This window comes from Pieris rapae, chromosome 16, assembly GCF_905147795.1.
Source record: "Pieris rapae chromosome 16, ilPieRapa1.1, whole genome shotgun sequence".
Lineage (NCBI taxonomy): Eukaryota > Metazoa > Arthropoda > Insecta > Lepidoptera > Pieridae > Pieris > Pieris rapae.
The window spans coordinates 6,425,427-6,531,636 of NC_059524.1; the positions used below are offsets into that span (position 1 = coordinate 6,425,427).

The 106,210-nt window shown below is 31.7% G+C and overlaps 3 protein-coding genes across 12 annotated transcripts; all 3 read left to right on the plus strand.

Moving 5' to 3' along the window:
- The first annotated feature begins 13,445 nt into the window (after nucleotides 1-13,445).
- On the plus strand, nucleotides 13,446-37,116 carry LOC110999101 (sodium/hydrogen exchanger 9B2). Of its 4 annotated transcripts, XM_022268005.2 has the most exons (12): nucleotides 13,446-13,552; nucleotides 13,800-14,010; nucleotides 18,279-18,342; nucleotides 18,845-18,933; nucleotides 21,847-22,084; nucleotides 23,008-23,177; nucleotides 24,083-24,297; nucleotides 25,155-25,326; nucleotides 30,060-30,214; nucleotides 33,256-33,420; nucleotides 35,597-35,786; nucleotides 37,017-37,116. In XM_022268005.2, exons 2-12 carry the CDS (start codon nucleotides 13,980-13,982, stop codon nucleotides 37,097-37,099), a joined length of 1,572 nt encoding a protein of 523 aa, XP_022123697.2. In that variant the 5' UTR covers nucleotides 13,446-13,552; nucleotides 13,800-13,979; the 3' UTR covers nucleotides 37,100-37,116. The 4 variants fall into 4 exon arrangements, with proteins under 4 accessions (XP_022123697.2, XP_022123698.2, XP_045487642.1 ...); XM_022268006.2 differs by lacking the exon at nucleotides 13,446-13,552 and having other exon boundaries at nucleotides 13,700-14,010; nucleotides 18,279-18,346; XM_045631686.1 differs by lacking the exon at nucleotides 13,446-13,552 and having other exon boundaries at nucleotides 13,700-14,010.
- A 5,997-nt stretch (nucleotides 37,117-43,113) lies between these two features.
- Nucleotides 43,114-66,123, plus strand: LOC110999095 (sodium/hydrogen exchanger 9B1). Of its 2 annotated transcripts, XM_045631636.1 has the most exons (11): nucleotides 43,114-43,291; nucleotides 45,591-45,651; nucleotides 45,890-46,014; nucleotides 46,491-46,716; nucleotides 47,396-47,565; nucleotides 52,743-52,957; nucleotides 55,071-55,242; nucleotides 61,312-61,466; nucleotides 63,769-63,927; nucleotides 65,287-65,482; nucleotides 65,922-66,123. In XM_045631636.1, the coding sequence occupies exons 1-11, from the start codon at nucleotides 43,237-43,239 to the stop codon at nucleotides 65,930-65,932; spliced, it is 1,545 nt and encodes a 514-aa protein (XP_045487592.1). In that variant the 5' UTR covers nucleotides 43,114-43,236; the 3' UTR covers nucleotides 65,933-66,123. The 2 variants fall into 2 exon arrangements, with proteins under 2 accessions (XP_045487592.1, XP_045487593.1); XM_045631637.1 differs by lacking the exons at nucleotides 43,114-43,291; nucleotides 45,591-45,651 and adding an exon at nucleotides 45,732-45,819.
- Nucleotides 66,124-68,810: 2,687 nt separating this feature from the next.
- Nucleotides 68,811-103,477, plus strand: LOC110995847 (sodium/hydrogen exchanger 9B2). Of its 6 annotated transcripts, XM_045631709.1 has the most exons (14): nucleotides 68,811-69,031; nucleotides 80,892-81,091; nucleotides 89,478-89,572; nucleotides 90,853-90,952; nucleotides 91,622-91,770; nucleotides 92,501-92,732; nucleotides 93,077-93,246; nucleotides 93,461-93,675; nucleotides 95,403-95,574; nucleotides 97,337-97,491; nucleotides 98,319-98,483; nucleotides 98,953-99,157; nucleotides 101,163-101,361; nucleotides 102,565-103,477. In XM_045631709.1, the coding sequence occupies exons 1-13, from the start codon at nucleotides 68,849-68,851 to the stop codon at nucleotides 101,354-101,356; spliced, it is 2,235 nt and encodes a 744-aa protein (XP_045487665.1). In that variant the 5' UTR covers nucleotides 68,811-68,848; the 3' UTR covers nucleotides 101,357-101,361; nucleotides 102,565-103,477. The 6 variants fall into 6 exon arrangements, with proteins under 6 accessions (XP_045487665.1, XP_045487664.1, XP_022118899.1 ...); XM_045631708.1 differs by having other exon boundaries at nucleotides 101,163-103,477; XM_022263207.2 differs by lacking the exon at nucleotides 68,811-69,031 and adding an exon at nucleotides 73,961-74,101 and having other exon boundaries at nucleotides 101,163-103,477.
- Nucleotides 103,478-106,210: the final 2,733 nt, after the last annotated feature.

Consider the following 106,210-nt stretch of genomic DNA (forward strand, 5'->3'; position numbering starts at 1 on the left):
AAAAGTGGTATAACAAATAAGAATCAGACTTGGAATAATAAAACGCAAATGATAGCTATGTAATTGACGTATAATGACAGCTGTGTAATGACGTATATATGACAATTTGATATTTGTAAGAAATCAATATTCAAAATATTTCTATTAAATAAATACGTTTAATTATTTTTACAATTTACAATTTAATTATAATGATAGTGCTATTGCCCATTCGTATAAACAGTGAAGAGAACTATAAAACTCGGTATTGTCGTATGTATACAGTTCATCCAAAGAATGATGAATGTTTCTATTTGTTGTTGTTGTCGAATGACGCATTTAATCGAGTATTGGAACGGGAACGTGAATATGATCACCAGGAATTAGATTTAGTAGTTCAAACGAATGTACCCCTGTTGAAATACCAACAAAAGGAAGTTTATGATACTTTAATGAAGGCAAACGATGATGAAAATGGTGGTTTATACTTCCTAGATGCCCTTGGTGGAACTGGCAAGACATTCCTCATGTCATTAGTTTTAGCAACTGTTCGGGCGAGATCCAACATAGCGGTTGCAGTTGCTTCTTCTGAAATAGCAGCCACATTGTTAGAAGGATGCCGTACGGCTCATTCAGAATTAAAATTACCGTTAAATCTTCAAACTATTGGAGAACCAACGTGTAATATTGCAAAACACTCAGCAATGGCCAAAGTTTTAGTGGCATCGAAAATCATCATCTGGGACGAATGCACAATGTCGCATAAACGTGCATTGGAAGCACTTAACCGAACATTAAAAGATTTACGCAATGAATCGAGATGTTTTGGAGGAGCAATGATTTTACTGTCTGGCGATTTCCGCCAAACACTGCCAGTAATTCCAAGATCTACGGCTGTCGACGAAATAAACGCTTGCCTCAAATCGTCAAATCTATGGCGCTATGTGACGAAACTGCAGCTGACAACAAACATGAGAGTTACATTGCTTACTGATAAAAAAGAAGAAAAAGAATAAAGATGTAGATGACCTGAACTACATAATGGTATGCGTTTGGTGGTTAGAAAATTGAAGAACAATGTAATTTACGCTACGATAATGATAGGAAAATTCAAAGGTGAGGAAGTTCTTATTCCGAGGATCCCGATGATCCCAACCGATATGCCGTTTGAATTTAAAAGACTTCAATTTCCGATACGTCTTGCATTTGCCATGACCATCAACAAATCACAAGGCCAATCCTTAAAAGTTTGTGGTTTAAATCTAGAACATTCATGTTTTTCCCATGGTCAATTATACGTGGCATGTTCACGGGTCGGAAGACCATCAGCGTTGTTTGTTTTTGCGCCTGATAATAAAACAAAAAATGAAAAAATGTGTATCACAAGGTACTTAAGTGAAGAGCAACCTATGTACTAAAATACAGAAATAATAATGAATGATTAATGTAGGTATTTAATTTTTTTGTATTTTTTCCAATAAAAAAACCCAAACTGCTTATTTATTGCCATTAAGGCGGAACAAAGTTCGCCGGGTCAGCTAGTAGTTTCTAATAATTAGTATTCTAAGAAGTTCTCTGACATTGATAGTCGAATATTTTTCCAAATTGTCTTATTCAATTACGAGTATAAAAATGTCCTTTGAGTTTCTTTAATACAAAAACAATCGTAAAGATTATATACAATAAGCCTGCTTATATACAATTAGCCTGCTTATATAGAAGGCTAATTGTATTTTACCTAGGTAACACTGAAAATGTTTAAAAATTAAAAACGGCTTAATGTAGAATGTTGCCAATGCTTTTACGATTTTTCGAAGAAATCTCCATTCCTCTCTACACATCGTCGCATTCGATGGAACCACTGAGAAAAGCAGTGGGCCCAATCTTCCTTACTCTACTCTTCTATGGTATTTTCGTACGCTTTTACCGCATCATTTATCATTATTGGGTATATACAAAAGTTGCAGGGTGCCAGGTCAGGAGCGTATAGTGGATGACTCATTATGACACCTGCCATAGTCAAATATTCAACAGTCCGTTTGAAGCATTGTCGTGGTGAAGTAGGATTCTGCTTCGAGGGCGCTGCTGTTGAATTTTTTCCAAGACAACAGGCAAACACATGACAGTCTGCAGTACTGTCCTTCCAACTTCTACCAAAACTGTCGAACTAACCTATCCCACTAAAAAGAATGAGGTGTTTCTGGTCGGTTAAAGTATAGGGAAATCATCAGAAAGCTTTGTAGCAAGCTTCCTGACGCCTAAATGTACGTGTAATATTTTTTGAACTTGACTCATAACAGGCTTGCCCGTATCTGCCGATAGGTCACTCTCTTATCTTCCTTTATCATGCGACGCACAGCATTGATCCAATGCAGCCTTAGAACTCGCTGTTAAAGGACGTCCATTACGCGGATCATCGTTGAGATTGCTACGTCCAATTCTGTTGAACTCGTTAAACCATTTTTTTAAAGTGACACGAGATAGGGCTTCATGAAGAAATATAGTAGCATATCATAGCTTTGTTGTTGAGTAAGCCCACAACGAAAGTCATAATAAATCATTGACCGAAAATTTTCTCGCGTCAGGTTCATTTTCACGTGTAACGAGAGTTTTAGATTTGCCGTCAATTCACAAAAACAAATGACAAATGACAAATGAAAACAATATACTACATTAGGTTACCAAAAAGTTAAAAAAAAATAAAAATTAAAGAAAGTTTTCATTAGCAACGTTTCTAACTGGCCAGTTCTAAATCCTTTCAGTGCAACGTATAAACATATTTTATTTATTCCATGTTCTTATCATGATTAAAACCAGAATAAAAGATTTTCATGTCGACTTCTAAAAGACTTAAGCTGACATATCATATAGGTATTAATATCACTTCGATAGTAATGGCTTTGTTGAAGAAAGTGCGATAAGATCTGATTACGAAACAGTGATCACGATGTCACAATGACGGGTACTGTAAAATGGTATTATTTTCCCAGTATCAATAAAAAAGCCGGTGGCGCCAAAACATTTAGATCTAGGGCACAGATTTCTGTATTTGCTTGGTGATAATTTTATTTCTTTTTTTTTTTTTATTTGGACCACAAAATTAGGACAAACACATGTCAACTTCAACTTACATACGAAAATATAAAAAAAGCGGTGCCGTCCCTAGAACATGTGGACACGACCAGCGATTTCTTAATACTGTATACGCAATACATGATCATCCTTCAGCTCCTGAGTAAATTTTTAGGTATGCCAGAAAATCTTCAAACCTGCACGATGTTATGTTTTCCCGTACGACCTAGTGTCCGTTGTGGACATAGTAACAGAACTCCATTTGTACAAAGTCGTACTTCGAAGGCACGAATAGAGGGGTGAAAGGTGCACTCACAAGCCACTGATCCAACACTACTGTAATATTTAGTTTATTAAAATGAGTGGTTATTTTCTGACATAAACCAAAATTGACATAGAAATAAAATTACATTATTGCTCAACCTGCCAACATCCCAGGAACCATTTCATATTACCACAATTAAAAATAAACGAAATCATAAATTAACAACATTGATAGCTATAACAATGTTACTTTTTTAAATAGCCATGTTTAAACATTTAATTAATCAAATCCTTTCGCGATTGTAAAACACGACGCGGGTCGGCGGGCAACGTTGATGTCAGAATACATTTAGGTAAGCAATTATATTAATTAGGTACACACGAAAATAATGTAGGGCACGTTATTTTAATATAATAATAAAGTATTTGATATTTATCTGATTTATAAAAGATTATTATTTAATAATAAAATAAAGATTAACAAAAACTTATCATATTGTTGGCTTTGCATGTATAATTGCAAAAAGTTAATAGATTATATATAGATTAAATGATAGATATAGATTTTTTAAGTATTAGTCAATCACTGCTTAAACAAATCAAGGTGTCAAATGCTTTTCAGCAATCCTGGCCAGCCAGCAGTAACCACAAGCTTCCAGATTACTATTTATATTATATTCAATGTCATATTGATATGATAAAATTTCAGATAGTATATACAATATTAGACCTGATTCCAATGTGAAGAGATCCCTGTCCTTCTTCTGCATTTATAAAGTGACAAGATAGTGATAAGTATTTAAATAGTTTAGGGCATCTAGCAGTTATTCACGATTTTTTTTTAATTTAACTTTAAATAACAAATTGAATTGAATACCTCAGTACCATCATATGGACATAACCGCACATTCAACATACGAATTGTCATTTACGCCGTAACGAAATCAAAAATATTACTTTAATTTAAAAAACAAACATTCAACCCGCTTACTTCGCAGGCAAATATTTTACGCGAATATACGGGAAATGTAAATAACGAAAATAATTTTCACCGCATTTATTCTCCATTGTACCCCTTTTATATCCGTTTGGAGTTTTTAAAAAGTAGATTCTGCTTATTTTTGTATGAAAATTATTTAGTTTTTTCGTTAGACTAGCGACATGACCCGGCTCCTAACTGTTACGAGTTATATTGCACATCTTACTATAATATTTTTAATCTACTCCATGAACTACAGTTGAACTCCTTTCGATCAATTATATCCCAGGAGGCAGTAAAAATAGAACAATTCCGCTGCTATTTAAAAATAAATAGAATTATAGATAGGTAGCTTAGAGGTGGACGTGTTCGAATAAGACTGTCGCAAATACCGGAGTCAAAAAAATATTTAATAATTTATACTCCATTGTCATTTACAATATAATACGGTCCATCCCTCAAGTAAAAGGCCAGTTCTCTAGCTTGATGGAAGAACACGTTAAGGAGGGCTAAGGATATCTAGAAATGACAAATCTTAAAGAATCATAGAATTACATAAATACTGGAATAATCTGGAAATTGTCTAATCAAAATTATTTTTGTTAAAATTAATTTCGTCGCTTTTAATAGAACATATAAATATTTTATAAGTGTATTAATGTTTATGTAAGCATTAGCTGATAAATTACTTTGAGTTCAGTCAAGATCAAAGTACTTGTCGAATCATTTAAAGTGAGGAAAATTGCTATAATGCTTCGAATGATAACGGAGGAACGAGAAATAAAAAATACTTTGGACGTGTCTTCGAGCCTTTGAAAAATGTGTAATGAATTTTTGGTATATACTATTTATAATATATATAATGTGTATTAAAGTGTAAACATATATATATTATATGGCTGTGTCTGTTTTCTAATTATTTTATTAAAACAAGGCCTTGCAAAAAATTCAAAAGTACTTGTTATTTCTCCGGAAACGAATCCCAGGACTTCCGGGCTATATATATTATAGCCAACAGTCTTTACAGTGTTTAAAGCCCCCTTAACGCCGTGCTCAGTAATTAGCAGTGCCTTGCAAGAGAATAAAAATTTACACTAGTATTAAATTGATTTAAGAGTTCACATATATCGCATGATTACATAGTATCAGATAAAATTTCAGACAAAATAATCCTCAGGTTTCCTTTAAATGTATTTAACAGCCATGGAATTTCTTTGTCTCTAAAGAGTTGACTTTTATAGATATTATAAAAAAACATGTAATGCAGGCCACATAATTGATAGTTATACAAGTCTTCTTGCATTAGTAGTTGTGTTTTCACATTTTAATGTATAATTCAACTGTCATGTTGAACTTTGATAGCTATGTCAGCTACTGAATATTTAGTGCCTTTTAAATAACATTTATGGCTTTGATGAAACTAGGATTATAATTAATCGATATTTGTAGTACTTTTATTAGAGTCCTAATTTGAATTTAGACACATTACCATAATATAATTTTGAAGTGACATTTAAATATATTAGATGGTATCTTAAATGGTTTTATATGTATAATATATGGTATATCTTTAAACGAGCAATTCTTGTATATCTACCGGCGAATAATAATACTATTTTTTTTAAATTGATTTAACGACACAACAACACTAAAGCTATTCCAGCATATATAATCTATATTGTTCATATTTCATCATTTTATTAGTATGTAATTCGTACATATATATAATTTCCAAAAATACAATTTATAAAAAAATAAAAATACCGAGCAAAGCTCGGCCGTCCAGGTACTGGTACTAGTATGTGTAATTGGTATCGTAACATTAATTAACCTGTTTTTTGTTAAATAGCACCTCAATTTATTATTGAAGTATGTATTAATTGCATCCATAGTACACTGAAGTATTTCGAGTCTTTTCTAGGTCGAACCAATTTGACTTAGGGTCTTTCAAGATATGAGCGTGCTGAGGGCGGCAAACTTGCGAGCCTTCTACCAGTGTTCGTGTTCATGGGCGGCGGTATCACTGAACATCAGGTGAGTCTTCCCCCTGAACTATAAAAAAACCTAGTAATTAATTACGTAAGTTATGAATCCAGCCAATATAAACGCGTCCTTACGATACTGAAATATATCATTAGGATATTATCGCCGATCAATAGAGGACAAGTTTGTCATCTTATCTTAAACGATGTACCTTTCCCATAATATCCGTAATTTATTCTCTATTACAGGGAGCCCTTGAATGGCGGTAACGCTCAATAACGATCCAATTTGCATAACATAATTTACGTGGTTGCGTCAAATTTCTGATAGATTTCGCAACTCTTGGCGTTTTAAGCCTTCGATGTGACGGTTTCCAGCTCCAAGGCAAACGATATAATTCTACAATTGGAATATAAAGATATAAAGAACTAGCTGCCCGCGTGAACTTCGTTTCTCTTTCGCTTCATAAAATTAATTTAATTTAAACTTTAGCCTTAATTACACGTGGTAATCATGATATTGAATTGTAGCTCATATGACACGTTTGCCGGTTTACCTTATCAGTGCCATGTATTGATTACTAACTCAATCCAGTCGAAAAGTATCGACATCCGTTAGAATCTTTTGGAGTTAACAGATAATTGTGACAGTCAATTAATTATAGACAAATAATTTGCAATAAAACATAATAGCGACTATAATTAAATATCTAAACTATCCTATTTCTTAAGTTGGACCAGACTGCTCACGGTGTGCCAATTTAATTAAAAATCGGTTAAGTAGTTTAGGAGTCCATCGCGGACAAACATCGTGACAGGAGATTTATATATATTTAAAGAATATATACGACCTATATCCATCCCCAGGGCTTCTAAATGGGGTTACGTAGGAAGCACCCGAGGTTTAAGTGGGTATTCCCGTCGGGCTCTCGAGCAGAGAGGTCATGAGTCCCACGATATAGATAAGAAGGCAGTGTCTTTTTGTAATGATTCGTAATCTTGTAGTAGTGATACATATATAGTATCAAATATGTTAAAACTGCTTAGTAAATAAGATGTAACCGTATAAAACCGTAAAAAAGTATATGAATACTTAAGATATTATAAAGCAAACCAGTGAACCAGATACATCTTTTCATTTCTCTCCAGCGCCCATCTAATCCTTATAATCTGTGATGATCGTTAAAAAAATATGTGCTATATTATATTTTTTTACCATATATATTTTGTAATCTTAGAATATTTATTGCCCTGTAGAAAAATTGCCATATGTCACCGATCAGACAGATCTTTTTAACTTTCACCAACATGTTATTGTTTTAAAAAATATTCATTCGATCTATGTTTTGTCTATACGGAATTAATTGAAAAAAAAAATTACTTTTTAAATACGTTCACAAATACTCCTATGAATAACGCTGTTGCATTACGAACAAATAACTGAAGCCCCAAAGATAAATGAAGTGATTAACAATTTTAATCAGGAATTGAATCCACCGTGGTACAACAATCGGGCAGAATACTAAGTGGAAAAACAAGAGCGGTGTTGTCGGGCGTCCAATCCGGGAAAAATTAAATTCCTCCGCACACACCCGTTAAACAGTCTACGTGTTGATTGCATAATTGCTCGCCTACACATTCCGTCACCTAGTTATCGATTTTACCACATTTTGAACTAACTTAAAAAGAAATACAATCTGTATCTGTGAAATCGTCTACAACTACAGGTACGTTATAGATAGGCGTTTTGTTTGTTCTTGGTTATATTACTATGAAGGTAAGTTTTGTTCACAAAATGTGTTCAGGTAGAGTTGGAGCTTAAAAATAACGTTATAAGCTTTTACGTTGTCATCTTTATATAAACATAAAAATTTAAACAGTGACTATAGAATTTTACAGTTTTTTAACGTCTAGTTGCATTATTGTTACCGTAAAGGAAAAACAACTTCAATTATTATCACACAATAAACGCAAGAAAGCTATCAGATCCATATGAAAACCATCTAATGGCTAAGTAATATTAGTATAAATATATATATATATATATATATATATATATATATATGAATACGAAAAAAATAATATACTTATTTATGTATACTTTAGGGTAGTTAAAAATAAATTAGTTGTTCTTTTAACACAAATTAAGTGAGGTCCAGCGGTGAATCCCAAAAAACGCAAAATATATTTAAATGATCTTTATTTAATTACTACTAAGAATTAACTAAATATGATTAATTGATCGGCCCAATATGAGGTAGGTACACCACAAATAACCTATTTTATGGATTTATTACTATTTGAGAATTTAACCGGTCCGATGAGAGGTATCCGATCAAAAGGTATATTTAAAACAAATTACTAATTAAGAATTGACCGGTACAATATTAGGTATCCGGCCAAAGCTGGTATCTGTTATCCGCTTCATTTTTAATGGAGTTGCGTCAGAGGGGTACATGTATTGGTTATGCGGGGCAAATCGAGTGCAATGGATATGTAACACGCAGAACAATAAACATAACAACAAATTGACAAACTGTGTATTAAAAATAGAACACAAAACGTCGATCAAAAGTTATTTATTACTTGGTAACCGCTACCGTTATATCCACGTTTCGGAAACCGTATGTGTTTAATATGAAGCCGACTTCAAAGGCCTATTTTATTCAGACATCAAGAAACACACATGTGTAATTTGATTCCCCACTATTCGGCGTTTTGAATAAGCACTGCTTAATTGATAATTTACATTTAGATTTTAGAGTCTGGTTTAACACCGTTTCGCCCCGGATTATTTGATATTTTAATAATTCACCCTGGACTCTATTTAATTATCATATCATGCTATTTCATACCAATATTAACGCATAGATATGGTGTTATTAGTTAACGCATAATGGAACTGTTACGTAATCCTCTTATTGACGTGAATTTACATTTTAATAAAACAGTTTATATCGTGATTTGCTGTTCTAAGTTATTGGTTTGATAAATACTTAAATAATTGATGTTTCCCGTTGCTTCAATCAAATAATAGTAATCATCGTACAATTATTGTTTTAAACAATTTAATTCTTTTACAAATATGGATTATATGCATCAATATTATTGTTATTTAACAGACCTTAAACACGTAATTATTTTATTACAACATACTCAACATGGCGGACACCCATGTTCTAAGAACAAGAAGTTAACCTATCCCTCGACATATTTCAAAGTGACAATTGCCATAAATCAACTTGACTATGGATAATAAAGGTATAAAAAAATCAGCATCCATTTTTGATGTTAACGATCCGCAAGAGAGCTTAGCTTGGTTCGACGTAAGACGGTAAATAAAATTAATGGTTTACCACTTTTGTAGTACGTTTAACTTCAAGTAATCCTTCGCTTTTCTGAACCGTTTGGATACTTAGTTTACTTATCCAGTGATCTTTTATGAAAAAATCATTATCTTACCATAAATAAATAAATAAATCTTGGATTTCTTAAAGAATTCCATTTTCTCCAGCCTATCTCTCATATTTTATAAATTAAGTGATTCCATTGAAAATAAATATGTAGACGTTAATATTACTATAAGTATATTTTTTAAATACATATTTAAATTAATTATTTAAATAATATTTGATAACATATTACTTAATGGAGGATTTTTTCATTAGCCTTTTTATATTTTAAATTAAAAAGAACGCATACTTCTAGCTCAATGTTGAGGTTAATTGTCAAAGCGCCATCTATGGAGTACTGTAACAAACGGGCATTTATTGCATTCATTCACATTAAAACATACTTGTTTAGAGTTACGCTAGTTAAGTGTTAAAAAAAATAGACGAAACAAAATTCTTCATTTGTCTTGAAACTAAAAACGTATACGTGAAAATCACAAACAAATATTTTTGTGTTTCAGCATAAATAATTTTTGTTTAACAAGTACTTTACACATTTTATTTGGACTAATACATGTCTGAAGTGTTGGTAAAGTTTCACGTTTTCGTACTTATTTACAGCCAAAGATGTTCATACATGCTTAAATTAGAAAATATAAAATCATGACAAAACAGATATAAATATATGCGAATATGATAACAATGTCTGGCGACGATACATATTATATTATTAATACAGCTTCCTTTTTTATATTTTAATTTTTGATACACACCTTTGTTTTGTTATAAAAGAAGACCAAGAATCTTTTATAATTCAGACAACATTGTAAGACATGTTGACAAGAATTTTCTTATAAGGAAATTTCTACTATAATTGGCTAAGTTTGAACTCGATAAACTCAACATTTTATGTCAACCTAAAGCTATACTAAAGTTTTATCCACCTTTCGTACGCTTAAAGACAGACTCAATGACAGGGTTGTAAATTTAAAGTTTCAGACAAGGGGTCACGTACGACCCTAAATATTAGTTACGTCTACGAGACCCACAGAGTCCTTTAGCCGTAAATTTTCGGTTGATGTTGTGGTATATATAAATATAAATGTTAATGAAGAAGGGACTGCAGCTTACATACACACAACTTAAGCAATGCGTTACATACATATTGTATGTTGGTAATATTTCAATTTCATTTATATGCTATGTATATAATATGTTGTCGTGTTAGTTCTTAAAGTTAACCACGAAAAACTGTTGCACGGGGTCCATCCTAAGAACGTATGAATAATTTTATAAGAAATAAGCAATAAAATATATGTATATAAGTTCAATCTGTTGCATAATGAGAATTATAATTATAATAGTAGATATATAGTAGCTATGTACATAGCTACATAGAAAAACCTAGTATAAGTATTTATTTATTTATTAAAATTTACCTCATCATACGTACATCATTACAAACTCTTTTATGTTAAATGTAATATGAAAAATACAACTAAATATATATACAAGATAAGAAACAATACTAAAAAAAGTTTCGTTAAGCAGAAAATACACTTATAAAATATGAGTGTATTTATTATATTAACAATACTTGCATTTAAATTAAATGAAGATAAATTTGCAGATACACTACAAATTTAATATAAACTGAAAAAAATGTAAAAAAAATGATTTATCCAATGAAGAAACAATTTCTCGCAGATGGAAAAGAAAATAAAATTAACTCCTATTTGCGGGTAAAGGCGTCACACGGCGGAAACAAGGCTTTACCTCCGGATGCACCTGTAATTGGCGGCTTCCAATTCTCTATCGACTTCTAACCGCAATACAGAAAAATAAGCCGTAGGTACATGGACGTTTTCTTTTGATAGTTTTTATTTAATAATGAAATGTTGCAGATAGAATTCATATGGTAACACATTATTTGTATCTTCCACCATTAAAAACATCGTTTTAAAGTGACGAGAAAAGTAAAGATGATATTTACCATTTGTAGCACTTAAATTAACTAGTTTTTAACAAGTGAACACATTTAAACTAATGCAAATGTCTCGATAGAAGAAAAATAGTTTATTAATGAGTATAATTAAAATATAGTTGAGGTATAAATAAAACAGAAGTTCTGATTACCATCCACAACATTTATTATAATAAAAATGAGGTACAGATTTTTTTTAAATTACCAACTGTATTCTCAGATATTTAGAAGTACTTCATAATATAATTTGACATACCGTCGCTATTCTACGTTAGATGCAAAAGATATCATCAAACTAAAGTGCAATTCTTTCATTCCTTAGTAATAAAATTCTTTACATTCAGCGAGAAAGAAGAGTTACAGGTATAGAAACATTTTTCCAACAATAATGTTCTCGCCGAGTAAAATGCATCTTTTTATGCCCTTTCAAAGTCCCTCTGGATTTAAAGTGGGATGCCTATCGCTTTTGAAAAGTTTTGCTACGACTTTTTATATCTCCGCTTCAATTTCACCCGCAATTTATATGCACTTTGTGCCTTTCAAAGCGCCCTACTAGGGCGTTTATTCGCGAGCCACTGTTAACTGCCGTTTACTAAAGATACGTCTTGATGACGTCGTTCATACTTAATGAGCATCCAGTATCCGGTCGGTGGTAACGCAAATTGCCAACTCCATGAGCCTCCGTTTGCCAACTACTCGAGGCCGGGTTTGCGTGAAAGGCGCTTCCGACCACGCGTTATTGTTTACTGCTGGAATGACTTCCTTTTACTTCGCCGAGCGTTTTCTTCGTTGAATAAAAGATATTTTGATGTGAAACGCCTTAGAAACCAGTAAACTGGTCTATATGCAAAAATAGCCGCAGGATATAAAAGCAAGCAACCCATTATCTGAAGCCATAAAGGAAATATAGTTGGACGTTGAAGGAAAATATTCACATGTACAGTCGCTTGCTTAAGATGTCGTGTTTCCTATTTAAAATACGCGTAGAAAGTTTAATATACTTTGTTGTTCTTCTAATCGTTAAAGCCTGAAAAGGGAAGAACGCTTTGAAACTCCACGGCTAATCTTCTTACGTATGAGTTTGTTTATTTATTCATTACTTGCGATAAAATTCACCTTATAATACCTAATAATCGTGTAATATGCTTACTCATTTTTTCACTTAGAAGTTGGAACTTATGTGTACTGGCATACCTAGTTCAAATAATTATATGAAGATTGATATTATTCCATAGAACAGTATTATTCCATAGAATTTAATTAGATCTGTATGATTAATGTGGATTTCATAGGTCACTTCAAGCATAGCTCCTGTCATGAAGTCAAGATTTATTAACTTGCCTATTAAAAATCGATTAGCGAAACCCCAGAAATGTGCCTTTTCAATCTTCACGCTCCCAACTCTGAATAGAATTGACAAACAATTTGTCTATATGCATTAAAAATGCATTGCTATAAAATATTTTTCCAATCTCCGAATATGTTCAATTGGCCGACAATTATTGGCTTCAATTAACGTATGAAACGATAACAGATACGAGGCTTACGAACTAATAATAAAAACTATTGAAAGAGCGCCAATTCTAAACACGAGACAAATACTGGCAATTTCAGTTTAAAATGAATATTCAGATTCGTTATCGCTGGTCTGTATCAGCGGCATGATTCATAATAGATATAGTGGATGTGTTTGAATGCCACTTTTGAATGAAAATATTTTAAATAAAAAAGTACTCAGTATCAAATTCCGTTATTTGGCCGAATACAAAAATAAAAAAATCTCTTACTATGTTGTATGAGAATATATCCGTGACTCGTCAATTGTTCGAGGTGCCTGGAAGACATTAATTGTTAGCGATATATTGCTCAAGGAAATTTTTATTTTTATCTAATTTTTAAGGTAAGTGAGAAAATAATGTTTATATTATTTTTAAGTACAATGTAATATTATTGTAATATATACATACATATATAATGGGAATAGATAAGATATACTTCCTAACACAAAGAATCAATTAAACCGAATATAGGATCGCATTTATTTTAACATCTTGGCAATGTTATATCGCTCACAGCTGGCACGCACTTCGTCGTCAAACGACGACTGTTGAATAACACAATTGTATATTTTCAAACTCTTATTGTAGTTCACACACTGCATTCGTTTCAACAATTTGTGATTAATATACTATTAAGTCAATTGAAGACACTCAGTGCGCATGCGACTTGTACAATCGTGGAGTCAGCTACGAAGGTTTAGGGCGCTATTTAATTTACTATGATGTGCTCACGAAATTGAAGTGTACGGCACACTTGTGAATAAAAATATGGACGACGAAAGACAATATCGACAGGAATGTAAGTAATTTTTTTTATTAGAGTTGTAAATGTTGATTAATAGCTTTAATAATAATTGGCTGTCGTCTTGATAATAGTAATAGGCCTTGACACGTTTTTTTTGTTTTAAGAACATTTAGTAAATATTTTTAGTTCTAAATATTTTCAAAAAAATATTAGCTTACGTCTACAGTTCTTTTTATTATAATATACTAGCGGATCCGACAGACGTTGTCCTGTCTACACGTCTTTAATTTCAAAATTTCAATTTTTAATAAGCCATTTTGATGAAAATTATTATTCAAATGTTATGACAATATCTAACGATCCAGCACATGGTCACACACGATATAACACAATGATAACAAAACTTTTTTTAAATTTCGGGACAGACTAAAATTAAAATTCGAATATTATTTAAAATTTGACAGTGCGATGGTAGCGCCGTCTGTCGGATTCAATGTAAAACATTCCAAAATCAACAACAACTAATAAATTGAAAATTAATTAAAAAACCATTGTCCAGCGGACAAAATTGTGAATCTAAACCATTCCCACATCCCCTTGAACACACACAAAAAATTTCGTCTAAATCGGTCCAGTCGTTTAGGAGGAGTTCAGTCACATACACACGCACACAAGAAATATATATATTTAGATAATAAAACTATGTTGTAGCATCTAATTTTAACGCAATATTTTCAGCAATATTTTAAATATAAATTACACCTTTATTAATTTATTTACTTCATAATAATGCCTTAAGTACGTATTTGGCATTAATATATTTATAATAATTAGTTACTAGCTCAATAGTTTGTAATTTATCAACACTTTATTGCTCACATAAAATAATAAGGAAACGCAAGTATATTTATCGCTTATAAACGATGCAGTCATTCAGTTACAATAATATAACACATATTAGCTTATAACTATCTTAACGTATTCTATATATTGTAATGAAAAATATAATTCGTTTATAATTGTTCGTACTGTCCTTTGAATAATTTTGTTTTTAACGGATACATCCAAATAAATTACAAATTTATTCATTTATTATCTTCATAAAAAACGCTCTTAGTTTGTAATTGGCATATTTAAAATAATTAGTTAATTGTTCAATAGTTTGAAATTTATTAACACTGCATAAAATAACCAGGAAAAGCCAGTATAATTTATCGCTAATAAACGTTGCAGTCAGTTACAATAATCTAACACATATTAGCTTATTACTATCATCACATATTCAGTATATTGTAATGAAAAATATAAACATTCAGTAATCGTAATCGTTCGTACTGTCCTTTGAAGACTTTTGTTTTTAACGGATACAGTAATCTATATAGGTCTCCAAGTACATATGCCCTCGAAGTGTATGTATTTCTCTCAAATATTCTCAGAAAATTCTAGACTTCTTTTCTCAAATTCTATTTGTAAGTCGTTTTAATATTTGAATTTTATGTGTAATATTACTTTTGTTCTTGCACGATTCGTTCGATTGTTCTAACTACAATAGAACATGTTGAAGTGAATAAATAATAAATGAAGTGAATCTATTATTTTAATGTTATTCTATTTCTTTCGCTTATTTTCTTAACGTTGAAATGTTATTATCGTTACGAAAAAGGATGGATGTCCCAGATGACATGACGCGAATAACGAATGGTTCACCGCCTAACCCAAATAATTGGGGAAAGGGATACGGAAGAAATGCTTAATACGACCTTTTTAGTAAATAAAACATATTGTGGAACATTACTGTTTTTGTATGTCTTAGGGTAAGGTTCCAATAATTGGCATGCTCAAACTTTTATTAATATTTTTGTTTTTAAATATAATGGATAATGTATAAATATACGAATTTCAAACAATTTTAATGCTGAATATAGAAAATGAGAATCCAATAAAAATTATGTACCTACCTCATACCACACATACATGAACATACATTTCGCCATCATTATTCGCGATCCCTCTAGTTTTGTCTAGGGGCGGCGGTATTAACGTCAGGTGAGCCGGCAACTCGTTTGCCACCTGCTGAATATTATATAAAAGAAATCATCACTGCGCGTCTTGATGATGTCTAGTATAAAACCCCGAACCTCTCATATACGGAATGGTACAAGTCCTTATTTGAACAGGAAGGTTTTTATAGAACAGATGGCCAAACGGGCAAAAGGCTCACGTGATATTAATACCGCCATAACCCGAGGGCTCGAGAGTACATTGCCGACCTTTTAATAAATGGTACACTCTTTTCTTAAAAGACGCTAGTCTGAATTGGTTCGGACATACCTCGATGGGCAGCTGGTTTCACATAGCTGTAGACAGTACTTATCATAGTCTGCTACATTCAAAGCATTTTTAAACTGGCACAAACAAGAACAAGTTTTTTTCCTAGTGCGAGTGCCGTGCCTTCGGGCTTCTGCCAAAATGGCAGGCACGACCGGGGAATTACTACTGTCTCACAGAAAATCGGCGTTTCGTATGGTAAGAGAGATTTCCGGAGAAAATCACCCCTTCCTATAAATATTATGATGGTTCAGAACAAAAAAACTACCCCACACGAAGTGGAAAATTCCCCTCTGGGTGTCCTCCACAGGGATGCTCAGCACCCGGTGGTAGACGCATAGGCTGCCCTTCGAATTCCTGGGAGGGGAATTTCGCGCTTTTAGAACATAAATAAATACCAACATGAGATTGGATGTCGCATTGGCTTAACGTAATCAAGAATCGCAAGGGACATAAAACCAAATATATTATATTCATTAATGCATATTGGCTTAATTGTTTTTACAAACTACTCATATCTTTTTCTTGAATGAGACACAAAGGCACATTATTTAAAATATATTACCTAATTAAAACTACCTAATTTACCTAACTCTTTTCAAGGTTATATTTTAAATAGGAAACAATATGATTGAAATTATTCATTCATTGAAATATACATATATTTTTATTTAAAAGTTAGCATAGCAACGTGTTTATAAGGCAAATAGATAGTATTGATTTAATAAATTGCTATTACTGCTATTTACTTTCACGCTGCACGAGAATCGTTATCGCATTACGATATTTAATATTTATGTAAAATGTAGTTAAACCTAAAAACTAGAAAAAGAAGGCTAAACTACGAGACAATTTAGATAAACACCAGGTTACGCATAACACCTAAAGTAAAACTATACTAAACATTTTCATACATGCTAAAATGTTTAAATTTGAGAAATTTACGTTAATATACATAATAGTGGTAATGCTAATAACTGCAGATAACTTTTATCATCGGACGTCGAGGCAGAATACGAAATTCTACCCGTATATGATAATAACTGAACGTTATTTGAGGCAGTTTTTGCCGCGCCCTACCACATGCGGAACCAACTGAGATATTTCCGAACCAATTCGACATACCTATACCATACAAAAGCAATTGATATACATATATATACCAATGGTATAAATATACCAATTCTTAAAAGGCAACCACCAACACACCTGCGAACCCTCCGGCAATGAAAATTAATAAATATTTGTAAAGTAAAATTTTAAAGTTTATAAGGCTACTAATATTATAAATAAACCTGATACCTATAAGCCCTGTTTAATTATAATTTATTTAACTTAGTAATTAATCTACTAGTAGCCTTAAGTCTGCCATGTCAAACCCCAACCTACGTTGGAATAACTCGCCAAAAAGTTAAAAATTCAATTGCTTTTATAAACGTGCAATTAATAAAAAAATCAAATAAGCGTTAATCGGATTTCGTAGTAGCGATCATGATAACAATAAATTATAAACCCCTATAGCTATAGAGTTTAACGTTTTGATTTCTGTAAAAAAATATCATTTGACTTTTTTCTTACTTCGCTGCTAGTACGCGAGTTTTTTATTCATTCCGTCGTAGCACCTACAATCTATGGCTGCAATCAATGCGATGATCCGCGTAAGCGAAGTTATTACAACTGGTAAAGATGTAACTTCTCCATTAGCCACTGGGGCCGGCGGTCGGTGGTCTAACCTCTGGAGGATCCTTTAGGTTGGAAGAACTGTTCACTATTCTTCCTCTGCACCCTCATTTTGTGACGTTACGTATTACATACATACATACATACATACATACACTATTAACATAGTGCCGTATATACATGTTATGTCATACTACTATCATATCGAAACTGTTAAACTGTTGACATGTGATGAAATTATTTTGATAGTTAAATTATAACTCATACTGTACGAACAAACCATAAATATGTTTGTGCGTTTTATGTTTTTCCAGATAACAATGATTTAACTCTCAGTCCAAGAAAATCACTCAGATTCGAAGAACGATTCGTTAAAACGTGAGTAAGTATTGATTAAAATAAAGTTAAAATATTCTACCTGAATAAATAGTAATTAAAGCATTTTAAATTAAAGTAAACAAATACATTTTGATGACTTGGTTCTTAAAATATTACACTTTTGGATATAATAAACAATCCATGACTTTAGCCTCTTTCTGTATGGGCTGAAGTGTAAAATGTCCGCTAAATACCACAGGTATCAAAAGTATAAAAAATGTACAATGGGTATTTATTATTTACCTACAAAAGGAGGAGAAGGTGATTTGTCACAAAAATAGTTTTTATCTATCGCAATTTGTGTAATAAGGTACATACGAGTACTATAAAATAAAATGACGTATGAAATGATCCATTGATAAATTTACATAATATGTGAAAACACATTTCTGCCTATTCTAATAATTTTACATTACAAGGGCTCGAATATAGAACAAATATAGTCAATTGAACTATATTTTTATATTACGTGAAATAATAAGAAACTTCTTTGACATTTCAGACATCATGGAGAAGATAAAAACATGCAAAGGTGTCCAAATTTGCCCACAACTTCTGATCTAAAGCAATATATTGCTGTAATCATATGTTGTAAGTATGAGCTGTCAAATTATGTTTTTAAAATTAACAACAGTATGTATTTCACCTCACTTATTTATATTTTATACTATTTTTCCTGTATATTCATATATTTTATAGCCTAGGTTATAAAATATATGAATATAAATATGCGGTGTATGCAATGGTGAAACTATTATTTAAATCGGTTGTAGCTGGAGCGTTTTCATAAAATTAGTGTATATAATAAATACTTTACCAGCTCAACAAAGGGACACATTTCTGCGTCCTGAAAAACTGAGTGATCCGACGAATAAATCCGGGAACATTTATTGTTCTTACCGGGAATCAAACTACTAGATGACTCTACGGTGGCGTTATTATATATGTACATATATTATATACTTAATATCATATATTTTATTATCTAACAACATATAAATGTATAAACGACATTCCCTTTCTTTTTCGCATATCAGGAAACCATTAGATTCCAGCTAAAAGTTTTTATCGATTTACGATTAATAAGGAATTCATTAACTAAACAATGTTGACTCTTAACACAAATAAGTCAACATTTGAACGAGCATTACTTAACAAAATATGTTTACTTAGCAATTTTCATTAAAAGACTAGGCAACATTCAAGACCTCGTATTCAAGAACAATGTAGACTAATTAATAAGTTTATTATGTACTAGAACTTTATATGCACTTAATATCAGTAAATTTTAGCGCAGTTTTGAGGTTTAGATCTAAGAATTCCGAATGTACACATAGAAATAGGGCATTTTAGTTGGTATTCTTTAATAGAGCAAGGCACGAACGGGGGACGAAGGAAGGAACTGGTGTTACCCAAGTGACACCCTTCATCAACCAACGGGCACAATGCTCGCAAGCTCAGTCTTTTAACATTGGTACACTCTATCAAGTTAGATTTTTTTAACGCCGGCTTTTTCTCTCGGCCAACACCCTCTGTCTTCTTTGCCGATGAGTAGAGATGCCAACAGGTTCGAATTTAATGACGTGGAATAAATGACACCATGATGATCTTATGTTCCAAAATAAACGTATTTTTTTATTTTAGATATCATTATTGTAGTTTATTATTACTGTCATATGTTAATATCCCAGTCACTTAAACTACTATTAAAGTTATCGAGTTACTTGCACCCAGTCTTGTTTAAAGAATCTGCAGTTTTATAAGATTTAGTAATTAACTCTCTCTCTCTCTTTCTAACTCTAACTCTCAATCATTAAATAAAACTTGTAAATTCATTGAATGATACTCGCACTACGCTGGTTCCCTGAAATAACGAATATAATAACAATGGATGGAATTAAATTTTATTCTTAATAAAATACTTCAGTAAAAGGAAAAGCACCAGTAGTTTTTCAGAACTTATTCAATAATTCAATAACATCAGGTGAGCCTCCTGCCCGTTTGCCCCCTGTTCTATAAAAAAAAAAAATATTACCATAATTTGGTAGTTCGTTTATCTACATTCCACTTTCATTTAAATTATTTAAACTTAATGTAAAGTAGAATTGTTATGAATGTTTTAAGTAATATTTCAGATGCAAACGTGTTGTTTCATAATTTTTAAATGGAGTGAAAATATAGATTTTTAGATTTTCTCAATAATCTATGTAGGTTAAAGATAAACTATGCCTATAAATCAAAATTTATCATTCACAAGTGTTAGATTAAAATTTATATTAATGTATGCCAGGTCTATAGTATGTCTCCGTGTTTATCTTTATCGATTGCATTAATAATAATATATCAGTTCTCATAACTTAATCCAAGAACAATGGTGTTATTTTGATTTGTCATGTACTTTCTTATTCTTCTTATATTCGTGCTATTATAAAACAAAAAGTACAGAGAATACTTCTATGAATAGATTACAAGAGGCACTACAAATTTATAAGTCTGGGCTTCATATTTCTGTATCTGTTTCGTGATTAATTGTTTTTTTTCTTATAGGCGTTTCGTCATATATTGTAGAGATCAACAGAAGATTTAGTTCGTTTTAATAACAATTTCCTCGCGTCATTTTTCTTTGCCGTCCGAGTATATATAATCGGTATTTAAAAAAATAATGCAATCACAGATTGTCCATTGGCGCTCAGCCGAGGTTCAAACCTACGACCTCAAGGGTGTGAGCCGCACATTGAAGACACTATTGAATCGATGAATTAGGCCTCGTAATCCAATACTATATTATTTTAGTAGGGTTATAGTTGTGACATATTATATGGTTAGCTAAATTAAAATTTAACACCGCACAAATCCTAAATTTGTCAGAATTATACACATATTTGAAATTTTAATCACGAATAATATGCTGCTTGCGCAATATACAAATAAGAATTAGTTTCATCGTGTTTATTGGAGAATACGATACGTTGTATAAAATTATGATGAAGGTCTAAGGAATATGTCACCGGAGTATAACAAAATCCACATGTTTTTAAATTTCCTAGGGAATTTATAAACTTTTGTAGGCTTCAAAACGAAGATAAATTATACTCTTTTAAGAGTCTCATTTTTACAAATTTTTCAAATTGATACGTCTCGTGGTAATTTTATAAATTAATTCCGTTCATCCACTTGCAAGATTCTAAACGGTTAGGTAAGGTTAGTTACTTATTCAACCAATCAGAGCGCACATGCTGTTTGGTTATCGTTTACTTATTATTTTACGGGTGAGTTCGCTATATTAATCAATTTGCAAAAATGTGGGGGTAAACCAAACAATTTATCTCTCGTTTGGAATCTACGAAACCTGCGAATTTTGTTACATACCGGTGACATATACGTAATAATGCTTTTTGTGTATGCCAGACACCTACAATTACAGATTAATTTTGATTTGCTTATCTAAAGCAATATAATAATATATCTTTATTTATTTCTACAGAAAGAAACCTTTGCTTTCAGGTATATGTATCTGGGCGACATCTTGGTTCGTCCTTGGCGACCTGGTTCTGCCAGGAGGATGTGTTTTCAACATCACAGCCTTGGTGACACTTGGTTATGTGGTCAGTCATACAGTAGAAAGGTATACCACATTAAATCCGGTTATAACACAGACCCTTGTGGGTGTTCTGTGTAAAATGTGTATACCAATAAATATATTGGAGGATAAGAAAGCAGATCTCATTGATTACCATTTAAGGTAAATAAAATTATAAGACGGGTCTAAGACATGTCGGATTCCTCACGATGTTTTCCTTAACCGTTCGAGCAAATGTTAAATGCGCACATAGAAAGAAACTCCATTGGTGCACAGCCGGGGATCGAACCTACGACCTCAGGTATGAGAGTCGCAGGCTGGCCACTAGGCCAACACTGCTCCTGTCACCGATATAGACGTGAATTTATTACATAGTCATAGGTTGTTTTATAGGCATTGTCTAGATTGATAAATAATAACTTGTTTTTACAATAGTAACATGGTCCACAACCAAGTTTGGTTGGTTGTGCGCGAGGGGTATGAACTTTGAGTGTTTGTAAAAGCCTACGCAACAAGCTTTTCTATCGAGGCCCTTCAGGTGCACAGAAATATCCCTTTAAAAAAATTCAAGCGGTATATCCTTACAAGGAGCGCCAAAGATTATTTTCGGGGAACAATCTGCGATCAAACTCTCCTAATATCTGTGTTGTATTAGCAAAAAACAATTTGGTGCTTTGTGCGTTTGGAGTTTTCGTATACTTGCATAACTCAACGTTTGACGTGCTTTTCAACAACCGTAATGATAGATAGTCAGTCTCTATATTATTTATTTTCTTTTAAAATTATTGTTTTAGTTATTAGATTTATTTTAATTAATAATATAAACAAATGACAATGTTATAAAGTACTTTTTTATGTAGCGAAGCTTCAGAGCTTATTAATACACACACACATCCACAATCTCGAAAGTACCACTGAATTTAGTTGCAAAATTCCGTAGAATTGACATATATTATTTATGTTAATATTTCATTAAGTAGTATAATATTTCATATGTTTTCTCTCTGTCATAGAAATAGAAGTGAAAATTTAACATAAAATTCCGATTCACGCAATATAGTTCTCCAAAATTTGTTTTCTTGTAGGCGAGTTTATCCAGTTATTATTTTAACAAAGGGCCCTCTAACCTGGAACTGGGATTACATAAGGCACAATCCCGTGAAAGTTTTTTCATTGGCCACACTTCCTTGGATCGTCGAGTGTTTATCTACGGCTTTCTTTAGTTTTATTTATCTCGACTTTCCCTGGTACTGGGGTAAGTGAAAATCGTTAAGTAAATCTAGCTTCTATCATCAACTTTATCAAATTCCTAAAGAAGCGCTTAAATAAATTGAATACTATAAAATGTTAATGTCTTGGCTTAGTTAAATTAGCTCTTCCACTAGACGCGGTTGAGAAAGTTAAAAAAGACTTACGAACGATAACGCTTATTAAAGTTAAACCTTGTGTAGTGATGCAAGAAAACTACATACTTTTTTCATGTTTGCATTAATCTATCAATTTAAAGTTTTCTCAGGTAGTCATGTTAACATAACTCATTGATCTATTCTTTTCTTTCTTTCTTCTTTTATAAAATATCGATATGTAATACTTTACAGAAAATTACATTTAAACAATTACAACTCACCGTTTATAATAATAACATTACATTCATACATCTCATTAAAACACATTTAACAGAATAGATAGATATAAATAAAAAAATTAATACTGTAAGATGCAGCTACTGTTCCAGAGAAGGCCTCCAACTGTTTCCAACGTATTTTATTTTTTACCCACGTCATCAAATTGTCGGCCCGATGGGTCTCTCTCTTTTGGTCTGCCCTTGTTCCTTTTGGACCAGTCTCTTCGGTAACTATTTGAGACCATCTGTATGACGGGTTACGTGCCCTGCCGATCTCCATTTAAGTTGTAGGGCATGTTGTCCATTCAACACGTAACAAATTATAAAAAAAAAATATTGTTCATATATAATAATCTGTATTGGAAAAGAACATTAGACCATCTTATTCCAAATTCTCGTCTAAAAAAGGTCGTTTGGCCCAACTTATGTGACCTAACTTGAACATTCGAACCCCTTGACCCTTTACCCTAATACCAACACTTTCATATTCAACATTTCAACATTTATTTTAATCGTTTTAATATGCTTTCTTGTAGGTATACATCTAGGCGCCATTCTATCGTCTGTATCACCTGCAATTGTGGTACCGATCGTCATCGCCTTGAATACTAAGGGTCTAGGGACTAAAAGTAAACTGGCACTCTTAGTTGGCAATGCCGGGGGCCTTGATACAGCCTTTACGGAAGGAATGTTTGGAGTTATCAATGGCGCTATTTTTTATGAAGCTACTCCTGTCTACCGTATAATTAAGGTATTGTATAGTAGTTTTTTACATTTAGTATAAACAAAGGTAATTTTTAAATATATTAAAAATAAGACACAGGAGTAGCAACGCGCCTAGTATAAGCTTAGTCAACTCAAAATACTGTACATTTTAGCTTATATATTTAAGAAACCGCGCTAAGTCAAAGTAGGATATTTAGGCATTAAAATACATAAATAACTATACACTATATTGATTAATATCTAAAAATAATGTAATGAATAAATATATTTCAGTTTAAGATAATAAAAAGTATATTATTATGAATTTCTCCTCCTTAAAATATTAAACTGTAATTTGAATTTTCAAATATAATTTTTAAACGAACCCATATAAGGTAAATATTAATATGGTCACGTTCATTTGCTAACAAAATTTATAGAAATAATAGATTATTCATCACACGTTCTCATCATAAATTAAACAATTATAAACTAAAAAACTATTACTTTTTGTAGTAAGTCTAAATTACATTGTTCTAAGATATCTGAGGCTATATACGCAATTTAATATAGTTGAAGATCAGGTTTTTTTCTTTTTATCTCATTAAAAATATAGTGGCGATGTACAAGACATATGCACTCTTAGAGTAACATTAAGATCAAACAATTACATGCTGTAATAATTGAATACGTTTTTATATACATAGCACTAAGTATGGAATGCTTTGTGGATTTAAACTTAATAAGGCATTTAAATGACAAGCAATAGACCTCTCTTTATTGTAAATACGATAAGTTATTCGAATACAAAAATCACTATGGTGTTTGAAAACTCTATTAATAATTTGTAATAATGTCATTACTTGCCGGTAATCCATTTATTATCACAAAACAATTTTACAGGCGTTTACGGCTATATTCTTCGGTGTAGCCCTTGGTGTAGCATGGGGAGTGTTAGCGGACATCTTGCCAGATCATGATGATGCTCATGCGCCGGCGATTCGAAGCTTGCACCTTTTTGCAGGAGGGATCTTATTCACTTACGCTGGCGGATATTTTGGCTGGGGTGGTATATGTAAGTTTTTAAAGATATTGAAATAATGATTGTAGTTTAACTAAACCTCCAACGCTTTTTTAATTTCACGCGTGTTCATCTGTAAATCCTAAATTTAACTTCCATCAAAGCAGTATACTTCTTACTTATCATACCTACCTACCTTTAGGGAAAACTATAAAATCTGAAATGTAGTTTAATTAGTGAAGCTGGCTGCTAGTACTAGTAGTACTGAGCCTACTTAGTATAAAGTAAATAGTGAACCAACATCTATTGTTCGTTTGTATCAATTGCCTATGCTTTACTCTCTCTCTTCTCAGCTTGGTTTCTTATGTTAATAGGACTTATAACGCACTCCGTTGTGCTTTACGATAATCTCTGAAGCCTTAACATTCTATTGCCGAGTAGCTAATACACCATGATTGTTTTATTAAATTTTCTATTAGGTATTATTTTAGATTATTTTAGATTTTTCTTAGTTATTTTACCTATACCTTCGTAAAGGTTGGGTGGAAAAGATCGCTTGTTAGCGATAAGGACGCCTGGTGCATCCTTTAAATTTTTTGTGTATTATGCTATTTGTTTTTATATAAATATAACGAATAAATAAATTTAATAACACTTATTTTTTTATTCACACACATAGTTCATTTAAATGTAGACCTAAGTGTGGTAATTATACTTTTGATAACTTTGTATTTATAAAATTTATAAATTGACATTTTCAATACAGTCAATCAACAGTTTTAATTGAACAGACAAAACGATCATGTAAATGAATTACGTGGAATTAATTTTATTTTTAATGGCTGTAAGCAAATTAAATAAAACCGATCTAGCTTTGATTGACGTGGAAGCTACCAAATTTCATTAAAATAAAATGAATGTTTATGTTAGTGCTGTATAATTTTCAATAGAATTGCTAATACAGTTATAAAAGTTGATTAAAAACCAAGAGGATAAAATTAATACAATTATTCTTGAAAAGCTCGTTTAAAGTTATAAGACAGCTATTATTAAAACTTTGTAAACCTACAGGTGCGGTGTCAATATCAAACTTAATATTGTTCGGTTTATTACTTCAGCAACAAAGCCTCAATAGGATGAAAAACTAATTTAGCGTTGGCATGTTCAGGTGACGGCAAAAGGCATTCCGTACGTGACCAGAATCTAAACACTGCACCATAAACTATTCTAGATAACATTATCTTTAATGCAATTCTATTATCGTTTCATTTGCATTTAAATTTACATTATTAATAATTAAAACTGGAATTTCAGCTAAACATTCGGTGTTCTATCACTGCTAAAGTTAACTTTTTTTTAATTTTTACTTTAGCCACGTATTGTTCGTGTAAACCATGTAACATTATACGAGCACTACAATATACCCAAAGTAATAGCTTAAGTACTAAACGCCTACGTCATAATTGCGAAATAATGATCACTTCGTATATGTCATGTTTGCCTATAAGTGTTTGTCACATTCAAAATGGTATTTAGTGATTTTTTTAGCGATGTATCAGTGTGCCAAGCGTTGGCAAGATTTTTATCAATAAAAAAAAATCATATCAAATCGTTAGAAATAAACTATTGTATAATGCACAATGCAGTTAATCGTCTTACGGTTGATATTTGTTTTAAACCCAATAACTTTCCAGACACTATATAAATAATACAAAATGATTTATACATATAAGTCATAATCCAGGACCCCATCACCCTTCTAGTCTGGGACTCTAATATCTCTCTATCATCATGTCCTATCTATCGTCTAGTCTATTTCGTTCGTAGTTTACAGCCAACAGCTAACAATCAGCTTTCTGTGCTTTCTGGCTTCGTTAATTTTAGTTTAAACGTATCAGTGTTGCCACTGTGTTTACTTTACCCATTGAGCAAGTTTGCTTAAAAGAATGAATAATATATTTATGCATATATGTTATTGTATTAATAATGCAATGAATATGTTTATTTTTGTACTTCTAAATAATTAAATTCAGCCCTAACTTTAAAAAATTAAACAGTTTATGCAAGTATTGTTCAGAAAAAAGACTTTATTTTATTTACAGCCAGGCACAAGCAGGGAATTAAGGTAAATTTAAAATTCATCTAATTAAATCAATCGTTTCTAAATTTTTTATTACGGACACACGCACTAATTAGTTAAGTATAATTTATTATAAATATTTTACTGACGAAACTATAGTATGTGAGTACTTGGAATGATTGTCTACTAACTATAAAGGTATGGTAAAGAAAGTATGGTAATTTTACGAATATATTTTATAGTACGAATTAAAAACAAAAGACTAGAAGTTTACGCGCTCTGACAAATTATGATTAGTAAAAGGAAATAGACTAAGTATGGACATAGTAACTGTTGTGAATTGTGTGAAATGTAACTCTAAAATCTAACCAATTAACTCTTTAATAAAGTTAGCTCGTCGTTTGAGGTAATGAATTCCGGTATTCTTAAAATAGATTTGTATTTTGCTGTGATTAAAATGTTTAAATTGTTCCTTGTCAGTACTTATTATTATTAAATGCCATGACGACTCAGGTTTCATTTTTCATTCGTTCATTTCGGTAATTGATTAAATGCGTTACAATATTTTATTGTTCAGTTATAGATAGATGGCTGAAGCTTAGAAAATTACCCACGAAGAACACACATAATCAAAATACAGTAGGAAACATAAAATACTGTAGGTACCAATGTAATGGTGTAAGAATTTCATTTCTTTTTGAGTTTATTTATTACGTTACAGTAAAGATTATTATATTTTTATTTAATTTACTTAAGTTTGAAAAGTAAAGATTGACTCAAAACTCTCAAAACTATTTAGTAGCTTAAATAACGGTGTATTTAAGTTTTACAAAGAAAGTTACAGCGTAGTGCTATGTTTCAGCGCGTCTGACAATTTGTATCCTCTTTATTCTATCGCTATTTAAAGTTCATTGTCCTTTTAATACGTAGGATATAGATTAGCATTGAGGGTCAGGGACACATGAGGCTTTTAGGCAACAAAGCTAATATTTATTTTATATGAATGCCTACGTTACTATATATATACTGTCAACTCGACACCACAAAAATATTCTTCGTAGATAATGAATGTACTGGTTTGTTCATAAGTTTAATTTTCGAATTAAACCAAAGATGGATGACATCAACGTAATAATGAAAGGGTCAAAAGCGCACATTTTCTTTGTCGGATTTTGACTTTGAATAAAGGTTTTACTAACGTGAAGCAGTTTAAGTGTTACAGAGCCATGCCATGCGTTGAGTCTAAATTATGAATCTTTTCCTACGATCCAAAATACACTTGCGTGTGTCTGTCTTTTACTTATTACGGAATAGCTTCTATAGAGTCTAACCATACCCTCTTTTGGGTGTAACGGCCTTGTTGTATTTAAGTCAACATGCGATATGACATAAGCCAATAATTAAAAATACGTTAAGGTAATTTGATACCTCTAGTTAGAGCGGCGTAACATAAGATATTCTTCGTAATTATTTCAATGAGCTTAAGTGTTGAAAACATTCAGAATGCGGTCTAATTGTTGAGGACAGTAATTAACCTTCATTTCAATTATATGTTGTTGTTAGTGGTTTGGCAGGGGAAATTATTAGCTTTATTGAGCTCAAAAGACTTCAATAACATTATTTCATACATATGAAACGACGTATTGACGTATTGTCGTACTGGCCACTTTGACCTCAAACACATTCTCTTTGGTTTAGAATTCCAAATTCAATTGTTAAATCTATTTTAACCTGTGCATTTTTCAACCTGTTTTTCGAAAACCATAATTCATTTTTATTTTATTTTCTCTTAATATCATCATTCTATTTTTAAAATTAAAATATAATATTCATATTAATGCACTTGAATCAAATTGCGAAGGAGAAAAGTTAAAAGGGTACACCTCACGAATGAGTAAAGCAAATCCACTGCTGCGTTACAGTACTCAACCGGGACAATAATGAAGGGATTTTAAATCGAATGTGTGTGATTGACCTGTGATTTAAAGTGGATCCTGTACAGTAATCGGAAGTGCTCATCTCAATAGCTGACCCAGCCGAACCAGCCAAACCGTAAATAAAAACCATTATGGAAAAGCTAAACAATCAAGACTGGTCAATGGCTCTAGGCCACAGGTAGAGGAGCATCGAGGAGCATAAATTGCAATGTCTAAGACATCCACCGAACTCTCCGAACCTTGCTACAACAGAGTACCATTTTTTTCGAAATTTGGATAACTTCTTTAAATATTAAAAGTGCAACTCTAACAGGGCAGTCAAAACAATCAAAAAAATTTTTGAAGACACAAAGATTTTACTGCTTCATAGATTGAAGTATTGAAAAAACATCGTAGTAACTAACAAGTATAAGATATCAAGTAGATTATCCCGCTGTAATAAGCATTTGTCCATTATCAAAGGTATATTCACTGAATAGATAATGTTGGCACAGAAAGTGTGTAAGTGTACGCTTTACATTCATAACCCTATCATGATTAATTGCCTCGTTTTAATTTTTATTTTTTTCAAGTAGATTGACTGCCTTATTACCTGACACACTTTACACTGGTGCGCACTATAACTAAATGCACATATATAAAAATGTACATATATGTACTGCAGAGTTGCAAGTCTGGAAAGTATATTTTCTTGCAGAGGGATGAAACGTGTTTTATTATTATTAGTACATAATTATTTTTTATTATTTACCAATTCTATATTGTCTTAGCTGGAGTTGCGATAATGGTGTGCGCCGGCGCTGCAGCTACCCGCTGGGCACGCCGCGGTTGGGCCCTCAACAATAACCCTGTATCTGAAATTTACACTACTCTCTGGGTGATTTTCGAGTCGATGCTGTTTACCTTGAGCGGATATTTTATTGAGGTAATGATAATCAATATTATACGAGTTCATTGAACTTTAGCGTAGGCCATTTAGTATATAAGTAGGCACTACTGATAAACATAATCTATACAAATTTTTCTACCAAATTATATTTACGCATTATTTCAAATAGAAAGTCCAAATATATTGAGGCAAATAATAGTTCGCTTAAAAATTATAAAAATATGATAGTATATAATATGACAGAAATTATACACATCAGTCATATTAAAACACAGTAAAGACATACGGATTCCACACGCAGCATATTTTTTTTTTAATTGTCGTAGTAACATCGTAGAACCAGTACAGCTAATGTTTATTATTTATTTAATTTGGTTATTTAAGTTGTCTTTGTCATTTTTCGCTGATAAGATAGAATAGTGATTGTATTACGTAAATGCTGACATTTTTGTGTTAACATTTAATTTAATTATTAAAAATGTTTACGAATAACGCGTCGTAATTTGTGAAAAGTAGAAATGCCACCAATATTCTTACTCTTTTCCAGAAAGTTTTCTTAAGAGATATGGAATATGATACAATAGTTGTCTTAGTCTTACTGTTTTACAAAATATAATGTTAAGCTAAATACAAGTCTTGTCTTTTATTAACATAGCTTTTACACATTTAAATAAAACACTTTAATTTAATTTGATATATGTATTTAAAATTATGTTAAATAATTATAAGTTTACAATAATACATCGTTTCAATCCGATAAAGAGAGTTGTCTTTAAATATAAGTCTGATCAGAGTCTATGATTTAATATATTTATCATATAGTTTCTACAAAATGTCCAGAAATGAGATTAATACTGTTAAGACGAACTCTTGCAATTGCCACATGAAATTTCAGCACGGATAACACTACAAATCACGTTGTTATATACATATCCCCAGCGGGCCTATCTGATATATTATATTTTCACTTACATTTTCACAAATACTACTAGACGGCATTACTATAACCAGCAATATAAATCTATGTCAAAATATTCTACAGCTATTTAGTATTAGCAGCAAGATTCAGAGATTCATAGTTACCACTATGACTTTTTCCAAATTCAATACGTTCGTATCCAAAATATTCATATAGGATCAATTTAATAAGAGTACTTATAAACGTTTTTACCTTTACTGCCAGGTCTCAATTCATGGGTGTAAATTGGAGAAGTACTGTCTAAAGTAATATTTAATGTCGTAAGTATTACTTTACAAACGTGCTTCTTATCGCATTTAAAGGCAATTACTAAAATATGATCCGGAAATTGTTCTAGGACTAAGTGTCAGCTCTAAATCTATCGTATACATATGTCTTAATCTTAATATATATATTTCTTGTGTGCGTGTGTATGTGACTGAACTCCTCCTAAACGACTGGACCGATTTAGACGAAATTTTTTGTGTGTGTTCAAGGGGATCTGGGAATGGTTTAGATTCACAATTTTGTCCGCTGGACAATGTTTTTTTAATTAATTTTCAATTTATTAGTTGTTGATTGATTGATTTTGGAATGTTTTACATTGGATCCGACAGACGGCGCTACCATCGCAGTGTCAAATTTTAAATAATATTCGAATTTTAATTTTAGTCGGTCCCGAAATTTAAAAAAAGTTTTGTTATCATTGTGTTATATCGTGTGTGACCATGTGCTGGATCGTTAGATATTGTCATAACATTTGTATAATAATTTTCATCAAAATGGCTTATTAAAAATTGAAATTTTGAAATTAAAGACGTGTAGACAGGACAACGTCTGTCGGATCCGCTAGTTGTATATAAATTACGTGTGACGTTGTTTGTCCGCTATGGACTCCTAAACTACCGAACTGATATCAATTAAATTGATATCAATCAAAATTGTTCACCGTGTACAGTTTGATCTAACTTAAAAGACAGGACAGACAAGAGCTTATATCTCAATTTATACCCGTAATATTATTTCATTGCAAATATTTGTTTATTATTTGATACAATTCTAACAGATGGCGCTGTGTTAAAAGTACCAACATTTCACATAAGTTCTCCTACCGTTTCCCTTGAATAGTTTACTACTATTTAAATAATGCAATTCTTGTGAATTCAGCCACTTACCGCGCAAAGTGTTATTTGACACACACATCCCCAGTCTCTCCCATTTCTGCATTATATATTTTACATCTAATGATCTTAAAAACATATAATGTGATAGTAAGATCCCCCTTACCCCTAGCTTGTTGTATCATACCATACCCAATACAAACATAGTTGGATACATTAAAATAAAATGTATGTAAAATGCTTACACTCCATACAACCTCATAACCCCTAACATTAATGTATCTCGTAAATTTATTCTGGATATGCTCTATTACAGATTTTTTTTCTTGTTGGCCCCAAATCATAAAGTAACATTCCAAGTGGCTCCTAACAAGTGCATGATACAATGCCATTATCACTTTTATATTTAAAAAACCTTTAGCTATTTAAAATACTTATTTTAAAATGTGTACAAAACATCCAATTTCTATAATTAGGAGAAAAAGGGCTTTTACATTTCAAAATAAACTTACAACAATGATTGCATATAGAAAACCGAGCAAAGTACTTAGCCATCAGCGTTATAATTATCGGATTACCTACTTACAAGAAAATAGCCGTGAAACAAGCTCGGAAATGTACTTACACTATTCCCACTGGACCATACGGGACTTCTTTTATGTAAACGCTGTTATACCAATATAGTGCATATTTTTTAATGGCTTTGTTATCTAGTTTTTAAGACCAATGTTGTATGAGCTCGTACGTTCGATGCCCGTGAACCAATTGAGTTTTTATCTGCGCATTCAACACGGTACTGATTTTGTATGGTGAAGTCTTAGTGCCAAAAAGTCGACGTCTGTAATGCATTGAATCTTCTTCTTGCCTAGAAAGATACGAATCAGATACAGAAAAATAAGGCACAGACCTGAAAGCTCAAATCGCTATAGGTTTTTTAATACAGTTTTGAATAACATTAATAACTGTATATAATTGTAATGATACTATTATTGTTATAGGTCTCTGACTTCAGCGCAGCAGAATTTGGACTGATGGTAGCCTGTATTTCCTCAGCCTTGGTTTTTCGGTTACTAGCTGCTTTTCTAGTAGCTTTAGCTAATGCTTTGCCCGTAAAAGAAAGTATTTTTGTTGCAATTACATGGACACCAAAGGCTATAGTTGAAGTAAGTATGATATCATTTTTTTAGTATAATAATAGATAAGGACGTTTAATCTGGGCGTGGCTATCTTTTGTCGTAGTGTCGTAAAGTGATAATAATTATACAGTAACTGTGACAATTCACATCATAATGGTTCATATTGAAACATTATATTTAGATACATGTTTGCTATAAATGTTGAATTAGAAAATTTCTTTCAATTAATGATTACGTCATCACTAATCCGGTCGAAGTAAGAACTAATAACATCGTCTGGCATCCCAGTTTAATTCACTTTGAGTCGCATGCGTTAGAATAATCGGGCCAAGCACGCTCCAAAGCTCCGACTCTAATCTACACGAGACTGTAAACTGGACTTTCAATTAACTTCATTAAGGAAACTTTACTTTCGTTGCATATTTATATACCGTCTTTATTAATAAAATAGTAAATCCATTATACTCCCGTTGCTATAGTCAGAATGAATTATTCTCTATAGCAACACTCTATATATAATATAATCTCACCTCTGCGTTCCTTTAATTATTTAAAGTTATAATGTGTATTCATGTTTACATTATTAATATAAAAAAAACTGACTTCTGCCTGCAAAAATTCATGATGACAATGTTGTATAATATGTAAAAGTCTTTGCTTCTAAAAAGCATATTTAAAATAGAGAATTAATGTATTTAATAACTCGGAATATTCCCGTCTCTTCATCCTTGCGGTGAAGAAAAATCTCGTGAGGTGAAACAAGTCTTTGACCCAGTTATATTGAAAAACGTTGCATTTAATAATAATAATAATAATAATGTATTTATTTTTCTCCCTTAAACATTAACAATAATAATTAATAATACAGTAACAGTATTGGGAGACTGGTTTCCAGACTTGGTAAGAACCTGTGATATGGATGTGATGGAACCAGGCTTCCATTCCATAGTAAGTCATATACATAACAAAATGGAAGTTTGTAAGGGATTGTGTGTGAGTGTGTGTGTATTTGTGTGTGATAGTGGGGAAGGGTACGCATGCGTGTGTTAGTGAGTGTTAAAGGGTGTGTTGTTGATTTATTTACATTGAATTTACGATGCTGCACGCCGTCGTAGTGAGGACACAAAATAGTTCAAGTCTATGTCTGCTTGTTTCTCTTTTTTCTTCTTAGAAGTGGCCTTAGTGCGGCATACGAGAATTACTTTTTTCAAAAAAATAAAGCACACCTGACCTAAATTTTACTTTGTATACCATTTTATCAAAGTCAATTAGTCATTTGATAATTCTCTTGTTTAAAGAACTCAATATTCGCCTTGACTTGTCTTTATTCAAACAACATTATCTTGGGAATTAACATATTAGCTTCCACCATGTGATGAAGTTTGCTTAGTGTTTGTCTCAAACCGATTCTTAGAAATATAGAAAAGTATACCTATTAAGATTCTAGAAGGTGTACGACACCCGTATCACGCCGATATCCGTCGTTTCACAACTGAGCGTTTTGAGGCGCTATGTGAACGAACCAGCCCATAGAAGTATTACCGAACCAATTCGACTTAGGGTCCTATGTGATTCGACCCCGATTCTTAAAAGGGCAGGCACGCAATTAATATCTGTGTGAGCGCCCATGAGCGGCGATATTACTTAACAATTACGGGTGCCCATTTGCCCCTATTATATAAAAGAGAAAATTATTCAAAGATGGGATTGTTATAAAATATGTTAATTTAACGTCAAAAGGGTTCCTAACAAATCTCTAGACTATGTAATCATGCAGTGCACACAGAAGCCAGTTGCCATTATTGTTTAAATAGAGATTAGATTGAGCATATTTTCCTTTGCGAGCGTTTCTTATACCTAGACAGTTCATTATACGTTTGATTAAGTGACAGTATAATCCCATTTACAGTACCATACAGTTGTACTTTCATATGACTATACGACCTGCTAGGCGATTGCTTTATCCTTCTAGGGCTGGTTCTATGAAGAGGTCAAAAATTATTGATTATTATTTATACTATTGATTGAGGTAATATAAATTTTTCTTTGGCAGTACAATAGCTATAGCATCAGCCCTGTGGGATTGGCAAATTGGGTCCACAGATCCCACCTGAAAGTTATTATAGGAAATAAAATATTTACGATAACATAATTATTGCTTTTAATGTTGTCATATCATTAACATGAATGTGTTACATTATAGGCCTGTCTTGTCCGCGTAGCATCCGATTCATTATGGAAGAACGGTACAACGGATAAAGATAGAAAAATTGCAACACAACACTCGAATATTATCATTATAGCTATATTAATGACGTCGACAATCGGAACCATCTTAACGCGAATATTGGCTCCAATTTTGCTCACACCGTATCCACGTGTTAGTCCTGAAGGTAAGTTTATAATATTTCATAATGTATTTATATATTTAGATTCTAAAGTTATACCACATTACAAATAATATTTCTAGGTGATATCAAGAACGTGCAACAATCCCATTGACAATCCGAGAGCCATTGGACAAAACATTTTAATATAATAGATACAAGTTGCACTACCAATTTTTGATTTTACACCTAATATCATAACCGCTGAATGCACTTTATTTTGTTTTGTGAAAAATGTTCGCAAAATGGTCATTTTTTTATTTATTTATTTTATTAAAGTATTCCTACACCTAATCTTCAAACAATATTCAAATAATTATATTATACACAAAAGCCAAAACGGAATACACATTCAAACAGAAATATAAAGCACAGTTTTACAAGTACAAATTCATACTAAATATAGGTTTAGTATATAGTTTAAAATTGCAAAACACCAAGGTTATAGTGAGTAAATATTAAATGATAAACATATTATGTCTATCTTTCTGCTGTTCAAGAACTATTCGGTCCGTCAATAAAGTATTATTTTCAATTGTTTCTCTCTGATTATATACCATATAATCAATAAAGCTATATAGTATACTAGCGGATCCGACAGACGTTGTCCTGTCTACACGTCTTTAATTTCAAAATTTCAATTTTTAATAAGCCATTTTGATGAAAATTATTATACAAATGTTATGACAATATCTAACGATCCAGCACATGGTCACACACGATATAACACAATGATAACAAAACTTTTTTTAAATTTCGGGACAGACTAAAATTAAAATTCGAATATTATTTAAAATTTGACACTGCGATGGTAGCGCCGTCTGTCGGATCCAATGTAAAATATTCCAAAATCAATCAATCAACAACTAATAAATTGAAAATTAATTAAAAAAACATTGTCCAGCGGACAAAATTGTGAATCTAAACCATTCCCAGATCCCCTTGAACACACACAAAAATTTCGTCTAAATCGGTCCAGTCGTTTAGGAGGAGTTCAGTCACATACACACGCACACAAGAAATATATATATTAAGATAACACGACGTTATATACTATATAGCTTTATTCGATATTAATTCATTATAATTAATGCATTGTCCAACTCACAACGAACTTTTCATGTCAAATCAGTTCTTCACCCAAACATCGGCTGTCACGATTATAGCATACTTATATTTATAAGTATTAAATATATGTCTATCACATCATTTATTGTATGTTACATTTTGTTGCAGCGATAAGCACCATAGAAAACTTTCCCTCCAAAGAAAAGCGGCCATCACCGTGTCTGGATGCCTTTCAATACATCGATACGTAATAAATGTATAGCAAAGAGTACTTTTATTATTTTCCCAACTTTTTCTAGGAAATATTATTAAGAACCTTTTTATCCTATACAATACTTGCAGTCCGGACAGACGTTGCCCTGTACACACGTTTTTAATCCAAAAAAAAATTCAATAATCAAATATTTCCAAAATCACATCTAATTTTTAATCCTAAACATTACAAAATTATAAATCTCAAATCTCAAATCGAACACAAAAAAGGATTCCGATGCAAAATTAGCAATGAATGCTAAATTGCAAGATGTCTTGGACATGAAAAAGAAACAGGGTCGGGGATAGGGCACTAACTTGTGAAACCCCAGCGTTCACGGGGTTACGGCGGAACATGCTGCTCTACTATATGTTTGCATGATGCTCCGATCGGCTAGAAAGCTGCCGTCCAGTCTCATCTTGTCGCCTAATTTCTCGGGAAGCCCGTAGCTTTGAGAGAACGGCTTTATGCTACACATATCCAAACTAACCGCTAGCACATCCAGCTTGGACTCAATTGTCTACCCATCCATGTGTAAGGTAAACAAGAAGAGAAGAGAAGAAGAGAGAACACCAGCTGAATGACCACGACGAAAGACGTGTGGCCCTCCTATTTTATATATAGGATAGTGAGGCGGATCAGAGCGATTGCATTTTCTAGGGATCGGATGCATTAAAGCAATCTTCCAGCAACTTACGACAGTGTCGAGCGAGTATAGGTACCGGAAAAGGCTGCCTAGCAAGAACTTTTAAACAAGGACTATAACTTGCCACCGATAGGCACCGCAGATAATGGAATAAAGAGTTCCATGCCCTGCACAACCACTTCAGCGACAGGGTCAGCGACGGAATCTGGAGCTTCCGACGGAAAGCATATAGACCCAAGAGTAGGACGCCAAGAAAAACCACATCCCGTTCCAATCTGCTGACCTATAGTGCCAAATAGTGTGACAGCCCAAAAAGCGGGGACATGAAAGGCGCCATGTAGGAATAATGCCGGTTTCACAGCCTCTAGATGAAAATAAACCGCATTGAGGTTTTAATTGATCCTGATTGTGAGCATGAAAGGGGCTGCCAGTTTTGCCCACCTCAGTATACGAAGGGCAGCCTGTGCATCCTTGGTGGTGGATGCTGACTGTTACGATGATGGACGTCCAGACGCTCTACACATTTCCGCTTTAAGGAATACCCCTCACTCATCGCACGAAACGAGAATACAATAAGATGAACCTGTTGCGTTATTTCACACCAGACAGATAGAGGTACTGCCCTGGTAATGCCTGCTGATATGGCTGAAGCTGAATGGTATTACAATTATAAAATAAGATTACGAAACAATACCTTTGTGACGTAAGAACACTAAAAATAGATTATGGTATCGTGTAATATTACCATGTATATAAAATAAAGATTACTATACTGTATCAGCGAATTAAGTCTGTCTAAAAATCTTTGCTATAAATCAATAAAATTTTATGAGGGATTACTGAGTAGTAAATGAGTTAGTGACTCGCCCTATTCTTGATTATGTTTTGGTCCGTATGTCCTATTATATTATTAATGTTAGAAAAACAAAGTAATACGAGTAATTTAGTATAAAATGTCAAAACACCAAAGTCATAGGTAAACATACGTCTATCTTTCTTCTATTCTGGATCTATTCCGTCTGTTAATAAAGTATTGTTTTCAATTGTTCCGCTCTCATTAGTAGCATGGCGTTATATAGCATATAGCTTTCTTCAATAAATGCACTGTCCAACTCACAACGAACTTTTCGTATCGAATCAGCTCTTGAGATGAATGCGTTCACCAAAACATCAGCTTTTAGCTTTGTACTGTAAGTTTAGATTTATAAATATTAAATGTATGTTTATCATATCATTTATTGTTTTTTTTACAATTTATTGCAGCGATAATCATACTAAATTTTCCGGCCAAAGAAAAGCGGCCATCATCGTGTCTGGATGCCATTCAATACATTGATACGTAATCGTTTGTAGCAGTCTGTCTGTCTGCTGTTTTACTATTTTCTCTACTTTTTATAGGGCTTCATCTATATCCTTATACAATACCCGCACTCCCAATAGACTTTATCATGTCATGCTAAGCATACGTCTTAACTATAAATAAATTTTGATATATTTAAAAAGCCATGAAAAGTATAAATTTAACATTACCTAATAAAAACCAAAATCGATTATCAAAGTCAGCCCCACACCTTAGGAGTTTCATTACAATATTTATATTTACTAAAGATATCACAATATTGTTAATTATTTTTAGGAACCTTTTTCTCTAAACCCCTACTAATAAGGTGAAGTTGTGTTTTATGGTTTATTTTTTGAATTGTTATTTAGATTTTACATTTCTCAATGTTTTTTTTAAATTTAAAACTGATTTTTTTCCTACGACTATATAAATTGTCAAACAATGTTGTTTAATAACATTAACATTACATTATTTATTAGATACCAAAAGAATAGCAGTCGATAATATCAGTACATGGTTTATAATAAATAATTTCTTACTAACAATTCGTGTATTATCTATTGATTTTTGAGATTCCTTACTCTACCCGTTAATGGAAAATCAAAGACCTTAGAGTAGTTCTCACATAGTTAAGACTACGTCAAATCGATGAACGATGACAAGTAAAAATTATCATAGTTACTAAAACAACAGAAAATAATATTTTGATGACGTAAAGTAATATCTAACATCAAAGGTGTAACAATTATAAAAAAAGATTACAACCAATATATTTGTGAGGTAAGAACACTAAAAATAGATTACGAAATCGTGTAATATCATCAGGTATATTAAAAAAGATTATTGAACTATATCAGCGAATTAAGTCTGTCTAAAAATCTCTGTTATAAATCAATAAAAAATTATCAGGGATTACTAATGAGTAGTACATAAGTTAGTGACTCGCCCTGACCATCAGCATCATTTGGTCGGTCTGTTCTATTTAATGATTCTACAATTAATACTTATAAAAACAAATCAATTCTATATTCATTCAACATCTTAATGACTTATCTGACTGACTCATCACAGTGGTGAAACGGGGCGAGTTCGGTCCTTGGGTGTCCATCATATCCATTATATCGATCTGAATCTGCCCTTGAATGTAATAGAAAACTTATAAAAAGATATAAACAAATACAAACATTGAGTTTAAGCTTAAGCTTACACAAATTTTATTTCAAATATTATAAAAATCAATGCAAGCTTAAACTTTTAACATGCGATTGCAACGGAAATAAAAACGAATACATATATACCTTTACATGTATTGCCGTAGGAAGACTGGGAATTATCTTTAATTCGTGGATAAATAAACATGCTTATGTTACTCAAGTATGATGAGGCATTCTAAAGGTGAATTTAAAAATCGGTACAGTAGTTTCTGAGTTTATTCGATACAAATCTACAAATCTTGCCATATTATTATAATTCTTTAGAATAGATTTACGTATCTCTGATTGCTTTACAGTAATCATGGTTCCTGTAATTTTGAAATATATTTATGTTATTCACTTACTTGTCGGTCCGTCTTCTCTTACTTTTGACATAATAATACTTTAGTGAGTTGAACTAATTACTAGGTGTAAAGGACTTTGTTGTAAAGGACTTAAACTCATTGTTATAAAAATTTGATTTACGACGATGAATCTGTTTGAAAGTTTAAAACTTTCTTTAACTTGAAGAAACAAAGTAATTAACTTAAAGCCTGCAGCATATAATTTAACGCATGTTTGGGAAGCTGTGAATAGAGTATAATTAAAAGAAACCTTTTATTAAAATAATTTTAAGAAAAAAACCATATTAGAAACAAACTAGCTGAGCTAAGCGGTTCATTAAATATTATAAACTGTTAAATATATAATTAAACCATCTTTACACAATACAAAAAAAGCTGTTGCTATCCAATAATCCATTCTGAGTACTCCCTTAAATCGTAATATAATATCCTCAGCCGTTTCACAAATTAGTCAATAATATGAAGCTGCGACAGTAACTGGGGAGCTTATTGACGCTGGACAGTGCACAGCAGAAAGCTTATGTTTCCAGCAGCGGTGATAACTGTCCGGAACGTAGAGTCTTATTATCTCTCCCAGCAAGTATGCGCTTTCCGTTTCGTAATTCATTATGCTTAAACAAAATTTGATCCAAGGTCAATCCCTACGAAGTTCTTGTGAATCATACCCTAGAACACGTAACAAGAACTGTGTAGGGTAGAAGTAAGGAAACGAGTTGTACTTTCTTTAATATAAATTTCTAAGGAACTTCATTTGCACCGTTTCAATCATTACAATACCTTTCATTAAGGGAACATGTGACGCTGGTTTCAAGAATTGACCTTACTTATGACGTATATAGTATCCTTGTGGCAGTGTTCGAGAGACCCAGCCGAATTCGGCAGGACAAACCCAAACATCCTAAATGCATCAACATCTGTAATGGTCCGAATATGCTCCGGAAATGAGATATCTGGAACAAACAATTCGCAAACTTTGCCTACGCGCCTAATAACTTTATATCGTATGCTATAGTTGAACAATAATTTATTCGAAGAGGCAATAACATTTGTCATCACTTCGCATTTGTCATAGTTGAAGAGGAGTTTATTTAACTCACTTCAATGCAATAGTTGCATACACTGTTTGTCTTAATTACTTTAAAAAACTGCACATCGTCGCCAAATAAAGGACTATTCTAGATTTAATAACGCTTGGAGAGTCGTTAATCATATATATATCAAAAATAGCAACGATCCCAGGTTTAAACCCTGGCTAATACCAAAACTTGTTGAATATGGCTGCGAGATATTTAAAATATTATCCATATATTTTAACACATTTGTTACTATTTGATACGTAACTAGAAAAAAACTTAAGCATAGGTCTACATCAAATTGCGACCAACTTTTGGAGAATATCCTCTTGATCAAACGCTTTGTGAAAATCCAAATATACTACATGTACCTGACACCGTTTATCAATTTCTTGCCACACCATATAAGCCAACGACAGGAAATTTGTATTAACTGATCTATGTGGAAGAAAGGTGCCCTGGGAAGGAATGATGGGGAATGCATTTTAGGTAACATTAAAGAGTGCAAGGACATTTGAAACACGTGCGTGCACCAGCGTACACGGATTGCGATAGGTCTGTAGTTATTATAAAAAAATAGATATTCTTTGGCTTATGGACTACGTTTACAAACTAAATTTAATAAGATCGCATGTAAATAGTTACTGTTAGTTTTGCCAATGTCGTTTTGTTAATGATTGATTCTAGACGTTCGGATTCTAAACACTCGTTATTAGCATTAAGAAACAGCCATTGCCAATGGACCTGCACTTTAGTTCTGAATTTGGCAATGATTTTATTACTAAAATATACATGATACCCTTTGTTTACTCGGTACTAGCGTGATGTTTGCCTTTCTCAATAAACGGATACACTTATTATATCATCATGGTTTCACCGCAACACCCCGATAGTTAAAATCCGGAAATACGAGTGCTTCTCGGGGAATTTCCTTTTGGGAACTGAGAGTATTTTAGTTAAAAGAATGCAATTTGACTGATTTAATTTAATGTTTTATTGATTAGGTTGCAACAATATTTATGAAATTTTCAAGGTATAAAATTAAATTAGTTGGCCGTTTTGCGACATTTAGTATTTTGTATTGGAAGCTATAAAACATACTTGACTAGGTTAAGGGGTTTATCTTAGGAGTTAACCAAACTTGGCGCTAATATCGTAAAAATTTGGTATAGGTATCTTATGTTTTTATTAACTAAGGTGACATTTTGATAATTATATACAAAATATCATACGAATATTATCACACTAATGACTTCCATTAACTTAAAAATTAACTTAATATAAAATTTCTACATTTATTTCAATTACATGTAAATAAAAGATAATGTTTGACATCCTTTTCATTATATGTATAAAAACGAGTTGGTTCAAGAAACGACTGATTAATCTTGCGTTATTAAATTGTAGCTACAAATTTATTGGTTCGGTCCATGACGCCACTGTCAGCTCCATACAGTCGTTTTTGAGAGTCGTGCGTGCGCGCAGAACTTAACTATTGTTTTATAAGTTAGCATGAATGCTAAGAAATTCGTGTGCTAAATTATTCCCAAGAATGGAGTCAATGTATTCAAGTAAGTAAGATTATCTTTCTGAACTTTAACTGTCTTTACATACGTTTCCATAGCTAGGTATTTAAGCATTTTTTTTTCATTTTGTAGGTTGAGGACTAGGTATCGAATGAAGTTATAAAAACCCGTTTAAAGCATTTTTCTCTGTAATATTAAAAAGTATATTTTACTCCAACATCGATAATACCGATTGATGTGTTCTGTGGTGATTGAATGCAAAGTCCAAATTAGTTTTTGTAGTCAAAATTAAAATGGAAAAACGTCCCTACAATTTTGTTACCCTCTTGTTCCTGTTATCCTCTTTCCTGTTATGGTGCTTCAGGTTATTTTTTTTCTACCAAATCAGTCTTTAGTTCCTGTAATGGTAGAAATTAACTATAAATAAATAAATCTAATGCACACGTTGCAGAAACATATTAGTTACTTATTGAATTTTTATATATTTATACTTAAAGTGTAATACAGTATTAACTATATTTTGAACCTACAATAATAATAATAACTAAAAATGGATCAATCAATCAAAATGTATTTATTCAGTTTAGATGCGACTTAAGGCATGCTTATGAATGTCAAAAACGTTTACAAAATTCGAGATAAATAGAAAATTAATGCAAAATTAAATGTATAACTTTAATTTTTTTTTATTTTATTTATAAATTAAATGTGTATTATATTAAATAATACTAAATTATCACAATAATAATAAGTGGTCCATGTGGCAGTGTATCTTTAACGCTGGCAGCATTTCCTCGCTGTATTTCGATATACTTAGATTATCCCGGCAAACTTCACATAAGTTCTGTCATTTGTGAATTGCATGCCAACTTTGGCGGGCTGTGATCATATTTATCGATAGGCAAATTTACGACTTTGGCTGTACTGTGTAACATTAATGTATGTATCTGGCACCATGTTCCATAGTTTTAAGCACTGCAGGATTTCTGTCGATACATAACAAATAATGTTTGAGCTTAACACTTACGATACGATGTCATCAACTAATGCGGCAGAAAGTTCACTTACCCTACCTTGTACAGCCTTATATTAGGGTAACAGCTCTGTGCATTTCCATGGTTACCTTCTTTAAGAGTTATAACGTCTCTGAAAAAGCAGGAATATTCACTTAACACATTAAGGTATATATGATCACGATTTTTAACATCCAACCCGAGAAAAAATATCAGCATTTCTCTATTTGCATAAGAACTATCATATCATAAAAATGTAAACAGTATTTTTGAATAATCGTATAATATAAAGAATTTAAACAATATAAATCATAAAAAGTTATTCTTGTACTTTGTGTTACGTATTTGATAAAAATTGATAGTAGAATTGCACGATACTCGAAACACTGCTATAAATAACTAATATTCGAATAATGGTAGAAATTAAATAATTTGTGACAATTACACCTCGCACTTGACCTCTTTATTTTCACCTTGTTTTTTAGCAAATCTTTATCGTAAACAGTGCTTGAAACAGTAGTGGTTCTTAAATGCTACTCAAATAAATCTCTTTATAAGATTATTTCGCTTATGAAAAATTATAATTTTTAAAAGATGTATATTAAAAAATGAACATCGCTTTTAAGTAAATGGATATATTTCAATAATGTATAGTGGAGGCAAATACAAAATTTATTTGCGTATAATCAATATATTACATCATCTGTTAATAGATAATTATGGGAAACAAATGCTATATATTCATAAATCTGCTTTAAAAATGCATTTTTGTTACTGTATTTGTTTTTGAATTTTTGTATATGTACCTTCTGTGCGTTCTGGTAATAATTATTTAGTCTCTTGTAATGTTTTTTTTTCTCAGTAAGCGAATTTTTTTAATTCCTATGAGAAATAAAGTTATTCTAACCGTAACCATAAAAATTGTAAAACATTATTTCATCATCATACTTGAATTAAGAACAGTCAGATCCTGTCTTCAAATTATGATGAGGCGAATTCAAATAAATTGGTACTTTACGTCGATATCAAATTATGCATTTTCCCATTTTGGACATTGGAATGCAACTGACACAGAAAACCGTTAGCAGTCATAACCAGATTATCGACCCTAAGTCGTAATAAAAAGGCTCGCCGAATCAAAGTTTCGTTAAACGATTTCAAACGACGATTCTTGTGTAACGTCAAAAAACATGGACTTATTAAAAGTGTCTTTTATGTGTAAACAGTGTAGGTACTTTATAAATAGAAATTAAATGATGCATCAATGCAAAACACTTAACGTTTATTGATGGTGGTGCATTTATGAACGTCATATTTATACCTAATTTCAGATAGGCAGATGTTGACAATCATTGATACAGATGTGTATATCATAAGAGAGGAAGTGAAAACGTAAGTAAGTACTGTTTGCTCACTAAATTTAGAATGAATCCTCCTATCTTTATAAGAACGTTAATTGCTGATGTTCGTCTTATAATAATAAATCAAACACATGAACGAAGACAGTATTTTATTAGATACACGCGCGAGTATCGTTATAAACGATATGAGTTGCACACCGTGAGAGCCTTTTAGTAATTGTAATAAACAACTCTTTAACAAAATAATATTAAAAATTATAATATTGCAGACCTTCAGACGTAATTCCGACAATCAATATCGATAGTATTGAAAAAGAGGAACAAAGTAAGAATCCATCATGGTTGAAAAGTGCGCTTCCGGCTACCTTGCATTATGTTACATTGATTATTCTAGGTAAGTTCGTATTATAAATTTGTTTACAAATATATAAAATACTTTATATTATAAGTGAAAGTCTTTATATTCGCTTAAATATATATACTATACTTTATTCTCCTACTATACTCTATTAATTATTTATAAATAGTTATTCATAACAATACAGAAAAGATATGGGTATAATTTGAAATAACCTTAAATGTCTTAAGCATAATTGTAATTAGACATTTATCAGACTATACTAGTCGTGCTCGTTTGTTTTTTTTTAGTTGCAGTTTTTTTAATGAAATCAGGTGTTATTTCATGCGCCATCATTTGACTGATTGTATACTGTGAGTAAGGAGAAGATATGTGAATGTAATTTCTCTATTAATTGCATTCAGTTTATTTCTTTTTCCTTGTCATACGTACTAATTTGTACTTAATACACAATGCCTTGGACATGATGATTTGACACTAAGAGATGATGTTCATATTCTTTACTATTACAGGTTTGTGTGTATGGGGCGTTTTATGGTGCACTTGGGATGGTTGGGGTATTCATGGAAAATGGTTCCGCATAACCATAGTTGGCGTTGTGGCATGGGGTAGTGGTCAGATTCTTCAAGAAGTTACAACTCTTCCACCGCTATTAGCAGCCTTATTGACCGGCATAATAGCGAGAAATCTTGGTTTCTTAGATATGCGACACCATATTGAAATCGACGTCTTTTTAAGGTACATACTAATGCTTATGTAAAGTAATGGGTAATAATTCATGCGCTATTAGTTATCTATGATGTGTTTAACTATGCTTTTGTAATCTTATTTAATGATAGTAACATTTTTGTAATTAATAATGAATACTTCTTACCATATAGAAATTCAGTCTAATTTAAGTTTAACAAAACACGACTGCGTCAAATATTAGTATTTAAAAAAGTTTAAATTTTATAACCTTTATTTACGCACAAATGTTTTTTATAAAAGTATTATGCAGGCATAACAGATCTTTTATCTGACCTGTGTTTACTGCTAAGTCAAATTTACTCCAAATTTTACAGCGTTTGTAATAACTATATATTAATCTTACCCGCTCTACGCCCTTGACTTGCGAACTGGTGGTACATGTAAATTTACGATTAATTTAATTTGTTTTTCTTGACGTTCATAAGTGTACATGTTTACCTAAATGAATATAGATATTTTTGATTCGATTTGATTTGAAATCGCTTTTACTCTTTTCCGTTATTCGCACTGGCCAGTAACCTAATAAAAAAAAAACGTACAGAAATTCTAGGCCTGCGATCCGAGATCCGAAATGGTTGTAACGATTGTTACTTCCAAGAAAAACTTTTCACTTGTTAGTATTGTGATTGGGTTTATTAGCTTCAAACGTTATTTATCTTCAAACCAGGAAAATATATCCAGTAATAATCCTTGGGAAGGGATCCCTAGCCTGGAATGTCCACTATATGAAGCGTAATTGGCGTCAAATAATACTCCTAGGAACAGTACCATGGATGACAGAGGTGGTGGTTCTTGCAGTGTGTGTTCATTACTTTCTTGGTTTTCCTTGGTTATGGGGTTCGTATACTTTAAAATTATTTAATTAATATATTCATAGATTATGGTAAATACTACTAATTTCTTATAAGTAATCTGGTAAAAACTGGTTTTTTTTTACGAAATGTTGCTTTTTATTAATTGTTTACTAATGTCTTAACTATTTTTTTTTTAATTTCATTTGATATAATTAAATCTTCTACTAAAAAAATTAAAATTAATTTATTATCCATTTTTACGTTTCTACGATTGGGTTCTGGTCGTTACTAAAAACTATGGTTGTTTTCCTTTTTTATTAATCAGTCCAATTTCAAAGTTCTCCCTAAATGCTGATTTATACTTTTCTCTCAAACTAAATCAATGGTGACAGAAATGTATTTTAATTACAACCTTGGTATACGACATTTCTAGTATTCAGCGTAAAAAACCAAAAGAATATAATGTAGCGTTTCTTCATAATAAGAATACTAGTGAAATAGGTCCGAGAATTTCCATTTAAGGCATTTTATATTGCGAAGAAAATCGAACGTCATACGTGATACTATTTTTGTTAATAATAAAATTATACAACTATTGATTGGTGTGCACATCAACAACTACAGACAATAAATTACATCAATATCTTCTAAGATCTTTCTTATACTTGTTATAACGATAGTATGAAACCTTACATTTTGTATGTAAAATGCAAATGAAAATCTAAAATATAATACATGACTTCTTACTACTGGATTTGTTTTATATGACTTTAATTAAACGAATTAGTCCCCCTAAGATTTGTAACAATGGTTTTTGCAGCTCTAAATTTTATGTTTTTAATATCAGATAAATACATACATTACAATATTAATATATTACTAATATCAATATTAATACTTTGATGGGTGTGTTCTATGAGTGTTTTTAATCGAACCAATTAATGCTTATCTATTTATTCTAAAATCTAATGCAGTATGAATATCTCCCTTATTTTATTTAACAGTATGATATTTTATGCCTGTCTCCAATGCCTCCGCTTATCTCTCAATCTCAATGCGGCTTTGTGACATGTTAGACGCTTGTAATACAAGTAATCAATATTGTAATTATAATCATTCCATAAATCATCTCTTGATAATTACAATATTATCAATACACAATAGCAACGTTGTATGCGAATTTTATAAAGCAGTGGCGACAACAGACAGACGAAAGCTAATACTTCGTCCAATTCATGGTCAGTAGTACAAGATTCAGATTTGCAGAACATGTTTACTATTTGAATGTTAAAATTAAACCTTATTACTTTGTCATAGGGTTCTTTTTCCTATGCCAGCGTAGACTAATGCATATTGTATCGAAACGTTTAACAGCGAGGTTCATAATTACTTAAAAGATTTCAAGGTTTTCGATGAACGTCTTGGAGTGTTCGACAAAACTTGTACTTGTCTCGGTGTTAGTATAAAATAAAATACACCAAGTATTTTATTTTATAGAGAAGTAGATACAAGATCATGGCTTTTAGGTCAATAACATGCCGGCTTACTAGCAAGTGTTAATTCACAAATCATACAAATCGATGCATAACCGGGAATATGAACGCGGGACTTCAGGGCTGTGGGTTGCCCGCTCAAACTAATTAGTCAATAGTAACTATAACCATTAACTATGCTGACTATGTATATAATTTGAATCCTTATAAGATAGGATAATCTCGTTTAATTAATAAAAAAATTCTACAAACAAAATTATAATTATATCGTTAGCTTAAAACAACATCAAAAATACAAAATAATTCTAAAAATTTTTTTTTGCAATTCTCATACGAGTTCCGAATTGTTTACGGGTTTTTGTTCTGTAACTTTGATACTAAATACACGCGTTACATTTCTAGTATAGAATGACTATTCTAACTAATATAGAGCTGCAATTGTGAACAAAACTCATTTCAAACACAATCTACGGTTATATTTCAGCCGATTTACATCGCGCTTTCAAACTGTCACTACGCGCAATCGAAAGGTATAGTTCAATATAATAGAATGTAAACAAACAATGTTTGTTTTAAATAAGCAAATCAGCGCTATCCAATGGCAATTTGTGCATATTACAATGGTATAAGTTTTAAGAACCAGTCTGTGGGCATTCAAATTCTAATACATATATCGTATAGAGAAAGTGTAAAAAACGTGTTTTTGTACTGTTTTCAACTAAGAGTAAAATAGTAAAAACTTTTAATTTATTGAAAACAGCGATAATTTAAAATATTACTTTAATACTTCCATCACATGAGAACGGGCATTACTTGAAGCAAATATAACAATAATGAATAATGTCTTCGCTGGTCTAATCTTAAGACTATGTCGGGATTAAATTTTTAATTCCGATGTTTATGCTTTTAAGTTGGAAATAATAAAACTGCTTGGTACGATAAGAAATTTGCTCATAATAAATACTTTTATTATATGGTACATTATGATGCACTTTCATTGGGAATATCTAGATCACTCTTGAGAAAACGTAGTTTTCACAATAATAGCTTTACCTTTGCAAGCTAGCAAGAGAATCCAACAGGGACTTTGTATAATATGATGTAAAATTTGTCCTGAGCACAAAGCTGCATCTATTTTTGTAAATTTTGGGACATATCAATTGTTTGCCGGGAGATTTCAAAACATTTTTAACATTCAGGGTCTTCAATTTTTAATATTTTTACATAGAAGTTAATATACAAATTTTACACAGAAGTTAATACACACTTTTAATACAAATCGCAGAATAATAATATGTTTACAAACATGTACATCATACAGTGCGACGCCATCTTGCCCAGATACGCGTATTAGTAGGTTTTGAATTTAAAAAAAATGTTTGTATAAAATAATATTAATATAATAAAATAATATTATTATGAAGTAATAGTTCTTTTGGCGCGTTAGGGAAAAATGATAGGAGTACATTTTTACGATGCGCACGTTTTTCTTTTTACGCCAAAGAACTTCTAACGCATTAGTACACACACCTTTTTTTGTATAAACTATTTTCCTTATATGTTCAATTTTTATTTTTTATTATATATTGAATTAATTTTTAATCTGTATAGGTTCTATAGTCACTAATAAATAATCTAAAATGCTTTTTAAAACCTCAAGCCTAATGTTATGAGCGTAAGATTATTTTAAAACATCCGTAATATTAATAACTACTCTATAAACTATCGAAATCTTCTCAGTAATTTGTGCAAAACAAATTATATAGTTAAGTAAGGAAGAGATGTTTATTAGAACTAAGTTGTAACATAAAAGCTAAATTATTGCAACCGCAACATGAGTCGTGTCGTTTAACGGCCGTGCACGGTTGGCAAGTAATACTTAATAATTACTTAAGCCAACTTCAATAATTATTAACCTATTTGTGGAAATCTATAGTTTATGGTTAGCGATGACCATAACGCATACCATGTAGTATACGGAAATGTTATGATTTTAGAATCCAAAAAGTCCCAATCATACTTTAAATTACTATTTTGTAAAGACTTACATTTATTAAAACATACACTGGAGTAATAAAAAAATAAAAATATCGTTTATTTTGGAAGATAAGATCATCAACGTATCACTTATTCCACGTCATTAAAATCGAACCCAAATATAGTAAATTTTTGTATTGTTGTATCGTTACTTGTATGAAGTCTCACAAGGCCTGTTTTCTAAGAAACTTGCAGATTTTCTGAATTATCTTGTAAGACACATTTGTGTTGCATCGTTTGGTCGAGAATAAAATTAGCACCTTTTTGGTTAGGTTTATAAACTAGACAAATGCTTGACGGCAATGTATCTATTCTAAATTCAAATATAGCCATTTTGATGTGCACATAGAAACAATTTATTTTTATTTTTTTCTATTATTATTAGTTCAATTAAATAATAGTAATGTTTCTGTTTTTTTACAATCGTAATATGCTTATTCCGTCTTAGTTTGCATGTTAACAAATAGTATAGTAGTTTTTTTTTTGGAACATAGGATCATAATGGTATCACTTATTCCACGTCATTAAATTCGAGCCTGTTGGCATCCCTACTCATCGGCAAAGAAGACAGAGGGTGTTGGCCGAGAGAAAAAGCCGGCGTAAAAACTCTCGGTACTCTTTATTAAAAAAAAGCAAATCATCAAACAATTCTACAATATTTAAAACACAGTAATTTGGTACGACCATACCCACGTACAGATGTAAAGCCTTTATTATTCCACACACACACGTGCAATGCAGTAAATCCAATAGGTTGTTTCATACCTGTAAATGCATTTCTTCGCATGAGCTGCGGTTACCGAATGCACGTGTAGCGATAGTTAAATATTTCAGGCCTGCCTTTTCATATGCCATTTCATTCCTTTGTGACAATAATTTTGAGTTTTTCTGTAATGTTTACTTTAGCTGTATTACCTCATATATTCTATATTCTTCATTTTATAATAAAGTTGGGAAGAATGATAGAGCTTGCACTTTTCACAGATATTGTTAGTGTTTGACCGCAGCTCTACCTGAGTGTTTTTCATGTATATTAAAAATATTTTTTGCTTTAATTTTTTTTTAATTTACATAAAACAATAACGACGTTCCTTTTCATTAAAACCATATAAAATCAGTGTAGTAGTTTTGAACGTTATCGCATTTATACAGATATACGCGAGTGGAGGACATTTTATTATCTGTAAAATAGTCCTTCTATATCTTACACATTATGTGGTCATGTGTTGAACATAACTGAGGCTTGAGACAATATTTATTTTCGACAGACGTGAGTCACTAGCGCTTAATAAAGTTGTATATGAATGACATTAGGTCACGCGTGTCGAAAAGTGATTTTGTCTAAGGCCCCTGTATTGTGTGTAATTTAATTATAATAATCATTTCCTGTAAGATACAGTCAAATAATTTATACAGTTTAATTTATTTTCTTTGTTTTTTAAATTGTCACTGTCACTGAAGTTTTTAAATGTTTTCTGAAAATGACTGTGACTGAATGAAAATAAGCCTATATTCTAATTCATATCTCACATTCTCGTCTTGAGCCCTGTCAAATATGTAGCTCTTGAAACTAGATTAAACTGTGATTTGCATTAGTTTGTATTACTTATTTGTAGTCGTATAAAACTATTATTTCTTTCAAATTAACATTTTCATTATATACTAATGATAATTTTTAATGTATTTTCAGGAATTCTATTAGGGTCAGTGTACGCCTCAGTGTCGTGTCCAGTAACAATGCCATCAGTGATCAAGCACGGCAAGGTGGCCTGTGGCAAAGTAGAATGGGCCCAATTCATTTGCACAGCGGGAGGTATAGACACCGCTTTAAGTGTGGGAGTGTATGGAATTGTCTATAGTTACATATTTGTTAGCGAGGACAGTGATATATACCGGTATGTTAAGGTTAGTATCCTGGTATGGAAAATAAATATGATACATTTTTACTAAAATCTTAGCGGGTTATACTAAATATTTTTGAGGTTTTGTTTAAATCACAGACACTATTTAAGTAGCTTATATGGTAATTCTACGAGAACAATTGAATAAAAATCAAAAGAAATTTTCTATGATTGTGTTTGATCGCGCTGGTATCCATTGAAATAGTAAAATAGTTCACCGGATGTCTACGAAATATTATACAAATAGAACTTTTTTTTTAATATAACGGAATTAACAAATACAACCAAGCTAATGCATATGTAATTTAGTTACACTGCAGTAGAAAAAATAGGTGTTCACAGTGCGGTTCAATTAGCAATGCCGAATCCTGTATGTAATCCGGAATCCGGTCTGCCTCCAATAGCTGTAATGGTATGCATGCAGTAATTATTGCATGCTTGAATAATCACAAAAATTATTGGTAATTTTGGATTGTTTTTTACTTTTACTTTTTGTAGGAAAGGTAATAAATGTATTATTTTCGAAAAACAATACCTGACATCCAACGTAATTTAACTAGTATTAAATGTCTTATTCTAAATGTATATAACCGCTTTATTTTCTATTTCATAAAGAAAGTACATATACTCGTAAAATAAAATTTTGTCACAATAGCTAGATTAACTGAATCGGTACATGAACGTTAAGTTTAAAAGTGTAAATACACCTGTTTTAAATATAAGAGTAAGTGTTTTTCCCGCCTTACAAAATTAATAGTTAATGACAATGGCGAGTTAACTGAAGGTCGTAAATTTTATGCTGAGTAAAATAGTAATTTCGGTTGTGAAATGCATAAGATAGGGCATGGTACAAATATGATATGTATATATAATTTGTGTATATCATTAAAGACATATATTTTTGAAACGTAAGTCAAGATCTGCATATAGGCCGCATTTAACCTTTCTTTTTACTACGAGAATCTTCTGGAAGCATTCAGACGAGCTTAAACTTAATAAAATAGAAAAAGTCCCAGGACACGATGGCAGTAGAGTAAATAATGAAAAAAACTAAAAAAAATTAACAATAAAAAAAAACAGCTTGAAATATATATAGGATTTGAACACTGGAATAACATAATTGCAAAGATAAACCTTACTTCAAAAGCTCTCCTTAACCCAAATGGAATCCGACAATCCAACTTTGATTCATTTTACACTGTGGAAAGAGAGCTTATGTGAAAATTAACCTGGGCGCGTTTTTCCATTGATAAACTTGCATATTACGTGTTTAAGAAACATTTGTTTAGTATTTTAATAAATTTACGTTTTCGTAACCTACATTTACGTTTCTATGTCAAGATTAAAACACTATCTAGCTTTTAAGATGACTTGAACTTTAAGACCGGAAAAGATATAAACATTTTCCTTTATACGATTGTAGCAATATATTAAAGAATTACAGTCCCGCAATATGATTAGTTTTGGATTTAGTTCCTGTAATTTTTCAGAAATAATATTTTTTTGTAAGTCGGATCTGTCTCCAAAGCCTCAGACATTTATTTTTGGTTCTTCGAACGGGTCGTTTTCTTTACTATGTTTTCCTTCACCGTCGAGCAATCGTTAATAGATCACATCTTAGCTTGAAAATAGGTTGACGTTTATACAAAATAGCAAAATTTTGCTGCTACGCTGTCATCCAGTCAATATAACCATTACGTTTTATTTTAATAAATATCATGTATTTTGCACTTTTTACCTGCTGTAAATTGTGATTATTTCTATATATAGTATTATTTTTGTTTCATATTGTGTATGGTTTTGCTTATATTGCCGAATTAACTGAGAGGTTTCAGGGTTGATCCCAAACCGTGCACCAATGGATTTTCTATGTGTGCATTTAACATTTGCTCGTACGGTGAGGGAAAATATCGCGAGGAAACCGACTAAGGGTTTCAGGCACAGATGGCACTTATCACTATTAATAAAAATTTGTGTTTACGAAACAGATACAGAAACATGGGGTCCATGGATAGACAGATCTCTGTTTTATCCACCACCACTACCCCACCTTCTTCTGAAAACTTATTTTTTTTTAATATTCAATGCAGTGAATAAAAAGTGTTTTATTTTTACAGGTCGCATTAACTCTATTCGTTGGGGCAGCCCTAGGCATCATTTGGGGCAGTTTAACTAAATTTGTACCCAGTTCAAAAGATTATTACGTTACTGAACTACGTGTTCTGTTCCTTCTAATCGGCGGGTTATTTGGAAACCTGATTACTAGCACCATTGGATGGGGCGGCACTGGTTAGTTTCACTTAACACATTAGGTCACCAATAGATTAGTCATATTTGTATAAAACGCACCGTCATTTCGTCTTTTGTTTTTCATTTCAATTTTGAACCACAGCAACAAACAATTATATGATGTTATTGGATATATTTGAATTCATAAATACTTAATAGAATAGATAATACGCTACGAAATATTTATTTACAATAATTTAGCTGTACTTTATTTAAATAGATTTAATAACAAAAACAAATTCGGGAGTTACCCTAGACATCCAATAAACCAACCTAGACAAGAAATCTAGGCCCGAAAACAATCTAAGTAGACGATATTAAATCGTTTTTGCAAAATCATTTATATATATTAAGGAGGTAAAAATTTGTTTGAACGTTTTTATATTTTTCGTTTCACTAGGACCAATTTCTCAAATTCCGACTACGCACTCAAGAATCTTTACACATCATCAGCTGAGCCTTCTCCGTTATGCCAAAAATAAGACACTTTTAGGGGCATTAGAGCCTTTAGAGCCTTGAGATCAAACTACGTAATAATGAAAAATTATATATTGGAAAAATGTCTTTCTGATTAACCAGGCATTGATCGTAGTAGTTTTATTACATGATATCGATATTTAAAAGTAGGTATATGTGAGTTTTTTTATGAAAGCAGGTTAACTATTGTCTAAGTTACCTATATAAAATATGAAATACTCCAATTGCACCATTTTGACTACAGTACTCAACTGTCTCTTTTCAACACAGTGTAACCATGATTTGACAAAAAGAGACAAAATAGTGCTTTAATTAAAAGGTACCATTCGACTGATTCAGTTTTTACGAATTACGAAACAGGGGTTTAATTATAAGTCCCAGATACATAGAAATTTACCCAAGGAATGGAATAAATATAAGATTCATGCCGCTGTATTGGGTTGACTCTAATTTTGCCTTGCGTTTCTGATTAACATTGCCAGCCACTTTAATTTGTGTAGGACCAAAAAAAAATACGTCACGTAGAGTAATTAAATAAAAAAAAATTAAACCTTCAATTAATATCAAATCGATAACTTTAACTATTTAATAATGACACCTTTAAGTTGAAATGTTTATTTTGACAATAATTAACTTATTTGTAATTAAATTCGTATTCATGAACAATGACAACTAATACGTAATATATGTGCAGGAAATTAATGAGATAATTTCATAATTCATACAAAGCTGGATCTTGTCGATAAGAATGCAATATCGATACTACGTCATCAATCAGTGCAGCACTAGACTAAATCATATGTTTATTATATAGTTTGTCTATTCAATAATAGAGGTCACTGAAAGCATTAATGGCAATTAGAAACTCCTTTTAAAATTATGAGAATGTTCTAAATGTGAAATAGGTCGAGACTTGAAAAAGGAACTATGGAATTTCGAAAAAATGAAATTTTAAACGTTATTGAAAACATATAAATAGCGCTCGAGAATCTTATTCGTCGCTCAGTAAAACATCGGACTCCAATAGTACAGGAACATAAGAAGAGGATACCCAGAGGGGAGAAACCATAGCAGAACACAATCCCAGCATATATAGTAAATGTGTAAGAGTTGTTATGCACATTTGTGGCCCTTCAGAGTCGGATCGCTGTTCCTGCGCATCTCCCCTCGAGCTTGCTCCGGGGCCTCTCTTTTTCCTCCGCCGTTTGTCGCGAAATATAGCGCTCTTATATAGTGCGCCTCGGTTCGTGAGTGATGTATATACTGTGCCGTATAGTTACGTATTTAGCGCTCTAAAAGTGCGCCTCGGTTCGTGAATAAAAGTATATAGTGTTTAATAGTGCCGGGACGTATTTAGCGCTCTGATAGTGCGTTTCAGTTCGCGAATAAAAGTATATAGTGTATAGCGCTATGATAGTGTGCCTCGGTTCGCGAATAAAAGTATATAGTGTTTAATAGTGCCGGGACGTATTTAGCGCTCTGATAGTGCGTTTCAGTTCGCGAATAAAAGTATATAGTGTATAGCGCTCTAATACTGCGCCTCGGTTCGCGAATAAAAGTATATAGTGTTTAATAAGTTCCGCGACGTATTAAATGCTCTAATATAGTGCGCATCGGGTCGCGAGTGAAATATAGTGAATGTAACATAGTATCTGCCAGATGGTGAATTTTTTAGTGCGAAACATAGAACATTTATAGTGTTTATTTTATGTTAGAAAGACTTCTGTGCCGCGTATAGCTATATATAGTATATATTTTTAAAGACTACCAATTAGTTCACGTCAAAATGCCTGTTACTCGTTCGGGTGGAAGACGTAAAATTGAAGTACCAGTCGCCGATCCACCTGAGGAAGAACATATTGACTCGGAAGATAGAACAATGAATACTCCAGAGGTTGCAAGCCACATTAAACCGGAGTTCCAAGGTGGAGGTAGTGACGTCAGAACATCTGAAAAAATGGTAACCAACAAATCAACTTCTCTGTCAGTTACGACGATGACTACGAAAACCAGTGCGAAGATGAAGCGAATTACACAAGCTAAAATAAAATTAGCCGAGGTTGAATATGAGCTGACTCTAAAGAAAAAAGATGTTATAGCAGCACAGATAGCAGGACTGGAAATTGAAGATTCGGATAATGAAGATCTAAGTTCTACCGAGTCAGTTAACGACCAAGAAAAAAGAGTGAGTACATGGTTGGAGACAAATCAACAAAGTGATGAAGTTGAGTGCAGCGCATTGCCACCACAAACACAGCACTACTCAAGAGTTTCTCAGCCGATGCAACCAGAACAGCAAAAAGTAAACGTAACACCAAAGAGTGATATTCAAGAGCTCGCTTCAGCCCTGATGCAGGCTGTGAAATCAAGTCGACCTGTAAGAGACACTGAACTTCCATATTTCGGCGGATCACATCAAGAGTTTTTAATATTTCGGGCAGCATACTTCGAATCAGCATCTAATTACTCACCAATTGAGAATATGGCGCGACTGAGAAGAAGTCTCAAAGGTTTAGCAAGAGAATCAGTTAGTAGTCTTCTCTATACACACAATAGTCCGGAATACATAATGGAAACTCTTGAAACGAAGTTCGGAAGACCAGACGCCATAGCATCAGTGGAGATCCATAAGTTAAAGACGCTACCCAGAATAACTCATATTGCAAGAGATATTATAGAATGGTCAACAAAGGTCGATAATGTAGTTAAAACCATTGAAGCTCTTGGATGTGTGCAATATTTATATAATCCAGATCTGTTAAAATCAATGATCGAGAAACTAACAGAACCTCTACAACTACGATGGTATGACTTTGCCTTAACGCGTTTACCAAATGAACCTGACTTAGTGACTTTCAGTCGGTATTTGAAGAAAGAATCTTTGGGTTGCGCACGATATGCACCAGTCCAGGATATAGTCATACAGAAAACCGATATACCTCGACCCAGACAACGTATACATGCAGTAAGAGAAAATGGGCGCCAAAAGATTTTCGATAATTCATTAAAGTGCGTGTTCTGTCAAAAGAACGAACACAAATCAAATGATTGTCACAAATTTACCGAAGCAAACTGCCAAGAACGTTGGGACATGGCAAAGGAGAAGAGATTATGCTTCAGGTGTCTTAAAATAAGGAAATTTAAACATAGCTGTCAAACAAGAAAGTGTGGGGTTGAAGGATGTATAAGAACACATCACCATATGCTACATAGGACACTCTCGATAGAGAAAGAAGATGACTCGAAGAATGAAAATGTTAACTCGGCGTGGGTTCCCAAAGAGTCATTTCTGAAGATCGCACCTATTCGCATTTCTGGACCGGCGGGAGTGATTGATACACACGCATTGTTGGATGACGGGTCAACCATTACCCTAATCGACGATAAGGTTGCTAAGAAAATAGGAGCAGTTGGTAAGAAAGAGCCACTGCATATAACAACATACGACGGTGCGACAGATGAAGAACAGTCATCCCGAAGAATTGAAGTTAACATACGAGTGGGTGAAAAGCAAGAACCACTGTCAGCAAGGACAGTACAAAATCTTCAACTTTCAACACAAAGAATAGAAAAGGCTAAGCTCGAAGATTGCCAACACCTTAAAGACATACTTCCATTGTTAACTACATACGAGGTAAAACCCACAGTTCTAATAGGGCAAGACAATTGGCCCTTACTGCTGGCTTCAGAAGTGAAGACAGGGAAGAGAAACCAACCAGTAGCATCTCTTACTCCACTTGGTTGGGTCATCCATGGAAGCTATTCAAGAAGTCTTGGCCATATAGTAAACTTTATAAAAAACCACAATGAAGAACCACTCGATGGTCTTGTGAAAGAGTACATTACCATGGATAATTTGTATATAGAACCGAGAGGACCCCACAAAGATCCGGAAGAGCGGGCATTAAAGAAACTTGAAGAAAGAACAAGGCAGCTCGAAAATGGGCGCTTCGAGACAGCGCTGTTATGGAAGAGAAATGATGTCAAAATGCCGGATAATTACCAGAGTACATTGAAGAGACTCCATGGAATAGAAAATAAATTAGATAAAGATTGGAAGAAAAAGAAGAAAAAAGTGAAGCTCAAGCAACCGTGTAAATTAACTCAAGTAGAAAATAAGTATACACCTCTGACGGCAGAAATTATAAAAGAGGCCGAGAAACTTATTTGGAAAGCAACTCAACAAGAATCCTTTGAAGAAGAGTTCAAGTTTCTCACCGGCGGGAGGTCCATTCTACCAAGCTTTGTAAGATTGTCATCCTTAAAAATAGAAGACGGGGAAATACGACTGAACTCACTAATATCAGCAATACAAGAACTACGTAATCGTCGAAATACTCAAGGGAAGGGACCAGAATTTCAAGTCGGAGATTTAGTAATAGTAGCCGACAACAACCTGCCTCGGAACAGCTGGATTAGGGGCAAAGTATGCGCTACCTTTCCCGGTCCAGATGGCATTGTTCGGACAGTCGACGTGTCAACCAAAGGCGGCATTCTACGGCGTCCAGCGCGGAAATTGATCCTGCTTCTGGAAAACTTACCTGCACCGAAAAAAGATTGCGTGGAGTCAGCGGAAGGCAGCCTCCACGCACGGCGGGAGAATAATGTGCAGGAAATTAATGAGATAATTTCATAATTCATACAAAGCTGGATCTTGTCGATAAGAATGCAATATCGATACTACGTCATCAATCAGTGCAGCACTAGACTAAATCATATGTTTATTATATAGTTTGTCTATTCAATAATAGAGGTCACTGAAAGCATTAATGGCAATTAGAAACTCCTTTTAAAATTATGAGAATGATCTAAATGTGAAATAGGTCGAGACTTGAAAAAGGAACTATGGAATTTCGAAAAAATGAAATTTTAAACGTTATTGAAAACATATAAATAGCGCTCGAGAATCTTATTCGTCGCTCAGTAAAACATCGGACTCCAATAGTACAGGAACATAAGAAGAGGATACCCAGAGGGGAGAAACCATAGCAGAACACAATCCCAGCATATATAGTAAATGTGTAAGAGTTGTTATGCACAATATACATACAAATGTCTCTAAATTTGTACATTACAGTAATAATTGATAGCCAAATTGAATCGACGCTTGTACAACACTGATTAACAATGTATAATCCGTTCTTTGTGTAACCATTATATGTGTTTATTATACATAACTATTAATTATTATTGTATAGTTCTGAACTTCAAAAATAAAACTAAATATACTAATTCTGCTATATATAGTATATTATAATAATCGTAAATGTAAATTTTTTAAACAAATTATTGAATTTTTCTGACGTTCATAAATGTACTTGTTTACCTGATAAATAATTTATGAATAAAGGTATTTTGAGTTAAGAGTTTAAATATTAGGGAAAAAAACTAAATACTGTAATAACTGTTTAGTTCTTGTACCAAAACGTTTTTATCCGTAATACGGCCGTTATAAGAGGATTTTGATTTGACTAAACTGATTTATTTCATCCGTTACGTATATAAATGTATTAGAAAAGGCCCAAGAATATTTCCAATCAGATTTCTTTCTTGGGTTAAATTCAATATCGATTGAAATGATTTCGATTTCAGGTGGCGTAGCGGTATTAGCTTGCAACGCGACAGCCGCGATGCACTGGGCGAAAAAGGGATGGAAATTGAATCAAAATCCTGCCACAACAGCCTATCGAGTGATATGGTCGGCATTAGAACCTCTTGTGTTTGCGTATACCGGAACGTATTTTGTGGTCAGTATAATATATCGAGTTTGAGCATGTTGTTCTCACGAGTTTGTAAGTGCTTGCTTCTATTTCACCATGCCTCCTATTGATAGAGGGCAAATCTTTGTTTTTAATTTATTTTATTATTCTTTATTACTCAAAATGTCATATGGAACAGACACAGAGAGTCGCAGAGAGTTTTTTGCCAGTTCTTGTGAATAATTAGATTTTCAGCGTTTTGATGACTCACCTATGAAAAATAAATGTTACAATTGTCTTGACTCAGCATGCTACTGTGTGTGTAACTACGAGTAACACAGTTATATTTAAATGTTTACGGCCGTTCTTCTGAGGAGTTTGTTGGTATTTAACTTATATTCAAGTATTTATACTTACTATAGTAAAAACATTACACACACATACGTACAGGCTTGCACACCAGTACTAAATAGAGTGGGGATTTGTCGGATGGGGAATCCCTAACAGCGTCAAACTCTTTTCCGGGAATCCCCGAATTCTAAATAGACCTGAGCTAGTGTTAGTGGAGATTTATTTATTTTTTTGTTAGTATATTGTTCTCAAAGTTGAGAGACCGGGTGGGTCCACCCCAAAAAAGGTGACACCCGGTGCGGCCTGCCCCCGCCGCCCCCCTTTGCTACGCCACTGAAAATATGTTGTTCGTTCGTTTTGAAAATTAAAAAAAACATTATTGTGACGAAACGGCTAAACATATTTATTTCAAATTTAAAAAATCGTTTAAGATCGTTTAGTCTTTGTTCGTTATCATTGCAAACGGGATTACTTACGAAACAGGTTGTATGAACAGGCGGCTACCTCGCTACTAAATACATAAAAGTTATAAATAATAAGCAGATTTTATAAGAACTAAGCATGCAAGTAGAACACAAATAACTTTACATCCGTTGTAGGAGTAAATTAATAAGACCTTCTGCTGCACTTAATATAAGTAATAAAACATACGTTTCAAGCAGGTTACATACCTCTTGTTTATAGTCAAAAGCGTCTCGTACTAATACTATGTTAATTAAACAGTTTTTTTTAAACAATTCTCGTAAGTTGCGATGATTTGGCCTCTGTAGTTATGAACGAAAAGTTTTGTACGAAGTTTATGTTGTAGTCTATGATTTATAGCTTTTGTTAACAGTGTAGCCACTTAATCATAGCCCTTATGCGACCTTTGTCTTTTAAATCAATATAAAAACACTATAATACAAAACGTAACATGTTTGAACAAACAAACTTAAATTAAATTAAATCTCAAATTAAATAAAAATATAATACATATAGTTCATATAAAATGCATAATATATGTTTATATATTTGCGTTAGTACATGTTAGTACCGTAAAAATATCCATTTATTAGGGTAAAATTCGTAGCCCACTCATACCACAAACTAATATCAATCGTTACGAATAATGACTCTTGTTGGTCTGCTTCAGACCTCATTCGGGTGTACTTAAGGGAATATATAATATTATACATTAAGTTTTATTTACAATGATTTTATAAATTTTTAGCTAACGCTTCTATTAGAATTTATGATTCGTTATGTCCTAAAACTCACGCATGTATACGGGAAATCATATTAGGAGAGTTTCATTGGAAATGTATCTATAAAACGAGCCTCTCACAGAGTAACTATATATTAAATTAATAACAAATTGAAAAATGCTTACTAAATAGACAGCCTTACATAACTCAATCATACAATATATATATACAACACACAGGTCAAATCTAGGAAAGGTCCGCACGTAACCCATCCAAATAGTTTTGAATTAGTTTGTATTCAATTTATTAATATACGTGATACCAAAGTTATATGTATACATTTAGATATGTATCATATTTACTGTTAGGCCTTTACGATACGATCTACAGGTTATAATCTAACTTTTACCCAAATTTATTTAGGTACCACCAAAACATGAAAATATTATGATATTCAAAATTCCAGAGGTACAAGAATTCCTATTATTCCTAGTAATTGGTTGGGTAAAATTTGTTACATGTTGTTTGTTTAGCTAATAAGTGTTTGTTATAAGGTATATCTTTGTATCCCAATAACAATAATACACCTTACAATAAATTTATCTGATATTTCTGTGTTTTTTTTGTATTATTATGACTCATACAGTTATTTAAGTTTGTAGGTGACCCACAAAACAGTTTGAATATTTGTAATATAAATAAAAGATTTTCACGTGATTTTTTTAAATTCTAATAGTCTAGTTAAAAATGTTAAAAACACTCCCCAGTTATTCCATACTTAGTAATGTAGAAGATGTTGTATTTATTTGTTACAGATTCATGGAGATATAGCAAATACGATGCTCGTAGGATTAGGAATCTTGTTTGTTTGCTTAACCATTAGACTGGTTGTAGCATTTCTCATGTGCAGGAATCTTAAATTGAAGGAAAAGCTATTTGTGTGCTGTACCTGGGTGCCTAAGTCTGTTGTAGAGGTAATATTATTGAATATTTGTAAAGCAAATATTAAAAGGAAAGTCATACTTATATTATGAAAAATAAATGATTAAAAACTCTAATACTACTGGTACAAATCAAGAAATTATTGAAGTGAAACTTCTTTATTGGCGTTGGGAAAAAAATTACTGTCTTATTTCTCGTTTACGCGTTACATTTTTCCTTTACGCGCCATCTTTTGTCTTGTCCCTACCACGGATGATTTGCAGAGATTCGAAGCCATAAATAACAAAAATATATAGTAATTTAATACAATTAATCAAATCCTGTAATAATCTTACATCTACCGTAGTAATAAGGTAAAATAAAATAATTGTATTATTTGTAGTCTCATGCCTATGATAATAAATGCCTTTTGTTAAACTTTTTCTAATTTTAATTAGTAATTTAAAGTTTACTTTACGTTACCAATTTCTGTAAAGTTAGCATATAGAAAATCATTTTTCTAAATAAAAGGTCATAACACAAGTGATTTGCAAATTATTAAAGTTATATCATTTATTTCTTCTCCTATTACTATTACTATCCTAACCCCAACTATATTAACACCCCATGTTGAAAATAGCATTTTAATACATTTTAAAAGACCGTGATAAACGCATGAGCGACCTTTCTCAAAATACATGTTTGTCGATATATTTTGGTAAACCCCTATTGCTTTAAGCGCCTTTTATAATCTTCGTTGTAATTATTTACGTATGTATTGTCTCTTTTGTGTATGTATTATAAAATTCTGTGATTTAATTTTCGTGCGTATTATTTTATCTTTAGGTGTGTTACACATATATTTATATACAACAACGTGTGTGTGCTTATGTATACGCGTTAGAAGTTTCTTCTTTTGCGTAATAGGATCTTTTCAAAAATTTAATCTTTCGCCTTATTCTTCGTTCGTAGAAAAAACGACACTAATCATAGAAAAAAACAAATTGTTGACTATAGCTATAGTGGTTGCCTGGAAGAAATCGCTCGAAAGCGATAAGGCCGCCAGTTGCCCTCCTTTTCATTTAATTATGTTCAATTTTTATATTATGATGTAACAAAGTGTTAATAAATAAATAACTTCAGGGTGTCGGTTTTTTGTGACGATGTCCGCGCGCATAATAAAAACTTACTAACGCGCCAAAAGAAGTATAACTACAAAAAACAACTTATCTAAGGACACTTCTATGAGTATAACATGTATACTTTTACATATCTATTTTGTATTTGTGATGTGTTAGTCATGTTTCCTATACTAATGGATAAATAATAAAACAATATTCTTTGAGTGTGTATCTTAAATCTTTATAAAATATGTTTCCAATAATATGACTAATGGCTAATGGTATTTTCAGGCTGTCCTCGGTCCTTTAGCAATTAACGCAGTGCTAATGTCACAAGGATCTCACGCCCATGAGTTATCGTACGCAGAAGACATACTTCGATTGCTAGTACAGGCCATTATCATTACTACTCCCATTGGATTTCTCCTCACTGACAAGCTGGGACAATGGTTAATTCGAACTGAAAGTAAAACTAGTAACGAACTCGGTAATTACCTATCTACTAATACTTTTCATTATATATCTTGTGTGTGATTGAAATATAACTTACATGGAACCCTTCATCGCATGAACTGTTAGAAATTTTAGACTCCAATCGGTTATACGCGTTTTAACTACAATTAGCCAGGCATTTGTATCCCACTTGAAAGTTTAGAGGCAGGATAACGAGTGAAATTACGCCTAACTAATAAATGTTCATTTGATCTTTTTTGTATAGTCGTAAAAATCGGATGCAGGAAGGAATTCCTATGCTAAGCGCATTCAAATAAGCGATTTTTTTACCTTTGAGATTAACATTATGAAAAGTTTAAATATAAAAATATATTTAATAAAGTTAAATTTACTGCCCTGTATATGCTCTATGTTGGTAATGGAGAGAGCCTGTAGTCATCATCATATGTGATTTTTTTTTCTATAATTTTCAGACTCCAGTTAACAATAGAAGAAACTAAACGAAAGCAGCTGGTTCTGTATTATTAATAGGAAAATAATTTTTACGCTTCAAAAACCTACATGATTGTGTAATACTTTTAATGTACATATAGATGAACAAAGTTAATTTTTTAAGCTTTGTATAAAACCTTTTTATTCAAACACGGAGTTTGGCTAATAAAATATGAAAAAATATTTATAGCTGTATTATTTACAACTTGACGGTCAATGACTGTTAAATTAACCTTTAATAAAACTTTTGAACATTTTCATTTGTAATCAAATCGTAAAATGATATTATTTTATTATTGGTATACTTTATTTACACATATATTATGCCAGTAAACAAATATAATTAAAAATCGTCACAGCAAATTAACACATAAATTAGATGTGTTAATTTGCTCTGACGGGAGCTGAACGAAAACCAGATAAACAATATAGGCGATAATTGATATACGTATAATATAATATGTGTTAAATATAAATGTATCTCAAGAAATATAACAATTTTATATAATTGTTGGCGGGTGACGATTATATATTACATTATTTAAGTAAATAAGACGCAATGGATTTTTTAATTTCAAGTTAATACCAATACAATTATTTTTAAGCAAAAAAGAGCTTCATTAATTGTTCATTGGTCATTAATATACGCGACAATGCTACCCGGCTCTTGAAACATTAGCTTCATATTACAATACATTTTAGATACTTACCTTATCTTATTTGTATAAGGTGTTATAATCTAAATCAATTAAAAATTAAATTTTGGTTCCGTCAGAATAAAATTATTAAAACGCCATCTAGATGTCTGATTAAGAAACAATGCCAAACCGCTTTGCTTTAAAAGTTGCACTGGTTTATTATTTAGTTTACACTAGTGTAGTTTCAGGGCGGTGTAGAGGTGGCGCTGTACACAATACGCCAAATATTTTTTATAATAATCTTAAAAAATACTTGGTTTTGATTTAATTTAGTGAAATTCTACAAAATTGTAATTAAATATTCATTATATATCTAAATAAAAGTAAATCTAGAGAGATTTTCTATAAAAGTTATTTAACGCAGTTTTATGCATTTATTTATAAGTTTAATGCAGAGAGGACAGAAACTAGTTAAAATAAACAAAACTTCGTGTTGGAATTGACAACGTTATCAATTATTTATAATAATTCATAATAAACGATAAACACAAAGTAAATAGAATTTTCTAATGTGTCTTATCATCAGTGAAACGTGATAAATACAATGTTGTTATCGATCTTCAATTGATCTACAGGCTCTAGGTTTTTCAAATAATTTCAAAAACAATTTAACGATTTTAGTTAGGAAAATCACATAGTTTTATAAGTGTTTCAATATTTAAATATCAATTTGAAAGTTGCAGCAAAAATAACTTAGTTTAGCACGTGAGTAAGAAGCTATATAATCGATAATATGAGAAGTTTTTTAAGTAAATTTTATAATTGGTACACATTAAAAGTTAAAAAAAACATATTTCATATTCCCCTGTACTAACAGAAGAATTCGTTCATGACCGGCGAAGGCAGCTTGTTTAAATTCCTATGTTAAAAGATTTCTCGCGGGTATTTATTGTTTTATATGTCTTTTTTAATATACACACAAGTTTTCATGTTAAATAATTTCATTATTTTAGGGTTATAAAACGCCTCTTTTCTATGCCATAGATTATCCGAAATAAATGTGTAATACATTTAAAAACATCAAACCTAGTACATTCTGCCCTTCGCCCCACTCTTGACAAAACCTTAATTGCAACCAGTTTTCGTATTACCATCTCTTGTACTATCTGCCTTTTTTTTCTTCATTTTCCAGTTTGTGGTTTCATTCATTATAATTTCTGATTTTGCTCGCAAGGTGTGTTCCTTCATTTATCCAATATCCTTTCGTATACTTTTTAACGTCACCTACCCTTTTTTCTTATATTGCGCTGATTTTAATATAAATCAGCCTAACTCTTTTGAATAAATACTCTTTATGTCAAGTCTCTCAGTGACAAGGATGCGAAAGCCTAGATAGAGAAAGGCGTAGTTGGCATACCTGGACCAAATCGGAGGTACTAGAGAAGGGACAAATTAAAAGTACTCATAACTAACCAGCATCAAGCATGCATGGTGAATATCATGTAAGCGAATGAAGCGAGACAGGTATATTAGGACAGTAGCAAGTGAAGATCCGTGGTGTCTGCCTACCCCATCCAAAATAAATAAGAATCTATATGCTGTCTTATCCATTTCAACTTAACAGTGGATTTCGTTCTGTCCAAATATGTTACTTAGTTATTTACATTAAAGCAAGTAATTAATGTAATGGTTTAAATAATTAAGGCAACACTGTAATTAGGTATTACTAAGCATAACTAAAGGCAAACTACCTTACATCAAGTTGAATAATTCAGACGTTCAATTATTATGACTAAAACTATTTAAAAAATAATTTCAAGGTTAATGAGACAAAGAAGTAATAGTATTAGTAATAATTAAAAAGTGTTAAAATTGTCATTTACCGTCTGTGGGCACATACGCTGCCTCGCTATTAACGCAAATAATGTATTTCAATGTATTTTTTAATTGTTAATATTCTTGTCAATCTTTTTAATTAAGATAGGAGTGATGACTTCCCAGTGTGTGTCGTAAATGCGCGTTGTGTTCGGGTCTGCTAGCACACGTTGCTGGTAAACTTAACTTCGTAACTTATATTGTTAGTGTAATATTTTATGTAAACAAATTGTTAGTATAGTTCAAGGCTTTACGTGATCTCTTTGACAAAAGTTATTTACCGGCACGTAAGCTGTAGATTTTTTATCTTATCTTGTCGGCTTCCTGACAAAAAACCGGATAGAATCGATGAATCAATCAATGTTAAATGTATCTGTAGATATAGAACGGATAAAATGAAGCGTCGCGTACGGCAAACAAAAAGTAAGGTGAAGGTAGAGAAAGGTGTGAAGGATAATAAAGGAAAACTTTCACCGGTTCTGGTACGAAATCGCTGCAAGAGGTCTGGTCTGGAAGCTGTGAAGCTACATCTGCAAGTCACCGGGGGTACCGGCAGAACATCGCGTTCTGCTACAACGGTAAGTGTTTATATGACTAGGCAATAAGAGCTAGATTGGTGACACTTAATGATTTCTTCGCCTATACGTTGGTCTGATATAAAAATTTATTTAAAATAAACCTTATTTTATCATTAAAAAAATATTACTTCCATTATGATCAAGTGGGTTACATATATTGATATTTAAAAATTTACACAAACATAACATATATGCAGGTTTTGGTCATTGTCAAATCGGTAGTTAAAAATTACAATATTTGGTCCACGCTATTCAATTGTTTCATTTTCTGTTATCAGTTAAGGTATACATCGTTAATACGTTTATACTTCGTGTTTCAAAAATACTAAGTTAAAAGGAGAAAACAAATTTTATCACAGATCATATCTGTGGATATTGATGCGAATAATTAAAATAAAAAATGTAATACTTTAACTTAGAGGTGGTATCACGACCACTATTAAATGACAAATGCTAAGGTAATAAATACCAGAGACAGTGACGTCGTCATCATGTGATTCTGATCACTTCTAGTTGCCGCGAATAGATATAATATAAAGAGTATAATATAAACTTCAAAATATCCAAATTTTATTTTTATTTAAAACTAACTATAAAGTTTCATCTATCTTTTATAGGTATTTTAAATAAAATACCCCGATCTGTCTCATGCTTCTATCATGTTTATTTTTTACTTTTCAAGATCTGGGATCATTTATTTGACATATATCAATGTTCTAATTAATGTTGTATCAATTTTTGATTGCCTTCGCTATATAGTGTATATAGCGAAGGCTAAAGAAACATACCAACAACATTATACAAATATTATTTTTTCTACTAAGTGGATCAAAAGTGCGTCAATCGATAGTATTTGTTCTTAAAAAATAATCTGATTAGATTGTCAAGTACATATTTATCAATCTTATTATTGTAAAGACTAAATCAGAGTCAACCTAATTTAATTTGACATATCTCCATATCAAGAAACATACAACCTTATTCTGACTCGACCTAAAAAATTGTTATAAATATTATTTAAATCTCAGATTGTGCCCATTGATTCGACATTTTGTCTTTGTATTTTTAAATATTATTTCAATAAGTATAAGTATAATAATATATAAGTATAAGTCTATGGTCAAACGATTACTTTGTCTGCCTACCACATGTCAAGTATTTCTTAATAGTTAAGTAATCATTTTTTCTTTGGAGGACGCGTACATATATATGTATATAAACCAACGTTTCGAGTGTTTTCTTGGACAGCGGTTATGTAAATAATTGCCTCTTTTAAAAGGAGTTTTATTTAAACTATGTACCACCCACAAGTTTACATATTATCTATGTTTATAATTTTTTTCTCAGCTTTTCAACTTTCATATTAAACATATCTTAATAATTGTAGTGCTTTATGGATTTAATTAGATTTTACTGATCGCTATCGTTTCATATAATATTTTGATTAATTTGACTGAACGATGTTATTTTTGTAACCTCTTCATACCTAAATCAATGTATCACTTACCATCAGGTGAGCCTCCTGCCCGTTTGCCCCCTGTTCTATAAAAAAGTCACGTCAGTAATCTTCAGTAATCACTTTTATTCGTATAATAAAAGTGATTACTAAAGGTAAGGTACTAAAGGTAAATACTTGTAAAAAGTGTAAATGAAAAAAAAATTAAAGCAATAAATCTTAAAATAAAGTTGATAGTATTCGTAAGATATGGTGACAATAAACCAAATTATATACCTTTATTATGAAGTTTTTGTTTTGGCATAAAGTCATATGATATACTAAAATTTTCATTTTAATTAAATGACATAGGAATTGTGTGTAACAAGTATTTTGTTTTATATTCACAATTAAATTTATCTAGACCAATATGAAAAAAGCATTTATGTATATATTATGTAACGCAGTCTTTTTAGATTAAGGATTAATTTACATTTCAATAACTATTATTTAGTAACTTCCCTTGTCAAAGTACTAAGCAAAATATTCTGAGAGTTGTTCCGTCTCTAACCTAACCTCTAGTAACTACCCTTTACAATAAAAAGAGGTAAGATTTGTATTTGTGCATGTTTGTAAGGAGAGAATATTTCGAAAATTCTCATAACAAGAAACGTAATGACGCACAAAGCCGAGACAGTTTTATTTTTATATTATTTTCCTTTTTAATATAAAACTTGAACATTTAATGATTATTATGAAATCATTATTTTAGTATTAATAATGAAGCTCTTGTTAGTTGTTTGTAAACCGATTTAGGAGGTTAATTGCCTGATTCACGTGAGAATATGACCTTAAAACCTATTTAATATCAATCATGTTTTAGTAAATTTCTCATTACATTTTAGATGATATTTAAAATAATAGCACAAATTACTGTTAATAACGTTATCCCACGGCGTTGGTACACATATAATATGTACTAGCCGTATGTAATATTTTTTGAAGTATAACCCTTCATTCAGGATGGACTGAAATTTCTAAATCTGTTGTATTGTTAGAATTGCATGCACAACCAACAGGGTGGCAAACGCACGATTGGCCAATAAGTCTTGGCTTGGTAATCTCTACCATCACATTTATATGAACATTTATATCTGTTTTCGGGCAAGGAAATGTAAAGTGGTATTGAGATAAAACTCGTAATCACAAAGATTTACTTAAACCAAGTTATGATATAATTTATTTTGAAGGAAAAATGCCCGAGTCACGATACTCTTGTTTACATAAGGAGTTTAATGGTCATTGTTAATCTGTGATAAATGCGATGTTATATTCATTACCTTATAGTTATCATTTTAAATTTATGTATCTGTGATTTCGTTTTCATTTCTGTATTATTTTTGTAATTTTACTTGTAAATTATAGGAATCTTAAAATGCCTACTAAAAACGAGATCAATTCATTATCATCTGAGATAATGTCAAAATATATCTCAACAAAATCTGAAGTGATTTGTGGACGGTTTTGCCACAGTGTATAGAATTTCCATTAAACTGATAATAATAATAAATATCTTATATCTTTAAGCGAGCAATTCTTGGAATCGAACCGGCTTCAACGATTTTCATGAAATTTTGTATACGGGGAGGTTTCGGGGGCGATAAATCGATCTAGCTAGGAATGATTTCTAGAAAATGTAATTTTGTTCGTGTTTTATCAACTTAAACACAAACATACTTTTTTTATTGGAAGAAAAATAAGAAAAAGGTGGCGTTTGAGTAGTCCCAATTTAAACTGAAAAATGACTCTTCCTGACATCTATCGGCGACTATTAGTACTATTTTTTTTAATTGATTTAACGACGATCTGCATTTGCCATCACTGTTGACAAATCTTCATATTTCAAAAATTTGGAATGCACTGCAGAAATTAAACGTTTTATCATCGATATTGTTAATAAAACTTACCGTGTATTGGCGATAGAAAAAAATATTTTCATACAAATTAAATAATTACATAATTTTTCGTTTAATAGTAATAGCCTTTATTTAATGTTTAAACACAAGTATATTTCAATGTTCATTTAGGTATCTACCTTATTATATATATACCTATTAGGTATATACGTGTGCCCTTTTTTGGCATAGGCCTTCTCCAAATCCCGCCATTCCTCTCTGCACTGAGCCACTCTCTGCCGCGTTGCTTGCTTGAATTTGACCTATCCACCTTATATGTTATCTTCCTCTTTTTTGTTTGCTATACCAAACTAGACAGCAGGTTAGTAGTTTTTGTTCCACTTTTCTGTTCTTCCACTTTAGTTTATTCATCGTAACATCTATAACTTTAGTTGTTTTTCTTAAAGCTGTTTTCTTTATACATCTTTTCATCGATCTTTGACACACCGGTTGCCACAGCTTGGATTATTTTTAAAATACTTAATTAGAATTGTAATCTTTTTTTGGCGGTACGGTAAGCTGTGGGTGAATTAAAAACGTTTTTTATATGTGCTAGTTTTTTAAATGAATACTAGCGGATCCGACAGACGTTGTCCTGTCTACACGTCTTTAATTTCAAAATTTCAATTTTTAATAAGCCATTTTGATGAAAATTATTATTCAAATGTTATGACAATATCTAACGATCCAGCACATGGTCACACACGATATAACACAATGATAACAAAACTTTTTTTAAATTTCGGGACAGACTAAAATTAAAATTCGAATATTATTTAAAATTTGACACTGCGATGGTCTGTCGGATCCAATGTAAGACATTCCAAAATCAACAACAACTAATAAATTGAAAATTAATTTAAAAAACATTGTCCAGCGGACAAAATTGTGAATCTAAACCATTCCCAGATCCCCTTGAACACACACAAAAAATTTCGTCTAAATCGGTCCAGTCGTTTAGGAGGAGTTCAGTCACATACACACTCACACAAGAAATATATATATTAAGATAAGAAAAGTTTTAAAAAAATCTTATTGTGATTGTAGCTCAATTATACATAAAGGTTCTAGTGCTTTCTGTGTTCTCTTTACTAAGCAAAGTCATTATTTGTCTCATTTATTTTGTATATATGTTATGTTAAACATAAGTGTAAAACATAAGTGGCACCTCAGGAAGTGTTATAAGTGTTTTCCTGACAACTTCTATGGGCTTGTTGAAGTGTATTTTCTGATGATAATGTTAATCCTAGGTAAGGATGTTTTTATTAATTTATATGCGTATTAACTGTGGTCTCGTGCCATCATGATTTAACGTGCAGATTCATAAAAACTTATAAATCTCACTAAACTGTTGATCAAATATATAAATAACCTTTTATATAGGCCTCTACCACCTAGGGCCCCAAGATGGTTAATGAGTAATAACATTATATATAATAGCCGCCAATATGGCGGCCTTTATATATGTGAAAATTACCAACGGTCAGCCGCGCTAAAGTAAATATAACCTCTTGTTCATATTCTTTATCACCTTAAGCACCTCGTGACTTCAAGATCGTGTTAGCCGGCACAGATATAATATAGAAGTTAACCAGCATCAACGTAGTGCCTACACTGTGCTCGAATACTGCACTCTAGGTTATGTGTTTATAATCTGTGATTACAGGAATTGTTATAACGGTAAGTGTCGATGCCGGCAAATAAATGTATTAATTATTATAAATGAGATTCTTTTTTCTGTTTTTAAATTTAAAAATATGAAACTTTTTTTTTAACTTCCCCTGTGGACCAAAGTTTCAGTCACAGCTACGTAATAAATTAATCGAATTATAAATTATAAATCGTAATAAATTTAGTTAATTTTTAATCAAATTAATAGTGACAAAATTTTGCGAGTTTATTTATATTATACATTAATATTTAATTGATATTTTGGATTAACTACGAACTAATAATAATACATTATTTTATATTTAAAGTACTATTTTATTACAAGCCATAAACCTAATCTATAGATAGATTTTTTAAAAGTAACAAAATGTTATTTAATGTATATTTAGCAAATGTTATGCATATGCATATAAGTTCATAAGTTTAATTTATAAATTATTTATTCTAATAAATAATATAGTTTGTCTTGCAGTGTTTAGTCATCAGAAAGGATTGTCATAAAATAAATTATTATTTTGATAGTAGATCAAATATAAATTATCAATCCAGTGATTTTTGTTTTCTTCCACATTCGGAAGTTAACATTTATACTTGTTCATAATAAATTGTTTTGGTAATTTTAGTTCCGGCTATTAGTCTTCAATTAAATCGGAACCTTCCTTATATGTATACTATAGACTCAACGAGCTTAGCCTTGTCACTAGTAACAAAATCGATTCAAATCACTTACTCATTTAAGCTGTGGTTCGGCCACAGCTTAATTGACGAATGTTAATTATGGAACATGAGATAAACAGTATTCCACTTCATTAAATTTGAATCTACAGGCATCCCTACTCATCGGCAAAGAAGAGTATAATAGGCCAACAGAAAAAGCCGGCCTAAAAAACTCTCGTTATTATTTTAAAAAAGCAAATTAAAAGAAAAAGCTAAGAGAATTATTACGATGTCTCGTCTACACTCGTCTTTTATATCAAATTAAAAAAGTACACGCACACCATACAACTTTTAGTTGAACTTTACATCGCCCACCACGACCATGACAAAACCTTGCTTAAAATTTAGGCTATTTTCAAGCAATATGAAAAAATAACAAAGGAAATTCAACACGCGTTTATTTACGCACGGTAACCAGTTTTGTAATTCTCAAGAATATTTCCTTGAGATGAACAGTGTCACGCAATATAGCTGGATCATAACAATGAAAGAATATTAATTCACAAGGAAAAAGTCACCATAATATTTTCATATTATTTATTGTATGCGTTATACTTGGATTTATCAGCACTCGTCTTATGGATTTAATGTTTGCTGTAAAATCAAAACAATTCAACAATTTATATCACTTCAGTAGCTGAACATAATCTATACCTTCATTATCACATCGAGTGGATTTTATATATAAAAAATACGTTTTACATCCTATTTATTAATCAAAATATCATCGCTCAAGCGTGGAAAAATTAAATATTGTAGTAAAATATATTTTTATAAATATCTATATAAAACACTAAATGTGTTATATCTTAAAACTATATTTTTCTTGAAAAGTTGTATAAGCAGCATAAAATGGTTTTATTAAAATAATTAATTACAGCGTCAAAAATTGATTCGTTGTCGCGTCTTCATATCCTAATTGATTCAACTGGGATTGTGTAACCTAACCTTATGTTATAGACGTTAGTATACGCAGGACATTGAAACACAGCTAACATATAGATGTTACATGTATATTTGTTGTTTTTAATCCTACTTATTATAATCATATGGGACTAAAATGGTATGTTATTTTCCTAATTTTATTGCATATCTTAAATAAAATTATTATTACATTGTTTTAAAATGTTGTTAGGATATAAAAATATTTAGTTTATTTACAATTATAATATTTGTATAGTTTTGACTTGAAAGATTTTGGGTTTACCCAAACTATGAGTATCTTATTACACAATGGATTATATTTATTTTAATTAAATGTATTGAATAAGAATATTATATATGATGTATATACATATAATATATACTCAAATAATAACTAGGTACTCGTAAATTTATCCAAATAATTAAGCCCGCTAATTATCTAGATCCGTAAACATTACTAAACAGCGTTTATTCGCTACTAATAGTGATAAATGTTATTTACCTAATGCTTATCTTGTAACTGATGTTAATTTGACGATCGTGATCTATGCATTACAGTATTTGATATTAGCATTCAGTGACAAACGAGTTAACAGTGATATTAACAATAAACACGTTCGTAATATTTTCATAGCGTCTGAAAGTTATTAAGCTGCCCTTGACTTTAATAACTAACAGATGGACATTGATTTTGTATTGGGATTTTCCTGATATCTTTTGTTAGATATGTAGGTATATCGATAATTCAATATGTACTAAACTTGTACCACCAAAACCTGCAGTTACTTTTGTAATGAAGTCATTTTAAAATTTCAATAAATAATTACAACATAACTGTTATAATGCATTTTTCGATTCACCAGTGATTTACTATACTAGATGCAAGTGTGTTATGTTAGTATATCTAATCGACATTACACATAAATATTTTTTTTTCTTAATATTTGGTAGTAGTATTTGGTCATTATAAATTAAACTGTAATGTTACTGGCTAAATAGTATTCAGATCTTAGTATAGGAGTTGTAAATAAATAATATATATGTCTGAGATTTTTTTTTATATTCTTAGAAACATATTTAAAGAATCAACGTTTGTCTATCATAACTTAAAAATTTCATCGTTATCTCGTGCGACCTATAATTCTATCTCTTTAAATAGTTAAAGATGCATGCGTTCATAGGAACGCGGTCATTCATAAATGATTTCGTAAGAAACATGCATGAGCAATCCAATTAAACAACCATTGGGGTATATACGACAGAATGTCGAGACAAGTACCACAAATAAACAGTTGTTATGATTGAAAACTCGTGGTTGGCTGCTCGTGAGAGATCATGTGATTGTGATGAGACCACTTAAGGAAATAAATACAGAACATTATTCGGTGTACGTACGGGGGCAATTTAGAAAAAGTTAATTGCTTGAACTAACAGTTAAATTAATTTAAAGATCAGTCGTTAGGTGTTTATCAAATTATAAATTGATATACTTTCACAACAAATACTTATTTTTAAATCAACGCTTGTACAGCAACTATTTGATTCTTCACAGTGGTCCAAGGTCAGAACTGTACTCCCGGAGGATGGTATGCTATCTCCTCCTTCATTCGCTATTTCTATTAATTTTTGGACTTCTTGGCTTTCAGTGACGTACCACCTTCATGCGCATAGACATCAAATCTCACAAGATATATTTGATGACTTTTCTTTTGCTATTCAGGCGACTTCCATTTTATTCTTGCCCAAAAAGATTAAAAAAATAGTTAAATATTTATATACTAGCGGACCCGACAGACGGTGTCCTGCAGGATATTTCAACTGATCAGAATATTAAAAAAGCATGAACGTACCAATTGGAGCGTCATCTGCTGGCCGGATTTGCGAATCTAAACCATCCAGTGTTCCAAACGCATACAAAAAAAAATTAATTCAAATCGGTTCATCCGTTCAAGAGGAGTTCCGTGACATACACAAGTACAGTAGTATTATACATATATGTAAGATCCTATCTTTAAAGTTAGATCAAACTGATCACGATGTGCAAATTTGATTGAAATCGGTTAAGTAGTTTAGGAGTCCATAGCGGACAAATAACGTGACCAGTAAGTTATGTATATTAAGATAACTTTCGTAAAATGCGACTCTAATAGAGTATTGATGATAATTAAATGACCAACTAGATCAAGATTTTCTGAATCCATATAGAAAGGCTTCCCTAGGAAAAATATTTTCTTTTTAACTATCTACTATATCCAGAATATTTATATTGTCCGACACTATCGACATGTTTATATTTTCGCACAGTGAAGTCACAGTAGCGATATTGTGAATATTATGTGTTTAATATCGACATTATCGTTTTGGCATAGTCTGTAAGGCAATGTATGTAGAAATAATAACAGTAATAAATAAATAAATTTAAAATAATTCCATAGACTGCGTTTGAAGCCCCCAGGTGCAAACTGGAACTATAAATCAAAATAAAGGTAACTACCGAGCATTTACCAGACATATTATAACTAAAGTAGCTTCAGATTGCAGCTGGAATATTTCTGCAGTAAGTTAGTGGAATGCGCCACTCGCTGCAAGAAGGCGAGACGACGAGCCCGTTGTAAATATAGAGTGAGAATAGTATTATATATATTAGGACATTTTTTAAATTATATATTGGAAAAAAGACACTGTTGGAGTAGTGGCTTCAGCGTGCGATTCTCATTCTATTCATTCCGCAGGTTCAATCCCCGGCTGTGTAACAGTAGACTTTCTTTCTATGTGCACATTATATATTCGCTTAATCGGTAAAGAAAAACATCGTGAGACAACGTCAGGCATAGGACCTCACCTACCTGCCCATTAGATTATCAAATGATCATGAAACAGATTCATAAATCTGAGGCCCAGATTTATATAGATTGTACCGCCATTGATTTATTTATTTTATATTTATAGACATATATATGTGTATATATATAAAGGTTTTTTTCAAGAAAGAAAGAAAGAAAGAAATAACTTTATTAGACACAAAATACATTAATTGTTTCTATAAAGTATAATGCACTGGCCCCCACACTAGGATTCCCTGTATTGTTGTTTTCAATTGGGCATATATATATTATATATAAGGGCAGGTTTATATATTATATATAAAATAAAAACTTTACATATCTCTTTGTTCAAGTATGATAAAGAGATTATTATGTGTAAATAACATGTCATATATATAACACATATAGAAACATGGCATTTTAACTTAATATACATTTTATAATGTCCTATTGTTTTTCTACTTTAAGCCATAACAAGTAAATGGTAATAAAATGTGGAAATAAGAAGTATGAAAATCATCATAATTGAATAATAAAATTTAAATTATTTTCTTTAAGAGTAATACTTTCACGTCGAATTTAATAGGTTTCCGATAAAAACAGAACTAAGGAAAACATTTTCATTTTCATGTCACGTATAAACCAAGGTTAGTCGTTCAAGACAGCGCAACAAGTCGGCTAAAAAAATGAACATGAAATTATGTTACATTGAATGAAAAGTCAAGAAAAGAAATCAAAATCAATTAAAAAGTCACATATCAAATAGTTTAGAAATGTGTATCAAGCACGAACATATCTATTAAATTAAATATAAAGTAATAAAAACTAAAAATATTCTTTTTGTTAATGATAGTTATATGTGTGATGAATGGCCTTAAACATAAATATATAATTACAAGATTTTCTCCGTTTCTGCTCGAAATGTTTGAGAAGGCGTTATTTTTTTTAATCGACAAAAGCTTGCACAGCTCAGCACACTGTTACATCGGTAACATAACCATAAAATATTATTTATTAATGTGACAAGCACTGATAGCGCCCAAACCCTACCTCAATCCTATCTCAATCCATTTTTTTAACCATTTGAGATAGATATATATTATAAAAGTGTGCCAATAACCAATCGATGGATTATAATATCCATCTGTCGATACAAGCTATCCATCGTAGGTCGGATAGACCTTTGTATTAAAATGTGCCAATATCCTATGTTACACCAGTTTTTAAAATAATTAAAAAGCTATTTAATATGCTTTAAACATAGACATGTATATTTTAATATAATTTGTACGGTTTTATTTACTTTATTCGAATCAACTGAGGTAGGGACAGGGGATAAATTTAGATAGAAGGTTCGGGCAATACACCTGATTCACAAATATCTTGAACGCAAGCTATCAATTAAATTTCTGCGGTTCTCCATCTTAAAGTATTTTGTTTGTGTATGTTTCATAAACTGATTGAATAATACTGTTTACATTTTTTGTAAATATGTAGTTTTCAAATATAATTTTATCTATTATCAAGATAATAAATAATTATTTATATATGTATATCAAATTTAAAAATGCAAATGAAGCATTATGATAGCAATTAGGTTTCACAACTGTCCACATAAGTACTTCCGAACGAATTCGACTTAGGGTCCTTCAAGAAAAGAGCGTACCAATTATTAAAAGGACGGCAACGCACTCGCCAGCCCTCTGGTATTGAGAGTGTCCAGGTGATCCTCCTACCCGTTTGCCCTCTGTTCAATAAAAAAATAATAAAAAAAGCATTATTAATTCACCAAATTGGGTTTATACACCCAAAGCTTATATCATAATTTATGTTGATTTTTGTATTTATCAAAATATAAATCAAGATAAATTCTTATCATTCATGTTACCAGGGAGCGTGATGACTTATTATTAGGACAGGGTATGATAGTAACAATGGAATCAGTCCAATCATATGAGGAAACCATTTAAGTGCTTTATCAATTATCTTATGCCCCCAAAGTTGTTTACGTAATTCTCCTCACAAACCTACACACTAATCAAAACACGATACTCTTCATGTCTGTAATATACACTGAAGATTGACGCGAATTTTCAGTTCTGTTTGTAACGCTGTAAGAAACACGCGTCTGCACATCACATAATTTCCATGAAGTGCATATATAATATATATACACATACTATATCGTAATAAATATGAAATTTTAATAAGATACCTTTTATAATAATCTTATGTCAGCTAACTTTTAATTATCTATAGGTACGTTGTTTTTATGTAATTTAACTGCCATATCACCTTATAATTTAATTTATAATCACTTGCATGTTTTTCAGGTACGAAAAACGAGTCTCCGAATGTCAGCGATAAAAGAATACCCCTTTGACCTCAGTGATTTACAAAACCAACGAGAAGACAACTCGCCACCTCCACGATATAATGCAATACCTCCTGCAACAAACAACTTAGCAACAACAGACGGCAAGAGAAAAGTCTCCATAATGGCCGATGAACACAAAAATGGACACACAGAAAGGTATGTTTAGCTGTATTATTAATGAAAAAAACAGTTGAGAATACGTAGTCATTATATATTACAGTATATTATATTAGTTTTATTTTATTGAAAAGTTTAATACTGTAGATAAAAAGGTTTTAGCCTCTTTGACATTGTATCCTTAAAATAAAAGATGTTAAACAAAGGATAAAAAATATAACACTGCCTTCGGAGTTAATACTAGGTATAATTTGATTATTATTTTTGTCCTAGTGTTAGTTTAGATTAATTGATTAAACTAAAGATTGCGTTGATGTCTTTTACTTTCGTCATTATAATATCTTCAACTTTGGTCCGAATAACTTTAATAACAATATTTACCTCTGAATCTCATGAAATATGACAAAAAATTTAAATACCACATATTTTATGTGTGTAAATACTAAATCAAAACAATATTTGTTACGTACAATTTTAGCAAACTTTACACTTCAAAATATTGAAGTCCCAAAAGTAATATGAATGTAAAAAATATTGAATTTTAATGTTTTCCCAGTATGTAAATACAAAATATTGAAAAATAAATAAAATACAAAAGAGACAGTGTAACTACCAAATATTGCACGAATTTACTACAATCGCTTAACTTAATCTCAGAGACCGAAATCTTTTGCTTACGATATGTGTGATATGATTTTTCTCGTATAATAATATGTTAACCAACGCCACTTTTCACTGCAATTCTAAACTCTTCATTAAACAGCAGATTATAGACTCTATTAAATTCGCGTGTTGATCTTTTCCACCTCTCTTATACTTATAGTTTTTATAATTATGTTAGTAATGGTTATTAAGTATTAAACATGCAAGTTTGTATATATTATAAGATTTTATTCTAATGCTCGTAAGTAAACCTTCAAAATAAATAAAAAGTATTCACTAGGGCGTAAACTTAACGTTAAACGCTTTGCTAATATAACATAACTCGGACGCAATAACTTAAAATTAATCATGCCTTTTACGAATATACAGTTAATATACCAATTACATCACGTATTATGATGTAAATCCCATCCAAATCTTTATATATCTCGCTCATTTTTCATAGATCTGTTCCATAAAATATAAATTTATTTAGTTCAGTTATACTTTATGAAAAAAATTTAACACTGCAATCTTTCAATCTACAAGGAACTTCAGAGCAACAAGAACACAAACTAAATTTTTCTGTTTATTAGATACAATTTATTATTCCACAGCTTTACCTCGTTGTTGATTCTTTAATTTAGTACCGGATTCGATTGCTTGGGAAAAAATTAATTAGTTTTCATATTGTTTATTACTAGATCATGGTTTCAAAAGTGTTGTTGAGTGTACAAGATGTAAAGTGAAATAAGTATTTTAACTGTTTGTTGTTTAATTTTTTTTATTATAAAAGTAATCGATGGAAACATATCGTATACATGTAATACATAAAAGTATAAATAAAAATTTTCTTAGATATACCAGATGATTAAAACAATCTAAAATTGACGTAAAATGTACCTTACTTGAACCATTTTTATGATTTGTTCGTGGTTTATGCCAAAACTAATAATTGTTCATTTTTTTTTTATATTAAAAAGCCTTTATTTTTTTTATAATACAAATGAATAATTAACTAAATTACACGCAAATACAATTAATTTTTCTATTGATTACCTTCTAGCCAGAATTAAAAACTGTTCATGGATGTCATTGTATCACATAAGTTTACATATTATTTTATTGTATCGTATTAATTATCTAATATATAAATATACTATGCGTTACAGAAAAATGATTTTTAAGGTCAAAAATCTCTGAAAGTATTAACTTAGCTAAACGGTATAATCGTTTCCCGTAACTCACGAATCGTTATTCGTAACTAGTACGAGTGACGTATTCGCAAAGCAGCGGATATGTCCCTGTCACAACCACTTGCACAATTATTACTAACATTAACATAGAACAACAACATTCATCATCACGTGACGATAAATTGTGAAAGGTGACCGTATGGCCAGTTAAGCAAGACCCACGCTGCATTTGTTCTGGCTCATATTACTTAAGGCATTGGCGATATAGACAGCTCAACTATACTGGTCACGCCAAAATATTATGACTCCTAAGTTGAGGCGATGAGTAAGCGATATAGTACATACTAAACGGTACCTACTAAATTATTATAGGCCTACTTTGTTATCATAATTTACTCAATATATCGAAACAGCTACACGATTTATTATAAAGTACGTTAACATAAGAAAATAAGTGTAAAAAATTTATATTTTTTGCATTTCAAAAAATATATAGATATAAAAATAAATTGTTTTTTTTATTGTTTGTTATCATTCTTCGGTCCTCAATTTGTGAATTCCCTGTGTATTTTTTTATCAAGCGGTGAACTACATCGTTAATTTTATTAACGCGCCAAAAGTAACTTATGAAATGTAGCAATTATAAAAGTAATAGGAACCGCTTTTTTCAGTTCCATATCCAAAGCTAGTGAATATAAATTTATGAAACGTTAATATAAACGGTTGAAATATTCAATTACTCATTACATATGCATGCTCGTTACAAATGATAATAATATTACAAAAACCAGCGACTTTACAACTGGCAAACCCACGTGTACACATGACAACATTTCATTCGTATTCATTTTTAACAAATAATCAAACCGGTCAATGATTCAAAAATATGAAGTTAGATGTGACTCCCTGGTGGCAACCGTAGAATAAGAACAAAAAGGTACCAGTCGGTTGATAAAGCCTTTAAAATTTGCCCGGCCAATAACCGTTCAGCCGGCCGGCATTGTGTGGCAGTCACGTGCTCGGGGTGAGGCGAGGCGGGCGGCTTGACGGTCTCGACTCTCGACATTCTCTTATAAGATGCACACACTGTTTCGCATAGGTGTGGAGCGTGCTGGACAAAACGGCATGCCCGGGCGCATCGAAACACTATCGTAAAGTTTTAAGTGAAAAAGACTCGCAAAGTGCCATGTAGAATGTCTCACAGTAGCCTTAGTCATTATGACGCCTACCTACCGTCAGATTCATCACTGGAGACGGACCCACTTAATAAACACTGGTAAGCTTACTTAATTACCAAATTATTTGTTAATATATCAATAAATATTATTTATAAATATATTATGCGCTTTCTCATGCATTCATCGCGGCGATTAAACAAATGAATGTCATAAAACTCCCCAACGTAACCTTCATTTTATTCAGAAATCTACACGAGTTTTTTTCTGAAGTAATTTAATTAGTAATTACTAATCAACTTGAATTATTAATTACTTTGTATTGTTACGAATCGGCATATGTTGTAAGTAATTAATACTATTTAATTCAGGCAAAAGTTTAATAAAAAATATAAATCGGTCACGTTAATCTCAATCAAATTGTTATTTATTATACGATAATTAGCATAGATTATATATGCTGTAATGTTTATGAATGAAGTAACTAAAGAGGCCAAATATTTATAATTAAGGTAGTCCACGGCTAGAATTAAGTTAGTTTAGGCAACGGCAAGACAAAAGTATTTTATTATATTGTATTTAATTATGCTACATATGTGCGAATCGAATTATTTCGTAACATACATAGAATTAAATGTAAGAATTATTTTGTGACACAAGAGAGTTATTAAATATAAATATGAGACATAACAATTTATGTATCAATTCGAAGCGTTTATGTAGATGTGATAATATCAGAAAACCTAGAAGGGAAATTTAGAAAATCTAACTTTAAGTTATGGAAGTTACGGTACGTTATATCGTATTGATATCGTATATTTAGTTAAATATTTTCATTGATATGTATTTCTTAATAATATTTGGACTAAAGCATTTAAAATTTTGCAAATATCGGTCAATATTAGTACCCAAAGATAAAACCGGTATGTCAACATGCTATTCGTATTTCTAAAGTGTAATGTGCCCCAAATCTTCTTCTATATATATAAAAGAAAGTCGTGTTAGTTACACCACTTATAACTCAAGAACGGAAGAACAGATTTGGGTGAAAATTGGAATGGAGGTAGCTTAGAGCCAGGAGACGGACATAGGATACTTTTTATCCCGTTCGACAGCGTTCCCGAAGGACTTGACATGAAACGTCAGTCACTATAAAACGTGGTATAACAAAAAAGAATAATAAAACGCAAATGATAGCTATGTAATTGACGTATAATGACAGCTATGTAATGACGTATATATGACAATTTGATATTTGTAAGAAATCAATATTCAAAATATTTCTATTAAATAAATAATTAAATGTAATGATAGTGCCATTGCCCATTCGTATAAACAGTGAAGAGAACTATAAAACTCGATATGGTCGTATGTATACAGTTCGTCCAAAGAATGATGAATGTTTCTATTTGTTGTTGTTGTCGAAAGACGCATTTAATCGAGTATTGGAACGGGAACGTGAATATGATCACCAGGAATTAGATTTAGTAGTTCAAACGAATGTAACCCTGTTGAATTACCAACAAAAGGAAGTTTATGATACTTTAATGAAGGCAAACGATGATGAAAATGGTGGTTTATATTTCCTAGATGCCCTTGGTGGAACTGGCAAGACATTCCTCATGTCATTAGTTTTAGCAACTGTTCGGGCGAGATCCAACATAGCGGTTGCAGTTGCTTCTTCTGAAATAGCAGCCACATTGTTAGAAGGATGCCGTACGGCTCATTCAGAATTAAAATTACCGTTAAATCTTCAAACTATTGAAGAACCAACGTGTAATATTGCAAAACACTCAGCAATGGCCAAAGTTTTAGCGGCATCGAAAATCATCATCTGGGATGAATGCACAATGGCGCATAAACGTGCATTAGAAGCACTTAACAAAACATTAACAGATTTACGCAATGACTCGAGATGTTTTGGAGGAGCAATGATTTTACTGTCTGGCGATTTCTGCTAAATACTGCCAGTAATTCCAAGATCTACGACTGCCGACGAAATAAACGCTTGCCTCAAATCGTCAAATCTATGGCGCTATGTGAAGAAACTGCAGCTGACAACAAACATGAGAGTTACATTGCTTAATGATACATCTGCTGAAGATTTCTCGGAGCAATTGCTGACTATCGGTAATGGTGAGGAAGTTCTTATTCCGAGGATCCCGATGATCCCAACCGATATGCCGTTTGAATTTAAAAGACTTCAATTTCCGATACGTCTTGCATTTGCCATGACCATCAACAAATCACAAGGCCAATCCTTAAAAGTTTGTGGTTTAAATCTAGAACATTCATGTTTTTCCCATGGTCAATTATACGTGGCATGTTCACGGGTCGGAAGACCATCTGCGTTGTTTGTTAAGTGAAGAGTAACCTATGTACTAAAATACAGAAATAATAATGAATGATTAATGTAGGTATTTAATTTTTTTGTATTTTGTTCCAATAAAAAAAAACTGCTTATTTATTGCCATTAAGGCGGAACAAAGTTCGCCGGGTCAGCTTGTTCAAAATATTTCTATTAAATAAATAATTAAATGTAATGATAGTGCCATTGCCCATTCGTATAAACAGTGAAGAGAACTATAAAACTCGATATGGTCGTATGTATACAGTTCGTCCAAAGAATGATGAATGTTTCTATTTGTTGTTGTTGTCGAAAGACGCATTTAATCGAGTATTGGAACGGGAACGTGAATATGATCACCAGGAATTAGATTAGTAGTTCAAACGAATGTAACCCTGTTGAATTACCAACAAAAGGAAGTTTATGATACTTTAATGAAGGCAAACGATGATGAAAATGGTGGTTTATATTTCCTAGATGCCCTTGGTGGAACTGGCAAGACATTCCTCATGTCATTAGTTTTAGCAACTGTTCGGGCGAGATCCAACATAGCGGTTGCAGTTGCTTCTTCTGAAATAGCAGCCACATTGTTAGAAGGATGCCGTACGGCTCATTCAGAATTAAAATTACCGTTAAATCTTCAAACTATTGAAGAACCAACGTGTAATATTGCAAAACACTCAGCAATGGCCAAAGTTTTAGCGGCATCGAAAATCATCATCTGGGATGAATGCACAATGGCGCATAAACGTGCATTAGAAGCACTTAACAAAACATTAACAGATTTACGCAATGACTCGAGATGTTTTGGAGGAGCAATGATTTTACTGTCTGGCGATTTCTGCTAAATACTGCCAGTAATTCCAAGATCTACGACTGCCGACGAAATAAACGCTTGCCTCAAATCGTCAAATCTATGGCGCTATGTGAAGAAACTGCAGCTGACAACAAACATGAGAGTTACATTGCTTAATGATACATCTGCTGAAGATTTCTCGGAGCAATTGCTGACTATCGGTAATGGTGAGGAAGTTCTTATTCCGAGGATCCCGATGATCCCAACCGATATGCCGTTTGAATTTAAAAGACTTCAATTTCCGATACGTCTTGCATTTGCCATGACCATCAACAAATCACAAGGCCAATCCTTAAAAGTTTGTGGTTTAAATCTAGAACATTCATGTTTTTCCCATGGTCAATTATACGTGGCATGTTCACGGGTCGGAAGACCATCTGCGTTGTTTGTTAAGTGAAGAGTAACCTATGTACTAAAATACAGAAATAATAATGAATGATTAATGTAGGTATTTAATTTTTTTGTATTTTGTTCCAATAAAAAAAAACTGCTTATTTATTGCCATTAAGGCGGAACAAAGTTCGCCGGGTCAGCTTGTTATTTATAAAACAACATCTCTTTTACATATTACAGTACACAAGACATTTGTTAAAGTAATTAACTTAAATATGCCAAATATTTAAAAAAAAAATTAGTAACATTTTATGACAATGAGTATTGATATAAAGTTTACCTTGAAAGCTTATTAGGCTTTAAGCCTATTTAGGCTTTTTGAATACAAAACTAATTACCAGAAAAGTAATGCACACTCTTTGACGGTCTATAAATTCAAAAAATACGCAATTATTAATATAAATTCCATTAATCTAAAAGACAACAACAAACAGATCGACAGAGGCTGACAACATACAACTCCTAAATTTGATTAATTTTAGTTCACCTACGTTACTTGCCCGCTCTACGCCTTTGACTTGCGAACTAGTAGTAAATGTAAATTAGCATTTAATTTAATTTTTTTGACGTTCATCAGTGTACTTGTTTACCTATATGAATAAAGATAAAAAAGAAAATGTTATTCTAAATCCGTGGTACCGAATATTCTAACTATATTTGAAATATATATATTTTCTTATTTATTTACTGGAAACGAAAAAGATCAATTGAAACATGAATTCGTACCGTAACTTTTATTACTACTAGACACTTACTCTGGTGTATATTATTAGGTCCTATCCCCGAAGCAACAATGTTTTGAAATTGACTAAAGACTAATGACCTACATGTTGATAGTTGGGTACTACACTCAAATTCTATAAACAATATACATCTTGACATAATCAATCATATTTGATATCTAATTATACGATACTTGGACGTCTACTATTTTTAGCAAAAAGAATGTCACGCAAATTGCATTCATAAAAACCTTGCTAGTCACATGATTATCATTTATGGGCATTGCAACCTTTGAGTGCAGGGTTCGAGCGGTAAAGTTCCATGCCACTACCCTTGAAAATGTAATTAATTCAGCAATATCTATAGCGGCTCCATTGTTATTTCTTTATAGCTTTTGTGTACTAGCTTTGAGAGCTTTGAGAATTCGTATTACCTTCGACTCAAACACGTAGTAATAGAGATGCCTTTTTTCTTAATTTGTAAAATGCAGTTCAGGTTTTTCTTTATAAATACCTACTTTTGTATTTAAACTGTGAATTAAATTTTAAAACGACTCTTATACTTAATTCACAGTTGTAGGAGTATCGTTTCCTATATTATTTCCTGTATTCTTTATCGTTCCTCGTGTCCTGGCCGTTTGCCTCCTGTTGTAGAACCAGAATTTTTATAGAAAAAAAATCGAAGTTTCTTAGAGTATCAAATCTTTGAACTAGATTAGGATTTCATAAACTCCTTAAAATAATGTACTTAATATTTTTATGATATAACTTTTTGTGATTAACAAAAAAAATATTACGGTGAAACAAGGTCTTCTAAGAATGCAATTGCGAGATGATTCATGTTTGAAAACTTTGCATTCAATATAAATTTAACAAATGTTTTATTATTTCCGTATATGTGAACAATTTACTTTTACACTCCTAATTTTAGTCCAAATTTGAATATGCTGGAAGGATGTGATAAACACAGCTGTATAGTTCTTAAAGCATAATAAAGCTTAAGACTGCAAAGTATATGAAGACCTCAATCCTAGCCTAGGTACCTGCGCCCCTATTTGTTATATTCACAGTAGGAAACTGACTTATATTTACAGTAGGAATGGCCGAGTTTCAGCACAAGCAGAGGGGCCATCGCGGCGGAAAAGCAATTTACACAATGCCATGGCAGCGGAAATGGATACATCATGGGGTATGTCAAATTATATTTTTAATCTTTTCAATTTTTTTACGCAAAACTGTTCCTTTACACATAGTTAAAAATGATTAAAAAGTTTGTTTCGAAGAAATCGCTTGTAAGCGATAAAGCCGGCCTTTTTTTTATATGTGTATTTTGTAAGGTATATGACGTGAAAATAAATAAATAAGTACACTAAATCTCGTAATTAGTTTAAGCTATCCATGACTTTGGTTGAAAGTTGTATAAAACCTTTAAATTGTTTAGTTATATTTTACTATAAGCATGTCATGACTAGAATTGAATTACGGTATTTTTTTATTATAAAAAAAAATATTAACTTCGATTGTCACAAACTTCGCTCACCTTAATCAACACTATCTAGAAAAACTTATCTATATACTCACATAACATTGACCTAATTTTCAGGGCAATCCGGTCAATAATAAAACCTAGCCTAACCCGAGTCGCAAGCGTAAAAACTTTCGATAAGACGGCGATATCGAATAATTAGTCTTCGAGTATTTTTTAATGCAGCAATCCGATATACTGTCCGCTTTCAGAAAATCTTTTCAGAATCAATTTAATTTTATATCCGTCTATCTTTGCTTCGGCAGCTAGATTTATTTTTTTGATGTTTTATTATTAGGAGCAACTGTGTGCTGCCCCATTGTCATTAATTAGGTAACACTGAAAATATTTAGAAAATGAAAAACGGCGTAATGTAGAAAGTTGCCATTACTCATTTTCGTACCGTTTCACCGCATCTTCAGGACTCGTAAAGCATATCTCGAATTTTATCTTTAGTTCTTGGGAATAAATGAGCGGGATAAATGAATGCAATATAAAGTTACCAAAGAGTTTTAAAATTGTTTATCAAAAGAAGTTTTAACTAGCCAGTTTTTAACATTTTCAGTACCTATTACCCACGTATATGACACAGGGCTAATAAATTAATGTCACAGTCAAATCAATTCAAAACCGTTTTTAATATTCAAATACCGTAGTTTGTATGCGAAAATTGCTAGATTGTCTTTCCTATCAGACATGTAGGATTCTAATCGTTAAATATTTTATTCCAGTAGTTTAAGAGCTTATTAAATGCAAACACACAATAAACTATTTTCTATTTATAATATAAGTATGTGTACTAAAAATGACGTATGATTTAAATGCCTATTCGAAAGGTTTTCGTGCTTGACATCCAACTAAAAGGTGCCAATTTAACATCTGTTTATTCACATATGCCGTGAACTGGAATAATCAGCCATGTCTCATACATGTTTAATCGCCAGAACGACCCACACACATCGAGGGTAGATACAAGAAATACTCCACTACATCGTCTGTTCACTCGAAGAAAGCTCATTCACACCACAGCGAACACGTCGAACGGTAGGTCGATTTTTAAAATTATATGAAGTTATTCAATTAATCAATAAAAATCTTTCGTTCGGTCACTAGTATATTATGACGGTATAAATCAAGGCGAGCTCATCGCATCGTAAGGATTTTAAAATATTATTTTAGACATTTTAAGAATATTTTACTTATTTACTCTTACATAAAAAGACATGTCTTAGTTTGTTTAGTTTATTACGTTTTTAAAGTCTTGGCTCATTCTTTATTTATAAGGATATTTTTTGCAATAGTTTCCTTAATCTACTTAAATTTCCATCAGGACTTTTGTTTCTTTATACTGCTTTATATGCTAGATATAATTCATAAGTATGTCAGGGATATAGTAATTGGTTTACGTTTTAATAAATAAATAAAAAGACTGATTTATTGATGTATTATATGATTAAATTATAACGGATGTACAACCATTTATGGGCTTCGCTAGCCTCATGCCCAATCGGAACCTATCTTATTCTTCTTGTATCCATCTTCAAACAACACAGACTTGGACTACCGTATTTTCTCTTTCCGTTCGATTGAGTTCAGTGAGGACTTTGGTGCTGTGTCAATTTTTTTTTGATATTTTTAAAATACATTTTATTTTTATAGGTAAAACATTATGCAGTATTTTTTAATAGTCGTGTTATACACATTCTTTGACAGGTCGTGGTGGTACGCTTGTTGTCAAAAGTGTCACAGTGACGACTCCGGCATTCCAACGTGGGAGCCACCGCACTGGCAAAAAATTTGCCCCTATCCACTATGTCCGTCATATCGGCACTTTGCTCAAAACATATCAGTATTAATTATCGGTGAGTGATTTCAAGAATTACAATAAGATATTCGTATTAATAGATACAGATTTGCACGGCTGAACATTTTTTTAAATATGTTTGAAATAAATGTAGCAATAAGTTTTGAGTTTATTCGTTACAAATATACGAAGGAAGAACTTCTGCTTCCTATGAAAATATGTTAATATATAAAAATAAAAACTATAAAAGTCATTGATTGGTTGTTTAAATAAGGGTTCTTTAAGTATTGTAGAACTTTGGATACGTATATATATTTGTTTTTGGATTTAATAACTACGTCGCACTTTCATTTTCCACCATACATTTCATGTGACTAATTGTTTGAAACCCATAAAATTATCGCAATTACTGTCCGATTGGTTCACCTAATAAGTTTATGATTCAATAATTACGTAATAAATGATTTTATATGTGATTTTGTGAACAAAATTTTACCGTGCCTATAAAAGTCGAATATCCGAAATAATAAATATGTATAATACAATATTCTCAACGAGTTGGATTCCCCGATATACCCGCAGGTCCGTTAGGCACAAGCGTGTTCTTACAAAAACAAAAAATAAGATTCGAATAAATACTTTCAATAATGACCCAATTATTTATGCATGAACTTACTAACTATAAGCGGTTCTTATTAATTATGCTAAGTGTATAATATAGACCGTAATTGTATAAGTAATTCAATAACAAGAGGATCTTCCAATTATTATTTTTTTCAATTTTACAGGTATTTTAGTATGGTTAATAGTATGGATGGTATTAGGAGACACTGCGGCGCCAGGCGGGCAACTTTTCATGTTGGCAAGTCTAACCATAGCTGCCAATATCGGCGGCTGGCTGATGGTGAAGCTGACGACGTTACCAGCTCTGATTGGAATGTTGTTTACCGGAGTGTTGTTAAAGAATATTGGCTTCGTTAATTTCAATACAGAATATTTACACGTGTGCTCGTATATAAGGTGAGTTTAATAAACTTAAAAAATATATATTTATGAACGTCAATAAAAAAATTCTCAAATCAAGGACGTAGAATGGACGAATAGATCTTGAAATAAAATTTCCATTCTTTTGAAGCGCCAAGTTTGTTTTTTTACAAAATAAGTGTAATTTGTAAGTGTGACCATCATTTAAGAACCTCTTGATATAATCATGCATTTGTTTTATTATTGAAATGTCTCATATTTTGCCTAACACTTATTTTTTCATATGTTTTCTAATAAATTTATAATAACATAATGTTTAGTAAGGATTTTGGCAATTTCGCCCTTTTGAAAGAGTATTTATAAGTACATTCCGTTTTCAGAAAAATAGCTTTAACGATAATCTTAACGAGAGCTGGCTTAGATCTGGACCCAATGGCCATGAAGAAATGTTTCTTTTCCGTAATTAAATTGGCAGTAGTGCCATGGACATTTGAATTTGTTTTGTGCGCTGTTATGTCTAACCTTCTTCTTGGATTGCCGTGGGACTGGGGTTAGTAGATATTTTTTTGTATAATTATTACAAAAATTTACATTTTCTCTCTTTATTACACTATGTTAGTTGAGATCGATGATTTAATTTTACATACAAAGTCTGGGTTAGACTCTCGATGAAAAATCATAGTTTAAATTGTGATAGAAAATCATCAGTGAAATTCTCGCGTTTTTATTTCCGTCAAGCATATTAACTTATTAAATCTTTTTAGCATTCCTCCTCGGTTCAGTGGTTGCTGCTGTGTCACCAGCGGTGGTGGTCCCGTGTTTATTCCGCCTAAGAAGTAAGGGTTACGGGGTGTCCAAAGGTATACCCACTCTCGTCCTCGCCGTATCGGGGGTTGACGATGCCATCAGTGTTGCTATATTTGGTATTCTGGCGTCTATAATGTTCTCAAGCTCCTCCGTCACAATGAATATTATACAGGTAAAAATTAATCAAACATTTTGTTGCATAATAATAACAGAACTTGTTTAAATATTTAAGACAGCAATGGGCAGCCTTATCCATAACAATGCTTGTAATTACAATGTAGGTGACAATGGTAAACTTAATCTTTAAAAATAAAAAATCCAATTAATAATTACTACAGATACTGACATTAGTGCAATTGCGTATAAGTTACGTTCTTGAAATTTTTAGGTATAATAAGTCATTTTCAATATGTAAAAAGTTGTTTTTGACTATTCTATGTCACACACAAGACATTGGATCGTCATAATTCAAGATCGACGTATTGTATTTACCATTCAATTGTACGTACTAGCAATGAGTTTTTGACTGAAAATATAACATCGTATTTTGTAATAACGTGTATTTCATTTTTCAAAACCTCAGAACGGTATCTACTCTAACCGTGGGCCTCAGATTTCTTTATGTGTCTCGCGATCATTTAATTTCTTAATAAGTGATCAGCCTCAATCACTGTTTTCCTTCGCCGTAAGCCCAACAATGCCTCGATTTTATAATAAATCACGGAAAATTTAGTTCTTTGTAACGTTTCCATTATGAGGTGACCATGGACTTATAAGCGTCTTAGACATGACCACACGTTTTCATTGAACTTGTACTTTTATAACTTTAGTAGGGCAATGATTGCATATTGATCAGTTTAACACGTGACATAGTATAAAGTGTGTCAGAAGTAAATCCTAATTATACAGAAAGATTGGTTTACGTTTGTATTATTTGTTTAACTACGCTGATGAACCGAGAATTAAAAAAATATATATGCGTACCTAGATATCTTTTATCACAATGGACAATGTTTGCATCGACAGCGTATATGTGTCTAAAGTTGAGGTCTTTGAGGCCACCAACGCAAACGCGAACCTACTGGCAGTGTATGGCACGCGCGGTATCAGTTAACACGTGAATATCAGTTAACAAATGTCTCCTGCTAGTTTACAATAAAAAAAATAATTTGCATGATTGTACATAAAATAATTAATAAAACTGAAAATGAAACTGAACCTATTAAAATAAAAATTCATTGAAATAGCAGCAATTCAGAATTATTTTTATATATAGGTAATTAATAACACCTAAGTACACAAACTGTAACGTCGAAAATCTTTAAAATTGTATATAGTTCTTACATCACACAATCATTTTTACTTCATATTTAATTAAACATAATACAATGTGAAGAATAATTTACTCACTATAGGTCACAAAACAGGTTTTGTTAAGATTTCGTCTTGCAAATTTTGACATGTATTTATTCTTATATTTATAAAATTCCCGTGTCGCGGTGTTTGTGGTTAAACTCCTCCGAAACTCCTCCTTCCCCGATTCTCATGAAATTTTGTGTGCATATTGGGTAGATCTGAGAATCGGACAGCATCTATTTTTCATCCCCCTAAATGTTAAGGGTAATCCAACCCTAATTTTTTTTTTTAATATTAGGTAAAAAAAAAAATTTTTTTTTATGATACAACATTGGTAAATACATGACCGTGAATTTTCAACCCTTTACAATTAACCTCTATTTTTTATTACAAATGATATACATGGCAAAAGGACGTGAAATGACGTTTGCCAGGTCAGCTAGTTTTATTATATAAATACTACTTGACACATGGTACGCTGGAAGAACGCGACTTTATAAAGACAAGTAGAAACAAAATTAAAGAACAGCCTTTTCATTTCAGGGTCCGCTAAGTGTAATCCTTGGAATTGCATTTGGGGTGCTATGTGGTTACCTGATCAAATTCATTCCCGAAAGGAACGATGCGTTTTTGGTACCTTTGCGAGTGTTGTTATTGCTCACTGGAGGCATCGCTTCTATATTTGGCTCTGAAGAAATTGGTTGGGGTGGTGCTGGTAAGTTTTTACATCTTTCCACTCATACATAATTTGGACCAACATATTTCAATATATGTTTAATCAATTTGACTATGAAAAGTTATAATATATTATAGAATATTCCAAATACTTAAAATAACGAAGTTTTGATAGGAGTGTATTATTTTTATTACAATTAAATCGTGGTTATGTTTGAATAAATTATGTTACGATGCACGTCAGTCTTGATACTTTAAGCTGATTTTGTCTATATATATAACCAAAATTGAAATAATTCATTTCTATATGTTGCGTCTAAATATAATATAATGAATTACAATATAATATAATACACATACTATCTTAAGAAAAATATAAGGTTAAATCTATTAAGTATTTGCCTAGGTACATATCATAATGAAATAGTTAAAAAACGCACAATGAGCCATATCAATTTTACATACTAGTCTAGTCTATGCTAGAATAGTCTATGCTAGTATATCAAAATTTATAATCTAAAAACAACCGTGTATCAGTACCAAGTTTGTATGAAATCGTTTTCGCACTTTCCAGAAGTGTAAAATCGATTAATAGTAAACCGCCATGTCTTTGCTGAGTGATCGTAAAAATTGTTTGGACTCGCATACGAACACTGATTGTTTTCCTCGCCAAGCGTTGCCTTTCACTCAAACAATACATTGTTATAAGAATAGGAACGGAGGTGCAATAAAACAGAGAAAACATGGGATAACAATTATTTATCGAGATGTATTCATTGCTATGTGGATATAAAGTATAAAATGGTCACTAAGCAGACGAAAACTATTGAAAAAAATATTTTTTATTAATTTTATTATATTTAGTATTGTTACATGTATTTGACATAGCTTTGTATACGCGCAATGCGTGTGTTTGAAATTCAACTAAAAAAAGTGGATTCGAGAATGGTTTAGAATTTGATGCTCTTTTGGTATTTAAAGCGTGTAAAGAGAACATGGTTGGGTCTGCTTGTTATATATGTGTTTTTATGTATCAATACACTAGTATAAATAATACACTAAAGTTTTAATGTAGATGTTTATAACATGACAGTAGTATTTTTTATTATATTTACATATTAACAATGCCAGAAATGTCAGTTTTTTTTTACATTTCTCTCTGGTCTGGATCAATCTGTATGATGATGAGTTACTAGCACGGTTAAATATAATTGAAGCAGCATTGCCGAAAGATCAAATCTATGGCGGTAATAATACACAATGTTTTACATAATATTTACTAATCGATTCCCACGACAATCTGCTTTTGCTTTCTTAAGATTTCGAAATTAAACTCAATTGAACTCGAACTATAGGAATATAAACGCACTATGAGTATTAGCCACTTGTATAATGTAACAGCCCTTAAACCTTCCCTTTAAAAATAAGACTTTCTCGATACTAAAAAAAATTTAAAGGCCGCAACAATGCACTAGCATTTATCATTCTATAGACTACAAATTATAACTAGCGGACCCGACTGACATTTTTCTCTAAACACACCGAATAAAATCAATCTCATTGTAAATCTAAACCATTAAATTGAATAGGTGTACATTATTTTATTATTATTGCATATATTTAACTTCTACTGAACACATTTATGAAATAGGCTTGAGAGTCTGTGTATATTACGTATTTTTAATATATAAGATTATATATTAGTGTATATATACACATTATTATGAACAAAATTAACAATTATACTTGTCGATTTAATTTCGTACAAATTGCTATTTTTAGTTCTGAAAAATGAATTGCAGGTCCCATGGCTGTTATAGCATTTTCATACGTCGCTTGTAAGAATTGGGTGGAACAAGGATGGGAATTAGATGATAATCCAGTGGCCACAGCGAACGAGATTTTCTGGATGTTCTTTGAACCTATGTTGTTCTCTATAACTGGGGCTCAAGTTGTGGTAAATATTTTTACTTGGTTTATCTTAGTATTAGGATAAATTGAGTACCCCGATTTAGTTGAGCAGTTTAATATGTATATACAGAAAGCTTTAAGTAAAGAGCGTACCAATTCTTAAAAGGCAGGCAAAGGCATTAAGAGTGTCCATGGATTAATTAAAAATACTGTCCTGTAAAAATACTTAGTGATGACCAGAATCGAATGGATTTCAGTCCAGTAACAATAAGATTTTACATATTTTAAATTTTATTTAGTAAGTTGTAAAACTTACTTTGTGCAACAAATCGTTAGATGCGTTGGTTAGTTTTGAATATTATAATTGATATTTAGATGAAATAAATAAGATAAAAAATCCTTATGTGCAATAATATTTAATTATTATTAAATTAATATAAACATGTAGGCGACGCTCCCTTTTTACCACAACTTAAACATAATTTGTATTAAAACATTTGTAGAGAGAAGAGACAAATAAGTCATATAGAAAGAGTAACATGACTGGATTCTAATGCGGCCTGCATTAGAATCCTGTCCACCGACCATAATTATATAAACGGGAATTGCTTTTGACTATCTCTCGCAGAGCACGACAACTCGAAGTTGAATTCGAAATAAATTAATAATAATTTCCATCACAATGACATAAGTAATTCGAAATAATTATGAAAAAGAAATAAAAAAGACAAGAGATGTAATTAGGTGGTCTTTCTGCTAAAAGCATTTTGTTCAGACAATTTGAAGTATCTCTACTGTTTAAAATGAATAGGTTTCCTTTCAACTTCAATTATTTCCTTAAATTATTAATATGTAATTAAAAAAATCTTTCAGATTGCTGATTTGCCCCCAAACTTAGTATTAGTTAGCGTGGGTATTCTTATGACATGTGTCATTTTACGGGCCATGGTAACAAGTGCTAGTGCGGTTTGTAGCAATTTAAATATGAAGGAAAAAATCTTCGTCGGATTTTCATGGATGGCGAAAGCTACTGTACAGGTATGGAAATTAATATTTTCAAAAAAGACACCTGAATTTTTTTTTTCATTTCATTACATTTAATTACGTTATAAATATACGTATATTACTATTAATTACATATTACATTACGTTTAAAATAATTGTAAGGGCGAGATAATCAGTCGAATCCAATAATTCGCCTAATCCAATGTCAAAGTGGCCCAATGTATTAGTTTACTTTTAGTAACGTAGTAATTCATTTGGTATATTTTATTGGTTTATCTTTTAACTGTTAAAATACAGATGTAATATAAAAAATAAAAAGAAAACATTTGCAATCTGGCTAATACATTACATATATAACAAAATTATAGTGAACCAGTAATTTAATAAAGAAGTGAAATAAGTAAAATACATTAACAAACAAATAGGGTGCCCCTTCCACTTTAACAGTTTCACTTCAAGATTTCTATTATTTTAATCATTGAAATAAAAAATTAAATTTCAGGCCGCCCTAGCAACTGTTCCTTTGGACTACATCCGAAAGCTAGCAGGGAACAATGAGCCCTCTAGCGAATTACTTTACTACGCTGATACAATTATCACTATCTGCATTCTCTCTATTATACTAACTGCGCCTCTAGGAGCCATCATCATCACGATAACGGGGCCTCGTTTATTATCTAAGACGTCGAAACCGCCAGTTTTAGAAGGTAAAAATTTAATAGTATTTAAAACAAACCTTACAACCAAAGTGAAATCTACGTTAATAACATAGTGTCTAGAAAAAAATAACCTCAATTCGTTGAAACCTTTTTTACTTGACTAGAGTCTGACAATAGTTGATAAATAAAAGTGATTTTGACCCAAATTATATTGTTAGGTTATATTAAAACGCTTTTTCTTTTACAGATCATTTAATTTTATATCTATTGACAACTATAGTTTTATATACTTACAGTATACTATTGACATTTAGTAAGAAAATCTTTGTGGAGAGGTCTTTCTTGGATCATATGCCGGTGTAGTATTGGCTGGGTTATAAAAGAAATGATTCGGATCCGACCCCGGACCGGCCGGGCTATTGTAGTTTGGAGGATTGATATAACCATTCTGATTATAATTATTTGGATACTGTCCAGTCATTGGGCGATTGGCATATGGATCTTGGTATCCGGATCCGTTTTGTCTGGAATCAACTCCATTTCCGTTTGTGCTCTGAGGTTGATTCAATATCAAGTTTCCTATTGGATTGTAATTTGGATTATATGCACCACTTTGATGAGTATGGTTATTGCTTGTAGGGTATTTTGAATTTGAATGTTGGTTTGGGTATCCTTGGTTACTATTTCCAAATTGATTACTCACGCCATTCCCGGGATATGTTTGGGGTCTCCTGTTATTATATGCTGGTCCTGAACCATATTGCGAAGGATTAGTCATGTTAGGATGTGTAAGTTGCGGATATGTTCCATAATTATTAGGTTGTTTGTTAGGATATGGTACATTAGGAGTAGGAGTATAGTTATACTGAAGCGTTTGTGTATTATGTCCATAATTATAGTTCTGATAAGGATCAACATGACTCACGGAACTCGAGCTAGATGAATAGTTGGAATTGTAAGGGAATTGACTTATAGGAGGCGTTTGATAAGGTTTTGGACGGACTGGAATGTTTGTGGAAGAAGGATGGAATGGATATGTTTGTGGGTAGTTTTGTGGAGGCAAATTTGGATAGATCATCTTGGAAGCATTATTGCCATTATAGAGGCTGTGAGGGAATTGACTGTTAGGAAGCGTTTGATAAGGTCCTTGACTGATTGGAAAGTTTGTGGGCGAAGAAGAGTGAGTTGGATATGTTTGTGGATAGTTTGTTGGAGGCAAATTTGGGTAGCCAAACTTAGGAGCATTATTACTATTATAAGGGGTTTGTAAATTATATTGGGGATTTGATGTCGTATAACCTGGATAAGCTTGTCGAGATTTTCTCCTCTTCTCTTCTATTGGAATATATATATGCTGTTCTAGATTGTTTGAAATCAATTTTTTCTGAACGTTATGTTTCAAATGTCTTTCCCAAGGCGATTCCAGTTCCGGAGAGACATTTTGGTCTGATCTTCTAAGCCCCGAATTAACTGAACATTGCACTAATTGTAAAACAGTTACAGAAATATACACCACAATTAAGGAGCGCATTATGTTGACTAACGAATTCCGGTACGCTGCTACGTATTAGCGGGTGTTGTTTACATAAATTATTTATCAATACACTTTGACCTATTATCGCGAATTGTTTACGAAGACGCATATTTAATTCTTAAAATTCATCCATATCAATCAAAATAGTTGATACTATATTTACTGCCGATGCAGAAAAATGTCTGCTTAATGCTATGGACGATCTAACACAAAATCAATTTGCACACATGCTGAGCTGCGTGTTTAGCCGGACACATATTCAAAAGTTAATATTTGTTTATTTGATTAAATTAATACCTCAATATTAAAAAAAACTAATTTACAACATATTTATGCTTATAATTTCCCAAGGATCGCTTAGAATTGTTATATCTTCTATATTAATTTTAACTATCATAAATTATTCAACCAAGGACTTCTTATGTGTGTATATGTATGTCTGCGTATATGTGTGTGAGAAGGTATATGAATATTTACTTGACTCCCTTTCCTAATTTAGCTATGTAATCATTTTTCCAGGTTGGCGTCGCTCACATAGGCCTTCGATTCGTGACATATCCATCATTGATGAAGAGGAGATAGCAGAACGTGATGCTGAAGCCAGTGGGGAAGAACACAATTCACCACCGAGCTCTCCTGACCCCACAACGAAAATTCCCACAGCGTTCAGCACACCCAATCCCATCACAGTTCAACCGAACCATCGCACTTGATAGTGGTAAAACAATTATTTATATTCCCGTCCAATAATCCAAAATATTTATTTATAGCTATAATAATAAGCATTATTTACATTATGGTTTTGCGAAGTTTCTGCGATTTTATAAAACTAAATTAATCGAATTTAATATTTTTACGTTAAGTACTCTTTCATATATTTCTGTCTAATTGTAATACAGTTTTAAAGTGACAGAACTTTAAAAACGGTGCAATTAGACTGATATTGTTTTTATAAGCGGCATAAGTTTATTGTCTATAGTTGAAATGAGTTGATGTAAATGAATTTATTATACACACACTCATATCTGTTGAACCAGAAAAAAATGTAAACCTTTAATATTTGTGCATTGACGGAATATTTAGAGAAAAGTCTTAGTCAATTTATTAACTATAAGATTCAGAAAGAAGTACGTCAAAAATGTAATGAATTTTGACATACGAGATATTAATTAAAAAAATAGCAGTCAAAACACGTAAAGTGTATGAAAAAAATATCAGGCGCTAATAATGTATTAATTTAATTTAATTAATTTAATTTATTAATTGTTTTAAAAACTTGCCCAAACTATGACTGGCATGTCTCAAAATCCAGGACATTGACGTACGGGAGTCATTCTTAGCGCTGTTGTTACTGAATCTTACCTTAAGGGTGAGTTTCACAATGTCCGGATAAGTTCCAAATAAGCTATTTATTACTTATTTGTAGGATAAACTGTATTTTTGCGTTTCACGACTGTCAGATAGCGGAATTCGTCATGAAATGCCAAGTACCTTATTTGGAACTTTTATCTTTCGAATAATTTATGTGTTGCATAGCTATTTGGCACTTTATCCATACATTGTGAAACAGGCCCTAAGTGTCAAATCTTACTTACAGTTTATACATAAAAGTTTTTATCCTTCAGAAAATAATAAATATAAGTAATGTATAAATTGCAAAAATCAAGTACTTGTAAATGATAAATACAACATTATTTATCATATATTTTGTGGTCTATTGTCGACCATATTAGTTTTACACATCAAAAACTTAAACACGTTTTCTAAATTTATCTATTTTAAATTATATGTCCTTAAATTTTGATCATAAATAACGTTTCTTGCGTTTTTAAGAATATTGTAAAATTCTATCAATACTAATATATCAATTTATATCAATAATAATAATAAGGAAATATGTTTACATCCATCTTGTTTTTAGATAAATTAGCCAGTGTTGGTGAACAATCATGGCGATGTTACTCCAGCTTTTACACAAAATATATTGATTTAAAAAAAGATCCAACAATTGTATAATTTTATTGCTTAGTTACAGATTTAAAAATGTATATACCAGTCCATTCTAATTTTACCTCTTTTTATCTTTATTAATTGATTTTTTTACTTAATATACGCCATTTTAAGGTAGTACATACTAACCTTAAAATGGCGTCGATTTTAAATTTTTTTTTGTTATGACATGAATACTTTTGACAAAATATATTTAATGTTAGCAGTATTAAGTGAAAATATTAACCATGTGATATTTAAGTATTTTATACATAAGATAAACCTCACTTTAAATTTGTTTTTTAATTGAAGCATCTTTCTTCTTGAAAACAAAATTATTTCTTTCCTCCTCTGTTTATTCGGAATAGATAGCTGTCGATATGCAAAAACCTTGATATATACTTGTATATAAAAAAATAATCGAGACGCAAAATGTCCCTATTTGTGTCAGTTTTTGTAAAGTTACATTATTTATCGGTCAGTCATTGTTAACAAGATTCTTAGGCCTTTCCCTTGAATGAGGGAATTGAATTTTTGTAAAATTGAGGAAACGAGCCTGTGAATTGGCTATAAAAGGTTACACCAGCCCAAGGAGGCCCATTTAGTCACTGGATGTGTTGTCGGCCTTTGTGGGAGACTCTGTAGCTTAAAACCACTATTGTACCTATGCGATTTTATTACAAAACATAAACTTAGTTGTAAGTATTATAATTATATTTTTAGAACAGTACCTTGGTAATTGTAAATTATGATATTAGATGTAAGCGTATGTGCCTCAAATAAACATTGTAAATAGTTTTATTCTCTGTTGAAAATGTCAAAATAAAATAATCATTTTGAAATAACGTCTTTGGTTTTATTTTTATACCCAACTAAACATTGGGTTTAATATTCAAAATTCTATTTTCCGTTACTTTCTTATTTTTATTTCAATTCAAAATGTTAAAGCGATAATAACGCCCTCTAAATATAATAAATTGGCCATCGTTTGACCTTTGATGTAAAATCATGTTTTTGCTTACTAGGTATAAATAATAAAAAGTCAAAGTTTGACAATAATTATTATTATTCCAATTCGAATATATAAAACAAATATCTATACTAATACTATAGATTATTTATCGTACTGAGTAATGCTTGCAACCAATAGATATATGTATAAGCTCCTATTGCGTCAAACGAAAAACATTTGTAGAAAGGTGATTCATCATCAAGTGTCTATCTTTTTAAGTTCAATCATAAAATAACATAAACACGTTTTTAGGGTCTCAGTCAAAATGCCTTAACAGCAGTATATTATGTAAAAAGTCGAAAACAAAATTCGTCGACACGTACTATCATTTTCATACAAATTTAGATTTGTCTAGTGTAAGCCTAGTTCATGATCCGAAATTCAAGTGTCATATATACCTTTAAAAGAAATAGACGCATAAATGTGTCTGAGCTGTTGAGGGTTTACGAATCTTCATAATATCTCTGTTTTCGAAATAAGTTCTCATTTGTATAATTTATAACACATTATTTTTCCTTGCTAATGTTTACGTATCCCACTTGTAACAGACGGCGCACTCATCACATAATAAACATGTGCAATATAAACATTCCGGAATAGTGGATTGTAACAAAACTTAAAATAATGAATATTTTATAGATCTTTTGTACGATTGTTTTTGATCAGAAAGAAGTTTTATCTAACTCCAAATTTGAAAATGAAACAGATAGAAATACTCAAAGATAACGAAACCAAAAAAAACGTTGAAATAGTATTTTAACTTCTCAGAAATTAATCAACGACGACGACGACGTAAACGTAAATATGTATGAGGGCTCTTATGTTCAAAAATATTATATCCAGAAGCTTCCATCGCCAATTAATAACTAGCTAAAAATAAAACAGTTCATGGAATGGTTTCTTAGATTTGTTTATAACTCTATGTATTAACATATTTTCGATATTCTTTACAGTAAGGACGCAATTACGCACCAAAAGACTAATAAAACGTGTAAATATGAGGTTAGTAGCACAATATATAAATATTGGCTGTTTGAAAGTTATATAGGCACAGCAAAATTTCTATTACGAATAAAAATCATAACTATGACAACTCAAAATGTATTTTTAAGTAATGAGACGAGGGATCGTGTCGCTCTATAGTGATTGGTTGACAACTATAGACTTACACTTTACAAAATTGAATTTTCCACTCAGGTCAAGTCATGTCAAGTCATTCAGAGTTGACATAACGCTAAGAAGAGCGCTACGAGTAATGTATGATTACTATACTCTTTTTAACATTCAGCTACCTCTATTCTCTTCTGATATCTCCGCTTTTATGTAATTCAAATTTACTTGCAAATACTCAAAAACAGATGCAATTCCTCTCTCTTAGAAAAACTGCAGCGCGTGGTACTATTCATTAGATTTAACAAAAACTTTATTGAATTGGAATTAAAATTTATGATTAAAGGAATCATTTGTCAATTTAATCTAGTGTGTTATTTTTGTAGCCTCCTCTATCTTCACCTCCAAGTATGCAGGTGCCATTCTCATTCATTCGAAAAATCAAACACATTTTGTGCAAAATATATTGTAAATTATATAATTGGTTACAGACCGCTTATATTAATGTAGCACAGCTGTATCAGTCAAAGACTCTGATATCTTTCATCCGCGCCTCTATCGCTATTTAAATCCATTTATTAATCAAGAATATAATGGATAGTAATATTTATTTTATCTTGCCATTTTAATAAAAATCTATGAAGCTTTGTGTCGCAGAATATACAAACCAATATATAATAATATTTTGCCGTATATCCGACTAACTTTGTTTTAATTATAAGTTTCGGGGTTCCATTCCTAGCGGAACAATCATTATATTGGGTGGCTTAGCAGAAATTATGTCTACCACATGCCATGCCTATAACTACAACATCTAAATTACGAGAATTGTTCTTGGTAAAGTACTAGTTTTACTTAAACACTGTTACAAAACGTAAGTAAATTAAGTAATCATAGTTCACAATTTTTTGAAAACATTAATAAACATATTTTATAATCGCGAGCTCATCTATTTACAAACGACTACAGAAAATAACTTAGAACTCGGTAATAATAAATCTACATTGGTGTAACTATTAATGTGGAATAGATACTCTTCTGGCTTTGTTAGCTTTTAATTTCTATCTTAACCGTGACAATGGTGAATTAGCAATCTTATGTATCTTTTAATGTGTTATCTTTTATCATAAAATTAACAATAAACCTTTTTCAACCGCACACCGGAATCAAACAATATTCATCCGTCCTACATGTAAAATATTATTTTCATGGATTATGAAATTATGTTAAAAACTAATACTTAGTTTATCATTTCATGATTATTAACTTGATTTCATGTAGTTATTTGACGAGAACCTAGTATAGGTATAAAACACAAAACCAATACTTAATATGCGAGGGTAAACATTTAGTTCTTAACAAAAATATTATCACTGCTAGTAAATAGGTGATACCATGGGATCAGATATTTTTAAAAGATCCGTTTTTATCCTTAAATTTGGATGTGAATCACCAG

What these genes read in the sequence shown, in the direction of transcription:
- LOC110999101 (XM_022268005.2), top strand. Translation starts at nt 13,980, where the DNA reads ATGGACGACGAAAGACAATATCGACAGGAAT. An exon ending in AAGACAATATCGACAGGAAT is followed by an intron (nt 14,011 to 18,278) that starts GTAAGTAATTTT and finishes ATGTTTTTCCAG; the next exon opens with ATAACAATGATTTAACTCTC. An exon ending in TATTGCTGTAATCATATGTT is followed by an intron (nt 18,934 to 21,846) that starts GTAAGTATGAGC and finishes CTTTGCTTTCAG; the next exon opens with GTATATGTATCTGGGCGACA.
- LOC110999095 (XM_045631636.1), top strand. Translation starts at nt 43,237, where the DNA reads ATGCTAAGAAATTCGTGTGCTAAATTATTCCCAAGAATGGAGTCAATG. An exon ending in TGGTTTTCCTTGGTTATGGG is followed by an intron (nt 47,566 to 52,742) that starts GTTCGTATACTT and finishes ATGTATTTTCAG; the next exon opens with GAATTCTATTAGGGTCAGTG. An exon ending in ATACCGGAACGTATTTTGTG is followed by an intron (nt 61,467 to 63,768) that starts GTCAGTATAATA and finishes TATTTGTTACAG; the next exon opens with ATTCATGGAGATATAGCAAA.
- LOC110995847 (XM_045631708.1), top strand. Translation starts at nt 68,849, where the DNA reads ATGAAGCGTCGCGTACGGCAAACAAAAAGTAAGGTGAAGGTAGAGAAA. An exon ending in CATCGCGTTCTGCTACAACG is followed by an intron (nt 69,032 to 80,891) that starts GTAAGTGTTTAT and finishes CATGTTTTTCAG; the next exon opens with GTACGAAAAACGAGTCTCCG. An exon ending in AATTGGTTGGGGTGGTGCTG is followed by an intron (nt 95,575 to 97,336) that starts GTAAGTTTTTAC and finishes AATGAATTGCAG; the next exon opens with GTCCCATGGCTGTTATAGCA.